The sequence below is a fragment of the Homo sapiens genome, chromosome X (assembly GCF_000001405.40).
Source record: "Homo sapiens chromosome X, GRCh38.p14 Primary Assembly".
Lineage (NCBI taxonomy): Eukaryota > Metazoa > Chordata > Mammalia > Primates > Hominidae > Homo > Homo sapiens.
In genome coordinates, this window is record NC_000023.11 from 47,293,732 (window position 1) to 47,435,849 (window position 142,118).

Below are 142,118 nucleotides of genomic sequence, written 5' to 3' on the forward strand. Positions count from 1 at the left end.
GGCTTGGACTGCTTCTGTGTCTCTTTGTTGTGCTTATCTGGGAGGGAGAGTTTTGTGTCTGTTCACATACATCTTCCTGCAGCTGCAGGCATACCCCCCCTCCCGAGTCTGCCTTTAGCTTCCCTATCTTAGTGCACCTGAAGGGAAAGGAATGTGCTTATTAAGGCCCACTGTTTTACTGGGGCCCCATTGTATGGGGGTGAAGTTTGACAGTTACCCAAGAGACTTTCTCCCTGCCTTCCTCTGTGCCTGAGCTGTCTTATCTGTGTTTTACTGTCTATTCTTTTCTGGCTGCTTGTAGTTAGAAGAGAAGTGATTTCCTTGAAATGCATGAAGCTGGAAAGGCAGCTGGAATTTAAAGTGGCAGTGTTTGTCTGAGATGATGGTGCTCCTGCTCTATCAGCCTCGACCCCCTGGGCTTAAGCAGTCTTCCCACCTTAGCCTCCCAAATAGCTGAGACTACAGGCATGCCCAGCTAGTTTTGTTATTATTAATATTATTATTAACTTTTATTTTATGCTCAGGGGTACAAGTGCAGGTTTCTTATATAGGTAAACTCATGTCATGGGGGTTTGGTGTACAGATTAGTTCATCACCCAGAGGCCTAGTACTTAATAGTTACTTTTTCTGATCTTCGCTCTCCTCCCACCCTCCACCCTTAAGTAGGCCTCAGTGTCTATTGCTCCCTTCTTTGTGTACATGAGTTCTCATCATTTAGCTCCCACTTATAAGTGAGAACATGTAGTATTAGGTTTGCTGTTCCTATTTATTACTATTATTTTTTTAAGAGATGGCTTCTCCCTATGTTGTCCAGGCTGGTCTTGAACTCCTGGGCTCAAGTGATCCTCCTGCCTTGGCCTCCCAAAGTGCTGTGATTGCAGGCATGAGCCACCATACCTGGCCAGAATCATTTATTAAAACAGGAATAAATGAATTGTGTGTCCGTTATGGGAAACAAACTCTTTGAGCAGAATTAAATAGCTGCAGGCCGGGCGCAGTGGCTCACGCCTATAATCCCAGCACTTTGGGAGGCCAAGGTGGGCAGATCACTTGAGGTCAGGAGTTCAAGACCAGCCCAGCCAACATGGAGAAACCCTGTCTCCACTAAAAACACAAAAATTAGCTGGGTGTGGTGGCGCATGCCTGTAATCCTAGCTACTCAGGAGGCTGAGGCAGGAGAATTGCTTGAGCCCAGGAGGCAGAGGTTACAGTGAGGCAAGATTGCACCACTGCACTCCAGCCTGGGCAACAGAGTGAGACTCCATCTCAAATAGAAATAAAAATAAAAATTAAAAATTAAAAAGTAAACAGCTGCAAAGCAGGCTGGAGTGCTTCTGAAGAGGACAATGAGGCTATCACTATGACCTTAATATTTGCATCCTCCTGACCCCCAAAAATTCATCTGTTGAAATCCTAATCACAAGGTAATGGAATTAGGAAGTGTGGCCTTTTAGAAGGTGATTGAGTGATTAGGGACTAGTGCCCTTATGAAACAGGCCCAAGGAAGCTTGTTGGCCCCTTCCATCATATGTGGACACAGTGAGAAGGTGCCATCTGTGAACAAGAAAGCAGGTCCTCACCAGACACTGAATCTGCTGATGCCTTGGTCTTGGACTTCCCAGCCTCCAGAACCATGAGAAATGCATTTCTGTTGTTTACAAGCCACCTACTTTGTGGCAGTTGGTTACAGTAGCCCAAACAGACTTAGACAGCCCTTAGAGTCAGCAGGGCCCCACTGCTATGGCCTCCTCAGAGTGCACTGGATTTTGCTAATAGGTTTGTAGCCACCTCCACAGCAGCATTTTTTTTGATTTGAAGTCTAGGACAAGGTTACCAAAGCATTCTGAGATGACAGGTCAGGCCAGGAGAGAACTGTAAGCAAGAGCCCAAGAGAGACAAAAATGGTTCCAGCTCTACACCTCTCCTAGGCCACTCGCAAAATCCAGAACCCAGTTTCCATGAGGTGGGCATGGAAGAGACAAAGGTAGAGTGGAAAGAATTCCTTGTGTGGTTTGGGTCTCTTACGGCCAGTCTGGGCCTCTTCCTCTTCCCTTTGACTGCATAATTAAACATTTTATCCAAATGGGAAATGCTTTTTGGACAATTGCCACATTTAGAGACTATATTGCCTGTTTTAGATATATACTTTACTAGGAGCTAAACCTTGGTGATCCAGTTATCTTTTTTTTTTTTTTTTTTGAGACAGGGTCTTGCTCTGTTGCTTAGGCTGGAGTGCAGTGGCACAATCATGGCTCACTGCAGCCTTGACCTCCAGGATTCAAGTGATCCTGCCTCCTCAGCCTCCTGAGTAGCTGGGACCACAGGTATGTGCCACCACGTCCAGCTAATTAATTTTTCTTTTCTTTTCTTTCTTTCTTTTTTTTTTTTTTAGATGGAGTATTGCTGTGTTGCCCAGGCTGGAGTGCAGTGGCACAATCTCGGCTCACTGCAAGCTCTGCCTCCTGGGTTCATGCCATTCTCCTGCCTCAGCCTCCCGAGTAGCTGGGACTACAGGTGCCCACCACCACGCCTGGTTAATTTTTTGTATTTTTAGTAGAGACGGGGTTTCACCGTGTTAGCCAGGATGGTCTCCATCTCCTGACCTCGTGATCTGCCCACCTCAGCCTCCCAAAGTGCTGGGATTACAGGCGTGAGCCACCGCGCCTGGCCTTTTTTTTTTTTTTTTTTTTTGTACAGATTAGGTCTCCCTATGTTGCCCAGGGTGGTCTCAAACTCCTGAGCTCAAGTGATCCTCCTGCCTCAGTCTCCCAAAGTGCTGGGATTACAAGTGGGAGCCACCACTCACTGCCTTTTTAACTGTTAATTTAGAAATAATGATACATTCTGTTGAAGTTGGAAAAAAAAAGTACAGAGGTTCTGTGAATAATTTATGCAATTTTTGATAACTATAGTATAATATCAAAAGGAGGAAATTGATACTGGTACAATCCACCAATTTAACTCAAATTTCTTCAGTTTTATAAGCACTCATTTGTGTGTGTGTGTGTGTGTGTGTACTGCTATGCAATTGCACCACATACATACACACACACAAATCATTCGTTACACAAATCACATGCGTAGATTCATATAACGACCACTACCATCAAGATTCAGAATCATTCCCTCAGCACAAAGAGCTGCTGCTAGCCTTTCATAGGCCCTTCTCCCCATCCCTGTCTCCTTGACAACCACTAATCTTTTCTCCATTTCTGTAATTGTGTTATTTCAAGAATGGTACATAAATGGAATCACACAGTATAAAACCTTTGAGATTGGCTTTTTTTCCACTCAGCATAATTCCTTTGAGATCCAACTAAGCTGTTGCATTTATCATACGGAGGTACCACTGTTTATTTAACCATTCACTCACTGAACAACATCTGGGCTAATTCCAGTTTTTGGCTGTTATGGATAAAGCTGCTAAAGCCATTCATTGTACAGGTTTCTGTGTGAATGTAAATGTTCATTTTTCTGGGCTAGATGCCCAGGAATGTAATATCGGGTCATATGGTAGTTTCATGTTTAGTTTTATAAGAAACTGTCAAAATATTTTCTGCCAGTCTGTAGCTTGTCTTTTCATTCTCTTCAAAGAGTCTCTCTGAGGGCAAAAATTTTTGGTTTTGATGAAGCTCAATTAATCACATTTTCATTTTATAGATTATGATTTTGCGTTATGTATGACACTTCGTCAGGCCTGAGGTCATGAGGATTTTTTAGGCTGGGGGTGGTGACTCACACCTGAAATCTCAACACTTTGGGGGGTCCGAGGCGAAAGGATGACTTGAGCTCAGGAGTTTGAGACCAGCCTGGGCAACATAGTAAGACCCTGTCTCTATAAAAAGTACCAAAAAAATGAGCTGCGCATGGTGATGCATGTACACCTGTAGTCCCAGCTACTGGGGAGACTGGGGTGGGAGGATCGCCTGAGCCAGGGAGGTTGAGGTTGCAGTGAGCCAAGATTGTGCCACTGCACTCCAGCCTGGGTGACAGAGCAAGGTCCTGTTTCAAAAATAAATAAAAAAAATAAAATAATAAAAAATAATAGTGTACTCTACAGCAAAGGTTTCTGATCAGCTTGTGACAGACTATTAGTGTTGTCACTTTCCTATGTTACTCTTATCTCTAAAGCAAAACCTATTCTTAAACTAAGAATGCTTTTTCTTCTTAAAGTACTAGGACATTTCCATAAGTTCTGGGTCTTTATTCAGTTAGTTAACATTATTACCTTGTTCCCTCAACCATGAACATCTTGTGACCAAGAGTGCCCAACCCTCGGGGAATGTAACCCAGCAGGTTTGGCTTTTTCTGGCCTTTATTTTTTTTGCGACAGAGTCTCGCTTCGTCATCCAGGCTGGAGTGCAGTGGTGCAATCACAGCTCACTTACAGCCTTGATCTTCTCCTGGGCTCAAGCAATCCTCCTACATCAGCCTCCTGACTAGTTGGGACTATAGGTGCACACCATCACGTCTGACTAATTTTTGTATTTTTGGTAGAGAGAGGGTTTCACCATGTTGCCCAGGCTGATCTTGAATTCCTGGCCTCAAGCCATCTCCCACCTTGACCTCCCAAAGTGCTGGGATTACAGGCATGAGCCACTGCACTCCACTCCTTTTTACCGTGTTGTCTTCCAATCCATGAACATGATATGTCTCTCTATTTATTTGGATCTCCTCTGATTTCTTTCATTTATATTTTGTAATTTTTTTTTTTTTTTGAGAAGGAGTTTCACTCTGTCACCCAGGCTGGAGTGCAATGGCGCAATCTCTGCTCACTGCAACCTCTGCCTCCCAGGTTCAAACGATTCTCCTGCCTCAGCCTCCCGAGTAGCTGGGATTACAGGCGTGCGCCACCATGCCTGGCTAATTTTTGTATTTTTTAGTAGAGACGGGGTTTCACCATGTTGGCCAGGCTGGTCTTGAACTCCTGACCTCAGGTGATCTGCCTGCCTCGGCCTCCCAAAGTGCTGGGATTACAGGCGTGAGCCACCATGCCCAGCCTATATTTTGTAATTTTAAAAATACTAACCCTTTACATGTTTTGTTAGCTGTATACCTAAGTATTTTATCTTCTCTAGAGCAATTATGTATGGTATTGTGTTTCAAATTTTGGTGATAATATATAGAAATGCTAATCATTTTTTTTATTCCAATAAAACTTTATTTACAAAAGCAGCAGTCCACCAAGGTCAGGAGTTCGAGATCAGCCTGGCCAACATGGTGAAACCTGTCTCGACTGAAAATACAAAAAATTAGCTGGGCATGGTGGCGGATGCCTGTAATCCCAGCTATTCGGGAGGCTGAGGCAGGAGAATCACTTGAACCCAGGAGGCAGAGTTGCAGTGAGCCGAGATCGCGCCATTGCACTCCAGCCTGTTCCACAAGAGTGAAACTCCGTCTCAAAACAAAAACAAAAACAAAAACAAAAACAGTGGTCCATATTTGGTCACAGGTCATTGATTGCTGGGCCCTACTCTAAGAGAACATAAAAATAACTTGGCCGGGCACGGTGGCTCATGCTTGTAATCCCAGCACATTGGGAGGCTGAGGCAGGCGGGTCACCTGAGGTCAGGAGTTCAAGACCAGCCCAGCCAACATGGCGAAACCCTATCTCTACGAAAAATACAAAACTTAGCTGGGTGTGGTGGTGGGTGCCTGTAATTCCAGCTACTCAGGAGGCTGAGGCAGGAAAATCGCTTGAACCTGGGAGGCAGAGGTTGCAGTGAGCTGAGATCACGCCATTGCACTTCAGCCTGTGCAACAAGAGCAAAACTCCATCTCAAATAAGTAAGTAAATAGATAAATAAATAAATAAAACTTAAAGCAGATATACTCAGGGTTTCTTCTCACAGGCAGAGTTCCATTATTTCTAAATAAGCAAAAAATGACAATTATCTTTTCCATTTAAAAAATTTTCTTTTCTTTCTTTTTTTTTTTTTTTTTTTGAGACAGAATTTTGCTCTGTTGCCCAGGCTAGAGGGCAGTGGTGCGATTTCAGCTCACTGCAACCTCTGCCTCCCGGGTTCAAGCATACTCCTGCCTCAGCCTCCCGAGTAGCTGAAATTACAAGTGCATGCCACCACACCTGGCTAATTTTTTGGATTTTTAGTAGAGACAGGGTTTCATCATGTTAGCCAGGCTGGTCTTGAACTCCTGACCTCAAGCGATCCACCTGCCTCGGCTTCCCAAAGTGCTGGGATGACAGGCATAAGCCACCACACCTGGCCCATTTTTAGAAATTTCTAACGTATGACTGTCAGAAATATCATGATTAGTCCAGGTGTGATGTCTCAAACCTGCAATCCCAGCACTTTGGGAGGCCGAGGTGGGAGGATCACTTGAGGTCAAGAGTTCAAGACCAGCCTGGCCAAGAGTTTGAAACCAGACTTGGCAACATAGTGAGACCCTGTCTCTACAAAAATAAAAAATGAAAGAAAAAATAGCCAGTCATCATGGCACACACCTGTAGTACCAGCTACTTGGGAGGCTGAGCGGGGAGGATTGCTTGAGCCCAGGAGTTCAAGGCTGCAGTGAGCTGCGACCTACTGTACTCCAACCTGGGTGACAGAATCAGACTGTCTCTAAAAAAAAAAAAAAAAAAGCTGTGGGCCGGGCGCGGCGGCTCACGCCTGTAATCCCAGCACTGTGGGAGGCTGAGGCGGGTGGATCATGAGGTCAAGAAATCAAGACCATCTTGGCCAACATGGTGAAACCCCGTCTCTACTAAAAAATACAAAAATTAGCTGGGCGTGGTGGCATGCACCTGTAGTCCCAGCTACTTGGGAGGCTAAGGCAGGAGAATCCCTTGAACCTGGGAGGCAGAGGTTGCAGTGAGCCGAGATTGTGCCACTGCACTCCAGCCTGGTGACAGAGCAAGACTCCGTCTACAAAATAAAAAATAAAAAAGCTGGGCACAGTGGCTCATGCCTGTAATCCCTGGACTTTGGGAGGCTGAGGCAGGTAGATCACCTGCAGTCAGGAGTTCAAGACCAGCCTGGCCAACATGATGAAACCCTGTCTCTACTAAAAATACAAAAAAAATTAGCCAGGTGTGGTAGCAGGTGCCTGTAATTCCAGCTACTCAGGAGGTTGAGGCAGGAGAATCACTTGAACCCGGGAGCCGAGATCTCGCCACTGCACTCCAGCCTGGGTGACAAGAGGGGAACTCCTTCGAAGAAGAAGAAGGAGAAGAAGAAGAAGAAGAAGAAGAAGAAGAAAGAGGAGAAGGAGAGGAGGAGGAGGAGGAGGAGGAGGAAAAAGGGGAAGGGGAAGAAGAAGAAACAATATGGTTAATTTTAGGCCAGAGTCACATAGCTAGCACATATCTCCATGACTAAACCATATCAATTCTAAATCCCTTTTATATATCTCCTCATCAAATGAAAATAATCTCTTTGATGCTTTTTCCCCTGGATAAAACCTTTAGATGGAAGATCACACATGGCCAGAAATTCAAGTGTGGGGGCCATAGGCTGCTGGCTCTCTAAAGGTTCGCTGAAAATCACTGACACGAGGTGAATGGATTAACAGGAGAAAAGGCATCCAGATGTATTTAACATGTGTACACAGGAGCCTCCTTAAATATCACTTCGAGATTACAGACATAATGGGGTTTTAGATTCTGGTCACCCAGATTATGGGAGGGGGAGAAGAGGCTTGGCTGGCAAAGGTGGCCTTGTTATGCAGACGAAGCCTCCTCCCTCAGAGAGAATTGATGGTGAAGGTGTTTTTTTTTTTGTTTGTTTGTTTGTTTGTTTTTTCTTTTTGAAACAGTCTGTTGCCCAGGCTGGAGTGCAGTGGTGCGATCTTGGCTCATTGCAACCTCCGCCTCCCGGGTTCAAGCAATTCTCCTGCCTCAGCCTCCCAAGTAGCTGAGATTACAGGTACTTGCCACCATGCCAGGCTAATTTTTGTATCTTTAGTAGAGACATGGTTTCGCCACGTTGGCCAGGCTGGTCTCGAACTCCTGACCTCAGGTGATCTGGCCTTCTTGGTCTTCCAAAGTGCTGGGATTACAGGCGTGAGCCACCGCATTCAGCCTGATGGTGAAGATTTTTAAAGGTGCCAGATTCTCAATCTCTCCTGGATCCAGGGAAAGGCAGAGAAAGGGAGGGGGCATGGATACATTCATGAAGATTCTCTACAGATGCACATTTTCCCCACTTCAGACAGCTCTGCAAGGCTGCTGCTGTCAGGATGGCCAAGCGGCAGCCATTTCAAAATATGTCAAAGAAATGTATTCTGGGGTAAAATATTTTCATTTCTTTCATAAGCAACCTGTTGGCCTTTGTTATATACACAGCAAGTTTGTTGTCAAGCCCTTTTGTATCTTCATATGTTGTGTATCAAATCTTTTTTTTTTTTTTTTTGAGACAGTTTCACTCTGGTGTCCAGGCTGGAGTGCAGTGGTGTGATCTCGGCTCACTGTAACCTCTGCCTCCTAGGTTCAAGTGATTCTCCTACCTCAGCCTCCCGAGTAGCTGGGATTACAGGCATGTGCCACCACGCCCAGCTAATTTTGTATTTTTAATAGAAACGGGGTTTCACCATGCTGGCTAGGCTGGTCTCTAAGTCCTGACCTCAGGTGATCCGCCCACCTCAGCCTCCCAAAGTGCTGGGATTACAAGCCTGAGCCACCGCGCCCAGCCCATATGTATCAATTCTGACATTTACCTTTCTTCCCCTTGTGAAAGGAAACTAAAAACGCAGGACCCCAATTCACTCTGCCAAAAGGAAAAAATTAAGCTGAAAGCTGAGTCATGCAACTAGCTGTCTTTCCTTTTGTTCCTAAGCCAATAGCTACAGATAAAAGGTTAAATATCTGTAGGGGTAGCTACTCTGTGCTCCCTTATCTTATGTAAAGTGATTTACTGAGTGCAAGATGAATACATAATTGACTCTTCCTCTACCTGCTCCTTTCCTCTTGCAACATGTGGATGACCCATACCCTCCTCCCTCTTTCCCCTCCGCCCCCTTTTCCACTTTAAATATCGAAGCCTTCAAAATCATCTTTGGAGAAAGGCACAGATGTGTCTCGTGGGCATTGTCCTTAACCTTGGCAAGTAAACTTTTTTTTTTTTTTCTTTTTGAGACGGACTCTTGCTCCGTCGCCCAGGCCAGAGTGCAGTGGCACGATCTCGGGTCACTGCAACCTCCCCCTCCCAGGTTCAAGCGATTCTCATGCCAGCAGATGGCTAGGGAGTAAGACTCGAGAAATGACATGGTGCTGAGCCCTGTGGGTTTTCTTACGTATCCAAGACCAGGTGCTGGAGAAACCAGCAACCCAGAACACCAAGCGGTGCAGACAAAAAAGACCCAGGAAAGCCTGGCAGGCACGGTGGTGCGCACTTGTAGTCCCAGCTATCCAGGAGGCTGAGGCGTGAGGTTCGATTGAGCCTAGGAGTTCAAATCCTACATGGGCAACATAGTGAGACCCCCATCTCTAAACAAACAAAGACCCAGAGACCCAGGGAAACCTCTTTCCCTTAGCCAAAGGACCAGGTAAGGAAGGGGAAGCCTCGTAAGAGAGTGTAAACCAAAAAGTATCTCAGACAGGTCTCAATCAATTTCGAAGCTTACTTTGCCAAGGTTGGAAAAAAAAATCATGTACATTTAAAGTAACTAGTAATTTGTGTTTTTAATTTTTTTATTGAGACAGAGTCTTGCTCTGTTGTCCAGGCTGGAGTGCAGTGGAGCAACCTCAGCTCACTGCAACCTCTGCCTCCTGGGTTCAAGTGATTCTCCTGCCTCAGCCTCCCGAGTAGCTGGGACTACAGGCATGCTCACCAAACTCGGCTAATTTTTGTATTTTTAGTAGAGACAGGGTCTCCCCACGTTGGCCAGGCTGGTCTGGAACTCCTGACCTCAGATGATCCACCCTCCTCAGCCTCCCACAGTGCTGGGATTACAGGCGTGAGCCACTGCGCCTGGCCAAAAGTATCCCAGAGAGGTCTCAATCAATTTTGAAGTTTACTTTGCCAAGGTTGGCCAGGCATGATGGTTCATGCCTGTAATCTCAGCACTTTGGGAGGCCGAGGCGGGCAGATCACCTAAGGTCAGGAGCTCAAGACCAGCCTGGCCAACATGGTGAAACCCCCTCTCTACTAAAAATACAAAATTAGCCAGGTGAGGTGGTGCACACATGTAATCCCAGCGACTGAAGGCTGAGGCGGAGGTTGCAGTGAGCCGACATTGCGCCACTGCACTGCAGCCTGGGTGACAGAACGAGATTGCATCTCAAAACAACAAACAAACAAAAAAAGTGCATGTTAAGTAATTAGTAATATGTTTAGGCTTGTATCTGCCATTTAATTTTATTTTTATTGTAAATTGGCAAATTATAATTGTATGTGTCTATGGGGTTCAAAGTGATGTTAGGATATATGTATACAATGTGGAATGATTAAATCAATCTAATTAATATATTCATCACTTCAAATACTTGTCATTTTTTGTGATGAGAAATTTGAAATTTACTGTTAGCAATTTTAAAATATATAATATGCTATCATTAATTATAGTAATCATACTATGCAAAAGCTGTCAAAAAACTTTATCCTGTCTAACTGAAACTTTGTATCCTTTGACCGACATCTCCCTATTCCCCTCACCCTCAGCCACTGGTAACTACGATTCTATTCTCTGCTTCTATGAATTTGATTGTTTTAGATTTCATACATAAATGAGAACATGTGGTATTTGTCTTTCTGTGTCTGGCTTATTTTACTTAGCATAATGTCCTGCAGGTTCATCCATGTTAGTGCAAATGACAGAATTTCCTTCCTTTTAAAGGCTGAATAGTGTTCCATTGTGTGTATTTACCACATTTTCTTTATCCATTCATGTGTTGATGACACAGGTTGATTCCTTATCTTGGCTATTATGAATAATGATATCATGAACATAAGAGTGCAGATATCATTTTAACGTATTGATTTCAAATCCTTTGGATGTATACCCAGAAGTGGGATTTTTAATTTTTAAGGAACCTCCATACAATTTTCCGTAACGGTTGTACAAGTTTACATTCTTCACAACAGTGTGTAAGGGTTCCCTGTTCTCCACATTCTCACCAACATTTGTTATCTTTCATCTTTTTTAAAATTGTATTTTATGGTCTGGGTGCGGTGGCTCACACCTGTAATCCCAGCACTTTGGGAGGCTGAGGTGGGGGGATCACGAGGTCAGGAGTTTGAGACCAGCATGACCAACATGGTGAAACCCTGTCTCTACTAAAAATACAAAAATTAGCCAGGCGTGGTGGTGCGCGCCTGTAATCCAGCTACTCGGGAGGCTGAGGCAGGAGAATTGCTTGAACCCAGGAGGCAGAGGTTGTGGTGAGCTGAGATCCCACCACTGCACTCCAGCTGGGGCAACAGAGCAAGACTCTGTCTCAAAAAAAAAAAAAAAAGAAAAAAAAAGAAGTTGTAGGGGTCTCACTGTGTTGCCCAGGCTGGCCTAGAACTCTTGGGCTCAAGCAATCCTCCCATCTCAGCTTCCCTAGTAGCTGATACTAAAGGCATCCACTGTTGTGCCCAACTTCGTCTTTTGGATAATAGCCATTCTGGCAGGTGTGAGGAGATATCTCATTGTGGTTTAAATTTGTATATTTTATTATTTTTTTCTGTTTGTTCCCTCTGATTCTCATTTCTTTGTTTCTCTCCCTTTGCCTTCCTTGGGGTGGGTACATGACCATTGTTTTTAGAATTCCATTTTGACTTATTTATATAATTTTTGGGCATATCACTGCTATGATTTGAATGTTTGTGTCCCTTCCAAAAATTCATGTCTAAACTTGATCCCCAATGCAGCAGTGTTGGGAGGTGGGGTCTTTTGGGATGTGTTTAGGTCAAGAGGACTCTGCCCTTATGAACAGATTAATACTGTTAGAAAAGGGCTTCATGGAGGGAATACCTCCCTTTTTGCCCTTTCCCCTTTTTTTGCCATGTGAGGACACAGTGTTCCCCCACTCCAGAGGATGCAGCATTCAAGGCACAATCTTAGAAGCAGAGAGCAGCCCTTCCCAGATGCCAAACCTGCTAGTGACTGGATCTTGGACTTCTCAGCCTCCAGAACTGTGAGAAATAAAGTTTTGTGTTTTATAAATTATCCAATCTCAGGTATTCTGTTACAGCAGCACAGAATGTACTACGACAATCACTTTGTATGGTCTTCTTAGTGATTGCTCTAGGTATTACAACTTGCACGTGTAACTTATCACAGTCCACCGATGTCAGTGTTTTACCACTGTAATTGACGTGGAGGAATTTACTTCCCTTTAGATCCCTTTACCTATCCTATTTTCAAAATGTAATTGTCCTAAGTGTTCTCTCTATATACATTGAAAACCGTATCAAATGTTGTTACAATGTTTTGCTTCAACCATCAAATATGGTTTTAAAACCTCATGAGAGAAAAAAAAGCTCATGAGGAGAGTATTTACTCCTGTTTTAACCCATTCTGTTGTTCTCTTTTCCTTTCTGAAGTTCCAAGCCTTCATCTGTTATTTCACTTCTGTTTGAAGAACTTCCTGTCACCTTTCTTTAATAGCAGATGTCCTAGAAACAAATTTGCTATGGACTGAATTTTGTCTCCCCCAAAATTCATGTGTTGAAGACTTCACCCCCTATGTGACAGTATTTGGATGTGGGACTTTGGGGAAGTAATTGGGTTTAGATGAGGTCATCACGGGCCCTTGTAATGGGATGAGTACCCTTATAAGAGACACCAGAAAGCTTGTTTCCCCTACCCTTCTCTCTCCTCCCACCATGGAAGGACACAGCCAGGAGGCAGCCCTCTGCAAGCTGCTAAGAGAGCCCTTTCTGGGAACCAGATCAGCCAGCATCTTGACTGAGGGCTTCCCAGCCTCCCGAACTGTGAGAAATGAATTCATGTTGTTCAAGCCACCCAGTCTATGGTATTTCGTCATGGTAGCCTGAACTGATTAACACAGGCTTGTTTTAGTTTTCCTTCGCCTGAGAATGTCTTTATTTCCCTCTCATTCCTGAAAGAGACTTTCCCCAATGTAGGACTCTCAGTTGACAGTTCTTTCAGTACTTGAAGAATATCATGCCACTTCCTTTCAGTTTCCCTAGTTTCAGATGAGAACGCCACTGTCATTCTAATCAGTGTCCCCTATGCCTCATGTGTCATTTCTCTCTAGCTGCTTTCAAGGGTTTTCCTTTGTTTTTAGCGTTTAGAGGTTAAATGATGACATATGGGCGTGGGTTTTGTTTGGTTTACCCTACTGGGGTTTGCTCAGCTTCTTCAATCCGTAGGTTTATGTCTTTTGCCCAATTTGGGAAGCTTGGGCCGGGTGCAGTGGCTCATGCCTGTAACCCCAGCCCTTTGGGAGGCCGAGGTGAGTGGATCACCTGAGGTCAAGAGTTTGAGACCAGCCTGGTCAACATGGTGAAACCACGTCTCTACTGAAAAAAAAAAAAAAATTAGCTGGGCGTGGTGGCACACGCCTGTAGTCCCAGCTACTCAGGAGGCTGAGGCAGGAGAATTGTTTGAGCCCACGAGGCAGAGGTTGCAGTGAGCTGAGATAGCACCACTGCACTCTAACCTGGGCAACAAAGGGAGACTCTGTCTCGAGAAAAAAAAATTAAAAAAATATATATATATATATGAAACTTTCAGCCATTATTTCTTCCAATATTTTTTCATCACTACTCTGTTTCTTGTCTACTTGTAGAAGTCCAGTCTAGTGATATAAATCTTAGATCTTTGTTATTGCTCTGTAGGTCTCTGAGACTGTCCATCTTTTTTTAGTGTATTTTGCCCCTGTTGATGAGATTGGACAATTTCTACTGTTCTGTCTGCCAAGTCACTTCTCTGTCACGTTCATCCTGCCATTGAACCCTTTGCATTAGTTTTAACTTTTTTTTTTTTTTGCCCAGGCTGGAGTGCGATGGCGCGATCTCGGCTTACCACAACCTCTGCCTCCCAGGTTCAAGTGATTCTCCTGCCTCAGCCTCCTGGGTAGCTGGGATTGCAGGCATGCGCCACCATGCCTGGCTAATTTTGTATTTTTCGTAGAGACAGGGTTTCTTCATTTTGGTCAGGCTGGTCTCGAACTCCCGACCTCAGGTGATCCACCCACCTCGCCCTCCCAAAATGTTGGGATTACAGGCGTGAACCACAGCGCCTACTTTTTTTTTTTTTTTTTTTTTAAGAATCTCCCTCTGTCGCCCAGGCTGGAGTGCAATGGCGCGATCTTGGCTCACTGCAACCCCTGCCTCCTGGGTTTGAGCAATTCTTCTGACTCAGCCTCCTGAGTAGCTGGGATTACAGATGTGTGCAACCACACCCGGCTAATTTTTGTATTTTTAGTAGAGAAGGGGTTTCACCACCTTGGTCAGGCTGGTCTCGAACTCCTGACCATGTGATCTGCCCGCCTAGGCCTCCCAAAGTGCTGGGATTACAAGCGTGAGCCACCGCACCTGATCAGTTTTAACTTTCATTTATAATTTTTATTTCTATCATTTCTATTTGGTTCTTTTTCTATATCATCTATATGGTGAGATTTTCCTTCTTGTTTTTTTTTTCATTTATTTATTTATTTATTTTTTAACAGGGTCTCACTCTATTGACCAGGCTGGAGTGCAGTGGTGCAGTCACAGCTCACTGCAGCTTCAACCTACTGGGCTCAATTGATTCTCCTAGCTTAGCCTCTCAAGTAGCTGGGACCACAGGTGCACACCATCATACCTGGCTACTTTTTGTATTTTTTGTAGAGGTGGGGCTTCACCATGTTGCCCAGGCTGGTCTCAAATTCCTGGGCTCAAATGATTCAACTGCCTTGGCCTCTCAAAGTGCTGGGATTACAGGCGTGAGCCACCACGCCTGGCACAAGGATTTCTATTTCTTCTTTTGTTTCCAGTTTATTTGTAATTCCTTATTGAATCATTTTTATGATGACTACTCTAAAATCCTTGTCAGATAATTCCAGCATCTGATTCATCTTGTTATTGGCTTCTGTTTCTCTGTTTTGTTTTTTGGCTTTTTTTTTGAGACTGAGTCTTGCTCTATCACCCAAGCTAGAGTACAGTGGCATGATCTTGGCTCACTGCAACCTCTGCCTCCCAGGTTCAAGCGATTCTCCTGTCTTAGCCTCCTGAGTAGTTGAGATTACAGGTGCCTGCCACCACACCCGGCTCATTTTTGTATTTTTAGTAGAGACGGGGGTTTCACCATGTTGGTCAGGCTGGTCTCGGACTCCTGACCTCAAGTGATCCACCCGCCTCGGTCTCCCAAAGTGCTGGGATTACAGGTGTGAGCCACTGCACCTGGCCTGTTTGTTTGTTTGTTTTGTTTTTGTTTTTGTTTTTTTGAGACAGAGTCTTACTCTGTTGCCTAGGCTGGAGTGCAGTGGCACAATCATGGCTCACTGCAGCCTCAACTTAACCTGGGCTCAGGTGATCCTCCCAGCTCAGCCTCCTGAGTAGATGGGACTACAGGCATGTGCCACCACGCCTGGCTAATTTTTCTGTTTGTTTATTTTTTTTTTTTTGTAGAGATGAGGTTTCACCATGTTGTCCAGGCTGGTCTTGAACTTCGGGGCTCAAGTGATCCGCCTGCCTTGGCCTCCCAAAATGCTGGGATTATAGCTGTGAGCCACCCTGCCCAGCCACTATTGGCTTCTATTGATGGTCTCCTTTCATTTACATTGTGATTTCTCTGGGTTTTGTTATGACATCTGATTTTTTATTGTATCCTGGACATTTCGTCTATATGCTAGGACATTCAGGGTCCTATTTAAATCTCTATTTTAGTAGGCAGTCATTCTGTTTAGGTTTAGCATTCAGGTTCCAATGACAATTAAAAAAAATTCGTAGAGACAAGATCTTGCTCTGTTGCCCAGGCTGGAGTGCAGTGGTATGATCATAGCTTGTTGCAGCCTTGACTTCCTGTGTTCAAGGGACCCTCCTTCTTCAGCCTCTTGAGTAGCTGGGACTATAGGCACGTGCCACCATGCCTGGTTAATATTTTAATTTTTAGTAGAGACGAGGTCTTGCTATGCTGCCTGAGCTGGTCTGAAACTCCTGGGCTCAAGTGATCCTCCCACCTCACTCTCCCAAAGTGCTGGGATTACAGGTGTGAGCCACCACACCCAGCCTCCGATGACAATTTTGTTTACAGAGACCTTACAGTGTCCTTCTGGTCTGTTTCATTTGCCTGGTTCCATTAGGGCGTTATCTCAGTCTTTATTGGTGCCAGGGGCAGATGTTGCTTCCCTGGTTCCATCTGGTGCTGCTGGGTAGGGGATGGAAGATGTGGAGTTGGGAGGTGGGAGGACTTTTTTCAGCTTCGGGTGTTGGTAGGCCTTCTGCTCCATTTGCCTTGGTGCTGGACTTAGGAGTAGAAGGTCTTCTCCCCTTCCCCTGGGTCTGCATGATGCAAAGTTTTTTGTTTTCGTTTTTGTTTTTGTTTTGAGACGGGTTCTCACTCTGTTACCCAAGCTGAGTGGAGTGGCACAATCACAGCTCACTGCAGCCTCAACCTCCTGGGGTCAAGCAATCCTCCTGCCTCAGCCTCCGAGTAGCTGGGACTACAGGCACGCACTACTATGCCTGGCTAAATTTTTATTTTTTGTAGAGATGGGGTCTCACAATTTTGCCCAGGCTGCAAAGTTTTAAACAGAGTTTTTTTGTGTGTGTGTGGTTGCACTGCTGCAAATGGCTCAGGGCACCTCATCAGACTTTCACTTAGTTGATCTGTCTGTGAATCAGATCCTGTTAGCCTCAGGAATCTCCATGTATCAAGGCAAGTGCCATATGCAAAATCCCAGGGGGCAGCATGGCATAGTGGCAACTTCTTTTTGCCATAGCTTCCAGTCTGCATAATTGTCAGTCCCTGGCATTCAAAAGGCCCATTAGGCCTGATCGGCCCAAGTGTGATGGCACTCTGTATAGCCCGTTGGATTTTTTTATTCAGAGCACTGCCATCTCTATTAGGTTTTTGTTTAATACAGTGATCTTCTCCACACCCCTCCTCCATCTTGTGTTATTTTACTGATACCTCATGGCTGGGTGGAGGAAGCCAGGTGGACTCCTGCTTGTGTTCTATCCCACAGCTGCTGTTTTAATTGTAGCATTCCTCCATTGAGAACATCTCATATAATCAGGAGAAGGCAGGGCATAGTGGCTCATGCCTGTAATGCCAACACTTTGGGAAGCTGGGGTGGGAGAATTGCTTGAATCCAAGAGTTTGACACCAGCCTGGGCAACATAGTGAGACTATGTTTGTACAGCAAATACAAAAATTAACTGGGCATGATGGTGCACACCTGTAGTCCCAGCTACTCAGGAGGCTGGGCAGGAGGATCGCTTGAGCCTGGGAAGTCGAGGCTGCAGTGAGCCATGATTGTGCACTGCACTCTCCTGGGCAACAGAGTGAGACCCTGTCTCAAAAAAAAACAAGAAAACCAGGAGCAGTATTACACATCTATTATTACAGTACTTTTATTATTTATTTATTTTTTTTGGAGACTGAGTCTTCCTCTATTGCCCAGGCTAGAATGCAGTGGAGCAATCTTGGCTCATGGCTACCTCCGCCTCCCGGGTTCAAGTGATTCTCCTGCCTCAGCCTCCCAAGTAGCTGGGATTACAGGTGTGCACCACCATGCCTGGCTAAATTTTTTTGTATTTTTAGTAGAGACGGGGTTTCACCATGTTGGCCAGGCTGGTCTTGAACTCCTGACCTCAGGTGATCTGCCTGCCTCAGCCTCCCAAAGTGCTGGGATTACAGGCTTGAGCCACTACGCCCAGACTATTACGGTACTTTTAGCAGCATCAGTTCAAACCACTTGAGTGTGTGTCCATCAAGTAAAACATAACACAGTTTGAACAAGTATCCTTCACAGTGGCGAATCCGTGTGGGTCTGCGGCAACCTCAATCCTTGCCTCATAAGAAGAAAGAATTCAACTGAGGGGCATAAAGCAGAAGGAGAGACTGAGGCAAGTTTTAGAGCAGGAGCAAAAGTTTATTAAAAAGCTCTAGAGCAGGAACAAAAGGAAGTAAAGTGCACTTGGAAGAGGGCAAAGTGGGTGACTAAAGAGTCAAGTGCATGGTTTGACCTTTGACTTGGGGTTTTATACTTCAGCATGCTTCCAGGGTCTTGCGTCCCTTCTCCCATGATTCTTCCCTTGGGGTGGGCTGTCCCCATGCACAGTGGCCTGCCAGCACCTAGAAGGGGCCACATGCACACTGTGTTTACTGGAGTTGTACGCAAGCTCACTTGAGGCATTCTTCCCTTACCAGCCGAAAGGTCAGATACCAGTTAAACTCCGCCTCTTAGTGCGCATGATTGAGCCCATTCGCCCAACTCCTGGAATCTTATCAGAAAGCTGCTGTTCACCAGCTTCAGGTGTTTTCTATTTATTGGGAGACCACCTTTCCCTGGTGCCAACCTCAACCAATTACCATTTTAGAAAAACAGTTTAACAACCGCCTGACTGTCACCTGATGGTCGCCTGACATTCCTGGGGGTGGGGGTGGGGGCGCTCCTGCCCTGCTCGTGTCTGCCTGACTACCTACTGTAACAGTATCAACCATGGTGAGGCACCCCTGAGAACCTGAGAGGGTGTCACAGGTTCGATGTGGTCAATCTATTAGGAGCAGGTGGGGGCCAATGCCTAGTGTAATGGGGACTCTGTAACCAAAAGACTAATGGACTAATGGTCTGGCATCCGAATCAGAAATGTAGAGTTCTCTACTTTGTAACAAACAGCATCTTTTCCCCATTTTGGCTTCCAGAGAGCTGAGTATTTTGAATCCACCCCTGCAGATTCGCTATAAGAAACTTTACTTGGCAAGCAGGACTCTGGATTTTGTTGGGGTTGACCAGCTACCCCTGCTGGTGGAGGCGCGACAACACCTTGGTTCGGGCTGTGAGACTAAGGCTTTTTTTTTTTTTTGAGATGGAGTCTCACTCTGTCACCAAGGTTGGAGTGCAGTGGCGTGATCTCAGCTCACTGCACCCTCCACCTCTCGGGTTCGAGTGATTCTCCTGTCTCAGCCTCCCGAGTAGCTGTGATTACAGGCACCCATCATCATGCCTGGCTAATTTTTTGGTACATTTAGTAGAAACGGGGTTTCGTCATGTTGACCAGGTTGTTCTTGAACTCCTGACCTCAAGTGATCCACCCGCCTCATCCTCCCAAAGTGCTAGGATTACAGGTGTGAGCCGCTACACCCAGCCGAGACTAATGCTTTTGAATTGCCACCCAACGGAACATCAGCTATGTAGTGAAAGCTCCAGACATCAGAGGGTAGAGGCACTTGCACTGAGAACTCACCCACTGGTGACAAATGGTAGTAGAGTTTTCCCTATGAGTGCTTTTTACATGTAGCAGTGCCCTAAAAAGAGAAAGAAAGCATGTGTGATCAGACCTGGGCGGTGGGGGGGGGGGGCAGGGTTGGGGGGTGTCTCCCCATTGCCCTTAACTTGGCTTGCAGAGCTCCTCTGTCTTCTCTCCAAAAAGACATTGTGACCTTACTTGGCTTCACGTTGGATGCCAATTTGTCAAGCGGCCAAGCAGTTGTTAAGCAGCAGCACAGTAAAGTTGGCTTGTCACATTTCTTTAGATTCAGCTGGTAAGGAGACAACAAACTCATTTTTATTTTTATTTATTTTTTTTCAGACACAGTCTCACTCTGTCACCCAGGCATGAGTTCAGTAGCACAATCACGGCTCACTGCAGCCTCGACCTCCCAGGCTCAAGTGACCCTCCCACCTCAGCCTCCCGAGTAGCTGGGACTACAGGTATGTGCCACCACGCCTGACAATTCTATTTTTATTTTTTGTAGAGATGGGGTCTTGCTATGCTTCTTCAGCTGGTCTTGAATTTCTGGACTTAAACATTCCTCCTGCCTCAGCCTCCCAAAGTGTTAAGGATTACAAGTGTGAGCCACCTTGCCCAGCCGCATAAGGATTTATTATGTTCACACAGTAAAAGCAAGGTCATTGTGTCATCCCAGAGGATGACACTCAACTAGATGACACAAAACATGCATGGTGGCTCACTTTGTTGTGGATGACCCTCCTCTAAACTACAGCCAAGCCGTCTTAAAAATTACAATGAAGTCAGCTGGGTGCGGTGGCTCACGCCTGTAATCCCAGCACTTTGGGGGGCTGAGGTGGGTGGATTACTTGAGGCCAGGAGTTCAAGACCAGCCTGGCCAACATGGTGAAACCCCGTCTCTACTAAAAATGCAAAAAATTAGCCGGGTGTGGTGGCTCATGCCTGTAGTCCCAGCTGCTTGGGAGGCTGAGACACTAGAATTGCTTGAACCCGGGAGGCAGAGGTTGCAGTGAACTGAGATTGTGCCGCTGCACTCCAGCCTGGGTGACAGAGCAAGACTCTGTTTCAAAAAAAAAAAAAATGGAATTGAGAATTACAGTGAAATCTTCCACTGTACCCTAAGGGGCAGGCCTGCTGAGGCAGAAAGTCCCCTGTGTCATCAGAACCAGAGAGACAGGCTGGGTGCAGTGGCTCACACCTGTAATCCCAACACTTTGGGAGGCTGAGGCAGGTAGATCGCTTGAGCCCAGGAGTTTTTTTTTTTTTTTTTCTGAGACGGAATCTTTCTCTGTCACCCAGGCTGGAGTGCAGTGGTGTGATCTTGGCTCACTGCAACCTCCACCTCCCAGTTTCAAGCAGTCCTCCTGCCTCAACCCCCCGAGTAGCTGGGATTACAGGCACCCACCACCACACCTGGCTAATTTTTGTGTTTTTAGTAGAGACAAGGTTTCACCATGTTGGCCAGGCTGGTCTCAAACTTCTGACCTCTGGTGATCCACCCACCTCGGCCTCCCAAAGTGCTGGGATTACAGGCGTGAGCCACTGCACCCAGCTGAGCCCAGGAATTTGAGATCGGTTTGGGTAACATGGTGAAACCCTGTGTCTACAAAAAAATACAAAAATTAACTAGGCGTAGTGGCATGCACCGATAGTCCCAGCTACTCAGGAGGCCAAGGTGGGAGGATTGCTTTAGCCCAGGAAGTCAAGGCTGCAGTGAGCCGTGATCATGCACTCCAGCCTAGGTGACAGAACAAGACCCTGTCTCAAAAAAAAGAACCAGGGAGGCAGATGAGAAACAGCTTTGTGATAGCTCTTCACAGGACTGCTGTGTTCCAGGCGAAGATGCCAGGGCATGCCACCAGGATTCAGGTGACTGCTCCCAAGCTTTGACTCTGTAGCCTATGCGGAGAAATGCCAGGCTGCCAGGGCACCTGGCTAGAGCCCTCCACATACAATTTATACAATGAGACAGGCCTTATAGCTTAGAATCTTATCAGTATTTATTTATTTATTTATTTACTTATTTATTTATTTTGAGACAGAGTCTCGCCCTGTTGCCCAGGCTGGAGTGCAGTGGCACGATCTCAACTCACTGCAGCCTCCACCTCCCGGGTTCAAACGATTCTTCTGCCTCAGCCTCCCGAGTAGCTGGGATTACAGACGCGCACCACCATGCCCAGCTAAATTTTGTATTTTTAGTAGAGACAGGCTTTCGCCATATTGGTCAGGCTGGTTTTGAACTCCTGACCTCAGGTGATCCTCCCGCCTCGGCCTCCCAAAGTGCTGGGATTATAGGCGTGAGCCACTGCACCCGACCATAGTGACTTTTTGCAAACCCTCAAGGGCTGTAAACAAAACAACTTTCCATTGCCAGAGAATTATATTTAAATCAACGTTACTATCCAAATGTCTAAATGTCTTTTAACACATGGTTACTTGTTTATTTCTTCTCTAATCTTCTATGCAGGATAAATTCAGATTCTTGTCCTCAGGAGTCTGGATTAAAAATATACTTTGTATTGCTGGCAATATTGTCATAAAACTAAATTTTCTTATACGGATACATTAAAAAGCACAGGGAGTGCTGGGCTTGGTGGCTCATGCCTGTAATCCCAGCAATTTGGGAGGCCAAGGCGGGCAGATCTCTTGAGGCCAGGAGTTCGAGACCAGCCTGGCCAACATGGTGAAACCTCGTCTCTACTAAAAATACAAAAAAAATTAATGGGGAGTGGTGGCATGGACCTGTAATCCCAGATACTCAGGAGGTTGAGGCGGGAGAATCGCTTGAACCTGGGAGGCAGAGGTTGCAGTGATCTCAGCTCACGCCACTGCACTGTACTCTAGCCTGGGAGACCCCGTTTCAAAAAAAAAAAAAAAAAAGAACAGACAAAATGAATCTACGGTGCAACAAGTGAGGGTAGGAGCAAATGCTTGGGAAGGACACAAAGGGAGGTTCCGGGGGTGCTGGTGATGTTCTGTTCCTTGACCTAAGCATTGTCACTGTGGGGAATGTGTATTCACTTTGGAATAATTCGGTCAGTTGGACCCATGGGTTGTGTATATATTTTTTTCCTGGCAGGTGAGTGGTTACACACTCCACTCCTTAGTGGATTTTGGCTTCCATGGCTACTGTCCTGCTGCTTTGTACATTTTTCTGATAAAAGCTTCAGTGAAAGGTTTTACAAATCAACAGAAAGAATAAACGATGAAGAGGAAAATGGCCTGGGAAAAAATGATTTCATACAGATAAGCTTCCCAGACGCTCTTGTTTCCTGACTCCCGTCCAAGCGCGGTGGCCAGCCATCTAGGCAGCCTTCCTTAGGCTTTCTCTCGGCTTCTGCCTTTGTCTGCAGCCCTCCTTTCTTTTCACTCCAGGGGCTGTTTATTGATCTCCTTGCTGCCATGCCTTCTGTTCCCATGGTAACGCAGGGGCTGCCCCATGCTGTTATGCACTTTTCTCTCCTAGGCTCAAAACAAGCATTGCAGAAACGGTTCTTTGGAACGTGAGTCCCCCTAGATACTCTATGGAAAGAGAAACCGGTTCATGGTCAAAACAGTTTTCAGGGGGCAGATATGGTGGCTCATGCCTGTAATCCCAACACTTTGGGAAGTCGAGGTGGGAGGATCGCTTGAGGCTAGCAGTTCAAGACCAGCCTGCGCAACAAAGTGAGACACCCCGCCCCCACTACACACACAATCTCTAAAAATAAGTAATGAATGCCCTTACTCTTGGAATTTCCCAGTAGATATTAGCATCTTAAAGGCTCTGCACCTGTTTAACCAAAATTTTCCCTAACTTTTTTGACCCTGGAGAGCCCTCCCACCGCTTTCCCTTTAACATTTGCTGGTGCCCTGGGGGACTATCTTTTGTGGCAACCATTTTGGGAAATGCTGCCCTTAGCCCTTTTATATAACTATTTGATGGACAGCTCTATCTGGATGTCACAAAGATACATCAAACTCATCTTGTTCAAAACAGATTTGATACTGTCCCTGTAATCTTCAGTTCCTACATCTTATCAGTCCTCCAACCCTAGGATTTACTTTCTTCAAATGTCTCTCAACCCCCTGACACATCTCATGCTTACTGCTTTTTTTTTTTTTTCAATGGGGTCTCCCCCTATTGCCCAGACTGGAGTGCAATGGCACCATCTTGGCTTACCACAACCTCCACCTCCCGGGTTCAAGCAACTCTCTTGCCTCAGCTTCCCAAGTAGCTGGGATTACAGGCGCCTGCCACCACGCCCAGCTAATTTTTGTATTTTTAGTAGAGATGGGATTTCACCATGCTGGCCAGGCTGGTCTCGAACCCCCAACCTCAGGTGATCTGCTGCCTTGGCCTCCCAAAGTGCTGGGATTACAGGCATGAGCCACCGTGCCCAGCTGCTCACTGCTTTTTAAAAAAATTAATTTATTGATTTTTATTTTTGTAGAGACAGGGGTCTCACTATGTTGCCTAGGCTGGTCTTGAACTCCTGGCTTCAAGCAATCCTCCTGCTTCAGCCCCCCAAAGTGCTGGGATTACAACCGGGCACTACCATGCCCAGCTAATTTTTGTATTTTTAGTAGAGACAGCATTTCACCACGTTGCCCAGGCTGGTCTTGAACTCCTGGGCTCAAGTTATCCACCCCCCACTCAGCCTGCCAGAGTGCTGGGATTACAGGTGTGAGCCACCACGCCCAACCTATACTCCAATTTAACAAGCTCTGACTTTGCAAAAGAACACCAAGATCTTGGTTCCAGTTGTCAAGAAAAGGTTTCCCTGGGGTCAGGGTGTATGGGCCAGGAGGTGCGCATGCAGCGGGCCTCATAGTACAGGGAACCTGGCTAAGAGTGTTCCCTATTTTTACTTCAGGCCTTGATTACATTTTGCACCTGGACTTCTGCAGTAGTATCCTAAATATCTATCTGATCCCCACTTCTCTCCCCCTTCTTAAATGTACACTTCACACTGCAACGCGACTGCTGGAAATACACCGTGATTATGTTATTCCCACTAGTTAAAACTTCCCATTGGGCCAGGCACCATGGCTCACACCTGTAATCCCAACACAGGGAGGCTGAGACGGGCGGCTCACTTGTGCTTAGGAGTTGGACACCAGCCTAGCCAACATGGCAAAACCCCATCTCTACAAAAAACACAAAAATTAGCCAGGTGTGGTGGTGCGTGCCTGTAATCCCAGCTACTCAGGAGGCTGAGGGAGGAGAATCACTTGAACCCAGGAGGAGGAGGGGGATATAGTAAGCCGAGATTGTGCCACTGCATTCCAGCCTGGGCGACACAGCAAGACTCTGTCTCAAAAAAAAAAAAAAAAAAAAAGAAGAAGAAAGAAAGAAAAGAAAAGAAACAAGGTCGGATGTCGGATGTGGTGGCTCACGCCTGTAATCCCAGCACTTTGGGAGGCCGACGTGGGTGGATCACGAAATCAGGAGTTTGAGACCAGCCTGGCCAACATGTTGAAACCCTGTCTCTACTAAAAATAAAAAAAATTAGCCGGGTGTGGTGGCAGGCGCCTGTAATCCCAACTACTCCGGAGGCTGAGGCAGGAGAATTGCTTGAACCTGGGAGGCAGAGGTTGTAGTGAGCCAAGATCATGCCACTGCACTCCAGCCTGGGCAACAGAGCGAGACTCTGTCTCAAAATAATAATAATAATAATAATAATTTTAAAAAGAAAAGAAAAGAAACAAACCTCCCATTGGCTTCAATGAAAAGCTTGAATTCCATCAGCTCTGAAGCCTCTCATGCCCACCTTCTCTTCCCCTGCCCTGTGTACAGATCACAGAAGGTAGCAAATCTAATCCCACCCTCCACTCACTCTGCCTAGAATTTCTTTATCATCTTTATAGATTAGTAGAGTCAGACCTGGGTTCAAATCCCTGCTTTACATCTTGCTAGCTATGTGACCTCATGCAGAGTATTTCAGCACTACAGGCCTAATTTTCCTCAACTGTAAATTGGGAATCATCATGGACCCAGTGCTTAGCAAAAACAAGCAAACAGGCCAGGTGCGGTGGCTCACGCCTGTAATCCCAGCACTTTGGGAGGCCGAGGTGGGTGGATCACATTAGGTCAGGAGTTTGAGACCAGCTTGGCCAACATGGTGAAACCCTGTCTCTACTAAAAATACAAAATTTAGCTGGGCATGGTGGTGCGCATCTGTAATCCCAGCTACTCGGGAGACTGAGGCAGGAGAATCGCTTGAACCCGGGCGGTGGAGGTTGCAGTGAGCTGAGATCATGCCATTGGACTCCAGCCTGGGCGACAAGAGCAAGACTCCGTCTTAAAAAAATAAAGAAATAGGCCGGGTGCAGTGGCTCACGCCTGTAATCCCAGTACTTTGGGAGGCCAAGGCGGGCGGATCACGAGGTCAGGAGATCGAGACCATCCTGGCCAATACGGTGAAACCCCGTCTCTACTAAAAATACAAAAAATTAGCTGGGCGTGGTGGCAGGTGCCTGTAGTCCCAGCTACTCAGGAGGCTGAGGCAGGAGAATGGCATGAATCCGGGAGGCAGAGCTTGCAGTGAGCTGAGATCACGCCACTGCACTCCAGCCTGGGCGATGGAGCAAGACTCAAAAAATAAAATAAAATAAAATAAAAATAAAATAAAGAAATAAATACAAATAAAGCTGTGGCTGGGCACAGTGACTGATGCCTATAATTCTAGCACTTTAGGAGGCTGAGGCAAGAGGATTGCTTGAGCCAGGACTTCAAGACCAGCCTGGGCAACATAGCAAGACCCTGTCTCTCTAAAAAATACAAAAATTAGCTGGGTGTGGTGGTGTGTGCCTATAGTCCCAGCTATTCGGGAGGCTGAGGTGGGAGGATCACCTGAGCCTGGGGAGTTGGAGGCTGCAGTAAGCTGTGATTGCACCACTGCACTCCAGCCTGGGCCATAGAATGAGACCCTGTTTCCAAAAAAAAAAAAAACAAATAATTTTAAGACTCAACGTTTTGTATACAGTCCTTATTCTAACTCTGAATCTAATATTTAACCAAAAGTTACACATCTCAAGCCAGGTTCACCCAGAACACTGCTAGAGAGGATCGACCACCTTAACCCCACCCAGCTTCAAGCTTTACAAGGAGACCCAAGCTGCACACGGGCCTCTGCTTACGATGCTGAAGAGAAGGTATGTTGTGAGCCTGCATGCCCCTTCACCCTGAGATCTGATTCCCTGTCATCTCCGACATCCTGTCTTTCTGCTCTCTTTCTGGTCGCCCCCCTCCAACTTCCCTCAAGCCCCATGCCCCTATTACACCCAGTAACTTCTCACTTCAAGCCTTTGTGTTTGCTCTTTCCCAGGTGCCTCGGTGGCTTGCTGCTCCCTCCTGTCTTTGCTCCAATAGCACCTCTGCATGGAGGCCTGCCTTGACCTTCTTGCCCCAAGTCAGAAAGCCATCATCCAGAATTTGAAAATGATAGCTTTTCATTGGTATATCTATACCGATGGATCTATTGATTGACTTATTGATAGATATAGTGCCCTCCTTAACTTGCTTTTGGCCTGACCTGTCTGGAGTGCAGTGGCATGATTTCAGCTCACTGCAGCCTCCACCTTTTGGGCTCAAGCGATCCTCCCACTTCAGCCTCCTGAGTAGGTGGGATTACAGGCATGCACCACCACGCCCAGCTAATTTGTGTATTTTTAGAAGAGACGGGGTTTTGCCATGTTGCCCAGGCTGGTCTCGAACTCCTGAACTCAAGTAATCCGCCCGCCTCAGCCTCCCAAAGTGCTGGGATTACAGGCATGAGCCACGGCACCCGGCCTCAAGGGGATTCTTAATGTAATTGTTCACTTTACATTATATAAAAATGTAAAATGATTACTTTTTATATAATTATATATGTATATCTCTAAATTTATACTTTCTTGGTTTCCCTGTTGATATAAAAGCTCTTTTCTTTATTTTATTTATTTATTTATTTGAGACGGAGTTTCGCTCTTGTTGCCCAGGCTGGAGTGCAATGGCGCAATCTCAGCTCACTGCAACCTCCGCCTCCCTGGTTCAAGCGATTCTCCTGCCTTAGCCTCCCGAGTAGCTGGGATTACAGGCATGCGCCACCACACCCGGCTAATTTTGTGTTTTTTGTAGAGATGGGATTTCTCCATGTTGGTCAGGCTCGTCTCGAACTCCCCACCTCAGGTGACCCACCCGCCTCGGACTCCCAAAGTGCTGGGATTACAGGCGTGAGCCACTGCGCCCAGCCTTCTTCTCTTTAAAAGTATGGTCTGCCATTGAGATTTTATTAAGTTAACCATGTTCTTAAACTTGGCACAATTCCCATAGGCTCCATCTAGAAAGCTGACAATCTCCTTCGGGCAAGCTCACTGGGGATTTGCGGTTGTAGACCAGGGGAGTAGGGGGCGATTTCAACGAACATAGCCCTCCCGACAGCGGTGCTACTCGTCCTTCAGCATCCTTTGCCTTAACCTCAAACAAAATGGCGGCGCCCACACTGTAGCCTTCCTCGGGCGCCGCCATGTTGGATGACGTTTAGCCTCTCCCTCCCCCGAGAGTCAGCTCCTTGTTAGCCACGCCCACCCCTGGGCTTGCGTGATTCCCCCTCCCCCGGATGCACTAGGCCTGAATCCCATTCTCCTCACCACACCTGGCCAGGCCTGGGTACGATCCAGTCTCCAGCACATATGTACTCTGCTGAGCATTCTGTCTCTGATCGTGACCTCCAGGCCTCAGCGTGACCTGCCAAATGTTCCCATGGGAGATCTGAGGCCTGCATTGCTAGTGCCCCCACTGTAACTAAGGGGCTGGCTTGTTGCTAGGAGTTTCCTTGTAGCTAAATTCCAGTTTAGGAACTTAAGCTGTTTGATTGCAGGACAAGACCCTAAATCCCAGGCCTAAGCGTAGTGTTAATGTCAGTCCCTAGACTGATCACCAAGCCCAAGCTTGCGCCCCTCAACCGATTAGACGCCCACCCACCAAGGGGAATGCCTCATTTGAGTCCACTCTCAGCACTCCCATCGTCACCCCACCCCCGCCAGCATGGCACTCTTGACCCTGTCTGAGCCTCCGTGTGGCCACCTGGTCCCATTTAGAGGTGGAGAGCAGGTGGTGAGACGCACAAGAGTTTATTCTGAGCTCCTTGCGTTGGCCCCTCGCACACCGCTCAGTAGCTTTGTCTCGAGGCTTCCTCTGTCCTCGCGTAGTGAGCCGCGAGCAGTGGTCGGCTTCTGCAGTCGGCTTGGGCGGATCATGCAAACTGAGAGGAGAGACATGGTACCTGCTGGGAGAGCAGCTGGGGGCCGCTGAGGAGAAAGGGAAAACAATACAAGGGACAATGAGGGTCAGGACACAAACATCCCTACACACTCTCCTCAGGCTGTCCCCTTCACCTTAGGACACTGTCCTTCCCTCCTCCTCCCTCCCACACTGCCTCCCAGGCATCCCTCCCTGCTCCTGGGGACAAGCAGGTCCCTGACATCATTAACCCTTCAGGCCCACGCACAAGTGCCAACCTGTTCTGGCTGCGGTTCACAGGCCGGCCGGGAAACAGTAGCTGTAGCTCTTATACAGGAACACACACCTCTCATGCCCATCCAGGAAAGAATGGGTAAGCCTCTGCCTGAATGGCCAACATTCACCACCACCACCCAGGACCTTCAGAGACATCTTGAGGCAGGAACTGGCGTCTTGGGAGGTGATGATCATGATCGTACAGTCCCTGAGACCTGCCCACTGATATTTGTCATCCATGAGACTGTTAATGCCCACTGGGGGCACGGTGGGGGAGGACTTGGAGGTTGTCATCAGCAGCAAGAAGTTACCTCTAGGGTATTGACTCATTCGAAACGTGGTGGCTCATGCCTGTAATCCCAGCACTTTGGGAAGCTGAGGCAGGGGGATCAGTTGAGGCCAGGAGTTCAAGACCAGCCTGGGCAACATGGTGGAATCCCTTTTCTACAAAAAGTACAAAAACTAGCCGGGTGTGGTGGTGGGCACCTGTAGTCCCAGCTACTCAGGAGGCTGAGGCGGGAGAATCGCTTGAACCCGGGAGGCAGGAGAGGCGGAGGTTGCAGTGAGCCGAGATCACCCCACTGCTCTCCAGCCTGGGCAACAGAGTGAGACCTCAGGTGATCCACCCGCCTCAGCCTCCCAAAGTGTTGGGATTACAGGCGTGAGCCACCACACCTGGCCAGCTCACATTTATTTCAGTATTTGATATGAGAAGTGTTTGGGGGTCTTTATTTAGAAGTTTGGTGATATTTTGGTGATCAGAAATATGCCATAGGAGCTTAACCCTTGTTATGTCAATTAGCCTATGGAAAGATTGGTTTTTGTTATATGTTGTTTCTCTGAAATTCAAAGTTTCCAAGAACCTATGGAGAATGTTAAGTGAGGACTTCCTGTATACCAGATGAGTTGAAGAAAAGAAAATTTCAAGATGTGAGTGAGAAAGCAACTAGGGTTTTACAATGAGATCTCATCTTTGTCCAAAAAAAAAAAAAAAAAAAAAAAAAAAAAAAAAGCCGGGCGCGGTGGCTCACGCTTGTAATCCCAGCACTTTGGGAGGCTGAGGCAGGCAGATCACCTGAGGTTGGGAGTTCGAGACCCAGCCTGACCAACATGGAGAAACCCTGTCTCTACTAAAAATACAAAATTAGCCAGGCATGGTGGCACATGCCTGTAATCCCAGCTACTCAGGAGGCTGAGGCAGGAGAATCACTTGAACCCGGGAGGTGGAGGTTGCGGTGAGCTGAGATCGCGCCATTGCACTCCAGTCTGGGCAACAAGAAGGAAACTCCATCTCAAAATAAATAAATAAATAAATACAACCCAACCGGGGGATGGGAGAGGGAGAGCATTAGGAGATATACCTAATGTAAATGACAAGTTAATGGGTGCAGCACACCAACATGGCACATGTATACATATGTAACAAACCTGCACATTGTGTACATGTACCCTAGAAGTTAAAGTACATTAAAAATATATATATATATATATATATATATATATATATATAAAATACAACCCAACCAAAAACAGTTCACATATGTGTTGGTTGTGTGCCCTTGAGAAATTTCCTTAGCTTCTCTGTTTGTCAACACCATGGAGATAATAACAGTATGGGGTTTTTGTAAAATATAGTGTGTATGTAAAGTCCTGGTCCTTGCTTTGTAGTAAATGTTCAATACATGTCAGCAACTTATCAGAAAAAGGCATGGAAGGACATTGCCAATCGAGAAAAATGATAAGACAAGTCTCAATCATTTTAGGTTTATTTGCCAAAGCTAAGGAAGTGCGCCCATGACACAGCCTCAGGAAGTCCTAATGACATGTGCCCAAGGTGATTGGGACACAGCTTGGTTTTATACATTTTAGGGAGACATGAGACATCAGTCAATATATGTAAGAAGTACACTAGTTTCATGCAGAAAGACAGGGACAACTCTTGAAGCTGGGAGGGGGCTTCCAGGTCACAGGCAGGTGAGAGAGAAATGGTTGCATTCTTTTGGTTTCTGATAAGCCTTTCCAAAGGAGGCAATCAGAATATGCATTAATTTCAGTGAGCAGAGGGATGACTTCGAATAGAATGAGACAGATTTGCCCTGAGCAGTTACCAGCTTGAAGGGGCTGAAGATATTTTCCTTTCACAACATAAACCAGGATGCAGAAGCTGGTTACCAGGTGGAAGGAGGAAAGAAAACAAAATAACATTAAAATAGATAGCTGTGAAAAATCATTATAATAGCATAAATATTATGATCCACTTTGGTAGAATTACGTGTGTGTGTGTAGTGCTAACTGTACAGTGGTAGGATTTCAAGTCATTAATAATTTTTTCTTTTTTTCTTTTTCTTTTTCTTTCTTTTTTTTTTTTTTTTTTTAATATGGAGTCTTGCTCTGTCACCCAGGCTGGAATGCAGTGGCATAATCTCAGCTCACTGCATGCAACCTCTGCCTCCCAGGTTCAAGTGATTCTCCTGCCTTAGCCTCCCAAGTAGCTGGGATTATGGGTGCATGCCACCACACCCGGCTAATTTTGTGTTTTTAGTAGAGATGGAGATTCGCCATGTTGGTCAGGCTGGTCTCGAACTCCTGACCTCCAGTGATCCACCTGACTCAGCCTCCCAAAGTGCTGGGATTACAGGCGTGAACCATTGCACTTGGCCTTTTTATTTTTATTTTTCTTTCTTTCTTGTTTTTTTTTTTTTTTGAGATAGAGTCTCGCTCTGTCACCCAGGCTGGAGTGCAATAGTGCGATTTCGGCTCACTGTAACCTCTGCCTCCCAGGTTCAAGTGATTCTCCTGCCTTAGCCTCCCAAGTAGCCGGGATTACAGGCGTCCGCCGCCATGCCCAGCTAATTTTTTGTATTTTTAATAGGGATGGCGTTATGCCATGATGGCCAGGCTGGTCTCAGAGTCCTGACCTCAGGTGATCTGCCTGCCTTGGCCTTCCAAAGTGCTGGAATCACAAGCGTGAGACACCGCGTCCAGCCCCAAACCATTTGAAAGTTAGCTGCACACAGTAATACCTTTCAATTCTAAATAATTCTAAATAATTCCCTAATATTCTAAATACTTCCCTAATATTGCTTAATATCCAGTCCATATTTAATTTTCCCCAGTTGTCCTATACATCTTTTTTTTTTTTTTTTTTTTTTTTTTGAGACGAAGTCTCACTTTGTTGCCCAAGCTGGAGTGCAGTGGCGAGATCTCGGCTGACTGCAACCTTCACCTCTCGGGTTCAAGCGGTTCTCCTGCCTCAGCCTCCCGAGTAGCTGGGACTACAGACATGTGCCACCATGCCTGGCAAATTTTTGTATGTTTAGTAGAGACAGGGTTTCACTATGTTGACCAGGCTGGTCTTGAACTCCTGACCTTGTGATCCGCCCCCCTCGGTCTCCCAAAGTGCTGGGATTACAGGCATGAGCCACTGCGCCCGGCTCCCATACATCTTTTATAACTTTTTTAAAACACAAGACTAAGTCCAGGCTCATTTATTCCATACGGTTGCACCTCTTTAGTCTGTTAAACTAAAACAGTGTGTTCATTTTATTTTTATTAATTAATTATTTGTTTTTTCAGACGGAGCCTCCCTTTTGTCATCCAGGTTGGAGTGCAGTGGCACGATATGGCTCAATGCAACCTCTGCCTCCTGGGCTCAAGCGATTCTCTTGCCTCAGCCTCCCAAACAGCTGGGACTATAGGCACCCACCACCATGCCCGGCTAATTTTTGTATTTTTAGTAGAGAGAGGGTTTCGCCATGTTGGCCAGGTTGGTCTCGAACTCCTGACCTCAGGAGATCCACCTGCCTTGGCCTCCCAAAGTGCTGGGATTATAGGCAGTGTGTTCATTTTAAATATGCCGACCCCCAGCACTTAAAGACGCCTGTAATCCCAGCATTTTAGGAGGCTAAGGCAGGAGAATCACTTGAGTTCAGGAGTTTGAGATCAGCCTGGACAGCATAGTGAGACCCCCTTCAATCTCTACAAAAATAAAAATAAAAATATTAGGCAGGCATGGTGGCAGTGTTTTGTTTTGTTTTGTTTTGTTTTGTTTTTGAGACAAGGTTTCACTCTGTCACCCAGGCTTGAGTGCAGCAATGCAATCTCAGCTCTCTGTAGCCTTGGCCTCCCAGACTCAGATGATCCTCCCATCTCAGCCTCCTGGCAGATCACTTGAGACTGGGAGTTCAAGACCAGCCTGGGCAACATAGCAACACCACCTCTTGATTATAACATTATTACTTTTTGAAAAATGCCACCAGTTCATGTATTTAGACAACTTTATCACTATTGCTCAGGGGAAAAGCCTGTCTTGGTCTAGGAGAATTCCACAGAACATACTTTTATTTGGTAAAGTGGGAAATTCTAGGATCTGGTAGTGCATTAATCTAGTTACCAAAATGATACCACTCATACCACGCTTGGATTAGTAACTTTTCAAATAATTTGGAAACAAACAAAAAAACCGTTTAACATTAAAATTGAAAATAATTCCAACTTTGTTTCACTTGAAGAAGGCGGGTCCCAATCCTGTTGTGTTGCCAGTGTCCACGTTCCAGCTTTTTGCTAATCAACAAAGCCATCCTTTCTGTCTCACAAACTGTTCCCTGGACGTTTCACAATCTTTGTTGCACGCATTAGGGCTTTGTGGGTGATGATAAAAAGGGGATGTTTTGTTTCGTTTTATCATTAGGACCTTTAAAAGAGTAGCAAGTTATTCTGCTGGACTTCCCAAAATGTAGCTGGGAAGAACAATATAGCCGATCAAAAGCTGAAAATTACTTTCAAGGACTCAGGAAGGGAACGTGTGGTACGTGCTGCATGGTATCTGTTAAAATAGCCACTGTGCTGAAATCCCTTTGTGGGGAAAGGTAGAGATTTTTACAAATTCAAGACAAAATGTTACTTCTCTGGGTATGACCACAGTAACAAGGACACAGAAAAATAGGTCAGAACCAGAGGAAAGATGGGGTTATCTGTCCTGAGAATCAAAGCCTCCTATGGATCCTCACTCTGAGAGTGCCTGGGAATAAGAAGCTGAGTTTCATTGACAGCAGCAGGAAGTGCAGAGTGAGAAAAGCAGGAAGAAAGTTCTAGTAGCCACAGAAGTTAGTTGCTTTGACCACGGGCATGATACCAGAATTTCAGAAGTGACAGAAAAAGCAGGCAGACAGATGGCAGAGATGTTTGCTGGAACCCTCAAGCCCTAAGGAAGAGTCTTGATTATGTTATCATCACTTCTGAACACTTTAGTGACCATAGCTTTCAGTCTGTGAGGAAAAGCCCTGCTGGCCTTTGAGACTGGTGTGAGGGACTGTCCTGCTCTGGGAAATGTGGGAGGGCTAAATCGGAAAAGCCCAGGCAGGGTTTCTCTGGGCCACATTGGAAGAAGAATTGTTTTGGGCCACACGTAAAATGCACTAATACTAATGATAGCTGATGAGCTAAAAAACAAAACAAAAAAAACAAAAAAAAACCACAAAACATCTCATAATGTTTTATTTTAAGAAAGTGTTGGGCCACATTCAAAGCCGTTCTGGGTCACATACGACCTGCAGGCTGAGGGTTGCACAAGCTTGGCCTAGGGTTTCTTGGTGAGATGAAAGCTGTGATGGGGCTATTGAAGCCTAAAGCATCATTTTTCACTGTTGTTTTGGAGGGTAACCAATTAGCATTTTCTGCGTGGTTGTTTGGGCATCACAAGAAAAGGGCTTCTGAGAAAGCCCCGGCTCCTGGGACAACAGCACAGGTCACACCTTCAACCTCCAGCCCCTGCAATGCGCAAGGAGAGAACAATCATGCTTCCTGTGGCCATATTGGCACGATTGTTCCAACACCTTTATCACGGGCCATGGGTCACGGAGGGTCTCGGGCCCTGTCTGGCTCCTTCTTAGAATGCACATTTTCACAGCTCATGGGGCAGGTGCTGGTGAAACTGGCCCCTTCCCCAGGGAGCACTGATGCATTTCTAATACCAGGATGAAAACCAGTGCCAGGCCATGGAGACAAGCGATTTCTCAAATGCTGATGTCTTGCAGATGTAGTGGCCTGAATCTAGTTTTTTTTTTTTTTGAGACTGAGTTTCGCTCTGGAGTGCAGTGGCTGGAGTGCAGTGGCTCGATCTTGGCTCACTGCAACCTCTGCCTCCCAGGTTCAAGCAATTCTCTTGCCTCAGCCACCCGAGTAGCTGGAACTACAGGCATGTGCCACTACACCCAGCTAATTTTTGTATTTTTAGTAGAGACGGGGTTTCACCATGTTGGTTAGTCAGGAGGGTCTCAATCTCTTGACCTCCTGATCCGCCCGCCTCAGCCTCCCAAAGTGCTGGGATTACAGGCTGAGGCACTGCGCCGGCCTTTTTTTTTTTTTTTTTTAAGAGACATGGTCTGGCTATGTTGCCCAGGCTGGGGCACAGTGGTGTGACCTTGGCTCACTGCAGCCTTGACCTCCTGGGCTCAGGCAATAATTCTCCCACCTCAGCCTCCAGAGTAGCTGGGACTACAGGCACATGTCACCATGGCTGGCTAATTTTTTAATTTTTTGTAGAGACAGGGTCTCACTATGTTACCCAGGCTGGTCTTGAACTCCCCGCCTCAAGGGATTCTCCCATCTAGGCCTCCCAAATCATTAGGATTACAGTTGTAAGCCACAACACCCAGTCATGGTCTGAATCTGTAACTCACTATCCCAGTTATGACCCCAGGAAGCCTCAGATTTGCCATGTTAGAGTCTGTGTGGCCATCTGGTTTCGTGGGGCTGATGAAGATGTTTCTTAGCAGTTCTTAAATTCCCATGATGAGACATTAGCAATTGAGGCCCTTAAAGAGTTGTCTCCAACAAGCATAAGACAACCCAGTGTCTCACCAAAAAATTTCCCCCAGACTTACTTAAATACAGAAGGTGGCAGGGTACAGTGGCTCATGCCTGTAATCCTAGCACTTTGGGAGGTCAAGGTGTAAGGATCCCCTGTTCAAGACGAGCCTGGGCAACATAGCAAGACCCCATCTCTACAAAAAATTAAATAATAATAATAATAATAATAATAATAATAATAATAATAATGGTAATTAGCCTGGGCTGCAGTGAGCCATGAAGTGTGGAGACTTACTTGAGGCTGGGGTGTTGAGGCTGCAATGGGCCATGATCATGCCACTGCATCCAGGCTGGGTGACAGAGGGACACCCTGTCTCAAAATAATAATAATAATAATCTGTACATTGTGCCACTGCACTTACTCCTGCCTGGGTACACTCCAGCCTGAGTGACAGAGCAAGACTGTCTCACAGAAAAACAAAAGAAAAAATGCACAAAATATGTACAGATTTTTAACAAAATGTGTACAGTTTTTTTTTTTTTTTTTGAGACAGGGTATCACTCTGTCACCCAGGCTGCTGAATGGCAAAATCATGGCTCATTGCAGCCTTGACTTCCCAGCCTTAAGTAATTCTCCCTACCTCAGCCTCCCAAGTATCTGAAACTACAGGAGTGGATCATCGCTAATTTTTGTTTTGTTTTGTTTTTAGTAGAAACTGGGTTTTGCCATGATGCCCAGGTTGTTCTCGAACTCCTGGGCTCAAGTGATCCGTCCATCCTTGGCCTCTCAAAATGCTGGGATTACAGGTGTGGCTAACTTTTTTTTTTTTTACTTTTTGGTAGAGATGGGGTCTTGCTATGTTGCCCAGGATGGTCTTGAACTCAATCGATGCTCCCACCTTGGCCTCCCAAAGTGCTGAGATTACTGGCATGAGCCACTGTGCCCAGCCCATGTATAGAATTTTTAAAAAATGTATTATTTATTATTATTTTTTGTTTGTACAGAATTTTTATGATAATAATTGCAAAATGCCAATGCAAAAAATCAAAGGACAAAATCAATGTAGAGATATACCATGTCCAGGAGTTAGTAAAGTCAATACAATAAAGATGTCAGTCCTCCTAAGAGGATCTATAGGCTTAATGCAATTCCTACCAAAATCTCAGCAAGGTTTTTTTTGTAGGCACAAGCAAGCTTACTGTAGAATTAATATGGAAAGCAAAAGAACTAGAATGGCTAACACAATTTGGAAAAGAAGAATAAAATGAGTGGGCTCACTCCACTTGATGTTAGGGCTTACTGTATAGCTATAGTAATTTGGGTGGTGTGGTATTCGTGAAGGAATAAACATCTAGATCAGTGGAATGGAATAGAGAGCTCAGAAAATAGATACACACACAAATTTTATTTTATTTATTTTTTTGTGTGTGTGTGATGGAGTCTTACTCTGTCTCCCAGGCTGGAGTGCAGTGGTACAATCTCGGCTCACTGCAACTGCCTCCTCTTGGGTTCAAGCAATCCTCCCACCTGAGTCTCCCAAGTAGCTGAGATTACACAAGCGTGTGCCACCACACCCAGCTAATTTTTGTACTTTTAGTAGAGATGGGGTTTCACCATGTTGGCCAGGCTGGTCTCGAACTCCTGACCTCAGTGATCCGCTGGCCTCAGCCTCCCAAAATGCTGGGATTACAGACATGAGCCACCACACCCAGCCTAGCCACCAGATTTTTGACCAAAGGTGTAAAAGCAATTCAATGGAGGAAATACAGTCTTTTCAACAAACGGAGCTGGAGCTATTGGACATCCACGGGCAAAGAAAAAAAAAAAAACCTTGGGCACACTTTATAGAAAAACTACCTCAAAGTGAATCAGAGTTAAATGCAAAATGTCAACCTGCAAACTTTTAGAAAAAAAAATGTAGCAGAAAATCTTTGGGGTCACAAGCTAGGCAGACTTCTTAGACTTGACACCAAAAGCATGATCCATAAAAAAATTGGATTAACTGGACATCATCAAAATTTGAAACTTTTGGCCAGGTGTGGTGTGGCTCATGTCTGTAATTGTAGCACACTGGGAGGCCCAGGAAGAACTGCTTGAGACCAGGAGTTTGAGAGCAGCCTGAGCAACATAGTGAGACCCCGTTTCTACAAAACAAAGAAACAAACAAAAACTAAAAAACTTTTGCTCTGCTGAGGACCCCATTAAGAGGATGAAAAACATCTGCAAACTACATACCCTATGAATGACTAGGATTTTGAATATATAAATAACTTTCAAAATTCAATAGTAAACAAAAAATCCAATGAAAAAATCTCTACAAGAGATGAACAGACAATTCCCAAAAGGATATACAGATGAAAAATATTCACATGAAAATATATTTTAAGGGCTGTGTGTGCTGGCTCACCCTTATAATCCCAGCACTTTGGGAGGCCAAGGTGGGAGTATCACTTGATCCTAGGAGTTCGAGGCCAGTGTAGGCAATATGGCGAGATGCTGTCTCTATTAAAAAAAAAAAAAGAAAGAAAATTAGCCAGACATGGTGTTGTGCGCCTGTGGTCCCAGCTACTCTGGAGGCTGAGGTGGGAGGATCACAAAAAATACAACCCTGTACATGAATGTTCATAGCAGCTTTATTTGTAATAGCCACAAAGTGAAACAGCCCAAATGCCTTTTCAACAATAGGGATGAATGTTTATCTCTGTGATATGTCCATACTATGGAACAGTGCTCAGCAATACAAAGGAGCAAACCCTTGATACATGCAACGATTTGGATGGATTTCCACGAGATTATGCTGAGTGAAAAAGCCAATCTGAAAAAATTGCATATTGTATGATTTCTTTTATACAATAACCCTGAAATAAGAAAATAGAGATTAGGTGCTGCGAGGGATTAGGGTGGTGGAGAAGGTAGGTGTCTGTTCCATTTATAAAGGGGTAGCACAAGAGAGCTTTGTGGGGATGGAAGCCTTCTCTGTCTTGAATGTGGTAGTGGTTACATGTGAAATAACTGAATGGAATTAAACTCACACACATAAGTGCACACAAAACTGGTGAAATCTGAATACGCTCTGGATTGCAGCAATGTTAATATCCTGGTTTTGACATGGTACTATAGTTATGCCGGATGTTACCATTTGGGGAATTGAGTGAAGAGTGCATGGGTCCTCCCTAGATAATTTTTGTTACCACTGCATGTGAATTTATCATAATAATAATAACATTATTATTATTATTATTATTATTATTTTGAAACAAGGTCTCGCTCTGTCGCCCAGGCAGGAGTACAGTGGCATGATCTGGGCTCACTGCAACCTCCCCTTCCTGGGTTCAAGTGATTCGTGTGCCTCAGCCTCCCAAGTAGCTGGGATTACAGGGGTGTACCACCACAACCGACTAAGTTTTGTATTTTTAGTAGAGACAGGGTTTCCCCATGTTGCCCAGGCTGGTCTCAAACCCCTGACCTCAGGGGATCCACCCACCTCAGCCTTTCAAAGTGCTGGGATTACAGGCGTGAGCCACCAGGCCTGGCCTTCACTTTTTTTTTTTTCCAAGACAGGTTCTCCGTCGGTTGCCCAGGCTGGAGTGCAGTTGCACAATCACAGCTCACTGCAGCCTTGACCTCTTGGGTTCAAGCGGTCCTCCCACCTCAGCCTCCTGAGTAGCGGGGACTGCAGGCTCACACCAACAGGCTCAGCTAGTTTTTATATATTTTGTAGAGCCAGGGACTCCCTATGTTGCCCAAGCTGGTCTGGAACTCCTGGGCTCAAGCAATCTGTCCACCTCAGCCACCTAAAGTGCTAGAATGACAGGCATGAGCCACTGTGCCCGACTAGAAAGGATATTATTGAGACAAGTGGTAAAACTTGAATGGAGTTTGAGGATTAGATGGTAGCAACATATTACATCATTTCCTGATTTTGATGGCTGTATTTTGGTTATATAAGAGCACGTTCTCATTTGTAGGAAATACACATTAAAGCATTCAGGGCTGATGAGGCATCAGGTTAGCAACTTAATTTTTTTTTTTTTTTTTTTGAGATGGAGTCTTGCACCGTTGCCTGGGCTGGAGGGCAATGACACGATCTTGGCTCACTGCAACCTCTGCCTCCCGGGTTCAAGTGATTTTCCTGCCTCAGCCTACCGAGTAGCTGGGATTACAGGCGCCCGCCACCACGCCCAGCTAATTTTTTGTTATTTTTAGTAGAGATGGGGTTTCACTATATTGGCCAGGCTGGTCTTGAACTCCTGACCTCGTGATCCACCCCCCCACCACCCTTGGCCTCCCAAAGTGCTGGCATTACAGGCGTGAGCCACCATGCATGGCCTTTAATTTTTTTTTTTTTCTAACCCAAGTATGTGACCAAGCACTTTAATTTTAAGTAGTTCAAAAAGAAAAGTTATGTGTACTATACCTGTGACTTTTCTGTAAGCTTGGGATTTTTTCAAAGCAATATATTGTTTAAAACATCAACCAAGGTTATCTGCACAATTTTTTTTTTTTTTTTTGAGACAGAGTTTCATTCTTGTTGCCCAGGCTGGAGTGCAATGGCACGATCTCGGCTCATTGCAACCTCTGCTTCCTGGGTTCAAGCAATTTTCCTGCCTCAGCCTCCCGAGTAGCTGGGATTACAGGCGCGTACCACCACACCGGACTAATTTTTGTATTTTTAGTAGAGATGGGGTTTTGCCGTGTTGGCCAGGCTGATCTTGAACTCCTGACCTCAGGTGATCCACCTACCTTGGCCTCCCAAAGTGCTGGGATTACAGGAATGAGCCACTGCGCCAGGCCTGTTTTTTTGTTTTTGCTTTTTGTTTTGCTTTGTTTTTGAGACAGGATCTCGCTCTGTTGCCCAGGCTGGAGTGCAGTAGCGCTATCTCAGCTCACTGCAGCTTCTGCCTCCTGGGTTCAAGCGATTCTCGTGTCTCAGCCTCCCCAGCAGCTGGTACTACAGGCGTGTGCCACCTCGCCTGCCTAAGTTTTGTATTTTTGGTAGAGACTGGGTTTCACCATGTTGCCTAGGCTGGTCTCGAACTCTTGACCTTAAGTGATCCTCCCACCTTGGTCTCTCAAAGTGCTGGGATTACAAGCATGAGCCACCACACCTGGCACTTTTTATTTTTTTAAACTAAAAAAGAAAGGCTAGGCTTGATGGCTCAAGCCTGTAATCCCAGTACTTTGAGAGGCTGAGGTGGGAGGATTGCTTGAGGCCAACAGTTTGAGACCAGCTATGCCACTTCATACGCTTGCTATATTGATAGCAAGACCCTGTCTCTACAAAAACTTTAAAAATTAGCTGGGCGTGGTGGTGCATGCCTGTAGTCCTAGCTACTGAGGAGGGTGAGGTGGGAGGAAGGCCTGAGACTGGGAGGTAGAGGCTGCAGTGAGCTATAATCCAGCCACTGCACTTCAGCCTAGGCAACTGAGTGAGACTCTGTCTGTAATTTAAAAACAAAAACAAACAAAAACTACCTAGTGGAATCTGTAAGATACAGCTAAATTGAAACAAGAAAAATCATTGCCTCAAAAACTTACCTTAACAAGAAAAAAGTGATGATGAATGAATTGACTATCCAATTCAAGAAGGAAGAGGGGACGGGGCGCGATGGCTCACGCCTGTAATCCCAGCACTTTGGCAGGCCGAGGCGGGCAGATCACCTGAGGTCAGGAGTTCAAGACGAGCCTGGCCAACTTGGTGAAACCCCGTCTCTACTAAAAATACAAAAGTTAGCCGGGCGTGGTGGTGCATGCCTGTAATCCCAGCTACTCGGGAAGCTGAGGCAGGGGAATCACTTCAAACCCAGGAAGTGGAGTTTGTAGTGAGCCGAGATCGAGCCACTGCACTCCAGCCTAGGCGACAAAGTGAGACTCCTTGTCGAAAAAAAAAAAAAGAAGCAGAAGGAATAAATAGATAAAAGAAGAGATTAAATTATAAAATTGAAAAAGCAATAGCCCAAATATATAATTTCAAATAATTTTCCTTTGGACAATAAATATGGATAAGTCATTAGTGAATTAATTTGAACAAATACAGATAGTAAGGAGTACAAGAGAAGGGCCAGATGCAGTGGCTCATGCCTGTACCTTGGGAGGCCAAGGCGGGCGGATCACCTGAGGTCGGGAGAAAAAAAAAGGTGTTAATACAGTAGGAATAGTAGTTGAATTGTACTTATTATTATTATTATTGCTTTTTGTTTGTTTGTTTTTGAGACAGAGTCTCCCACTGTCACCCGGGCTGGAATGCAATGGTGCAATCTCGGTTCACTGCAACCTCCGCCTCCTGGGTTCAAGCAATTCTCCTGCCTCAGCCTCCCGAGTAGTTGGGATTACAGGTGCACACCACCACACCCAGCTAATTTTTTGTATTTTTAGTAGAGGCAGGGTTTCACTATGTTGGCCAGACTGGTCTCGAACTATTGACTTGGTGATCCGCCCCCCTCAGCCTCCCAAAGTGCTGGGATTACAGGCGTGAGCCACCGCTCCCGGCCAAATTTTATTTTTTAATGTTTGTTTGAGACAGGGTCTAGCTCTGTCTCCAGGCTGGAGAGCAGTGGTGCAATGATGGTTCACTGTGGCCTCAACATCCTGGGTTCAAGCGATCCTCCCACCTCAGCCTGGTGAGCAGCTGGGACTACAGGTGCTTGACACCAAGCCCAGCTAATTTTAAAAATTTTTTCGAAGAGGCTGGGTGCAGTGGCTCATGCCTGTAATCTCAGCACTTTGAGAGGCCAAGGTGGGTGGATCACTTGAGGCCAGGAGTTCAAGACCAGCCCTGCCAACATGGCAAAACCTGTCTCTACTAAAAGTACAAAAAATGAAAAAAAAAATTAGCTGGCCATGGTGGTGTGCCTGTGGTTCCAGCTACATGGGAGGCTGAAACATGGAATCGCTTGAACCCAGGAGGGGGAGGTTGCAGTGAGCTGAGATTGTGCCACTGCACTCCAGCCTGGGCGACAAAGTGAGACTACGTCTAAAAAAAAAAAAAAAAAAAAAGGCCAGGCGCTGTGGCTCACTCCTGTAATCCCTGTACTTTGGGAGGCCGAGGAGGGTGGATCACCTGAGATCAGGAGTTCGAGACCAACCTGGCCAACATGATGAAACTCCATCTCTACTAAAAATACAAAAAATTAGCTGAGTGTGTGTGGTGGCAGGTGCCTGTAATCCCAGCTACTCAGGAGGCTGAGGCAGGAGAATTGCTTGAACCCGGGAGGCAGAGGTTGCAGTGAGCCGAGATCGTGCCACTGCACTTCAGCCTGGGCAACAAGAGTAATACTTCGTCTCAAAAAAAATAAAAATTAAAAAATTTTAAAAATGGTTCTCCTGAGGCAGGAGAATTGCTTGAACCCGGGAGGCAGAAGTTGCAGTGAGCTGAGATTACATCACTGCATTGCAGCCTGGGCGACAGAGCGAGACCCTGTCTCACCTAAATAAATAAAGGAAAAGAAAAGAAAGCCATATCTCAACATATCATTTGTAATATAACGCAGGAAAATAATTCAGGAAATAAGCTTTTCAAAACACGGAACTGACACACCCACTCACTCACCCCAGTCGCCCATCATTCCTCACCCCGCAGACTCTCTATTAGTGACCCCATAGATAGACACAACTTGGCTTTCCCCTGCCCCTATACCTGAGCGAAGTCGTCATTCCTGACACAAGCCAGTGTCTAGGTGATTCGCTGTCCAAAGACCCCTTCTGCCTTACATCTGGCCCCGTCTCTCACTCCTGGCTTATATAATTGCTGCCTTTCGCATCCTCCTTAGCAGCTGTGAAGTCTCAGTTTGTCCACAGCCAATATGGCCTTGGTGGCCTTGAGGGTCTTGCTCCTTCGGGTGCTTGGGGGCTGTCCGTCTGTCCGCAGTGACGCCTCCCAAGGCGCAGCTTCTCCAGCAAGTGGGGCTCAGGTGTGGGGGCAGTGCAGGTGGCAGCCAGGGGTGGGGTGAGGTGGGGTTGGGCGTGGAGTTGGGCATGGAGTTGGGTAGACAGAGGTTGGAGTGTTGGAACTGTGTCTCACAATGTGACGTCTGGAGAACTCAAAGACATAAAACTCTAAAAACACATAAAGTCAATTATAGAGATATAAAAAGTCTATACACATACGTGATATATGTTGGATTTTAAGATCATTTTCATAAAAATTATTGAAACTTGTAACAGTTACAAGCCAGTTCGTTATACTTTTTATTACCTTTGGTTCATGTGCTTTAAGTTTCCATAATAAGAACTTTTTAAAAGGCTGAAGTGCAATGGTGTGATCTCAGCTTACTGCAACCTCTGCCTCCTGGGTTCAAGCAATTCTCCTGCCTCAGCCTCCCAAGTAGCTGGGATTACAGGCATGCACCACCATGCCTGGCTAATTTTATTTTATTTTATTTTTTTAGACAGAGTCTCACTCTGTCACCCGGGCTGGAGTGCAGTGGCGCGATCTCGGCTCACTGCAACCTCTGCCTCCCGGGTTCAAGCGATTCTCCTGCTTCAGCCTCCCAGGTAGCTGGGATTACAGGCGCCTGCCACCGCGTCTGGCTAATTTTTTGTATTTTTAGTAGAGACGGGGTTTCACCATGTTGGCCAGGCTGGTCTCAAATTCCTGACCTCGTGATTCGCCTGTCTCGACCTCCCAAAGTGCTGGGATTACAGGCTTGAACCACTGCGCCCAGCCCTATTTTTGTATTTTTAGTAGAGACGGAGTTTCACCATGTTGGTCAGGCTGGTCTCGAACTCCTGGCCCTCAGGTGATCCACCTGCCTCAGCCTCCCAAAGTGCTGAGATTACAGGTGTGAGCCACTGCGCCTGGCCCTTCTTATTTACTTTTGAGATAGGGTCCCATTGTGTCACCCAGGCTGGAGTGTAGTGGCGCAATTTCCGCTCATTACAGCGTTCACCTCCCCAGCTCAAGCAATCCTCCCACCTCAGCCTCCTGAGTACCAGCTCAACTAGTTTTTGTATTTTTTGTAGAGACAGGGTTCTCCCTATATTGTCCAGGCTGGTCTGGAACTCCTGGGCTCAAGCAACCTGCCCACCTCAGCCTCCCAAAGTGGTGGGATTACAAGTATGAACCACTGCCTGGTTACATGTAGTATTGACCTTATATCCTTCTGCATCTGTGATTGCATTTCCTTATATATATGTATGTGTAGTGTGTGTGTGTGTGTGTATGTGGTGTGTGTGTGTATCCTACTCATGTATTGCTGTATAACAGATTACCCCTCACCATGTTGGCAGAGGGTGTGCTTCTGTTGTACCAAATGGAAACCACCTGAGATGGCACCCATCACCTAGAAGCCACCCACCGACAAAGCCACGCTAACACTGAGGTACCAGAAATAAGGAAAGTCCTTATGACTCTGAGAGACCTGAAGGGGGTTTGTGGGGTGAGTGGTGGGGTCTGTTTGGTAAGTAATGATATAGTCTATGAATACAATGATGGGGAAGTCTGTGGCCTGAGTGCTGGGGGTTCTGGCATCCTGTAGGCTGAGTGATGGACTCTGTGGGGTTAGGTATGCAGCGTTGGGGCAGTGAGTGACAGGAGTGGCTCCATCATGGCTTACTGCATCCTTGACCTCCTGGGCTCAAGCAATCCTCCCACCTCAGCCTCCTGAGTAGCTGGGACCACAGGCACGTGCCACGATGCCTGGCTAATTTTTTAGTTTTTTTGTAGAGGCGGGGTTTCACGTGCTGCCCAGGCTGGTCTTGAACTCCTGGGCTCAAGTGATCTGCCTGCTTCAACCTCCCAAAGTGCTGGGATTACAGGCATGACCCACCTCGCCTGGCCAATTTTCATTTCTCTAGGATAAATGCCCAAGAATGCAACTGCTACATTGTATGTTTAATTTTATAAGAAACTTACCAAACCATTTTCCAGGGCGGTTGTACCTTTCTGCATTAGCACTAGCAATCTAAGAATGATCAAGTTTCTCCATATCCTAGACACCATTTGGTGTCACTATATTTTATTTCAGGTGCTCCAGTATATGTATACTGATATCTCATTGTAGTCAAAATTTGTATTTCACTAATGGCCAGTGATGTTGAACATCTTTTCATGTACTTATTTGCCACCTGTATACCCTCTTTAGTGAAATATCTCTTCATGTCTTTTGGCCATTTTCCAATTGGATTATTTGTTTTTATCCGACTGAGTTTTGAGAGTTCCTTAAATATTCTGGAAAGTGGTCCTTTGTGAGATATATAGTTTGCCAATACAGTTTGTTCAGGTAAATGATAGGCATTTTAAAATTTGTATGTCTATATCTGTGATTAGATCTATGCAATATATCTCACAAAGTATATATCTCAAAACACGTTTATGAGCCTAATGGGTTTTATAGCATTATTTCCTTATTATCTTTGTAATGGCTTTGTAAGATGTATAGTTTGCCAATATTTTCTCCCGGTCTGTAACTTGTCTTTTCACCTTCCATCTTCACATGAGATTTTATAGAATAAAAGTTTTACATTTTTGATGAGGGACAGTTGATCAAGTTTTCCTTTAATAGATCATGCTTTTGGTGTCAAGTTTAAGAACTCTGGGCCGGGCGCAGTGGCTCATGCCTGTAATCCCAGCACTTTGGGAAGCTGAGGCGGGTGGATCATGAGGTCAAGAGATCAAGACCATCCTGGCCAACATGGTGAAACACCGTCTCTAATAAAAATAGAAAAAATTAGCTGGGCGTGGTGGCGCGTGTCTGTAGTCCCAGCTACTCGGGAGGCTGAGGCAGGAGAATGGCTTGAACCCAGGAGGCGGTGGTTGCAGCGAGCCGAGATCGTGCCACTGCACTCCAGCCTGGCGACAGAGCAAGACTCCGTCTCAAAAAAAAAAAAAAAAAGAACTCTGCCCATCTCCGCTGGGTGCGGTGGCTCATGCCTGTAATCCCAGCACTTTGGGAGGCCGAGGCGGGCAGATCACTTGAGATCAGGAGTTCGAGACCAGCTGGGCCAACATGGTGAAACCTCGTCTCTATTAAAAATACAAAAATTAGCTGGGCGGGGTGTTGTACGCCTGTAGTCCCAGCTACTCGGGAGGCTGAGGCAGGAGAATCGCTTGAACCTGGGAGGCGGAGGTTGCAGTGAGCCAAGATTGCACCACTGCACTCCAGCCTGGGTGACAATAGCAAAACTCCATCTCAAAACAAAAACCAAGAACTCTGCCCATCTCAAAATTCCAAAAAATTTTTTCCTATGCCTTTTTCCTACAAGTTTTATAGTTTTACATTTTGCACTAACTTTCGTGTAAGATGTGACTGAGTTTGAGGCTCAGTTTTTCCCTATGGATCTCCACTTGCTCCAGCACCAGTTGTTGAAAAGTCTATCCTTCTCCATTATATTGCTTTTGTAACCATACTTGTGTGGGGCTTCTTCTGGGTTTTCTATTCTGTTTCATTGATTTATGTGCCAATTCCTCCACCAATACCGCACTGTCATGATTAATGTGGCTATATCGTAAGCTTTAATACTGAATAGAATGATTCCTTCTACTTTGTTCTTCTATCTCAAAATTGCCTTAGCTATTCTAGTTCCTTTGTCATTCCGTATTAATTTGAAACAATTATTGTCTATGTCTGTGAAAAATCTTTGTTGGGATTTTGATAGGAATTGCATTAAACTTAGGTACCAATTTTGGGGAAAATGGGCATTTTTTTTTGAGATGGGGTCTCACTCTGTCACCTGGGTTGGAGTGTAGTGGGGCAATCTCGATTCACTGCCTCCACCTCCCAGGCTCAAGTAATCATCCCACCTCAGCCTCTGAGTAGCTGGGACTACAGGCATGTGCCACCATGCCTAGCTAATTTTTTTTTTTTTGGTAGAGATGGGGTTTTGCCATGTTTTCCAGGCTGGTCTTGAACTCCTGAGCTCAGGAGTTCCAGCCACCTTGGCCTCCCAAAGTGCTGGGATTACAGGCGTGAGCCACCATGCCCAGCCTGAAAATGGGCATATTTACTGTGTTGAGCTTTCCAATCCATGAACACAGCATGCCTCTCCATTTATTTAGTCTTTTTTTATTTTATCAGGATTTCGTAATTTCATCATATAGATCCTGTGTAAGTTTTGTTAGGTGTACACCCACATATTTCCTTTTCTTAGGACTAATTGTAAGTTGTATTGTATTTTAAATGTCAGTTTCTATATGTTTATTGTTAGTATACAGTGTGATTGTTTTGCTTGTTGATCTTTTTTTTTTTAGAGATGGGGTCTCCCTCTGTTACCCAGGCTGGAGTACAGTGACACAGTCATAGCTTACTGCAACTTTGAACTCCTGGGCTCAAGGGACCCTCCCACGTAGCTGGGACGACAGATGCATGCCACCATCCTTGGCCAACTCTGTTTCAGTAAAGATGGGGTCTTGCTATGTTGCCCAGGCTGGTCTCAAACTCCTGGCCTCAAGCAAGCCTCCTGCCTTAGCCTCTGGAATAGCCAGGATTACAGGTGCAAGCCACCACACCCAGCTCTTTCTTGTTTTTGCTTGTTGATCTTGTATTCAGCAATCTCACTGAGCTCCCTGATGAATTCTAGTCGGCTTTTTTTTTTTCTGTAGATTTCTTGGGATATTTTACATAGATAATCATATCATTTACAAATAGGGACAGTTTTATTTTTCCCTTTACAATTGGTATGCTTGTATTACCTTCCTTGTGTTATGGTGACTAGAACTTTTAGTACTATGTTGAATAAGAATGGTGAGAGAAGGCCGGGTGTGATGGCTCATGCCTGTAATCCCAGCACTTTGGGAGGCCAAGGAGGAGGATCACTTGAGTCCAGGAGTTGGAGACCAGCCTGGGCAATATGGTGAAACCCTGTCCCTACAAAAAACACAAAAATCAGCTGGGCATGGTGGCACACACCTGTGGCCCCAGCTACTTGGGAAGGCTGAGGTGGGAGGATCGCTTGAGCTTGAGAGGTCAAGACTGCAGTGAACTATAATCTCGCCACTGCATTCCAGCCTAGGTGACAGAGTGAGACCCTGTCAAAAAATAATAATAATAATAAATAATAATAAAAATAAAAAATAAAAAAAAGAAGAAAAGAAAAAGAATGGTGAGAGAAGACATTTTTGCTCCCTATCTTAGGGGGAATAATTCAGTCTTTCACCAATAATGTGATGTTAGCTGTAGGTTTTTTGTAGATGCTCTTTATCAAGTTGAGGGCATTCTCCTCTATTTCTAACTTGCTGAGACTTTTTTTTTTTTTTTTTTTTGAGATGGAGTCTCGCTCTGTCACCCAGACTGGAGTGCAGTGGCTCAATCTCAGCTCACTGCAACCTCCGCCTCCTGGGTTTGAGCAATTCTCCTGTCTCAGCCTCCTGAGTAGCTGGGACTACAGGTGCCCACCACCACACCTGGCTAATTTTTGTATTTTTAGTAGAGACGGGGTTTCACCACATTGGTCAGGCTGGTCTCGAACTCCTGACCTCAGGTGATCCACCCACTTTGGCCTTACAAAGTGCTGGGATTACAGGCATGAGCCACTGCGCCCAGCTGCTGAGACTATTTTTTAAAAAACAAGAATTTGTGTTGGATTTTTTCAGATGTCTTCTCTACATCTACTAATGTGATTGTATAATTTTTCTTCTTAGGTTGTTAATATGGTGGATGATATTGATTGATTGTCAATATTGAACCAATATGCAATATTAAACCAATATTGCATATCTTGAATTAATCTCACTTGGTCATGGTTTATAGCTCTTTTAATACATTGTTGTATTTGGTTTGCTAATATTTTGTTGAGGATTTTTGTGTCTGGGTTCATAAAGGATATTGGTTTGCAGATTTCTTTCTTTCTTTCTTTCTTTCTTTCTTTCTTTCTTTCTTTCTTTCTTTCTTTCTTTCTTTCTCTCTCTCTCTCTCTCTTTCTTTTTTTCTTTTTTTAGATGAAGTCTCGCTCTATCACCCGGGCTGGAGTGCAGTGGCGCGATCTCGGCTCACTGCAATGTCCACCTCCCGGGTTTGAAGTGATTCTCCTGCCTCAGCCTCCCGAGTAGCTGGGATTACAGGTGTGCACCACCACGCCCAACTAATTTTTGTATTTTTAGTAGAGACGGGGTTTCACCATATTGGTCAGGCTGGTCTCGAACTCCCGACCTCAGGTGATCTGCCCACCTCAGCCTCCCAAACTACCGGGATTACAGGTGTGAGTCACCGCTCCCGGCCAGATTTATTGTTTAATGTTGGCATTGGCTGAGTGCAGTGGCTCATGCCTGTAATCCCAGCACTTTGGGAGGCTGAGGCAGGTGGATCACAAGGTCAGGAGCTTGAGACCAGCCTGACCAACATGGTGAAACCCCGTCTCTGCTAAAAATACAAAAATTAGCCGGGTGTGGTGGCAGGTACCTGTAGTCCCAGTTACTCGGAAGGCTGAGGCAGGAGAATTGCTTGAACTGGGGAGGCGGAGGTTGCAATGAGCCAAGATCTTGCCATTGCACTCCAGCCTGGGCGACAGAGCGCAACTCCATCTCAAAAAAAAAAAAAAAGTTGGCATTGCCTGTTTTTGTCTCGGGGTAATTCTAATGTCATAAAAGGAGTTGAGAAATGTTCTCTTCTGTTTTCTATAAGTGATTACGTAAAAGTGCTGTTAATTCTTCTTTAAATGTTTGGTAGAAATCTCCAGTGAAACCATCTAGATTTGGAGATTTCATTTCTTTGAGCTTTTAAATTATAAATTCATTTAAATTTATTTAATGGTCATTCAGATTATTTACTTCATCTTAGTTAAGTTTTGGTAGTTTGGGATATCTGAGGAATTGGTCCATTTTGTCTAAGTTATCAAGTTTATGAGCAGAACGTGTTTTGTAGTATTATTCTCTTATTATCTTTGTAATGTCTTCAGAATCAGCAATGATAAGCCCTATTTTATTTCTGATATTTGTGATTTGTGTCTTTTAATATTTGTCAGTCTTCCTAGAGGATTATAAATTTTATTGAACTTTTTTTTTTTTTGAGACAGAGTCTTACTCAGTCGCCCAGGCTGGAGTGCAGTGGCGCAATCTCGGCTCACTGCAACCTCCGCCTCCCAGGTTCAAATGATTCTTCTGCCTCAGCCTTCCAAGTAGCTGAGATTACAGGTGCCCGCCACCATGCCCAGCTAATTTTTGTATTTTTAGTAGAGACGGGGTTTCACCATGTTGGTCAGGCTGGTCTTGAACTCCTGACCTCAGGTGATCTGCTCATGTTGGCCTCCCAAAGTGCTGGGATTACAGGCATGAGCGAACTTTTTGAATTACCAGTTTATTTATGCTTTTTTTTTTTTTATTTGAGTCAGGGTCTCACTTTGTCGCCCAGGCTGGAGTGCAGTGGCGAAATCTGGCTTGCTGCAGCCTCGACCTCCCAGACTCAAGTGATCCTCCCACCTCAGCCTCCTGAGTAGCTGGGACTACAGGTGTGCACCACCACACCCAGCTAATTTTTTAATTTTTCTGTAGAGACAGGGTCTTACTATGTTGACCAGGATGGTCAAACTCCTGACCTCAAGGGATCCTCCCACCTTGGCCTCCAAAAGTGCTGGGATTACAGGCATGAGCTCAACCTGATTGTGTTTTGAACATCTTCTATAACCTTGCTGATTTATGTCTAGTAGTTATATAAGATGGGGAGCAGTGGGTATTGATGTTTCCAACTATAATTGTGGATATAAGAATTTCTCCTTTTAGCTCTATCATTTTTTGCTTAATGTATTTTGAGGCTCTGTTGTTTAGTGCATAAATAATTAGGATATTTATGATTTGCTGGTGGATTGATTGGTACTTCTATCATTATGCAATATTTCTCTTTTTCTCTAGTAATTTTCTTTTCTCTGAAGTCTACCTTATCAGGTTTTAATAAAGCCACTTCATTATTTTTCATTAATATTTGCATGGTATAGCTTTTTTTTTTTTTTTTTTCTTTTTTGAGGCAAGGTCTTGCTCTGTTGCCCAGGCTGGAGTGCCGTGATGTGATTATGGCTCACTGCTGCTTCGACCTCCTGGGCTCAAATGATCCTCCCACCTCAGCCACCTGAGTAGCTGGGACCACAGGTATGCACCACCACACCCGGCTAATTTTTTGATTTTTTTGTAGAGATGAGGTCTGGCTATGTTATCTGGGCTGGTCTTGAACTCCTGGACACAAGCAATCCTCTTGCCTCAGCCTCCCAAAGTGCTGAGATTACAGGTATGAGCCACCCAGCCCGGCTAAATGTCTGTCTTTGAATTGGCATGTTTAGACCATTTACATTTGAGGCAGTTATTGCTATGTCAACACTTGTGTTTTTCATTTTATTATTTGTTTTCTGTTTGTTTTCTTTGGTTCTTGGTCCTTTGTTTTTCTTGTCTTACTGTGGGTTACTTGAATACTTTTTAGAATTCTATTTTGATTTATTTAATGTTTTCGAGTGTATCTTCTTCCTTGCATAGTTTTCATAGTGATTGTTCTGGGTATTAAAATACGCATGTGTCTCTTAGTCTCTTGTCACAGTCTACTGTGTTTTTTTTTTTTTTTTAGAAGGAGTTTTGCTCTTGTTCCCCAGGCTGGAGTGCAATGGAGCGATCTCGGCTCATGCAACCTCCGCCTCCCCGGGTTTAAGTGATTCTCCTGCCTCAGCCTCCTTAGTAGCTGGGATTACAGGCGCCCGCCACCACGCCCAGCTAATTTTTTGTATTTTTAGTAGAGACAGGGTTTCATTATGTTGGCCAGGCTGGTCTCGAACTCCTGACCTCAGGCAATCCACCCGTCTCAGCCTCCCAAAATGCAAGGTTTACAGGCGTGAGCCACCACTCCCAGCTCAGTCTACTGTGTCAATAACGGTGTCTTTTTTTTTTTTTTTAAATAGTGGTAATCTTCCTGCTATTAACCGTGTCTTTTACTTTCTGTTTTCTGATCCTTTACCATCTGGAGCTTTGCTGACTATGGAGGAGCTGTCCCTTCCAGGCTTCACCAATTCCTAGAGATAGTAGGCAACTTGTCCCTGGGTGTACCTTTCAAATGCAAACCAGCCAATCCAGAGTCTGTAACCCCAACCATCTCTTCTATGGGGCTGTCACATTCTTGGCCACTATCCCTCTGTCCTAACCATGCCAGGGGCAGGCAACTAGAAACTGTCTCTATGCCCCATATGCTGAAATTATTCAAACAAGCTAATCCTAAACCTTCTTACCCTGCATTGCCAGAGACAGAGAGATGGAGATGCATGTTATGGTGTCTTTTTTTTTTTGAAACAGAGTCTTGCACTGTCGCCCCAGCTGGAGTGCAGTGGTGCGATCTCAGCTCGCTGCAACCTCCACCTCCCGGGTTCAAGCAATTCTCCTGCCTCAGCCTCCTGAGTAGCTAGGATTACAGGCATGTGACACTACGTCTGGCTGATTTTTTGTATTTTTAGTAGAGATGAGGTTTCACCATGTTTGCCAGGTTATTCTTGAACTCCTGACCTTGCGATCCACCCGCCTCGGCCTCCCAAAGTGCTGGGATTACAGGCGTGAGCCACCATGCCTGGCCTTTTTTCTTTCTTTTTTTTTTTTTTTTTGAGGCAGGGTCTCACTCTATTGCCCCGGCTGGAGTGCAGTGACATGATCTCAGCTTACTACAACTTGTGCCTCCCAGGTTCAAGCAGTTCTCCCGCCTCAGCCTCTCTAGTAGGGATTACAAGTGTGTGCCACCACGCCCAGCTAATTTTTTGTACTTTTTAGTAGAGACAGGGTTTCACCATGTTGGCCAGGCTGGTCTTGAACTTCTGACCTCAAGTGATCCACCTGCCTTGGCCTCCCAAAGTGCTGGGATCACAGGCATGAGCCGCCGTGCCTGGCCTGGTGTCTCTCTCTCTTTTTTTTTTTTTGTGGAGATGGAGTTTCGTTCTTGTGCCCAGACTGGAGTGCAATGGCGTGATCTTGGCTCACTGCCACCTCTGCCTCTGGGGTTCAAGCGATTATCCTGCCTCAGACTCCTGAGTATCTGGGATTACAGGCGCCTGCCACCATGCCCAGCTAATTTTTTGTATTTTTAGTAGAGACGGGGTTTCACCGTGTTAGCCAGGATTCCTTCCCTCCCTTCCCTCCCTTCCCTCCCTTCCTTCCTTCCCTCCCCACTCTTCCTTCTTTTTTCTTTCCTTCTTTCTCTTTTTCCCTTCCTTTCTTTCTTTCTTTCTCTCTTTCTTTCTTTCCTTCCTTCCTTTCCTTCCTTCCTTCTCTCTCTCTCTTTCTTTTTTCCCTCCCTCCCTCCCTTCTTTCCTTCCTTCCTTCCTTCCTTCCTTCCTTCCTTCCTTCCTTCCTTCTTTCTTCTTTCCTTCTTTCTAAGGGTCTGGCTCTGTCTCCCAGGCTGGAGTGCAGTGGCGCAATTCCCGCTCACTGCATCCTCCACCTACTGGGCTCAAGTGATCCTCCCACCTCAGCTTCCTGAGTAGCTGAGACTATAGGTGCATGCCACCATGCCTGGCTAATTTTTGTATTTTTTTTTTTTTTTGGTAGATGTGGGGGTTTCACCATGTTGCTCAGGCTGGTCTTGAACTCCTGGGCTCAAGCAATTTGCCCACCTTGGCATCCCAAAGTGCTGTGATTACAGGTGTGAGCCACCGTGACCAGCCAAACTATCTTTTCAATGGCAGTTATCTACTGACCTGTTGGCCTTATGGCATCTGAATAAGAAACACCTATTGTCTTCCTTTGTTTAGGCTGCTCTCTCAAAATATCATAGACTGGGTAATTTGTAAACAACAGAAATGTACTGCTTACAATTCTGGAGGCTGGGAAATCCAAGATCAAGGAGGCGGCAGATTCAGTGTCTAATGAGGACTCATTCCTCATGGATGGTGCCTTCTATGTCTTCTCGCATGGCAGAAGGGGACAACAAGCTCCTTCAGGCCTCTTTCATAAGGTCACATCACTAAATCCTACTTATGAGTGCAGAGCCTTTATAATCTATTCACCTCCTACAGGCCCAACTCTTAATACTATTGCTCTGGAGATTAAGATTTACTGTATGAGTTTTGTATGAATTCAGAATATATATATATATATATTTGTTTGTTTCTTCCTTTTTTGTTTTTTGAGACAGAATCTCACTCTGTCTCCCAGGCTGGAGTGCAGTGGTGCAATCTCGGCTCACTGCTACCTCCGCCTCCTGGGTTCAAGCAATTCTCCTGCCTCAGCCTCCCAAGTAGCTGGGATTACAGGCATGCACCACCACGCCCAGCTAATTTTTGTATTTTTAGTAGAGATGGGGTTTCATCATGTTGGTCAAGGTGGTCTTGAACTCCTGAGCTCAAGTGTTCCACCCACCTCAGCCTCCCAAAGTGCTGGGATTACAGGCGTGAGCCACCACACCTGGCCTCATATTTTAAACCTATAGGTACTAATAATTTCTCACTTTCTGTGAAATGTGGAAACCTCACTTTCATTTAGGTTCTTTACCTAACCCACTTTTAAATATCATTGCTTTAGTATCAAATGGTATTATAATTTTTGTTTCAATCATCAAATATGGTATATAAAACTCATGAGGCAAAGGAGAGTCTATTTTATGCACTCGTATTTCTGCTCTTTTCATTGAGCGTTTTTCCTTCCTGATGCTCCAAGAATTTTTCTTCTTTTCCTTTGTTTGTTTGTTTCTTTTTCTTTTTCTTTTTCTTTTTTTTGAGACAGGGTCTCACTCTGTTGTCCAGGCTAGAGTGCAGTGGTGCCATTATAATTCTCTGTAACCTTGAACTCCTGGGCCCAGGTGGTCCTCCTGCCTCAGCCTCTGGAGTTACTGAGACTACAGGAGTGCACCACCATGCCTAGCTAATTTTGAATTTTTTTGTAGAGATGGGGGTCTTGCTATGTTGCTCAAGCTAGTCTCAAACTCCTATCCTCAAGCAATCCTTCAGCCTCAGCCTCCCAAAGTGCTGGGATTACAGGTGTGAGCCACTGCACCTAGCTGAATCTTTCTTTTCTCATTTTCTTTTTCTTTTCTTTTCTTTTTTTTTTTTTTGAAGAACTTCCTTAGTCAGTTGTTAAGGGTAGGCCTGCTAGCAACAGATTATTAAGTTTTCCTGTCTATGTCTTTATTTCCCTTTTTACCTGACAGTTTCACCAGATATAGAATTTGTAGTTGACAGCTCTTTTCTTTCCAGCACTTTGAAAAATGTTATGCTACTTCCTCCTGACCTCCAGATGAGAAATCTCCTGTCTTTTTTTTTCCTTTTTTTTCCTGCTCAGGAAAGGAAGAATGCTGACATTTAAATTGATGTTCTGCTATGAGTAATGCTTGTTTCTCTCTGGCTGCTTTCATGTTATTTTCATTTTCTTTAGCTTTCAAAAGTTTTTTTTTTGTTTGTTTGTTTTTGTTTTTTGAGATGGCGTTTCGTTCTCATTGCCTAGGCTGGAGTGCAGTGGCATCATCTTGGCTCACCGCAACCTCTGCCTCCCAGGTTCAAGCGATTCTCCTGCCTCAGCCTCCCGAGTAGCTGGGATTACAGGCATGCACCACCACACCTGGATAATTTTGCATTTTTTGTATAGACAGGGTTTCACCACATTGGTCAGGCTGGTCTTGAACTCCCGACCTCAGGTGATCCGCCCACCTCAGCCTCCCAAAGTGCTGGGATTACAGGCATGAGCCACCACGCCCGGCAAAAGTTTTATTATAATATATCTAGACATGGACTTCTTTGAGTTTATCCTCTTTGAGATTCCCTCTGCTTCTTGGATTTGTAGGTTTGTGTCCTTTGCCAAATTTGGGACATTTCATTCATTATTTCTTCAAATTCTCTTTTGGCCTCATTGCCTTTCTTTTGTTGTGGGACTTCCATGGTATGAATACTGGGTGATATGGTTTGGCTCTGTGTCCTCATCCAATTTTCATGTAGAATTGTAATCCTCACATTTCAGAGGAAGGACCTAGTGGGAGGTGATTGGATCATGTGGGCAGATTTTCCCCATGCTGTTCTCTTGATAACGAGTGAGTTCTCACAAGATCTGATGGTTAAAAAGTGTAGCACTTCCCCTCTTTGCGTGCTCTCTCTCTCTCCTGCCACCATGTAAGACGTGCCTTGCTTCTCCTTCCCCTTCCACCATGATTGAATTGTAAGTTTCCTGAGGCTTCCCCAGTCATTTGGAACTGTGAGTCAATTACACCTCTTTTCTTTATAAATTACCTAGTCTCAGGTTGTTCTTTACAGCAGTGTGAAAATGAACAAATAAGGCTGGGCGTGGTGACTCATGCCTTTAATCCCAGCACTTTGGGAGGCCAAGGCGGGTGGATCACCTGAGGTCAGGAGTTTGACACCAGCCTGACCAACATGGAGAAACCATGTCTCTACTAAAAATACAAAATTAAAAATACAAAAAAATTAGCCGGGCATGGTGGTGGGTGCCTGTAGTCCCAGCTACTCAGGAGGCTGAGGCAGGAGAATGGCATGAACCTGGGAGGCAGAGCTTGCAGTGAGCCAAGATCACGCCACTGCACTCCAGCCTGGGTGAAAGAGCAAGAGTCAAAAAATAAATAAATAAATAAAAATATAAAAAAATAAATAAAAAATAAAAATACAAAATTAGCCAGGCATCATGGCGCATGCCTGTAATCCCAGCTACTTGGGAGGCTGAGGCAGGGGAATCACTTGAACCTGGGAGGCAGAGGTTGCAGTGAGCCGAGATCACGCCATTGCACTCCAGTCTAGGCAACAAGAACGAAACACCGTCTCAAAAAAAAAAAAAGAAAAGAAAGAAAAGAAAAAGAAAACGAACGAATGCACTGGGTCTTTTGTTGTTGTCTCATAGGTTTTCGAAGCTCTGTTCAATATTTTCTGTCAGTTTTCACTCCTTTATTCATATTGGGTGAATTTTACTGATCTGTCTTCAAAAGTTAACTGATTCTATCTTCTGTCTTCTCCATTCTACTATTGAGCCCATCCAGTGAGATTTTTTTTTTTTTTGAGACGGATTTTCATTCTTGTTGCCCAAGCTGGAGTGTAATGGTGCAGTCTTGGCTCACTGCAACCTCTGCCTCCCAGGTTCAAGTGATTCTCCTGCCTCAGCCTCCCAAGTAGCTGGAATTACAGGCATGTTCCGCCACACCTGGCTAGTTTTTGTATTTCTAGTAGAGACAGGGTTTCACCATGTTGGCCAGGCTGGTCTCGAACTCCTGACCTCAAGTAATCTGCCCAGTTCGGCCTGCCAAAGTGCTGGGATTACAGGTGTGAGCCACCACACCAGGCCCCAGTGAGATTTAAAAAAATTTTTTTTTAATTTTGTTGTTGTTAATAGAAATGGGGTCTCACCATTTTCCTCAGGCTAGTCTCTAACACCTGGGCTCCCCACCTTGGCCTCCCAATGCTGGGATTACAGGTGTGAGCTACTGCCCCCGGCCGTGGTTTTTATTTCTGTTATTGCACTTTTCAGTTCTATATTTCCATTTTTTTGTATTAATAATTTCTATTTATTTGCTGGGATTTTTCTGTTTCCTTATTTGTTCCAAGAGAATTTGTAGAATTTGTAGTTGATTGCTGAAACTTTTTATGATGGCTGCTTTAAAACCCTTGTCAGATAATTCCATCATCTGAGTCATCTTTAAACAAAAAATTTTTTTTTTTAATTTGCATGTCATCCTTGCACAGGGGCCATGCTAATCTTCTCTGTATCATTCCAGTTTTAGCGTATGTGCTGCCAAAGTGAGCACATCTGAGTCATCTTGATGTTGGCGTGAGTTGGTTATCTTTTCGTATTCAAGTTGTGATTTTCTTGGTTCTTAGTATAATGTGTAATTTTCTATTGTATTCTGGCGATTTGTTTTTAATTAAAATTTTAAAATGGCCAAAAATTGTGTGTGTATATATATATATATATATATATCTATAGTACAACATAATGTTTTGAAATATATATACACTGTGGAATGGCTAAATTGAGCTAATTAACATGCATTACCTCACATATTTATCATGTTTTTGTGAGAATACTTGAAATCTATTCCCTTAGTAATTTATTTTATTTAATTAATTAATTTATTTATTTTGAGACAGGGTCTCACTTTGTTGCACAAGCTGGTGTGCAGTGGTGCAATCTGGGTTCATCTCAGCCTTGACCTCCCGGGCTCAGGTGATCCTCCCACTTCATCCTCCTGAGTAGCTGGGACTACAGGCACCTGCCACCATGCCCGGCTAATTTTTGTATTTTTTGTGGAGACAGGGTTTCTCCATGTTGTCCAGGCTGGTCTTGAAGTCTTGGGCTCAAGTGGTCCTCCCGCCTCGGCCTCCCAAAGTGCTAGGATTACAGGCGTGAGCCACCACACCCGACCAGCAATTTTCAAGAATACAACACCACCAGGCACACGGTGGCTCATGGCTGTAATCCCAGCACATTGGGAGGCCAAAGCAGAAAGATCACTTGAGCCCAGGAGCTTGAGACCAGGCTGGGCAACATAGCAAGAACTCATCTCTACAAATAAAAAATTAGCTGGGCGTGGTGGTGCACACTTGTGTTCCCAGCTACTCAGGAAGCTGAGGCAGGAGGATCACTTGAGCCCAGGAGACCGAGGCTGTAGTGAGCCGTGATTACGCCACTACACTCCAAAGACACAGGGAGACCCTGTATCTATTTAAAAAAAAAAAAAAGAGTACAGTACATTACTCTTAACTATAGTCACTGTGTTGTACAATAGATCTCACTTATTCCTAACTGAAATATTGTATCCTTCACCAACATCTCTCCAACCCCCTTCACCCCCAGCCCCTAGTAACCACCATTCTACTCTCTGCTTCTATGAGTTCAACTTTTTTAGATTCCACACATAAGTGAGACCATGTGATATTTGTCTTTCTGTGCCTGGCTTATTTCCTTATCATACTGTCCTCCAGGTTCATTATATAATTTCCTTTGGTTATGTATCTAGTAGGGAGATTGCTGGATCATATGGTAATTCTATTTAAATTTTTTTTGTGTGTGTGAGATAGGATATTGCCCTCTCCCCCAGGCGGGAGTGCAGTGGCACAATCAATCGCAGCTCACTATAGCCTCCACCTCTTGGGGTCAAGTGATCCTCTTGCCTCAGCCTCCCAAGTAACTGGGATTACAGGCGTGTGCCACCACACCCAGCTAATATTTGTATTTTTTGTAGAGACAGGGTCTTGCTATGTTGCCCAGGCTGGTCTCTACCTCCTGGGCTCAAGTGATACTCCCTCCTTGGCCTCCCAAAGTCCTGGGATTACAGGTGTCAGCTACTGTGCCTGGCCTATTTTTAATTTTTTGAGGTGCATCCTGGTCTATTATGTTAGGAGACTCGGAGTCCTATTTAAGTCTTATTTTAGCAGGCAGTCACTCTATTTAGGTTTATCATGTAGGTTTTGGCCTAGTTTTTCTGCTGTGTTTCTAATGGCGGTTTAGTCTTCAGAGCCTTTGTGGTGTTATTTTTGTCTGTTTGGTCTATCTGGTACCTCTGAGGCTCCCACTTGTCTCTGCTGGTGCTGCCTGACGAAGCAGGGGAAATTTCTACAGGCCAGGTCTCCACGTCTTTCTTTCTTTCTTTCTTTCTTTCAGGCCAGATCTCCACGTCTTTCTCTTTCTTTTCTTTCTTTCTTTCTTTCTTTCTTTCAGGCCAGATCTCCACGTCTTTCTCTTTCTTTTCTTTCTTTCTTTCCTTCTTTTTTCTTTCTTTCTTTCTTTCTTTCTTTCTTTCTTTCTTTCTTTCTTTCCTTCAGGCCAGATCTCCACGTCTTTCTCTTTCTTTTCTTTCTTTCTTTCTTTCTTTCTTTCTTTCTTTCTTTCTTTCTTTCTTTCTTTTCTTTTCTTTCTTTCTCAGAGTCTCACTCTGTCACCTGGGATGAAGGAGAGTGGCGTGATAATGGCTCACTGCAGGCTCGACCTCCTGGGCTCAAGTGATCCTCCTGCCTCAGCCTCTCGAGTAGCTGGGATCACAGGCATGTGATGTCACGCCTGGCTAATTTTTAATTTTTGGTAGAGGCAAGGTCTCCTCATGTTGCCCAGGCTGGTCTCGAACTCCTGGGCTCAAGCAATAGTCCCGCCTCAGCCTCCCAAAGTGGTAGGATTACAGGAGGGAGCCACTGCGCCCGGCCTCCGGGTGTTTCTTGATGATGGGGCGATGTGATGAGGTCCCCCTACCCGTGCCTTCTGGCTGCCCAGGTGTCTCTGCAGGGAAGCAGAATCCCAGGCCTGCAAAGCCAGTGGGGCTTCTTGGGCCAGGATGCTTGTTGTAGTTGGGTCCCCTTGCTGGTGATGCCTGTTTGCCCCGGTGCCTCTGAGCAGGAGAGGGATTTTCTGAGTCTGGTCACCTGCTGTGGTTATATCATTTCTGCCAGTTTCACCTACTAGTCCCAGGCTTCCTGTTGGGAGAAGGGAGTCTCTGGTCTTCAAGGCACCTAAGTTAAGGGATTGTCCAGGCCTGGCCTCTTGCTATGGCTGTGTCTTTTTGATGCAGTACAGGTTGTCTCTATCCGCCTGGGCAGGGTGGGGTCGGGGGGAGGTCCCTTGTTGGGGAGGCTTATCCCTGGCCCTGTGGAGAAGGACAGCACTTTTCATGACCACTTATTGTTAGTGGGTTCCCGATCCACCCCCTCACTGTTGGTGTTGGGTTTACCTCACGTTATCAGAGGGACTTCCCTTTCATCCAGGGGAGGAACTAGCCTATCGGGGCTGCCTTCCATGGCTTGGATCAGGGTCACGAAATGCTGGGCTTGAGTTGCCTTCTTCTGGTGGGTGGGGGGACATAAGATGCCCTGTAGTAGTGCTGTTTCTCCAGTCTTGGAATCCTAAATGAGTTCACTTTCTTTTTCTTTTTTTTTTGAGATGGAGTTTCACTCTTGTTGCCCAGGCTGGAGTGCAATGGCACGACCTTGGCTTACCGCAACCTCCACCTCCCAGGTTCAAGCGATTCTCCTGCCTCAGCCTCCCGAGTAGCTGGGATTACAGGCATGCGCCACTATTTCTGGCTAATTTTGTATTTTTAGTAGAGATGGGGTTTCTCCATGTTGGTCAGGCTGATCTCAAATTCCCGACCTTAGGTGATCCGCCTGCCTCAGCCTCCCAAAGTGCTGGGGTTACAGGGGTGAGCCACTGCACCTGGCCAAGGAGTTCAGTTTCTTCTTGCCGCCATGCATAGTTTCCCTTTGGTTGTCTCTTGTACTATTTCCAGGGTTGATAGTTGTGCTCAGCAGGAAGGAGCAGGGAGAAATAGGTCTATGTTATCTTGTCCAGACTGGAAATCTCTATTTTTTAACCACCAATGCCTCTCAGGTCTGACCTTAAACCCTCTGTTAATTATTCCATCAACAATGCCTATTCTTTTTTTTTTTTTTTTTTTTTAAGACTGAGTCTCACTCTGTTGCCCAGGCTGGAGTGCACTGGCACGATCTCGGCTCACTGCAAGCTCCGCCTTCTGGATTCACGCCATTCTCCTGCCTCAGCCTCCCCAGTAGCTAGGACTACAGAGGCTCACCACCACGCCCGGCTAGTTTTATTTTATTTTATTTTATTTTTGTATTTTTAGTAGAGAAGGGGTTTCACTGTGTTAGCCAGGATGGTCTTGATCTCCTGACCTTGTGATCTGCCCGCCTTGGCCTCCCAAAGTGCTGGGATTACAGGCATGAGCCACCGCACCTGGCCTTTTTTTTTTTTTTAAGATGGAGTTTTGCTCTTGTCCCCCAGGCTGGAGTGCAGTGGTATGATCTCAGCTCACTGTAACCTCTGCCTCTCAGGTTCAAGCCATTCTCCTGCCTCAGCCTCCTGAGTAGCTGAGATTACAGGCATGCGTTACCATGCCGAGCTAATTTTTGTATTTTTAGTAGAGATGCAGTTTTACCATGTTGCCCAGGCTGATCTCAAACTCCTGACCTCAAGTGATCCACCTGCCTCAGCCTCCCCAAGTGCTAGGATTACAGGCTTGAGCCACCACACCCGGCCTCTCTTTTTTTTTTTTGGAGTCGGAGTCTCGCTCTGTCGCCCAGGCTGGAGTGCAGTGGCATGATCTCAGCTCCCTGCAAGCTCCGCCTCCCGGGTTCACGCCATTCTCCTGCCTCAGCCTCCCGAGTAGCTGGGACTACAGGCGCCCGCCACCACGCCCGGCTAATTTTTTTTTGTATTTTTAGTAGAGACGGGGTTTCACCATGTTAGCCACGATGGTCTCCATCTCCTGACCTAATGATCCGCCCGCCTCGGCATCCCAAAGTGCTGGGATTACAGGCGTGAGCCACCGCTCCCTGCCTTTTTTTTTTTTTTTTTTTTTTTTAGAGACAAGGTCTTGCTATGTTGGCCAGGGTAATCTCAAACTCCTGGCCTCAAGCAATCCTCCTGCCTTGGCCTCTGAAAGTGCTGGGATTACGGGTGTGAGCCACCATACCCAGCCCACAATGCTACTGTTGTCTGTCCTTGAATATGGGCTTCTGTCAGCAATTCACCCATCTTTCATACATCTTTAACTCTGGCCTCTATTAACTCTTATCATTCATGGTCCTCTGGTCTACAATACAAAATCATGTCTCTCTCAGCTTGATGTGATTTAGGAAAAACCAAAAGTACTTTTCCTACTCCTTTTTTTTCTTTTTTTTTTTTGTAACAGGTTCTCTCTGTCACCCAGGCTGGAGTGCAGTGGTGCCATCATGGCTCATTGCAGCCTCAACATCCCAGCTGCCAGCTCAAGTGATCCTCCTACCTCAGCTTCCTGAGTAGCTGGGACTACAGGCGCTCAGCTAATTTTTTTTTTTTTTGACGGAGTCTCGCTCTGTCCCAGGCTGGAGTGCAGTGGCGCAATCTCGGCTCACTGCAACCTCCAACTCCCTGGTTCAAGGGATTCTCTTGCCTCAGCCTCCTGGTAGCTGGGATTACAGGCACATGCCACCACGCCCAGCTAATTTTTTTTTTTGAGACAGTATTTCGCTTTTTCGCCCAGGCTGCAGTGAAATGGCATGATCTCGGCTCACTGCAACCTCCGCCCCCCAAGTTCAAGCGATTCTCCTGCCTCAGCCTCCCGAGTAGCTGGGATTACAGGCACGTGCCACCGCGCCTGGCTAATTTTTGTATTTTTAGTAGAGACGGTGTTTCACCATATTGGCCAGGCTGGTCCTGAACTCTTGACCTCAGGTGATCCACCTGCCCCGGCCTCCCAAAGTGCTAGGATTACAGGCGTGAGCCACCACGCCCAGCCGCTAATTTTTTTTTTAAGAAACGGTACATTAGGGCCGGGCACGGTGGCTCACGCCTGTAATCCCAGCACTTTGGGAGGCCGAGGCGGGCGGATCACGAGTTCAGGAGATCGAGACCATCCTGGCTAACACGGTGAAACCCTGTCTCTACTAAAAATACAAAAAAAATTAGCCGGGCGTGGTGGCGGGCACCTGTAGTCCCACCTGCTGGGGAGGCTGAGGCAGGAGAATGGCGTGAACCTGGGAGGCAGAGTTTGCAGTGAGCCGAGATTGCGCCACTGCACTCCAGCCTGGGTGACAGAGCAAGACTCTGTCTCAAAAAAAAAAAAAAAAAAAAAAAAAGAAATGGTACATTAGGCTGTTCTTGCACAGCTCTAAAGAAATACCTGGGGCCATGTGCAGTGGCTCATGCCTGTAATCCCAGCACTTTGGGAGGCCGAGGCGGGCAGATCACGAGGTCAATAGATGGAGACCATCCTGATCAACATGGTGAAACCCCGTCTCTACTAAAAATACAAAAATTAGCCAGGCATGGTGGAGCGCACCTGTAGTCCCAGCTACTCGGGAGGCTGAGGCAGGAGAATCACTTGAACCTGGGAGGCAGAGGTTGCAGTGAGCTGAGATTGCACCACTGCACCCCAGCCTGGCGACAGGGCGAGATTCCATCTCAAAAAAAAAAAAAAAAAAAAAAAAAAGCTGGGCTCGGTGGCTCACGCTGTAATCCCAGCACTTTGGGAGGCCGAGGCGGGCGGATCACGAGGTCAGGAGATCGAGGCCATCCTGGCTAACACAGTGAAACCCCATCTCTACTAAAAAAAATACAAAGAAATTAGCCGGGCGTGGTGGCGGGCGCCTGTACTCCCAGCTACTCGGGAGGCTGAGGCAGGAGAATGATGTGAACCAGGGAGGCGGAGCTTGCAGTGAGCCGAGATCTTGCCACTGCACTCCAGCCTGGGCAACAGAGCAAGAGACTCCATCTAAAAATAAAAAATAACAGTAAAAATAAAGAAATACCTGAGACTGGGCAAAGAAAAGAGGTTTAATTGGCTCATGGTTCCACAGGCTATACAGGAAGCATGGTGCTGGCATCTGCCCAGCTTCTGAGGAGGGCTCAGGAAAATTACGATCATGACAGAAGGTGAAGAGGAAGCAGGCACGACTTAAATGGCTGCAACAGGAAGAGAGAGGGGGAGGTGCTACATACTTTTAAATAACCAGATCTTTTGATAACTCACTCACTCACTATCGAGAGAACAGCACCAAGAGGATGATGTTAAACCGCTCATGAAGGAACACCCCTATGATCCAATCAACTCCCACCAGGCTCCACCTCCTACTTTGGGGATTACAATTCAACATGAGATTTGGGAGAGGACACAGATCCAAACCATATCAGATGGGGGTCTCACTACGTTGCCCAGGCTGGTCTCAAACTCCTGGCCTCAAGTGATCCTCCTGTTTCAGCTTCCAAAAGTGCTGGGATTACAGGAGTCAGCCACTGTGACTGGTCTCCTTTTCCTACACTCCACTCTCACTCAGCACTTCTGATACCAGATGTGTGGAGGTTCCCCAGTGCCCCCTGCCCCCCAGCAAATTTCTGGCACATTCTCCAGCAAACACCAGTTCAGTGTCCTCTAATTCAATTCCATTCCAACATTACCTACCTGGAAGTCAGATCCCCTAGAGTTATAGTAGGCAGCTAGTTAGGCATGAGCAGGGCAGGAGAAGGCTTTCCTCCCACACCTAGGACCAGCAATGTCAGGTGACCATCAGGTGATGGTCTCAGTATCATGGGCTCAGTATCACAAAACCTCCCCCAACTTCAGATGCCAATGGCAAGCACAGGTTGTGACCTATGCTTCTTCTTCTTCTTTTTTTTTTTTTGATGGAGTCTCTCTCTGTTTCCCAGACTGGAGTGCAGTGGTGCTATCTCGGCTCACTGCAGCCTCCACCTCCCAGGTTCAAGCGATCCTCCTGCCTCAGCCTCCTGAGTAGCTGGAACTACAGGCACGAGCCACCTCACCTGGATAATTTTTGTATTTTTAGTAGAGATGGAGTTTCACTCTGTTGGCCTGGCTGGTCTTGACTCCTGACCTTAAGTAATCCATCTACCTCAGCCTCCCAAAGTGCTGGGATTATAGGTGTGAGCCACCATGCCCGGCCCCAGGCTAGTCTTGAATTCCTGGGCTCAAGCAATCCTCCCACCTCGACCTCACAAAGTGTTTGGATTACAGGCATGAGCCACCGCTGATGCTTTTGGTTTTTTATGGAGGCTTCATTACCTAGACATGATCGGTTAAACCATTGGCCATTGGTGATCAAGTCAATCTTCAGCCACTCTCCCCTCCCAGGAGGTTGGGGGTGGGGCTCAAAGTCCCAACTCCCTATTTAGTTGCTCAGCCCCCAACCTGAAGCTATCTAGAGGCCCCCAGCCACCAGTCATCTCATTAACAAGCAAAAGACACTCTTATCATTCTGGATATTCCAAGGGTTTTTGGAGCCATTTGTCCGGAAACTGGGACAAAACCAAATATATATGCCACAATATCACTCAGCTCCATCACCATCAATGGCATGTTATTGAGGCTGGGTGCGGTGCCTCACCCCTGTAATCCTGGCACTTTGGGAGGCCAATATGGGAGGATCACTTGAGCCCAGGAGTTTGAGACAAGCCTGGGCAACGTGGCAAAACTCTGTCTCTACAAAAATTAGCTGGGGTGTGGTGACTTGCACCTGTAGTAGCAGCTACTCAGGAGGCTGAGATGGGAGGATCACCTGAGCCTGGGAGGTCAAGGCTGCAGTGAGCTGTGGTCATGCCACTGCACTCCAGCCTGGGTGACAGAATGAAACCCTGTCTCAAAAAAAAGTCATGTTGTCTAGAATTGTGCCATCAGATAAGGCCGAAATAGCCACATGGTTATTGAGCACTTGAGGCTAATGAGGCCAGGTACAGTGGTCATGCCTGTAATCTCAGCATTTTGGGAGGCTGAAGCAGAAGGATTGTTTGAACCCAGGAGATCGAGGCTGCAGTGAGCTATGATTGTACCACTGCCCTCCAGCCTGGGCGACAGAGCAACACCTTGTTTCCAACAAAAAACAAAACAAAACAAAACAAAACAAAAAACTATGAGGCTAATCAGATTGAGGAACTGAATTTCTAAATTTATTCATTTTAGTTAATTTAACATTTAAATTAGATACTCACACACCCACTATGTACCCACAAAAGTAAAAAATAAAAAAAATTAACACACACACAATAAAATAGATAATTAAATTATTGGAAAACTTTTAAAGTATATTTGGAATGACTTGTGAATTTGTTGTTGTTTGTTTATTTATTTCTAGAGACAGGATCTTTCTTTGTTGCCCAGGCTGGAGTATGGTGGCACAATCATAGCTCACTGCAGCCTGGAACCTCTGGCCATAAGCCATCTCCCCTCCTCAGCCTCCTGAGTAGCTGGAACCACAGGGGAGCACCACGATGACTAGCTAATTTTGTTTAGTTTTTGTAGAGACAGGGTCTCACTGTGTTGCCCAGGCTAGTCTGGAACTGCTGGCCTTAAGCAATCCTCCCTCCTTGGCCTCCCAAAGTACTGGGATTACAGGCATAAGCTACTGTGCCTGGCCACTTGTGAATATTTTTGTTTTTGTTTTTTGAGAGAGTTTCGCTCTTGTTGCCAGGCCAGAGTACAATGGCATGATCTTGGCTCACCGCAACCTCCACCTCCCGGATTTAAGCGATTGTCCTGCCTTAACCTCCCAGGCACATGCCACCACACCCGGCTAATTTTTTGTATTTTTAGTAGACACGGGGTTTCTCCATGTTGGCCAGGCTGGTCTCAAACTCTTGACCTCAGGTGATCCACCCACCTCGGCCTTCCAAAGTGCTGGGATTCCAGGCGTGTGCCACCACGCCAGGAATGTTAACCTATGTTTTCAACTAAATTTTGTGAAATCTAAGTACAAATCAAGTATTTCTGATGAAAATTTAGCTTTCAAAATTGAGATGTGCTGTCAGTGTAAAATACACATCTGATTTCACAGTGTTATTACCACAAAAAGAATGCCAAATATCTAGGTAATTTTAAAAATTTATTACCTGTTGAAATAAGAATGTTTGGTTAATGTAGTTCAAACAAAGTATGTTATTAAAGTTAATTTAACTTATTTCTTTTCCTTTTTGTGTCATCTGTCTGCAACCTCTCATGTTACATCTCCTCCCTGTCTTCCACTTGGGTTGGAAATTGAGGCTCCTGTTCTGTGTCAAAGTGATTTAGTCTCTCAGGCATTAAGATGCTTCATTCTTAATGATGTAATTTGAACCGCAAAATTATTTCGCCTAGTGACAAGGATGTTCGCATTTCATTGGCCATGGAGACTAAAGCTTGCCTCCCACACAGAGCCATTGGCTAGCTGCACCATCTCTCCAAAGCAACCTCGGGCTGTGCCCCCACCCACTTCAAATACCTCCAGCTGTGCTATTTACCTGCACCCTCCCCGTCAGGCTATGTCCGTCCTGCCCCTTCCTTGCACTGGACAATGGGGACTTCTGCTGATTTACAGATCAGGCAGCCTCATATTGACCTGGGAGACCAGAGCCTGTTTCTTATATTCAGCCATTAGCTAACTGCGCCTTCTGTCCACAGCTTCTCAAGCTAGGCTTTGGCTGCCTCGCTTCACATGGCAACGGGGTTAGTTACTACCTAGTAACAGTTTACCATGACTGCCATAGGCTGAAGAGACTAAAGCCCATCTTCTCGTGCATTCATTGGCTAACTATTTATAGCAACTCAGGTCCCTTTCACCCTGCACATAGCAACAGGGGCTTCTCCCTAGAACAGGCTGCTACTTCATCCCATTGGCCACCAGGAACCAGATCCCACCTCCCCGATGCAGCCACTGGTCAGCTGCACCATCTGTCTACAACTCCCCAGATTTGGTCTAGACAAGAAATCTCAAACTGCTGGTTTCTATGAACTCTGCTGCCACCACTGCTCATCTGGCTGGACCTCGAACTTGGTCATTTGTTATCTAATCCACCGTCAATAACTCCCTTGTCAAAATCTAAAATCTGGGCCCCTGTTAACATTTTCACCACTTCTGGACCAACTTTAAACCCCATCTTTTTTTTTTTTGGTGAGACAGTCTCGCTCTATCGCCCAGGCTGGTGTGCAGTGGCGCGATCTCGGCTCACTGCAACCTCTGCCTCCCGGGTTCAAGCGATTCTCCTGTCTCAGCTTCCCGAGTAGCTGAGATTACAGGCGTGAGCCACCACACCCAGCTAATTTTTGTTTTTTTGGTAGAGACAAGGTTTCACCATGTTGGCCAGGCTGCCCGCTTCGGCCTCCCAAAGTGCTGGGATTACAGGCGTGAGCCACCACGCCCGGCTTCCCAGCAGTATTTAGTCTGACCTCAATCTAGTGCTCTGATAACTCTTCCACCATCACTGCCTTTCTGCAGCTTAGCATTCAGCCTTTAACTATTCCCCCAGCAATACCCCGCTGACCTGAAGCCTGAATCAGGCCTATTCATTTTTCCACCGTCAATACATACTAGGACTGATCTCAAACTTCACCTCTGTGAACTCTTCCAACATTAATGACCTTGATAAAGACTACCAAGGTCACATCCATAGTCGCAAAAGAGATGGGTTTATTAACCTGCTGCGGCAAGGAAGACCACGCCCCACAGGAACTGTGGGGATGTCTCACCTAAGGTAACTTAACTTGTTCCAGTTTGCCCAGGACTTTCCTGCTTTTAGTACTGAATGCCCTTGTCCCAGTAAACCCTATTCCTGGGCAAACAGAGTTGGTTGATCACCTTAGTGTCAATGAACAAAGGAAGAAATGGGATTAGTATAGGATATAGGAGTGGAGTTTAGGTAAAGTTTAAATGAAGCAGTGTTTTGACAAGCCCAAAGCAAAGGAGGTTGGTATGGAAAAGGATTAACATTAGGTTCAGACTGTGAAGCAGACCTAGGGTCCTTTTTCTTTAGAAACACAAAAGAAGCTGGGCGCAGTGGCTCACGCCTGTAATCTCAGCACTTTGGGAGGCTGAGGCAGTTGGATCACCTGAGGTTAGCAGTTGGAGACCAGCCTGGCCAACTTGATGAAACCCTGTCTCTACTAAAAATACAAAAATTAGCTGAGTGTGGTGGCACATGCCTGTAATCCCAGCTACTCGGGAGGCTGAGGCAGGAGAATCGCATGAACCCGGGAGGCGGAGGTCACAGTGAGTGGAGATCACACACTGCACTCCAGCCTGGGCAACAGAGCGAGACTCTGTCTCAAAAAAACCCACAAAAGATAGGCTGCGTGCAGTGGCTCAGGCCTGTAATCCTAGCACTTGAGGTGGGTGAATCCCTTGAGCCCAAGAGTTTAAGACCAGCCTGGGCAACACAGTAATATCTTGTCTTTACAAAAAATGAACAAAGGTAGCCGGGCGTTGTGGCGTGTGCCTGTAGTCTGTCAGCTACTTGGGAGGCTAAGGTGGGAGGATCACTTGAGCCTAGGAGGTTGAGGCTGCAGTGAGCTGTGATCATGCCACTGCACTTCAGCCTGGGTGACAGAGTGAGACCCTATCTCAGAAAAAAAAGAAAAGAAAAAAAAACACTAAACATAGATGTGAAGTTTTGGCTTCAGATACCCATTATCTGAAGCTCTGCACCTGGGTCAGAAATCAAGGCTGTTTCTCTGTGTCAAAGTAACTTAGATCCTCCAGGGAAGAGTAGGAGGTTTTATTCTTATTGATATTATTTCAAACAGGAAATTTTCCGATAGTCTATGATTTTAGATAACAAGGTTTCTCTGCAGGGCTAGGACTAGGGTAAGGTGAGGGAGGCATTCGCCTTAAGTGTAAAATGTAAGGGGGTACCAAAAAAACTCAGTAATCAAGATCAATACCATTTGACTGATTGAGACAGTGTTTCGCTCTGTCCCTTAGGCTGCAGTGCAGTGGTGCGATCATGGCTCACTGCAGTCTGGACCTCCCAGGCTCAAGAGATCCTCCCACCTCCTCACCTCCTGAGTAGCTGGGACTACAGGTGCGCGTCACCATGCGCAACTAATTTTGTTTATTTTTTGCAGAGACAAGGTATGTTGCCCAGGCTGGTCTCAAGTGATCTGCCCACCTCGGCCTTCCCCCAAATTCTGGGATTACAGGCGTGGACTATCGCGCCCAGCCAAGATCAATAACATTTTTTGTTTGTTTGAGATGGAGTCTCGCTCTTTCACCCAGGCTGGAGTGCAGTGATGTGATCTCGGCTAACTGCAACCTCCACCTCCCGGGTTCAAGCTATTCTCCTGTCTCAGACTCCTGAGTCACTGGGACTACAGGCACGCACCACTATGCCCGACTAATTTTTGTATTTTACTAATACAAGAGATGGAGTTTCACCATGTTAGCCAGGTTGGTCTCGAACTCCTGACCTCAGGTGATCCACCCACTTTGGCCTCCCAAAGTATTGGGATTACAGGTGTGAGCCATGGCGCCAGGCCTCCTCCCCTCCCCTCCCCTCTCCTCTCCTTTCCTTTCTTTTTTAGACAGGGTATCACTCTGTTGACCAGGATGGAGTGCTGTGGTGCGATCTCTGCTCACTTGCAACCACTGCCTCCTGGGTTCAAGCCATCTTCCCACCTCAGCATCCTGAGTAGCTGAGACTACAGATGCACACCACCACACCCGTTAAGTTTTGTATTTTTGGTAGAGAAGGGTTTTGCCATTTTGCTGAGGCTGGTCCTGAACTCCTGACCTCAAGCGATCCTCCTGCACCCTCTTCCCAAAGTGTTGGGATTACAGGCATGAGCTGCCGCGCCTGGCCGCGCCTGGCTGTTTTCTAAGCATTTTTCTTTTTTTAAAATAAATTGAAATGTGGTCTCACTCTGTCACCCAGGCTGGAGTGCAGTGGTGCAATCATAACTCACTGCAGCCTCTAACTCCTGGGCTGATGCGATCCTCCCACCTCAGCCTCTTGAGTAGCTAGGACTACAGGCGTGTGCCACCACACCTGGCTAATTTTTGTATTTTTAGTAGAGACGAGTTTCATCATGTTGCCCAGGCTAGTCTCGAACTCTGGATCTCAAGTGATCCGCCCACCTCAGCCTCCCAAAGTGCTGGGATTAGAGGTATGAACCACCGCGCCAGGCCTCTAAGCATTTTTCTATTGATAATTTGCTAAAAAAACATTAGTTGCCCATGGCCGGGCACGGTGGCTCACGCCTATAACCCCAGCACTTTGGGAGGCTGAGGCAGGCGGATCACCTGAGGTCGGGAGTTCAAGACCAGCCTGACCAACATGGAGAAATCCCGTCTCTACTAAAAATACAAAATTAGCCGGGCGTGGCGGAGCATGCCTATAATCCCAGCTACTCGGGAGGCTGAGGCAGGAGAATCGCTTGAACCCGGGAGGCGGAGGTTGTGGAGAGCCGAGATCGTGCCATTGCACTCCAGCCTGGGCAACAAGAGTGAAACTCAAAAAAGAAAAGAAAAACAAACAAACAAACCATTGGTTGTCCATATCAAAGGCTATTATTCCTAACTACTATCATTGTAGTGGGGCAAGGAGGGTAACGGAGATGGGGGGAATTCAAGTCTTCTCCATGGTAACTGCAGCACATCGAGAGATTGTACACCCTGACTCCTTTCCCCTCTTCTCCAGTGGTATCGCCCACGACGGGCACCTGTGTTAACCTGATTACTCCTCCTCTTCCCAGTGGTATCGCCAAGGGGGGGATTGTACCACCCTGACTTCTTCCCCCTCTTGCCCAGTGGTGTCTCCCTTGAGCATCAGAACACGCCCCCCTCCTCCCTGGGTAGGAGGCGCACCTCTGCTTCTTTAAACTTTGCCCAAACTTATAGAACCGAGTTCCAAAGACCAGCTTCTCCCAGAATCTTGCCCTTAGAGGGATTCTACCCGTGAACGCCCTCTCGCCCCCGCCTTCTGTGGAACAGCCCACTGTACGGAATGGGTGCTAAGATGGCGGCTCCCAAGAGACACGACATAGCGCAGCCATATTCCTCGCCTGACAACGCCACTCATGGACCAAGTCTCCGCCGATCCGTAACAGCGCTGTGTTCAGTGAGTAGACTACAATCTCTCAGTCCTAATGATCGTGTGCAAAATCAACAGCCCTAGAAGGTGCAGTGTCAGGGGTGAGGACAGGAAACGGAAATCCCCCTCAGAGGCCGTTTAAGTCTTCTTGGCGCGCGATGCTAAATGCAGTGCACGAGGTTTTATGGCGTGATAGTCGCTCAGGTGATTTTGAGGTTTTGTTGGCTTCGGGGGATGATGCATTGGCAGTTGTGGTGTCAATTGGTGGGGAAATAAAGAACCTAATGAATGGGAATCTATGAGTGTCAGGGATGAGGGCCTCTGGAGTAGTCAGGTTTTAGATTCCCTGCTGTGTCTTGATGTCCAGCCTTAATAGTGTGCGCTTTAGGTTTTTCCTTTATCAGTATTCCCAGAGGTTTGCTAATTTTATTAGCCTTTCCAAAAAAACAACTTTTGACCTTGTTGCTCCTCTGATCACAGATCTCTTCTGATGTACCTTCGTTTCCTATTTCTTTAATTTCTGCTCTTATCTGTACCGTTTTCTCTAACTTCTTAAATTGGATGTTAATTCATTAATGCTCAGCCTTTCTTTGTTAAAAAAATTTTTAAGAGCATGCGTTTTTCCTTAAGAATCTCTTTAGCTGCAATCAAGAATATTTTGTATACACCATCTTTTCTTTCTTTCTTTCTTTCTTTTTTGACGGAGTCTCGCTCTGTCGCCCAGACTGGAGGGCAGTGGCGCGATCTCCACTCACTACAACCTCCGCCTCCGTTTCCAGCGATTCTCGTGCCTCGGCCTCCCGAGTCGCTGGGATTACTGGCGCACGCTACCACGCCCAGCTAATTTTTATATTTTTAGTGGAGATGGTGGTCTTGCCATGTTGCCCAGGCTGGTCTCCAACTCCTGGATTCAAACGATCCACTCGCCTCAGCCTCCCAAAGTGCTGGGATTACAGGCGTGAACCACTGCCCCAGGCCGACTATTTTATATTAGTCAAAATTTTTTTCTTTTTGTAATCGTATAGGCCCACCTCCTTAAAATGTTTATTCTGGCTGGGCGCGGTGGCTTACTCCTGTAATCCCAGCACTTTGGAAGGCCGAGGATGGCGATCGGTTGAGTCCAGGAGTCGAGACCAGCCTGGGCAACGCAGGGAGAACCCCGTCTGTACAAAAAAAAAAAAAAAGAAAGAAAGAAAGAAAGTAAGAAAAATTAGCTGGGCGTGGTGGAGCGTTCCTGTAGTCCCAGCTACTCCAGAAGCTGATGTGGGAGGATTGCCTGATTCCGAAAGCCGTGATTGCACCACTGCACTCCAGCCTGGGTGACAGAGGGAGACCTTGTCTCAAAAAAAAAAAAAAGTTATACTTACACTTACGTATTTTATATAGTTTTTGCTATCATTATTTATGCAATTTTGTTTCCATTGCCTCATTGTTATTATAGAGAGAAACTATCTGCTTTTGGCCAGGTGCGGCGGCTCATGCCTGTAATCCCTGCGCTTTGGGAGGCCGAGGTCGGAGGATCACGGGGTCTGGAGTCTGAGATCAGCCTGACCAACATGGTGAAACCCCATCTCTACTAAAAATACAAATATTAGCTGGGTGTGGTGGTGCATACCTGTAATTCCAGCTACTCAGGAGGCTGAGGCAGCAGAATCGCAGAAGCGCTTGAGCCCAGGCAGAGGTTGCAGTGAGCCGAGATCGTGCCACTGCACTCCAGCCTGGGCGGCAGAGTGAGACTCCGTCTCAAAAAAAAAAAAAAAAAAAAAGAAAAGAAACTATCTGCTTTTGTAATTTTACCTTGTATCCAGCCCCTTACATTATATTATACCCTATTAATTTTAGTAGTCTTTTAGCAGTCTGGTAGGTTTTCCATGTATAAAATCATCTTATTGGATAGAAAGCTACATTTTCGTTTTCATTTCTTCCCAATGTTCATGTTCACCCTAATTATTATTTTCTTTTTTCTTTCTGCCTTTTTTTCTTTTTCTTTTTCTTTTTTTTTTTTTTTGTTTTGTTTTGTTTTGTTTTTGGGGTGGAGTCTTGCTCTGTCACCCAGGCTGAAGTGCAGTGGCGTGATCTCGGCTCACTGCAGTCTCTGCCTCCCGAGTTCAAGCAATTTTCCTGCCTCAGCCTCCTGAGTAGCTGGGATTACAGGTGTGTGCCACCATGTCCAGCTAATTTTTGTGTTTTTAGTAGACACGGGGTTTCACCATCGTCTTGAACTCCTGACCTGCTGACCTCAGGTGATCAGCCTGCCTTGGCCTACCAAAGTGCTGGGATTACAGGCGTGAGCCGCCTCCTCTGGCCTCTTTTTTTTTTCTTTAATAGAAACAAAGTGTCACTCTGTCATCCAGGCTGGAGTGTAGTGGAGTGATCTCAATGCACTGCAACTCTGTGTGTGTGTTTTTGTTTGTTTGTTTGTTTTTTAAGGATACTGGGTTTTGCCATGTTGTCCAGGTTAGTTTTGAACACCTGGGCTCAAGGGATCCTCTTGCTTTGGCCTCCCAAAGTGTTGGGATTAAAGCCGTGAGCCACTGCACCTGGCCTGATTATTTATTTCTTTTCTCTTCTTTTCTCCTTTCTTCCCTCCTTCCTTCCTTCCTTCCTTCCATCCTTCCTTCCTCTCTTTCTTTCTTTCTTTCTTTCTTTCTTTCTTTCTTTCTTTCTTTCTTTCTTTCTTTCTTTCTCTCTTTCTCTCTTTCTTTTTCTTTCTCTTTTAGAGACAAAGTCTTGCTCTGTCACCCAGGCTGGAGTGCAGTGGCGCCATCAGAGGTCACTGCAGCCTCAACCTCTCAGGCTTCTTAAGCTATCCTTCTGCTTCAGCTTCCTTAGTAGCTGGCACTACAGGTGTGGACCACCACACTCGGATTATTTTATTTCTTGTAAAGACAGCGTCTCACTTTGTTGCCAAGGCTGGTTTCGAACTCCTGGACTCAAGCAACCCTCCTGTCTTGGCCTCCCAAAGTTCTGAGATTACAGGCATGAGCCACTGTGCCCAGCCCACTCTATTTCATCTTCTCTTGTGTGAGCTAGAGCCCACAAAACAATTTTGGGTTATAGCAGACAGTACTAATTTTGTGGCAATAGCTTCATCATTTTACTTTTTAGCATGGTGTTTCAGAGTTATGTTTCATAATTGATTTTTGTGGCACTTAAGTTATTTACTTTTTCCATGATTTTAGTTTGAGCTTATATTAGTAATGGCTGCTGAATTGCGTTGGATGCTTTTTTGGTGTAAGTTAACAGCAGAGTGTTTCCCTCTGTAATTTGTTGATGTAATACATAACATTAGGCCTGGTGCAGTGGCTCACACCTGTAATCCCAGCACTTTGGGAGGCCAAGGCGGGAGGATCACTTGAGGTCAGGAGTTCGAGACCAGCCTGACCAACATAGTGAAAACCCGTCTCTACTAAAAATACAAACATTAGCTGGGCGTGGTGGCGGGCGCCTGTAATCCCAGCCACTAGGGAGGCTGAGGCAGGAGAATCCCTTGAACCTGGGAGGCGGAGGTTGCTGTGAGCTGAGATCGCACCATTCCACTGCAGCCTGGGTGACAAGAGTGAAACTCCATCTCAAAAAAAAAAAAAAAAAAAAGAAAAAATACATAACATTATTAAGATTGAACCATTTTTTTCTGGAAAGAAGAGGCTAAAAGCTTCCCAGTAAAAGAATTTAAGAGGGATATTTCATCTAAGAGTGGAAAAAAACAAAAGACGGCAGAAGAAAGGACCAGCCGATTTCCTTTCATTTAGATTATCAGCTTTCCAGGTTTCCTGCCCTCACAGTCACCCACCAGGTCCCCTTGAACCTGCCCACCCCATGGGCCTTAAGCACCCTTAAGCACTGCCCCAGTTCTACTTCTCCTAAACCCAGATCTGCCTTGAACTTGAACTGAGGTGTAGGCTGGCTGAGTAGCGAGTGAAGCACCTGGTAGAGCCACTCAAGAAGGGACCCCAAGCTCATTAATTTGGCCCCAAATTTGATCATTTTGTAATCCACCTTGACTCATGCTCTGGGGATGCTGAACATTGTGGCGTGAATGTGGGATGACACTGATGATATGGATACTGTCCTTTTAGGATTTCTTGGTGTCTCTGTGGAGCCATTGAGCCTTACCCCTTACTGGAGGCTGCAGGACCCTCTACACACAGACAGCTGTCCAGCACGGAAGGTGGGCTGAGGCCCAGGGTGAACATGCCAGCTAATGGGACATCACCCCAGAGATTCCCTGCCCTGATTCCAGGAGAACCTGGCAGATCTTTTGAGGTAAGGAGGAGGATCCTATTTTTTTCTATATGTTCTTTATTTTTTTATTTATTTTTAGTTAAATTTATATTTTGAGATAATTGTAGATTCAAATGCAATGTACCATTTACCTAGTTTTTGTCCCCAGTAGTAACATCTCGTAATACCCAGGATATTGACATGCAGAGCATTTCCATCCCCACAAGGATCCCCCATGTTGTCATTAAATAGACACAACCACTTCACTTCCTCCATCACTCCCCTCTTAACCCTGGGGCACCACCAATCTGTTCTCCAATACTATAATTTTTTCATTTCAAGAATGTTGTGGCTGGACGTGGTGGCTCACGCCTGTCACCTGTAATCCCAGCACTTTGGGAGGCCGAGGCGGGTGGATCACTTGCGGCCAGGAGTTTGAGACCAGCCTGGCCAACATAGTGAAACCCTGTTTGTACTAAAAATACAAAAATTAACCAGGTGTTGTGGCACGCACCTGTACTCCCAGCTACTCGGGAGGTTGAGACCGGAAAATCGCTTGAACCTGGAGGCGGAGGTTGCAGTAAGCCAAGATCGTGCCACTGCACTCTGCCTGGGTGACAGAGTGAGACCCTGTCTCAAAAAAAAAAAAAAGTTTTATTTGCCGGGCATGGCAGCTCATGCCTGTAATCCCAGCTCTTAGGGAGGCAGAAGCAGGAGGATAGTTTGAGCCTAGGAGTTTGAGACCTGCCTGGGCAATATAGTGAGACCCTGTTCTCCACAAAAAGGAAAAAAAGGACAAAAAAGAGAGACTGTTATATTAATCAGATTGTACAGTATGTACCTTTTGGGACTGGCTTTCGTCATTCAGCAAAATTCTGTGGAGATATCAATAGCTAACAGTATATCAATAGTTCATTCATTTTTTTTGAGACAGAGTCTTGCCCTGTCACCCAGGCTGGACTGCAATGGCGTGATCTTGGCTCACTGCAACCTCTGCTTCCCGGGTTCAAGCTATTCTCCTGCCTCAGCCTCCCGAGTAGCTGGTATTACAAGTGCGTGCCACCACACCTGGCTAATTTTTTGTATCTTTAGTAGAGACGGGGTTTCACCATGTTGGCCAGGCTGGTCTTGAACTCCTGACCTCGTGATCCACCTGCCTCAGCCTCCCAAAGTGCTGGGATTACAGGCGTAAGCCACCGTGCCCTGCCCATTCCTTTTATTGCTGATACTTTTCCATCGCATGGATGTACCAAACAGTATAACCATTCACTGGTTGAAAGACATCTTGGTTGTTTCTAGTTGTTGGATATTATGAATAAAGATCCTATAATAGTTTGTGTAAGGTTTTTGTAGGGGTGTGATACTGTGAAATATATAATTGGTCTTTCCTGGCAAACAACTCCTAATATCCTCGGAATCTCTAAAGTACTAAAGTGTCTTTTTGTATGCTAATGAGTTGACTGATGCCTGGCAGTCCCTAGGCAGCTTCCGAATGGGGCTGGTCACCAGAAAGACTAAGGTAGGTTTAGAGGGTTGGGACCCTCCAACCACCTGGGAGGGGAGAGGGTGCTGAGAGTCAAGTCGATCCACAAGGGCAAATGATTTAATCAATCATGCCTACATAATGAAGCCCCCCTAAAGCCCCAAAAGGATAAAGTCTGGAGAGCTTCTGGGTAGCCGAACACATGGGGGTTCCTGGAGGGTGGTGCACCCAGAGAGCGCATGAAGACTCCAGGCCCCTTCCCACATGCCTTGCCCTATGTATCTCTTTATTTGGCTGTGATTTATTTGTATTCTTTTTTTTTTTTTTTTTGAGATGGAGTTTCGCTCTTGTTGCACAGGCTGGAGTGCAATGGCGTGATCTTGGCTCACTGCAAACTCCACCTCCTGGATTCAAGTGATTCTCCTGCCTCAGCCTCCCAAGTAGCTGGGATCACAGGCATATGCCACCACGCCCAGCTAATTTTGTATTTTTAGTAGAGATGAGGTTTCTCCATGTTGGTCAGGCTGGTCTCAAACTCCCGACCTCAGGTGATCCACCTGCCTTGGCCTCCAAAAGTGCTGGGATTACTGGTGTGAGCCACCATGCCCGGCCTGAATTTGTATTCTTTAAAATATCCTTTATTGGTGGGAGAGGCCGGAGAATTGCTTGAGTTCAGGAATTCAAGACCAGCCTGGGCAACAAAGTGAGACCTCATTACTACAAAAAATAAAGCTCAGGTGGGGCACGGTGGCTCATGCCTGTAATTCCAGCACTTTGGGAGGCCGAGGTGGGAGGATCGCTTGAGGTCAGGAGTTCAAGACTAGCCTGACCAACATGATAAAACCTCATCTCTACTAAAAATACAAAATTTAGCTGGGTGTGGTGGCGGGCACCTGTAATCCAGCTACTCGGGAGGCTGAGGTAGGAGAATCACTTGAACCTGTGAGGCGGAGGTTGCAGTGAGCCGAGGTCGCACCACTGCACTCTAGCCTGGGCAAAAGAGCGAGACTCTGTCTTAAAAAAAAATCCTTTATAATAAATCAGTAAACATAGTCAGTTTTGTGTTTCCTGTTGAGGGTGAGCGGCCACTGTCTGGGCCGGTGGCTCACAGGTAAAAGAATTTACCACGACAGTTGTAGGTAAAGAAAGGCAGATTTATTAGAGAAAGGAGGAAAATACATTGCAAGAGAGCAACAGGTAGAATCAGCAAAAGAGGAACTGACTTCGAGGAAATGAAGGCTTGCTGGAGATTTTATAGGATGGTTCTTGGGCTGTTTGATAACGCCAAGGTAGCAGGGAGCTAACTTGCATTCTTCTGTCAGCCAAGGTGTTTGATGATGAATTGGAGTGTTTGATGATAAGCAGGAAGTTTGTGAGTTATGTACATTATTTGCTCAAGAAGACTATATGTCCTGGGCCATAAAGAAAGACAGACCTATAACTTAAACTTATCTGCATCTTCTTTTTGTTTATATGTCCTGGAGCAACTCCTTTTCCCTAATTAGGACTCCACATTTCCCTGAGTTTTTTTTTTTTTTTTTTAAATGCAGGGTCTCTCTGTCGCCCAGGCTGGAGTGCAGTGACAGCTTGCTTACTGCAGCCTCAGCCTCCCGGGTTCAAGTGATCCTTCCAAGTAGCTAGGACCACAGGTGTGTGCCACCACGCCCGGCTAATTAAAAAAAATTTTTTTTTTTTTAACAGATGAGGTGTCACTTTGTTTCCCAGGCTGGTCTTGAACTCCTGGCCTCAATCAATTCTCTCTCCTTAGCCTCCCAAAGTGCTGGCATTACAGGCATGAGCCACTACTCCCAGCCTTTCCTTGAGTTCTATGAGCCACTCTAGCAAATTAATTGAACCCTAGGAGGGGATTGTGGGAAGCTTGACTTGTAGCTGGTCAGTACGAAGCTCTGGAGTCTGAAGTGGGGGTAGTCTTCAGAACTGAGCCCTCAACCTGTGGGACCTGATGCTATATCCTGGCAGATAGTGTCAGAATGGAATTGAATTGGAGGACACCCAGCTGTTGTCTACTGCAGAATTGACCTCTTGCTTGATGTGTGAGGAAAATCCCTCACTCATCTGTTGTCACAGCATGTTATGAGAGTCTAGTAGGAGAAACTGTGTTTGTATTTCTACTCCTACACAGTGGGGTAAATGCATGTGAGAACAATTGTGGGATTGTATGCCAAGTGCATATAGAACAGAATTAATAGACAATCTTTTTTTTTTTTTTTTTTTGAGACAGAGTCTCACTCTATCACCCAGGCTGGAGTGCAGTGATGTGATCTTGGCTCACTGCAACCTCTGCCTCCCCGGCCCAAGCGATTCTCATGCCTTAGCCTCCTGAGTAGCTGGGATTACAGGCACCCAACACCATACCCTGCTAATTTTTTGTATTTTTAGTACAGACAGCGTTTCACCATGTTGGCCAGACTGGTCTCCAACTCCTGACCTCAGGTGATCCACCCGCCTTGGCCTCCCAAAATGCTGGGATTACAGGTGTGAGCCACCACGCCCAGCAATCTTTTTTTTTTTTTTTTTTTTTTGTGAGATGGAGTCTCGATCTGTCACCCAGGCTGGAGTGCAGTGATGCAATCTCGGCTCACTGCCACCTCTGCCTCCCAGCTTCAAGCTATTCTCCTGCCTCAGCCTCCCAAGTAGCTGGGATTACAGGCACCCGCCACCATGCCTGGCTAATTTTTTTGTATTTTTAGTAGACATGGGGTTTCACCATGTTGGCCAGGTTGGTCTCAAGCTCCTGACCTCAGCCTCCCAAAGTTCTGGGATTACAGGCGTGAGCCCTGAGCCCGGCTGACAATCTTTTTTTTTTTTTTTTTTTTTTTTTTTTTTTTTTTTCAGACAGAGTCTTGCTCTGTCACCCAGGCTGGAGTGCAGTGGCACGATCTTGGCTCACTGCAACCTCTGCCTCCCGGGTTCAAGTAATTCTCCTGCCTCAGCCTCCCGAGTAGCTGGGATTACAGGTGTGCACCACCATGCCTGGCTAATTTTTGTATTTTTAGTAGAGACAGGGTTTCACCATGTTGGCCAGGCTGGCCTTGAACTCCTGACCTTGTGATCCACCCACCTCGGCCTCCCAAAGTGCTGGGATTATAGGCATGAGCCATGGTGCCTGGCTGATAATCATTTTTAATACAGTTTTAGAGGTACAGAAAAGTTAAGATAGTACCTATAATTCCATATGCTGTCACCTCCTCAACCCCCCCCACAACTGGTGCAGTTTTCCCTATTATTCACATCTTGCATTAGTGTGGTACATTTGTAAAAATTAATGAACTGATAGTGATATATTACTATTAATTTTAGCCTACAGTTTATAGTAAGGCTCACTGCTTTGTGTTGTACATAGGGGTTTTGGCAAATAGATCATGACATATATCCACCAGTGCAGCTTCATACAGTTTCATTCCGTTTCACCTGTGCTTCAGCGATTCATCCTGCCTTTCCCTCTGCCCGAACCTCTATCAACCACTCATTTTTTACTGTCTTTGTAGTTTTGCCTTTTTTTTTTTTTTGACACTGTGCCTCACTCTGTTGCCCAGGCAGGAGTGCCATGGTGTGATCACTGCTCACTGCAGCCTCTACCTCCCAGGCTCAGGTGATCCTCCCATCTCAGCCTCCTGGGTAGTTAGGACCACAGGCACATGCCACCATGTCTGGCTAATTTTCAGTATTTTTTATAGAGACACGGTTTTACCATGTTGCCCAGTGTGGTCTTGAACTCTTGGGCTCAAGCAATTTGCCCACCTCAGCCTCCCAAAGTGCTGGGATTTACAGATGTGAGCTATTATGCCAGGTCTAGTTTTGCCTTTTCTAAAATGTCATGTAGTTGGAATCATGCAGTATGTAGTCTTTTCAAACTGGCTTCTTTCACTTAGCAATTTGTATTTAAGGTTCCTCCATGTTTTTTTGTGGTTTGATAGTTCCATGAATTGGAAGTACCACAGTTTGCTTATTCCTTCACCTACCGAAGGGCACTTTCATTGTTTGTAGGTTTTAGCAATGATGAAAAAAGCTACTATGAACATTCATGTGCGGATTTTTGTGTGAACATGTTTTGAACTCAATTGGCTAAATAACTAGGAGCATAATTGCTATGTCATATAAGCTTTATAAACTTTATAAGAAACTGCCCAGGCAGGGCGTAATGGCTCACACCTATAATCCCAGCACTTTGGGAGGCTGAGGCAGGTGGATCACCTGAAGTCAGGAGTTCGAGACCAGCCTGGCCAACATGGTGAAATCCCGTCTCTACTATAAATACAAAAAATTAGCTGGGTGTGGTGGCAGGTATCTGTAATCCCAGCTACTTGAGAGGCTGAGGCAGGAGAATGGCTTGAACCTGAGAGGCAGAGGTTGAAGTGAGCCACGATCGCGTCATTGTACTCCAGCTTGGGCAACAAGAGTGAAACTCCGTCTCAAAAAAAAACAGAGAAACTTCCCAACTGTCTTCCCAAGTTTTTCACCATTTTGCATTCCCACCAGCAATGAATGAGTATTACTGTTACTCCTCATCTTCACCAATGAAACCACCATTGCAAAATTGTAACTGAGACAGTGAAAGAGATCTAATCTGATCAACCCCATCTTTCTTCAAACCTCCGAGCTGTCCTTGTTCATTCCCGAGCATAGGCTGAACTAACTTAGGGAGGAACTTAGTTTGTAGTTTAAAACAAAGATGTTAACAGGCTTTTCCCAAGGCAAATCCCCTGCTTGCCTGGGGACTAGATTGCCTTTGTAGGAATAACAAGTTAGCCACCAGATAGAAATTATGGTTTAGGAGTCATGCAGCCGGAGACTACAAGATTCTGACCCTCTCTAAACTGCTCCTAAGATCAGTGCTTGAGATATTTTGCAGACCCTGGACCTAATGGATCAGCTGGCAACACCCAGATCGATAAATTGGCTCATCTGATCTTGTGGCCCCCACCCAGGAACTGACTCAGCACAGGAAGACAGCTTCCATTCCCTACGGATTCATCTTTGACCTGACCAATCAGCACTCCCGGCTTACACTGGCTCTCCCCTACCCCTGCCCCCCACCCCACCAAATTATCCTTTAAAAACTCTGATCCCCAAATGCTCGGGGAGACTGATTTGAGTATTAATACAACTCTGGGTCTTTGTGAATTACTCTGTGTGAATTACTCTTTCTCTATTGCAGTTTCTCTGTCTTAATAAATCTGCTCTGTCTGGGTAACAGGCAAGGTGAAGCCATTGGGCAGTTACACCAGCATTTGGTATTGTCAGCTTTTTAATTAATTAATTAATTATTTTGAGACAGTGCAGTGGTATGATCACAGCTCGCTGGAGCCTCAACCTCCCCAGGTTCAGGTGATTCTCCCACCTCAACCTCCCAAGAGTAGCTGGGACTACAAGCATGTGCCACCATGCCTGGCTAATTTTTGTATTTTTAGTAGAAATGGGGTTTCACCATGTTGCCCAGGCTGGTCTTGAACTCCTGGCCTCAAATGATCCTCCCGCCTCAGCCTCCCAAAGTGCTGGGATTACAGGTGTGAGCCACCATGCCCAGCCTTTTTTTTTTTTTTTTTAAAAAAAACCACATTCTAATAGGTGTGTGATCCTATCTCCTTGTTTTAATTTGCAATTCTCTAGTGACATGATGTTGAGGACCTTTTTATATGCTTATTTACCATCTGAATGTCTTTGATGAGGTCATCTTTTCAGATCTTTTGCCCACTTTTTAATTGAGTAGTTTGTTTTCTTATTGTTGAGTTTAATAGTTCTTTGTACGTTTTGGATACTGTAACCTCCCAATGGGTTCCCCTTGCCCGCTGCCTAGACAGAGCTGATATTAAGACAGGGGAACTGCACTAGAGAAAGAATAATTCACGCAGAGCCAGCTGTACGGGAGACTGGAATTTTTATTATTACTCAAATCAGTCTCCCTGAAAAGTTGGGGATCGGAGTTTTTAACGATAATTTGGTGGGTAGGGGCCAGTGAGTTAGAAGTGCTGATTGGTCAGGTCATGGATCAAATCATAGGAGTTGAAGCTGTCCTCTTGTGCTGAGTCAGTGCCTGGGTGGGGGCCACAAGACCAGATCGAGCCAGTTTACGGATCTGGGTGGTCCCAACTGATCAATTAAGTGCAGAGTCTGCAAAATATCTCAAGCACTAATCTTAGGTTTTACAATTGTGATGTTATTCCCAGGAACAATTTGGCTAGAGTCAGAATTTTGTAGTCTCTAGTTGCATGACTCCTAAATCATTACTTCTAATCTTGTGGCTAATTTCTTAGTCCTACAAAGGCAGTCTAATCCCCAGGCAGGAAGGGGGTTTGTTTTGGGAAAGGGCTGTTATCCTCTTTGTTTCAACGTTAAACTATAAGCCAAGTTCCTCTCACGCTGGGCGCGGTGGCTCATGCCTGTAATCCCAGCACTTAGGCCGACGCAGGCAGATCACCTGAGGTCAGAAGTTTGAGACCAGCCTGGCCAACATGGTGAAACCTCGTCTCTACAAAATTATAAAAATTAGCTGGGCGTGGTGGCCTGCACCTGTAATCTCAGCTACTCGGGAGGCTGAGGCAGGAGAATCGCTTGAACCCAGGAAGCGGAGGTAGCAGTGAGCCGAGATCGTGCCACTGCACTCCAGCCTGGGCGACGGTGCCAGACTGTCTCAAAAAAAAAACTAAGTTCCTCTCAAAGTTAGTTTGGTCTGTGCCCAGGAATGAACAAGGGTAGTTTGGAGGTTAGAAGCAAGACGGAGTTGGTTTAGGTTGGATCTCTTTCACTGTAATAATTTTCTCATTATAATTTTACAACGGTAGTTTCAATACAAGTCCTTTATGAGATAAGTGTTTTGCAAATATTTTCTCCCAGTCTGTGGCTTGTCTATTCTGTCATCAGCGTCTTTCACAGAAGAGAAGTTTCTAATTTTAATAATGCACAACGTACTGTTTTTTTTTTCTTTCACAGGTCATACTTTTGGTGTTGTATTCATATACATATATATTTTTATAGAGATGGGGTCTCACTAGGTTGCCCAGGCTGGTCTTGAACGCCTGGGCTCAAGCGATCCACCCACCTCAGCCTCCTAAAGTGCTGTGATTACAGGCATGAGCCACTGCACTTGGCTGGTGTTGTATTTAAAAACTCATCACCAAACCCAAGGTTACTTGGATTTTCTTCTTTGTTATCTTATAGAAATTTTATAGTTTTTCATTTTACATAGAGATCTATAATCCATTTTGAGTTAATTTTTTTTTTTTTTTTTGAGACAGGGTCTGCACTCCAGCCTTTGTCACCCAGGCTGGAGTGCGGTGGTGCGATCTCGGCTCACTGCAACCTCTGCCTCCTGGGTTCAAGCAATTCTGCCTCAGCCCCTGGAGCAGATGGGACTACAGGTGCACACCACCACAACCGACTAATTTTTGTATTTTTAGTAGAGATGGGGTTTCACCATGTTGGCCAGGCTGGTATCGAACTCTTGACCTCAAGTGATGCACTGCCTTGGCCTCCCAGTTTTGAGTTAATTTTTGTGAAACATATAAGGACTGTGTCTAGATGCTTTTTTTTTTTTTTTTTTTGCATATGGATGTCCAGTTGTTCCAGCACCATTTGTTGAAAAGACTTATTTCTTCACCGAATTTCTTTTGCTCCTTTGTCAATGATCAGTTGGCTGTTTTTGTGTGTATATATATTTCTAGGTTCTCTATTCTATTCCATTGATCTATTTGCCTATTCTTTCACCAATACCTCTGTCTTGATTAGTCTAGTTTTATAGTAAGTCATGAAGTTGGGTGGTCTCAGTCCTCTGACTTTGTTCTTGTTTAGTACTATGTTGACTACTTTGGATTTTTGCCTTTCCATATAAACTTTAGAATCAGTTTGTTGATAGCCACAAAATAATTTGGTGGGAATTTGATTGGGATTATGTTGAATCTCCTGATCAAGGTGGGGACAATTGACATGTTAACAGTATTGAGTCTTCCCTTTAGCAGCAGAGAATCCATACGGGTCTGCAGCAACCTCAATTCTTGCCTCCTCAGAAAAAAGAATTTGAGGGGCATAAGACAGAGTGAGAGACCAGGGCAAGTTTTAGAGCAGTAGTGAAAGTTTATTAAAAAGCTTTAGAGCAAGGATGAAAGGAAGCAAACTACACTTGGAAGAGGGCCAAGCAGGCGACTTCAGAGATCAAATGTGCGGTTTGACTTTGACTTGGGGTTTTATGCTTCCTGGGTCTATATTACCCCTCCTTTGATTCTTACCTTGGGGTGGGCTGTCCGCATGTGCTGTGGCTTGTCAGCGCTTGAGAAGGGGCCGCATGCGCATTGTGGTTACTGAAGTTCTACGCATGCTCACTTGAGGAGTTTTTCCCTTACCAGCGGAGTGTTCCTAAAGGAAGGTTATATACCAGTTAAACTCGGCCATTTTGCATCGTAGTGCACATGTCTTGAGCCCACTGGCCCAACTCCTGAGATCTTATTGGGAAGCTGCTGATCACCAGTTTCAGGTTTTTTGGTATCTGTTGAGAGACTGCCTTTCCCTGGCGCCAGCTGCAACCAATTATTATTTTTATTTATTATTATTATTTTTCTTTTTTATTATTATTTTTCTTTTTTTTTTAGGAGGAACAGGAGAAGCAGGAGGAGGAGGATGAGCAGGAGAGAAAGGAGGAGGAGAAAGAGGAGGAAGAGGAGCAGGAGGAGGAGAAAGAGAAGGAGGAGCAGGAGGAGGAGAAAGAGAAGGAGGAGCAGGAGGAGGAGAAAGAGAAGGAGGAGGAACAGGAGGAGCAGGAGAAAGAAAAGGAGGAGCAGGAGGAGGAGGAGAAAGAGAAGGAGGAGGAGGAGGAAGAGGAGCAGGAGGAGGAGGAGCAGGAGGAGGAGAAAGAGAAGGAGGAAGAGCAGGAGGAGGAGGAGCAGGAGGAGGAGGAGAAAGAGAAGGAGGAAGAGCAGAAGGAGAAAGAGCAGGAGGAGGAGGAGCAGGAGGAGGAGGAGAAAGAGAAGGAGGAAGAGCAGAAGGAGAAAGAGCAGGAGGAGGAGAAGCAGCAGGAGGAGGAGCAGCAGGAGGAAGAGGAGCAGGAGGAGGAGCAGGGAGCAATTATTATTTTAGAGAGACAGTTTTAACAACTGCCTGACCATCACCTCCTGGTGGGGTTTGAGGGGGGGTGCTCTCCTGCTCTGCTCATGTCTAACTACCTAACTACCTAATTACTCTAACATTTCTGTCAATAAACATGCAATATCTCTCTGTTTACTTATATATTCTGATATATTTCATGTCAAATTTTGTTTGATTTTCCTCATGTATGTCTTCTACATATTTTGTTAGGTTTATGTATATTTTATCTTTTTGGTGCTAACGTAAATGGTATTATGTTTTTAATTTTAAATATCAATTGTTCATTTCGGGTATATAGGAAAACAATTGACTTTTATTAAGCCTGTATCCTGTGACTTTACTATAATCACTTAATAGTGCCAGAAAATCCTTTACTGAAATGGATTGTGAGAGTAGCTAAATGATAGGGGTAGTATGTTTGATTTTGAATGCTGTAGAGTGGAAGAGCATGTCTGGGTTGATGCAGGACCCACAGCTCATAGTGACCAATCACAGATGGCTGTACTTGAGCCAGACACACAAAAACACAAGAAGTTATTCATGAGGGAAGACCTAGCATGCCAGACTTGCTCAAAGCCACTGTAAAGTGTGTTTACCCTGTCAGCGGAAAGAGTCAAATTCTGTAAAATATTTGAAGAGACTTATTCCAAACCAGCACTCAGGAGATACTGAGAACAGGTGCCCAAGGTATGTGTTAGATGTCCACTGATTCGGTTCGGAAAGGCGGGACAACTTGAAGTGGGGGCTTCCAGGTAACAGGTAGATAAGAGACAAAAGGTTGCATTCTCTTGGGTCTTTGATCAGCTTTTCACTGAATACATAATTTACATGTGAGAGGGGATAGAATAGTCTGCCTAATGAAACAACAGGGCAGAGGAAGCAATCAGATACCCATTTGTCTCAGGTGAGCAGAGGGAGGACATTGAGTTCTGTCTGTCCTTTGTCATCCTGCACCTGTGAAGATAAGCTATCAATTTACGTTGCCAGGGTGAAATTCAACAGAACTTTTTTTTTTTTTTTTTTTTTTTTTGAGACGCAGTCTCGCTCTGTTGCCCAGGCTGGAGTGCAGTGGCGTGATCTCAGCTCACTGCAACCTCTGCCTCCCGGGTTCAAGCGATTCTCCTGCCTCAGCCTGCGAGTAGCTGGGATTACAGGCTTGTCTCGGACTCCTGACCTCGTGATCCGCCCACCTCGGCCTCCCAAAGTGCTGGGATTACAGGCATGAGCCACCGCACCCAGCCCAGAACATCTTAAGGTAAAGGTCTTGAGGCCCACAAGGTCTTTTCTTGTGGGCAAATTGCGAGGGAGGCATGTAGCCTTTTTTTTTTTTTTAATCTTTGTAGCTATCTTATTTGGGAATAAAATGTGAAGCAGGTTTGCCTAACACCCTTTGGCTTAATGATTTTGGAGTCCTGAGATTTATTTTCCTTCACAACCCTAAGTATAGGACTGTGTAACATATGCCAAGAGGAGCACCCCTGATGAAGCAGCTGATAGGCTTCATATGCAGGCCATGTGGGACTGGCTTTATGGTGCCTATGATATTCACCCACTGAATATGCCCATTACCCAGGCCATATTCAGCTATGGTTAAGGGGTCTTTTTGCATAGGCACCCCATGTAAACTTACAGCTGCAAAATACAGCAATAGACCCAAAAGCCTCATTGAATTTGCTGCCTCAGCTTCCCTTCAGGGATCCCACAGCTGCTAATGAAAACATTAAGTTAACGTGAAAATGGGGAGAAGCCTAGGGAAGGGTCAAGTCTACCAGCAAAGTGGAAATCTCTCAGTGGCTATTAAGAAATGGGATGGCCGGGCGCAGTGGCTTATGCCTGTAATCCCAGCACTTTGGGAGGCCGAGGTGGGCGGATCACAAGGTCAGGAGTTTGAGACCAGCCTGGCCAATATGGTGAAACCCCATCTCTACTAAAAAATACAAAAAAATTAGCCAGGCGTGGTGGCGGGCACCTGTAGTCCCAGCTGCTTGGGAGGCTGAGGCAGGAGAATTGCTTGAACCCGGGAGTCACAGGTTGCAGTGAGCTGAGATCGCACCACTGCACTCCAGCCTGGGTGACAGAGAGGGACTCAGTCTCAAAAAAAAAAAAAAAAAAAAAAAAAAAGAAATGGGATGGCTGGGCTTTGTTTGGTGGCTCACACCTGTAATTCCAGCACTTTGGGAGGCTGAGACAGGTGGATCGTTTGAGCCCAGGAATTCAAAACCAGCCTGGGCAACATAGCGAAATCCCATCTCTACAAAAAAAAAATAATAAATAAAAAAAATTAGCTGAGCATGGTGGTGCACGCCTGTAATTCCAGCTGCTTGTGAAGCTGAGGTGGGAGGATCACTTGAGCTGGGGAGGTCAAGCCTGCAGTAAGCCATGATCGCACCACTGCACTCTGTCTCAGAAAAAAAAAAAAAAAAAAAAAAAGACCAAGGGCAAAGGTTCTTTGGCTCCACCCCGGGATGGGGACCCAAAGCTTTGTGCACATGAAATGGGTGGTGAAGAGAAGTTTCTGGGTAAAATGGGAGGAAAAGAGAACTTTCTGGGACCCCTTTATATGGAAGCCTCATACACGGAGGTACCAAAATCCATTAGTGAAGCTGTAACATGGGCTACAACTAGACTGGGAGAATATAGAAATGTAACAGTTGATAGGATTAAGGTGTACATTTGGGTGAAAATTGGAATGTGTTTAAACAGGCTTTGTGGCTGGGTGCGGTTGCTCACCCCTGTAATCCCACCACTTTGGGAGGCCGAGGCGGGTGGATCACTTGAGGTCAGGAGTTTGAGACCAGCCTGGCTAACATGGTGAAACCCTGTCTCTACTGAAAATTAAAAAAAAAAAAAATTAGCTGGGTGTGGTGACATGTGCCTGTACTCCCAGCTTCTCAGGAGGCTGCAGTGAGCCGAGATCGCGCCACTGCACTCCAGTCTAGGTGACAGAGCGAGACAAAGTCTCAAATAAATAAATAAGTTTTTTTTAAAAAATAAAAATAAACAGGTTTTAGCTGAATGTTTTATGGGAATGGATATTATGACTGACAGGGAACACTTCCCTTAACTAGTATTGTGACACTCAAACCTGTTGATGAAATCCCAATGGAGGAATGTAAGGGTTGATGGGATTAAGGTGGAAGTTTGGAAAATTTGTAGATTTGAACAGGCTTTATTTGAAATGGTTGCATCTCTTTTACCTCAATGTATTATGGAGATTGAAATTGTATCTGACTGTGGAATGTTTCCCCTCTCTAGTATTGTAAATTCACCCTTCAACCAGTATTACTTGAACATGCTAAACGGGAACCAGTAAGATTGCCGAAGCCCACGAAGTATACAATAGAACCTGGGGTGCCGCACAGACAGATTACCTGTACAATAGCCCTTTGTGGAGCAGAGACCGGCGCTTATGGCAAAAGCCTAAGAGCGCCTCCTAGTGGTAACCTGGGACTTTGGACTAGAGAATTTCCAGTTGAGCTTGGATTAGACATTAATTGAAAGTGCCCTTATGATTGAAGGACATAAAATAATTTTGAAACCTAAAATATCCATGATGTCTTGGGTGATGGTGTAACGCTCCAATAGGGAGTGCAGTGCCCAGAGTAGTTCCATAATTACATGGAAATGGTTCGTACAAGAATATGCTGCCAGGGGAGTGCGGAATTAGCGGTTTTCACAACCAGGTAGACTCCTTTCCGCCGGGACTGATGGAGGAGGAGCTGGTCGGTTCTGTCATCGACTGGACAATGCTCCAGCTCTCAACTGACCAACAAAAAGATGCTTGGTTTGTGGATGGCAGTTCCAAGGCGAATGGACTGCATCGTGTTTGGATGTCCCAATGGCGTCCATTATAGCAAAAGGATCCAATTTAGGATTATGTTTAGCATTTACGTGTCATCACTTTAGTGTTATTCAGTTGAGAAGGTTCCTTCTTTGCCTCTCATAACTCTTTGAAGATTTAATTAAATAATAGTATTTAAGTATTTACAAATTTATATTCTTCTCATCATATAAATTGGAATAATGATTACTGAAGCAGATCTGAATAGTCATACAAGTAAGTATATAGAATATATATTAGTTACCCCAGAGCATGAAGAGAGAAATTCCCATGAGCTAAATATTCACATGATGGATTTTACGGTGTTACTCTAAGTCCAGTCCACCTAGCATTTCCAGTTGAGCACACCCTTCCTAGGTGAAATGATAGAAAGAATAACAAACTCTTGAGTGCTAGCTCTGTATCAGTGCTGCCCTAAGCGATTCCGTGTGTGTGTGTGTGTGTGTGTGTGTGTGTGTGTGTGTTTGAGACAGAGTCTTGCTCATGTTGCCTAGGCTGGACTGCAGTGGCACGATCTTGGCTCACTGCAACCTCTGCCTCCCGGGTTCAAGCCGTTCTCCTGCTTCAGCCTCCTGAGTAGCTGGGATTACAGGTGCGTGCCACTACGCCCAGCTAATTTTTGTATTTTTGGTAGAGACAGGATTTCACCATGTTGGCCAGGCTGGTCTCAAACTCCTGACCTCAGGTGATCCACCTGCCTCGGCCTCCCAAAGTGCTGGGATTACAGGTGTGAGCCACTGCACCCGGCCATGATTCCACGTATGAATTCACCCAAATTTCACAGATGACAAGACTGAGGCTCAGAGGAAGGTAGTAACTTAGCCAGAGTAATAGCACGAGTGTGAGTCAGAGCCAAGATTTGAACCCAGGCAGCGTGGCTCCCACCACCATGTTCTTGCTTGTTCTCTTCTGTGTCCAGGAGATTCCTTCCTACCTGACCTTGTTCTCGACGCTCTCTGGTTACTTCTGCATAGCCACAGTCTAAAGCAGTTATACAACCATCCTAGGTGAGCTATGCATTTTTAAAAATTAAACTTTGATTTTGAGATCAGTATCGATTCCCATGCAATTATAGGAATAATACAGAGAGATCGTATGTGCGCTTTATCCAGTTTCTTCCAATGGTAACACCTTCCAGAACAATAGCACAATATCACAACCAGGATGTGGCCATTGACACAACCCCAGGATGTCTCCTGCTGCCCTTTCACAACCACACCTGCTACCCTTGTTCCTGCCATCTATCCCCTCGAGGTTCCTAACCCCGACACTAATCTGTTCTCTATCTCTAGAATGTTGTCATTTCACGAGTGTTATATAAATGAAAGTATACAGTATGTGACTTTTTTTGTTTTTTTTTGAGATGGAGTCTTGCTCTGTCGTCAGGTTGGAGTGCAGTGGTGCGATCTCGGCTTGCTGCAACCTTTGCCTCCCAGGTTCAAGCAATTCTCCTGCCTCAGCCTCCCAAGTAGCTGGGACCAGAGGCGTGCACCATCACACCCGGCTAATTTTTGTATTTTTAGTAGAGATGGAGTTTCACCATGTTGGCCGGGCTGGTCTTGAACTCTGGACCTCAAGTGATCTGCCCATTTCAGCCTCCCAAAGTGCTGGGATTATAGGCATGAGCCACGCCACCCGGCTCCCAATTTGCCCTTTATTTATTTGTTATTTATTTGCTTGTTGCCTTTGTTTCCTGTGTATTTTAGGATGCTTCTAAGTATAAATAAATACGTATTAGAATAAAAGGAAGAAAAAAAAGAAGAAAATATCAATACAAGTTTTAGAAAGTAGGCATGCCTGTCAGCAATCCTACTGAGCCTACTGAACAAGAAAACTTTGCAGTCTTTTTTTTGTTTTTGTTTTTTTTGAGATGGAGTCTCACTCTGTTGCCCAGGCTGGAGTGCAGTGGTGTGATCTTGGCTCACTGAAACCTCTCTTCAAGCGATTTCGTCCATCAGCGTCCCAAGTAGCTGGGACTACAGGCGTGCACCACCATGCCCTGCTAATTTTTTTTTTTTTTTGAGTCAGAGTTTCGCTCTTGTTGCCCAGGCTGGAGTGCAGTGGCACGATCTCAGCTCACTGCAACCTCCGCCTCCCGGATTCAAGTGATTCTCCTGCCTCAGCCTCCCGAGTAGCCTGGGATTACAGGCATGCACCACCATGCCCGGCTAGTTTTGTATTTTTAGTAGAGACGGGGTTTCTCCATGTTGGTCAGGCTAGTCTCGAACTCCCGACCTCAGGTGATCCACCTGCCTCAGCCTCCCAAAGTGTTGGGATTACAGGCATGAGCCACCATGCCCAGCCTGATTTTTGTAGTTTTAGTAGATGGGGTTTCACCATGTTGGTCAGGGTGGTCTTGAACTCCTGAGCTCAAGTGATCCGCCCATCCCAGCCTCCCAAAGTGCTGGGATTACAGGCATAAGCCACCATGCCTGGTCCTGAAGTCTTGCTTAATCTGTATATTCTAGGAAGACACAGCAGAGCAGGAGCTGCAATCAAGAATTACAATGCCTCAGTCGGGCGCGGTGGCTCACACTTGTAATCCCAGCACTTTGGGAGGCTGAGGTGTTCTCAGGAGTTCGAGACCAGCCTGGCCAATGTAGTGAAACCCCCATCTCTACTAAAAATACAAAAACTAGCCAGGCATGGTGGCACATACCTGTAATCCCAGCTACTTGGAAGGCTGAGGCAGGAGAATCACCTGAACACAGGAGGCTGAGATTGTGCCACTGCACTCCAGCCTGGGTGACAGAGCAAGACTCTGTCTCAAAAAAAAAAAAAAAAAAAAAAAGAATTACAATGCTTCTACGGAGAAATCAATAATTCATTTATAGTGGAGAGTTCCTGATATTTAAATTTTTTTATTACTTTATTATTATTTTCTTAGAGAATTACAATGCTTCTACAGAGAAATCAGTAATTCCTTTATAGTGGAGAGTTCCTGATACTTAAATTTTTTTATTACTTTATTATTATTATTTTCTTAGAGACAGGGTCTTGCTTCATCTCCCAGGCTGGAGTGCAGTGGCACAATCATAGCTCATTGCAGCCTCGAACTACTGCACTCAAGTGATCCTCCCACCTAAGCCTCCTGAGTAGCAGTGACTACAGGTGCTTGTCATCACGCCCAGCTAATTTTTTTGATTTTTAGTAGAGATGAGGTCTATGTTGCCCTGGCTGGTCCTGAACTCCTGAGCTCAAGTCATCCTCCCGCCTCAGCCTCCCAAAGTGCTGGGATTCCAGGCCTGAGCCACTGTGCCTGGCTATGTGTTTTTTTGTTTTTTTTTTTTGAGTCAGAGTCTTCCACCTGAGTCTCCCGAATAGCTGGGACCACAGGCGCACACCAACATGCCTGGCTAATTTTTTAATTTTTATTTTTGTAGAGACAGAGTCTCATTATGTTGTCCAGGCTAGTCTCGAACTCCTGGCCTCAAGCACTCCTCCTGCCTCAGCCTCCTGAGTTGGTGGGATTACAGGTGTGAGCCACTGCATGCAGCAGTTCCTAATACTTGAGTGTCAAGAAATCCTCTGGGGTGTGCTCAGAGCAGGGGGCCTGAAGAATGCTTCTTCTGTTTACAACACACCCAATAGGAATCTGGGGTCATTGTGACGGGGGGCACAAAACTTGTGACCTCTCTATGAACAAATGCCCCACATGTGAAAAAAAGAAATCTTTTGTTAAATCTTCATACGGATGATGGAAACAATATTTTCTTTTCTTTTTTTTGAGATGGAGTCTCCCTCTTTTGTCCAGCCTGGAGTGCAGTGGTGCGATCTCAGCTCACTGAAACCTCTACCTCCCAGGTTCAAGCAATTCTCTTGCCTCAGCCTCTCGAGTAGCACCACCACGCCTGGCTAATTTTTGTATTTTTAGTAGAGACAGGGTTTTACCATGTTGGCTGGGCTGGTCTCGAACTCCTGACCTCAAGTGATCCATCCGCCCTTGGCCTCCCAAAGTGCTGGGAGTACAGGTGTGAACCACCACACCCGGCCGGAAACAATATTTTCAATTACAACCTTGTCATAAGTGATATTACAGGTCTTCTGTGGCTATTTGTCATTTGAAAAGATTTTTTCATTAATTTTTTTTCTTTTTTCTTTTTTTTGAGACAGAGTCTTGCTCTGTCGCCCAGGCTGGAGTGCAATGGCAGATCTCAGTTCACTGTGACCTCTGACTCCTGGGTTCTAGCGATTCTCCTGCCTCAGCCTTCCAAGTAGCTGGGAGCCATTAATTTTTTTTTTTTTTTCCAAGACAGAGTCTTGCTCTGCTGGTCAGGCTCAAGTGCAGTGGCCTGATCACAGCTCACTGCAGCCTCAATCTCCCAAGCTCAAGCAGATCTTCCCACCTCAGCCTCTCGACTAGCTGAGACTACAGGCGCACGTCGCCATGCCTGGCTAATTTTTTAATTTCTTGTAGATAGGAGGTCTCCCTATGTTCCCCAGTCTCTCTCCTTGGTCTCATTCAGTTTTTAAGTAAGATTTTAAAAACTACAGGATGAAGGGCGGGCACAGTGGCTCATGCCTGTAATCCCAGCACTTTGGGAGGCCGAGGTGGGTGGATCACTTGAGGTCAGGAGTTTGAGACCAGCCTGGCCAACTTGGCAAAACCCCGTCTCTACTAAAAATACAAAAATTATCTGGGTGTAGTGGCACATGCCTGTAGTACCAGCTACTTGGGAGGTTGAGGTGAGAGTATTGCTTGAGTCCAGAAGGTTGGGGCTGCAGTGACCCAAGATCATGCCACTGCATTCCAGCCTGGGCAACAGAGCGAGACCCTGTCTCAAAGAAAAATAAAAGGAAGCAGTGGTTATTGCATATTGTACTGTACTTGTCTCGCTACCACTGAGTAGAATTTGCATTCCACGTATTTTCATCTTTACCATCCTCTTGAATCTTCAGTCTATCTTCCCTTCCTGTTTGATGTCTTCATGCTTTTCCAGCACTCTTTTTCTGGCTGGTTCTATTTTTTTCTGAGTTGGTAGATGGTGCACAATTTGAGTTTTCTGATGATTTTATTCTCAAAGAAGCCTGTGTGGGAGGAGCATTACTAAATAAGGAAGTGCTAGTCAATATCCAGATGACTAGAAATGGATAAAGTATTGTTCCCAACAGGGATCCAGTGTCCCCACGGGATGAGCATACCTTGGATATAGTCAGTCTTCCTATCTGTGCCTCAAACTGCTGTGCTGCTTCTTAAGGAGCTTCCAAAGGGAAGCTGATTTGTGAAGGGAGAACCATCAAAAAGACAGAATTGAATGACTGCAGTAGTGCTTCTTTGTCTTGTATAAGATTTCCTCTTGGGCTGGGCACAGTGGCTCATGCCTGCACAAAATGCCCAGCACTTTGGGAGGCCGAGGCGGGCGGATCACCTGAGGTCGGGAGTTCGAGACCAGCCTCACCAACATGGAGAAACCCCGTCTCTACTAAAAATACAAAATTAGCTGGGTGTGGTGGTGCATGCCTGTAATCCCAGCTACTCGGGAGGCTGAGGCAGGAGAATCACTTGAATCTGGGAGGTGGAGGTTGCAGTGAGCCCAGATTGCGCCATTGCACGCCAGCCTGGGCAACAAGAGCAAAACTCCGTCTCAAAAGAAAAAACGTTTTCCTCTTGAATTCCATTTCTGCCTGTTTTTAGCAGAGCAGCAGCTTTGGCAGCTTCTCTCTCTGTCTCTCTGTCTCTGTCTCTCTCTCTCTCTCATCTGGTCTTTGTGAAATGAGCAGCACTCTGCGTGATTCCATGCAGTTGTCTGTTTCATATGTCTTTCAGCTGCCCTATATTCTGCCTTTCCTGTTTCTTTGTTCTTACATTCTTTTTGTCAATTGTTCTTGTTTCTTTTGATATACAGCATTTCTCTTTCAGTTTTCCTTCTCAATTTCCCTCTTGATCTCTTTGTTCTTCCACTTACCTTTTCAAGTATTTTGGTTAGTCTTAGTCTGTTCACTCTGACAGTGAGGTTCTTGGTAGGTTTTTGATTTGACCTTCCTCTAAGCTCCCTTTGAGGCAATGACATGCCCTGATCTGTTTCCTCTTGTTTAATATATATGACTTTGTGTCAGGAGAGGTAGGTGGTGTATCACAAAACTCAACATTTCTGCACTGAAAGTTTTCCAAAGTGTTACAAGTGTTACTGGGTTCAAATGAGGGATGAAACAGTGACTAAACTTTCTGACTGGCTCCCATTTGCAACTCATGTTTCAGTTTTTAGTTACTGCATCTTTTGGTTTACTCTCTTATCTGAAATACTTGGCACCAGAAGTGTTTTGGATTTTTTTTCTTATTTTGGAACGTTTGAGTTATATTCACTGATTCGGGATCCCTAATCTGAAAATCTGAATCCAAAATGCTTTAATGAGCATTTCCTTTGAGCATGATGTTGGTGCTTGAAAGGTTTTGTATTTTGGAGCATTTCAGATTTTGGATTTTTTTTCCCCTCTCCTCTTCTGGAAAAAGACAGAGTCTTGTTCTGTCTTGCCCAGGCTGGAGTGCAGTGGCACGATCTCGGCTCACTGCAACCTCCGCCTCCTGGGTTCAAGCAATTCTCCTGTCTCAGTCTCCTGAGTAGCTGGCACTACAGGCATGTGCCACCACACCCGGCTAATTTTGTATTTTTAGTAGAGACTGGGTTTCACCGTGTTGGCCAGGCTGGTCTTGAACTCCTGACCTCAGGTGATCCACTCGCCTTGGCCTCCCAAAGTGCTGGGATTACAGGCATGAGCCACTGCGCCTGGCCAAGATTTTGGATTTTTGGACTGTGGATACTGAACCTGTATTGATTTTTTTTTTTTTTTGAGAGGGAGTCTCGCTCTGTCGCCCAGGCTGGAATGCAGTGGTGCAATCTCAGCTCACCGCAAGCTCCACTTCCCAGGTTCACGCCATTCTCCTGCCTCAGCCTCCTAAGTAGCTGGGACTACAGGCACCCGCCACCATGCCCGGCTAATTTTTTGTATTTTTAGTAGAGACAGGGTTTCACCGTGTTAGCCAGGATGGTCTCGATCTCCTGAGTTCGTGATCCACCTGCCTGGGCCTCCCAAAGTGCTGGGATTACAGGCGTGAGCCACCGTGCCCGGCCCTGAACCTGCATTGCTGTTAATAGCAACAGAACTGTTTGAGGATGCTTCTGTCACTTTGTCATCTTCCTAACCTGCAGCCATCTGTGTAGGCTGTTTATCATCAGCTGCCATGACACTATGACAACTGTGATGTTACTCTTGGCCACTGTGATGGCAACCTGAATGGTTTCCTGGAAGTATAGCATCATTCCCCTCTCCTCTTCTGGAAAAAGACACTTGTCATTGAATTTAGGGGCTACCCAGTTAATCCAGAATGATCTCAACTCAGATCCTTAACTACATCTGCAGAGATCCTTTTTCCAAATAACACCCAGGTAACATTCACCGTGCCTGGGTGTTAGGATGTGGATACATCTTTTGGGGGAGTGCACCATTCAACCCACTATAGTTTGTTCTCTAGCCTCCAAATTTATGTCCATCCCACATGCAAAATACATTCATCCCATTCCAACATACCCAAAAGTCTTAATGCATTACGGCATCAGTTTCTGCCTGTGGATCTGTGAAACTGGAAAACAAGTTATCTGTTTCCAAAACTACAATGGTGGGACAGGCATAGGACAGATATTCCCATTCCAAAAGGCAGAAATTGGAAGTCATAAAGGGTTCACTGGTCCCAATCAAGTTTGAAACCCAGTAGGGAAAATATCGTTAGATTAAGGCCTGAAAAATATCCCCTGTTGAGGCCGGGCATGGTGGCTCATGCCTGTAATTCTGGCACTTTGGGAGGCCGAGGCAGGTGGATCTCTGAGGTCAGGAGTTCGAGACCAGCCTGGCCAACATGGTGAAACCCCGTCTCTATTAAAAATACAAAAATTAGCCAGGCATGGTGGCGCACGCCTGTAATCCCAGCTTCTCAGGAGGCTGAGGCAGGAGAATCTCTTGAACCTGGGAGGCGGAAGTTGCAGTGAGCCGAGATCCTGCCACTGCACTGCAGCCTGGGGGATAGAGTGAGACTGTCTCAAAAAAAAAAAAAAATCTCCTGTTGCTCTGCTCTCTTGGCCTCTGCCTCGCCCATGCCTCTGCACCTGCGGTTCTGCCCTTGGAGTCATTCTTCCTTTGTGTTGCAGGTAGCACATGCTTATAACCAGATAGTTCGATCAGCCCATTTCCTGCCTATAAAGTTTTGGAAGTCTGACAGCCTTCTGTCATTTTGTCTTTTCTCTGTTTCTTTCTGTTTAAGCTGGCAGTGTTTGTACTGGTATAACATTCCCAAAAGCCTTGTCACTCTCCTGTATGTGTTCGTATTAGAGAAGAAGGCCGTCCACAGAGCTTTCTTGGATAATCCCATCTCTATTCCTGATTCTGCTGAAATGGGTCATCGGATCCTTGAGTATCACAAAGAGCATGCTTTCCCAACAGTGAATTTTCTTTCTTTTTTTTCTTTTTGAGACAAGGTCTCACTCTGTCATCCAGGCTGCTGTGCAGTGGCATGATCACCGTTCACTGCAGCCTTAACCTCCTGGGCTCCAACCCAGCTGTCCTCCTGTCTCAGCCTCCCAAATAGCTGGGACTACCGGATTGAGCTACCATCCCCGCCACCCTCCCCCGCCCTTTTTTTTTTTTTTAGACAAAGTCTTGCTCTGTCGCCCAGGCTGGAGTGATTAAACCATTAAACCACTGACCACTGGTGATCAAGTCAACCTTCAGCCACTCTCCCCTCCCAGGAGGTTGAGTATGGGGCTCAAAGTTCCAACCCCAATCAGGCACTTAACTAATTCTGTTTATTTTTTGTAGAGACGGGGTCTCACTTTGTTGCCCAGGCTGGTCTCGAACTCTTTTTTTTTTTTTGAGATGGGGTCTTGCACTGTTGCCCAGGCTGAAGGGCAGTGGCACGATCTCAGCTCACTGCAAGCTCTGCCTCCCAGGTTCACACCATTCTCCGCCTCAGCCTCCCGAGTAGCTGGGACTACAGGCACCCGCCACCACGCCCGGCTAATTTTTTTGTATTTTTAGTAGAGACAGGGTTTCACTGTGTTAGCCAGGATGGTCTCGATCTCATGACCTCGTGATCTGCCCACCTCGGCCTCCCAAAGTGCTGGGATTACAGGCGTGAGCCACCGCGCCTGGCCCCTCGAACTCTTGAGCTCAAGTGATCCTCCCACCTTGGCCTCCTACAGTGCTGGGATTATAGGCATGAGCCACTGCACCTGGCCAACAGTGAATTTTCTAATTTTAGCATCTTTTACAATCTGGATAGGCTGAGAATCTCCCAAATCATCAAGTACTGGTTCCTTTTGGCTTAACAGTTTCTTACTCAATGTATCTCTTATGTCTCACATTTTCCTGAAAGCTGTAAGAAAAAACCAGGCCGCCCCTTCAAATACGTTGCTCGAAAATCTCTCAGCTAAATAAATACCGAAGTATTTGTGTGGAAAGTACCTCTGGGTATTTCCAGAATAAAATTCTGTTAAGTTTTCTGCCATTATATAACAAGGATGGTTTTTCATCTAGTTTCCAATATCATGTTCCTCATTTCCTTCTGAGTCAAAACTAGAAGCACCTTTAACATTCATATTTCCAACATTTTGTGCGGGATGATGTTTGTATTCTGTAAGATGATAGAAGCTTTCTTAGTTGTGTTACTTCCTCCTTCTGAGCCCTCCTCAGCAGTGTTTTTTTTGTTTTGTTTTGTTCTTTTTTTTGGCAAGATCTCATTCTATTGCTCAGGCTGGATGGAGTACAGTGGTGTGATCTCAGCTCACTGCAGCCTTGACTTCCCAGGCTCAAGTGATCCTCCCACCTCAGCCTCCCACGTAGCTGGGTCTACAGGAGCACACCACCATGTCCAGCTAATTTTTTGTATTTTTGTTGGTAGAGATGGGGTCTCACCATGTTGCCCAGGCTGGTCTTGAACTCCTGGGCTCAACCTATCCGTCCACCTTGGCCTCCCAAAGTGCTGGGGTTACAGGTGTGGAGGCATCACCATGTTGCCCAGGCATTGCTCACACTCCTTGGCTCAGGAGATCCTCCTGCCTCAGCCTCTCAAAGTGTTGGGAATATAGGCACGAGCCACTGCTCCTGGCTAGATTTTTTTATTCAAGAAATGGGCGTCTTGCTATGTTGCCCAGGCTGGTTTTGAACTCCTGAGCTCAAGCTATCCTTCTGCCTTGGCGTCTTGAATAGCTGGGGCTACAGGTGTATGTCACCATGCCTGGCTTAATTGTAGATGTTAATCACATCTACAAAATACCTTCACAGCAACACCTAGATTAGTGTTTGATTGAATAACTGGGGCATATATCCAGTCCAACTGACACATCAAATTGATTATTGCAATCCACCCCTCATTATCTTGGCACCTTTACATATCTCTTTAAATCATACTTAATCTCTAAATAAAGATAACAAGCTCATACTTCTGCGTAACATGATGCAATTCTCAAGTATACAACTAAAAACACCTTCTTTTCCTCAGAAGAGGAGACAAAGTCAGTGGGTGATGCTCACACTTTCCCCTGATGTCCTGTAACTTAAATAAATAAATATTGTGGTCCAGGAGTGGTGGCTCACGCCTGTAATCCCAGCACTTTGGGAGGCCGAGGTGGGAGGGTCACTTGAGGTCAGGAGTTTGAGACTAGCCTGGGCAACATGGTGAAAACCCATCTCTACAAAAAATGCAAAAATTAGCCAGGTGTGGTGGCGTGTGCCTGTGGTCCCAGCTACTCAGGAGGCTGAGGTGGGAGGACTGCCTGAGCCTTTGGAGGTCGAGGCTGCAGTGAGCTGTGATTGAGCCACTGCACTCCAGCCTGGGTGAGAGAGCGAGACCTTGTCTCAAAAAATGAATATTGTACTATAATGTTAAGTATTAATAGTTTTCATGTTAGATGATAAGAGGATAAGAGAGGGAACAAAACAAATACTTGTGATGTATATGCATATATATTTATATATCCACACACGTATGCCTAATAAAATAAGGAAGAAATACTCATAAAAATTACAGTCCTGTAGCCAGGGGCAGTGGTGCACGCCTGTAGTCCCAGCTACTTGGGCGACTGAGGGAAGAGGATCCAGTCCAGCCTGGGTAACGAAGCAAGACCTTACCTCTAAAAAAAATGATATATTGGCCGGGTGCAGTAGCTCATGCCTGTAATCCCAGCATTTTGGGAGGCCAAGGTGGGCAGATCATCTGAGGTCAGGAGTTCCAGAGCAATCTGACCAACATGGTGAAACCTTGTCTCTACTGAAAAGAAAAAATTAGCTGCACGTGGTGGTGCATCCCTGTAATCCCAGCTACTCAGGAGGCTGAGACAGGAGAACCGCTTGAACCCAGGAGGCGGAGGTTGCAGTGAGCCGAGATCGCGCCATTGCACTCCAACCTGGGCAACAAGAGCGAAACTCCGTCTCAAAAAAAAAAAGTTATATATTTATATATAGTCGTAATTTATGCAGCTGGTCACATGGTCATAGCTGGTATTTATAACTGCCTTCTTCTACCCATTCCAGATCCCTTTGCCCTCAGCAGACACCTGAGCTGCTTCTTTACCCGATGGGGTGACCCAAACCTTTATTATTGCAGAGTCTGGGTGTATTAGTCTGTTCTCATGCTGCTAATAAAGACATACCCAAGACTTGGTAATTTGTAAAGGAAAGAGGTTTAGTTGGCTCATGGTTCCACATGGCTGAGGAGGCCTCACAATCATGGCGGAAGGCAAAAGAGGAGCAAAGTCACATCTTACATGGTGGCAGGCAAGAGAGCATGTGCAGGGGAACTCCCCTTTATAAAATCATCCATTCTTGTGAGACTTATTCACTATCATGAGAACAGCACAGGAAAGACCTGCCTCCATGATTCAATTACCTCCCACTGGGTCCCTCCCACAACACATGGGAATTGTGGGAGCAACAATTCAAGATGAGATTTGGGTGGGGACACAGCCAAACCCTATCAGCAAGCTACTGTTAGTCCTGCCTGAATTGGGTTGTTGTAGTTTTCAATTGACTTTAATCACAGGGCATTGTAGTGTGCTTTAAGGGGTCTTCTGTGTTCCAGGCCTACTCTTCTTTATCTTCATTGTTTAATAGCAACCCAGTTTCTTTTTTTCTTTCTTTTTTTTTTTTTTTTTTTGAGATGGAGTCTCACTCTGTTGCCCAGGCTGGAGTGCAGTGATGTGATCTTAGCTAACCACAACCTCCGCCTCCCAGGTTCAAGTGATTCTCCTGCCTCAGCCTCCCAAGTAGCTGGGATTACAGGCATGCAACACCATGCCTGCCTAATTTTTTTATTTTTTTATTTTTTTTGAGATGGAGTCTTGTTGTCACCCAGGCTGGGAGTGCAGTAGCACAATCTCGGCTCACTGCAACCTCCGCCTCCTGGGTTCAAGCGATTCTCCTGCCTCAGCCTTCCAAGTAGCTGGGACTACAGGTGCCTGCCACCATGCCCAGCTAATTTTTGTATTTTTAGTAGAGACAGAGTTTCACCATGTTGGCCAGGGTAGCCTAGAACTCCTGACCTCAAATGATCTGCCCGCCTTGGCCTCCCAAATTGCTGGGATTACAGGCGTGAGCCACCGTGCCCTGCTGCAAGCCAATTTCATCTTGGTAGTTAGGATCAGATGCTCCAGCCAATACAGCAACTCCCTTCTTTTCCTGTTGCTTCAGAGGCATGAGAAGCCTTAAGTGGCCGTGTGGCAGTCTTAGCTTCCAGTTCAATGAAATCACTGTTGTATCTCTTGGTGGAAGCTTTCCTCCTTTTGGAACAGAGACCCCTACACCAGTGGAGCATAATATCATGAAGGTAGGAAATAAAAATTTTGCTAGTAGGTTACTAGGGGTAATAGTGAGTAGTGCCATTTGCATTTCTGTTTGTTTTTGTGTTTTTTTTTGAGACGGAGTCTTGCTCTGTTGCCCAGGCTGGAGTGCACTGGCATGATCTCAGCTCACTGCAACCTCCTCCACCTGGGTTCAAGTGACTCTCCTGCCTCAGCCTCCTGAGTAGCTGGGAGCCATTTGCATTTTTACCTCCTTGATTCCTGGACCTGTGAATCCTGGCTATGGGAGAAATCACACCATATATTAAATGCGGATTCAGAGAATATTCAGACTCCTGCAGGACATTGCCCCAGCCCAGCAAGGTATTGCCACCTAGCTGGCACTGTAACTGAGTCTTCAAAAAGCATGGTGAGGAACATGGTGAGACTTGTGAATTCCATGAGCATGGTCCCATTGCCCCACTCCTTTTGCTGTGAAATAAGTTCCTTGGTCAGAAGCAATGCTTTGTGGAATACCATGATGGTGGATTTCCTTTGTTGCATAACCCATGTATTCATTCCTTTACTTTCAGCTATTATTTCTTTTTTTATTTCTTTTTCTTTTTCTTTTTTTTTGAGAGAGAGTCTTGCTTTGTCTCTCAGGCTGGAGGCTGGAGTATAGTGGCACAATCTCGTCTCAATACAACCTCCACCTCCTGGGTTCAAGCGATTCTCCTGCCTTTGCCTCCCGAGTAGCTGGGATTACAGGCTCATGCCACCACACCCAGCTAATTTGTGTGTGTGTGTGTGTTTTTTTAGATGAAGTCTCACTCTTGTCACTCAGGCTGGAATGCAATGGTGCGATCTTGGTTCACTGCAACCCCTGCCTCCCAGGCCCAAGCGATTCTTCTGCCTCAGCCTCCCGAGTAGCTGGGATTACAGGCGCCTGCCACCATGCCCAGTATTTTTAGTAGAGACAGGGTTTCACCATGTTGGCCAGGCTGGTCTCGAACTCCTGACCTCAGGCAATCTGCCCGCCTCAGCCTCTCAAAGTGCTGGGATTACAGGAGTGAGCCACTGCACCTGGCCTGTATTTTTTAGTAGAGACGGGGTTTCGCCATGTTGGCCAGGCTGGTCTCGAACTCATGAGCTCAGGTAATCCGCCCGCCTTGGCCTCCCAAAGTGCTGGGATTACAGGTGTGAGCCACCGTGTCCAGCCTATTCTTTCTATTTCTCTCTATTTGTCACTGATTTCTACCCACACACTGTTCTGGTCCAGGTTGCTGGCAACAATATTGGTCTAGCAAATGCCTCCCCATTGGTCTTTTCCCATTCATATAGCATATGGTTATATTGGTACCAAACTCATGGGGTATCTCAACCACTAGACAGTGCATCTGGATTCACTGTCAACCGCAATTTTGTCAGATGGGGTGAAGGCACAATCTATCTCATTAGGCCCATAGGAATTTTGGCATATATATATTTTTAAAGTATAGTTACAGATTCTTGCTAAGGATCATCTCTGCTTCCAGCACCCACAGTTGTAGCCCTGGTCCTGGAACCATTGCAACAAGGAGTAAGAAAGAAAGTTTAGGTAATATAGGGGAGAATTGTATAGTCATATTAGCATCCTCCCCCATCACCTTTACACCTCATCTCTCAGAAAAGTGGAGGAATCTCGGAATCTATCTAGCAAGAATGTTCCATTGATTCTGCTCATGTTGACTGTGAGCACAAACTTGGGAAGGTGTGTAAGCCAGCTCTTTAAGCCCATGTCTCCTCTCTCTTTCTCTCTCTCTCTGTCTCTTTTTTGAGACAGGGTTTGGGTCTGTTGCCCAGGCTGCAGTGCAGTGGTGTAACCTTGGCTCACTGCAACCTCAGCCTCCAGGGCTGAAGCAATCCTCCCACTTCAGCCTCCTGAGCAGCTAGGTTTACAGGCATACACCATCATGCCTAGTTAATTTTTGGAATTTTTGGTAGAGATGTGGTCTCCCTATGTTGCCCAGGCTGGCCTCAGATTCTTGAGCTCAAGTGATCCTCCTGCCTCAGCCTCCCAAAGTGTTGGTATTACAGGCATGAGCCACATTGCCCAGTTTCTGTTCTCTCTCTCTTTTTTTTTTTTTTTTTTTGAGACAGAGTCTTGCTCTGTCACCCAGGCTGGAGTGCAGTGGCGCAATTTCGGCTCACCACAACCTCTGCCTCCCGGATTTCAGTGATTCTCGTGCCTCAGCCTCCCAAGTAGCTGGGACTACAGGCACGCACCACCACACCCAGCTAATTTTTATATTTTTAGTAGAGACGGTGTTTCATCATGTTGGTCAGGCTGGTCTTGAACTCCTGACCTCAGGTGATCTGCCTGCCTGCCTTGGCCTCCCAAAGTGCTGGGATTACAGGCGTGAGCCACTGTGCCCAGCCTTTCCTGTCTCTCTCTATCTCTCTTATTATTATTATTATTTTAGAGACAGGGTCTAGCTATGTTGCCAAGGCTCGTCTCAAACTCTTGGGCTCAAGGGATCCTCCCAAGTCGGCTTCCCAAAGTGCTGGGATTATAGGCATGAGCTACTGGACCCAGCGTTTGACAGATGTTTTAATTGTCCATTCCAATTCTGTGCAAAACTACAACTCTGAGGATGATATGCAACATAATATGTCCATTTGGTGTTTTATCTTTTTGCCCATTGTTGGATACTATGCTGTAAGGTGTGTTCCTTGATCTGAAGAGATGTAACATGGCAGTCTAAATTGGTGTAGTATCTTCTGTTTCTTTTCTTTTCTCTTCTTTCTTTTTCAAGACAGAGCCTTGCTCTGTAACCAAGGTGGAGAGCAGTGGTGCTATCAGGGCTCACTGCAGCCTCGACCTCCTAGGCTCAGGCGATCCTCCCGCCTCAGCCACCTGAGTAGCTGGAACTACAGGCATGTGCCACCGTGCCTGGCTAATTTTTTATATTTTTTGTAGAGATGGGTTCTCCCTGTGTTCTCCAGGCTGGTCTTGAACTCCTGGCCTAAAGCAGTCCTCCCATCTCGGCCTCCCAAAGTACTGGGACTATAGGCATGAGACCCTGTGCTCAGTCATGAGAGCTGTTCATAGGGTGCCATCCATGTGGCAGTAGGAGCTGTCAGTTCCTCTGGTGGTTTCAAAGTTGGTCTTAGAGGAAATGCTGAATACGATGAGTACTGCCTTGCAATCCTCCAGTAGCATGTCCTCGTATAAACTGTTTGCATTATATTATGGAACTCTTCTGGGCATTGCCTTCCTTATTAGAATGTTTCTCTGACATCACCTAGGACATTATGGGTATTTCAGGTTTCAAGATTATTTTATCTTTCATTCACAAAAAAATCACCATACCACCACATCTGGAAATTCTCTGATCCAAAACCTCAGCCATTGCTGTTGGGTAGCACTCACAGGCTTTTGCCACAATCTCCAGTCTCTATAAATACAAGTTGCAGACATTTTCAAAATCATGTCTGCCTGTGGATCTTATATAAGGGCTCAAAAGCATCAAGAGAGTGTCTGCTCTTTGCAATTCAGACATAGCCTGCGTAAATATGGCCTTCTTTTGTGCTGTTTAATGGAGGGAAGCTAGCAATATTCTCAGATGTGGAACATGCATCCTGCAAATGACAAGTAACCTGATTAGGTACTGTGTTTCTCACGTAGTACCAGGGGTAGTAGGCAGTGACAGCAGTTCATTTTTTTCTTGCTTGGGGAATGTTAGGGGTGGATCCTGCCCAGGTTATTCCTAAGAATTTCACCATTTGAGTGGGCCTTTGGATTTTTGTCGCATTTATCAACCACCTCTGTTGGTCATGTATGTCACTATTCTATTTAAGTCAGTCCTAGCTTGCTCTTCAGTTTTTTGTTTTTTGAGACAAGGTCTCACTATGTTGCCCAGGCCAGAGTGCAGTGGCACAATCACAGTTCACTGCGGCCTCCACCTCTCTGCCCCAAGCAAACCTCCCACCTCAGCCTCCCAGGTAGCTAGGACCACAGGTGTGTGCCATCACACCCACTAATTTTTTATATTTGGAGAGACAGGGTCTCACTATGTTGCCCAGGCTGGTCTTGAACTCCTGGGCTCAAGCAGTCCTCCCGCTTCGGCCTCTCAAAGTGCTGGGATTACAGGCAAGAGCCACCATGCCTGACCGAGAACGGTAGCTTTATAGTAAGTGTTGAAATTAGGTATATAAATCCTCTAGCTTTTTTCTTCCTTTTCAAAATTGCTTTGGCTGTTCGAGGCCCTTTTAATTTCCATATGAATTTTAGAAGCAGCTTGTCAATTTCTAATTATTAATTTTGTTTTATTGATTGTGATCAATGTTGTTTGTAACATATGTATCTTAAGGAACCTACCGAAGTTGTTTTCTTTGTGCCCTAGTATTTGACCAAATTTTGTGAATATTTTATGTGCACGTGAGAAAAAGTATATTCTGTATGATCAGGGATCCAAAAGATCAACCTTACTGATTATGTGGTTTAGGTCTTTTATATTATTACTTATATTTTGTCTATTTAATCTGTCTCATTCTGTGAATGGTATGTTAAAAGTCTCCCATTAGAGAATATTTCTATTTCTTCTTTCATTCTTGTAGTTTTCGGCTTATATAGGCTGTTGATGTTACTTTATTGTTTGCATTTGATAAATTTTTTAATTTTTTTTTTTTTTTGGAGTCAGAGTCTTGCTCTGTCGCCCAGGCCGGAGTGCAGTGGTATGATCTCAGCTCACTGCAAGCTCCGCCTCCCGGGTTCACGCCATTCTCTTGCCTCAGCCTCCCGAGTAGCTGGGTCTACAGGCGCCCGCCACCACGCCCGGCTAATTTTTGTTTGTAGTTTTAGTAGACATGGGGTTTCACCGTGTTACCCAGGATGGTCTCCATCTCCTGACCTTGTGATCCGCCTGTCTCGGCCTCCCAAAGTGCTGGGATTACAGGCGTGAGCCACCGTGCCCGGCCTAAAGATTTTGTATGGATTTAGAGGATACAAGTACAGCTTTGTTACATGCGTATATTGCAGAGTGGTGAAGTCTGGGCTTTTAGTGTCACCATCACCTGAATAGGGTACATTAAATCAGATGATTAAATAAGCTCCAGACTGGGCACAGTGGCTCATGCCTGTAATCCTAGCACTTTGGGAGGCCGAGGCAGGTGGATCACCTGAAATCAGGAGTTCGAGACCAGCCTGGCCAACATGGTGAAACCCTGTCTCTACTGAAAATACACACACACACACACACACAAATTAGCTGGGTGTGGTGGCAGACACCTGTAATCCCAGCTACTAGAGAGGCTGAGGCAGGAGAATCACTTGAACCCAGGAAACAGAGATTGCAGTGAGCCGAGATCACGCTACTGCACTCCAGCCTGGGCAACAAGAGTGAAACTCTGTCTCGAAAAACAAACAAAAAAATAAGCTCCAGAGTCTTGTACTATAATACCCCAGTATCTAGTTATTATTATTTTTTGAGATGGGGTCTCACTCTTGTCACCCAGGTTAGAGTGCAGTGGCAGGATCTCGGCTCACTGGAACCTCGACTGCCTGGGCTCAGGTGATTCTCCCACGTCAGCCTCATAAGTAGCTGAGACTACAAGTGTGCACCACCACACCTGGCTAATTTATTGTATTTTTAGTAGAGACTGGGTTTTGCTCTGTTGCTTAGGCTTGTCTCGAACTCCTGGGCTCAATTGATCTGCCTGCCTCAGCCTCCCAAAGTGCTGGGATACAGGCATGAGCTACCTCACCTGACCAAGATATTGTTTACTCATTATACAAAAATCCAAAAGTTATATCAAGAACCAGGAACATTTCAATTTGAATGAGAAAAAAATCAATGGGTGCCAGCACTGAGATGATACAGAGTTTAGAATTACTTGACAAGGATTTTAAAGCAGCCATCATAAAAATACTTCAACAATTATGAACACACTCAAAACAAACTTTTTAAGAAAGTTTTCATAAAAAAATAGAAATCCCCAGCAAAGAAATAAAAGACATAAAAAGTTGCCGGGCACAGAGGCTCACGCCTGTAATCCCAGCAGTTTGGGAGGCCGAGGCGGGCAGATCACTTGAGGTCAGGAGTTGGAGACCAGCATGGCCAACATGGTGAAACCCTGTCTCTACTAAAAATACAAAAATTAGCTGGGTGTGGTGGTAAGCGCCTGTAATCCCAGCTACTTGGGAGTCTGAGGCATGAGAATTGCTTGAACCTGGGAGGTGGAGGTTGCAGTGAGCTGAGATGGAGCCACTGCACTGCAGCCTGTGCGGCAGAGCCAGACTGTTTGTTTGTTTGTTTGTTTTGAGATAGAGTCTCACTCTGTTGCCCAGGCTGGAGTGCAGTGGCTTGATATCGGCTCACTGCAACCTCCATCTCTCAGGTTCAATCGATTCTGCCCCCTCGGCCTCCCTGTAGCTGGGATTACAGGCGCGCACCACCATGCCCTGCTAATTTTTGTATTTTTAGTAAAGATGGGATTTCACCATGTTGGCCAGGCTGGTCTCAGACCCCTGACCTCAGGTGATCTGCTTGCCTCGGCCTCCCAAAATGCTGGGATTACAGGCTTGAGCCACCGCACCTGGCAGACAGAGGGAGAATCTGTCTGAAACAAACAAACAGCCATAAAAAGTAACCAAATGGAAATTTTAGAAATTAAAAATACAATAATCAAAATGGAAACTCAGAAATGGACTCGACAGCAGAATGCAGATGAAAAAGGAATCAATGAACTTAAGCATAGAAAAAAGCCTGCATTATCTATATATAAATGAGTGACTGAATATGATGTTGTGAACCATAATGCCAGTCTAGATATCTAGACTTGGGTTTCAGGTATGGCTTTCTCTAATTCCTAACCAAGTGCCCTGGATATTATTCTTATTCTCTATTGTCTTGACTTTGTTTATTTATTATTTATTTTTTTAAATTTTTTTTTGACTTTTATTTTAGGTTTCGGGTACTGTATTAGTCTGTTCTCACACTCCTATAAAGAACGACCTGGGTAGTTTATAAAGAATAGAGGTTTAATTGACTTATGGTTCCACAGGCTGGACAGGCTTCTGCTTTTGGGGAGGACTCAGGAAACTTACAATTATGGTGGAAAGTGAAGGGGAAGCAAGGCATGTCTCACATGGCAGCAGGAGAGAGAGAGCAAAGGGGGAAGTGCCACACACTAAACAACCAGATCTTGTGAGAACTCAATCACTATCACAAGAAGAAGGGGGAGGCCGGACGTGGTGGCTCACATCTGTAATCCCAGCACTTTGGGAAGCTGAGGCGGGTAGATCACCTGAGGTCAGGAGTTCAAGACCAGCCTGGCCAACATGGTGAAACCCCATTTCTACTAAAAATACAAAAAATTAGCTGGGCATGATGGCATGCGCCTGTAATCCCAGCTACTCAGGAGGCTGAGGCAGGAGAATCGCTTGAACCTCAGAGGTGGAGGTTGCAGTGAGCCAAGATTGCACCATTGCACTCCAGCCTCAGCAACAAGAGCAAAACTCTGTCTTGAAAAAAAAAAAATGAACAAGGGGGAAATCCACCCCCATGTTCCAATCACTTCCCAGCAGGCCCCTCCTCCAACGCTGAAGATCATAATTCAACATGAGATTTGCATGGGGTCACAGAGCCAAACCACATCAGGAACATGTGCAAGTTTATTAGGCATTTGGTAAATTTTTGTCCAACCCTTTAATTTTAGCCTTTTGCATGACTGTGTTTTAATCATGTCTCTTGTATGCAGCATAGTGCTGGGCTTTGCTTTATGAGGCAATATTAAACCCTTTTTATTTTATTTATTTTTTTGATTGTATAGGTTTTTATTTTATTACTCACCTAAACATTGCTGACCCATCAATAGAACAGCCCAGCCAGACATACGTAATAGTAATCAAATACATTTGTCTTTTGTACTTTGCTTTTACATGGAAAACATAGCTTTTACATATTTTTAGGTTTTTTTCATTTTTATTTTTCAGTTTCTTTTTTATTTCAATAGGTTTTGGGGAATGGTTGGTGTTTGGTTACATGAAGAAGTTCTGTAGTGGTGACTTCAAAGATTTTGGTGCACCCATCACACAAGCAGTATACCCAATGTGTAGTCTTTTATCCCTACCCCCCTACCCTTTCTTCTCAGTCCCCAAAGTCCATTGTATCATTCTTATGCCTTTGTGTCCTCATAGCTTTGCTTTAATGTTTTATTAAAAATATTATTATTATTATTTTAAATAGATAGAGTTGGTATCTTCCTATGTTGGCCAGGATGGTCTTGAACTCCTGGCCTCAAGCAATCCTCCCACATCAGCCTCCCAAAGTGCTAGGATTATAGGTGTGAGCCACCACATTTGGCTCCCTTTTTCCTTTAATAAGCGAATTAAGCCCATTCGTATTTATTCGCGTTACTGTTAAGCTTGGTCTCAATTCTCTCATTTTATTTTATGTTATAATCACTGTGGTATATATTTTATTTACTGTATTTCTTTCTCTCTCTCTCTCTCTCTTTTTCTTTTTTTGAGACAGAGTCTCACTCTGTCACCCAGACTGGAGTGCAGTGGCGAGATCTTGGCTCAATGCAACTTTGGCCTCCCCGGTTGAAGCGATTCTCCTGCCTCAGCCTCCTGAGTAGCTGGGATTACAGGCACGCACCACTACACCTGGCTAATTTTAAAAATTTTTAGTAGAGACAGGGTTTCGCCATGTTGGCTAGGCTGGTCTTGAACTCCTGACCTCAGCTGATATGCCTGCCTGGGCCTCCCAAAGTGCTGGGATTACAGGCGTGAGCCACTATGCCCGGCCGAAACATGATTGACTTCGATGAGTTGACTTTGTGTCCTGCAGTCTTGCTAAGAGCTTCTTTGTAGATTCCTTAGGATTTTCTACATAGACAATCATATTGTGTGAGAACAGAGACAGTTTTATTTATTCTTTCCAACCAGTTATATGCCTTTTATTTCCTTTTTCTTGCCTGATTTCACTAAAGTAGGACTTTGAATAGGATTTTGATTTCGAATAGGATTCGTAAAAGTGGACGTCTCTTGCCTTTTTCCTGATCTTCTAGGGAAAGCATTCAGTCTTTTTCATTACATATGATGTTAGCTGTAGGTTTTTGGTAGATGATCTTTATCAGGTTAAAGAAGTTTCCTTCTATTCCTACTTTGATGAGAGGTTTTGTCAGGAATGAATGTTGAATTTTGTCAAATGACTTTTCTATATCAATTGATGATTGTGTGGTTTTTCTGTTTTAGTTTCTTAATATGGTGGATTATATTGATTGATTTAAAAATGTTCAGCCAGCCTCACGTTCTCTGGATAAACACCAACTGATCATGCTATGTGTTTACATATGTTGCTTGATTTGATTTGCTAATATTTGTTGAGGCTTTTTACTTCTATGTTTATAAGGGATATTGGACTGCAATTTTCTTTTCTTGTCATGTCTTTGTCTGATTTTGTAATCAGGATAATGATGGCCTCATAAAATGAGAAGTGTCCTTGTCTAGAAAATGGAAGAGGAAAGACTGTATAGAATTGATGTATTCCTTAAATATTTGGTAGAATTTACTAGTGAAACTATCAAGGCCTGGGAATTTCTTTTTTGGAAGGTTTTAAACCACAAGTTCAGTTTATTTAATTGATATTCCATTCAGTTGTCTGTTTCTCTTTGGGTAAGTTTTGGTGTTTTGTATATTTCATGGAATTGGTCCATTTCATCTAAGTTGGTGAATTTATGTGAATAAAAATGTTCGTGGCATTCTCTTACTCTCATTTTAATGTCGTTAGAGGTATATAGTAATATCTCTTTGTTTTCTTTTCTTTTTTTCTTTTTTTTTGAGATGGAGCTTGGCTCACTGCAACCTCCACCTCCCGGGTTCAAGCAATTCTCCTGCCTCAGCCTCCCAAGTGGCTGGGATTACAGGCCTGCACCACCATACCCAGCTCATTTCTTACCTATCACTTTAAACTGGAAATGGCACTGTTACTTGAAAGTGTCTCCCCTCCTACCTTCCAACACCCCACACTTTCCTGGTTCTATTTCTACCATCTAATAATTGTATTAGTCTGTTCTTGCATTGCTATAAAGAAATACCTGAGACTGGGTAACTTATAAAGAAAAGAGATTTAATTGGCTCATGGTTCTGCAGGCTGTACAAAAAGCATAACGGCTTCTGGGGAGGCCTCAGGAAACTTCCAATCCATGGCAGAAGGCAAAGAGGAAGAAGGAAGAAATTTTTTTTTTTTTTTAGACGGAGTTTCACTCTTGTCACCCAGGCTAGAGTGCAAGGGCACGATCTCGGCTCATTGCAACCTCCGCCTCCTGGGTTCAAGTGATTCCTGATTCTCCTGCCTCAGCCTCCTGAGTAGCTGGGATTACAGGTGTGCACCACCATGCCCCGCTAATTTTTGTATTTTAGTAGAAATGGGGTTTCACCATGTTGGCCAGGCTGGTCTCAAACTCCTGACCTCAGGTGATCCACCTACCTCAGTCTCCCAAAGTGCTGGGATTACAGGCGTGAGCCACCGTGCCCGGAGGCATATCTTTGTGTGTGTGTGTGTAAGATAGGATCTCGCTCTGTCACACAGGCTGGAGTGCAGTGGTGTGATCTTGGCTCACTGCAGTCTCAACCTCCTGGGCTCAAGTGATCCTCCTGCCTCAGCCCCTCAAGTAGCTGGGATTATAGACATGCACCACCATGCCCAGCTAATTTTTGTTTGTTTGTTTGTAGAGACAGGATTTCACCATGTTGCCCAGTCTGCTCAAATTCCTGGGCTCAAGCTGTCCACCTGCTTCAGCTTCCCAAAGTGCTGGGATTACAGGCATGAGCCACTGCGCCCGGACAGCAGGCACATCTTACATGGCCAGAGCAGGAGGAATTGGGGCACAGGTGCCACACACTCTTAAACAACCAGATCTCATGAGAACTCACTATGGCGATGACAGCACCAAGGGAGGATGGTGTTAAATCATGAGAAACCACCCCCATGATCCAATCCCCTCCCACCAGGCCCCACCTCCAACACTGGGGATTACAATTCAACATGAGATTTGGGTGGAGACACAGATCCAAACCATATCAGGAATTTACTCTGCAACCTTCATAGCATATTGGTGTTCCCTCAAACTCTGTACTTGGTGCTTCTCTCAAACTGTGCTCCTTCTTAGCTATCCAATTTATTCTGGTGGTTTCAGCTAGTACTGGAATGATCTTACCCCCCAAACCTTGGCCTCTGCTAGCCTTCTCTCTTGAGCTCCAGCTGGACATCTCTGTCAGTATGTTCCATAAACACTCCAAAGTCTATCTCAGTTTTTCTTCCATGAACTCATTGTCTCTCCTGTTTTGCTAATGTCTATACATGGCTCCAGCCTCATCCCAGCTGTTCATGCAGTTATCCTGGGAGCAATACTGTCTCCCTTTCTCCCACAGAACAGCACTTCTGTATCATTTATAAGTATAAATATATTTTGTTTCTTTGTTTTGAGACAGGGTCTCTCTGTCGCCCAGGCTGGAGTGCAGTGACGCAATCTCAGCTCACTGCAACCTCCACCTCCCGGGTTCAAGTGATTCTCCTGCCTCAGGCTCCCAAGTAGCTGGGATGGCAGGCACCTGCCACCATGCCCGGCTAATTTTTTTTTTTTTGTATTTTTAGTAGAGATAGGGTTTCACCATGTTGGCCAGGCTGGTCTCGAACTCCTGACCTCAAGTGATCCGCCTGCCTCGGCCTCCCAAAGTGCTACGATCATAGGCATGAGCCACCATGCCCAGCCAGCTTCTTTTTTTTTTTTTGAGACGGAGTCTTGCTCTGTTGCCCGAGCTGGAGTGCAGTGGTGTGATCTTGGCTCACTGCAACCTCCGCCTCCTGGGTTCAAGTGATTCTCCTGCCTCCGCCTCCTGAGTAGCTGGGACTACAGATGTGCACCACCACACCCAGCTAATTTTTGTATTTTTAGTAGAGATGGGGTTCACCCCATCTCTGTTGGCCAGTCTGGTCTTGAACTCCTGATCTCAGGCAATCCACCCAGCTTGGCCTCCCAAAGTGCTGGGATTACAGGCGTGAGCCACCGCGCCCAGCCTCCTTCTTCATTTTTTAACCCAGCAACTTGCACACGTCCAGGCACATAGTGTTTGTTTTTTCATTGGTTTTCCAGAAATATGCTTACTGAGGCACATAGTGTTAACTCAGGAGTGCAGTGATCTTTTTTTCATGCATTAATAAATTAACACAGTAACAGAGCTGTTCCAGGTACCCCCCACCCCAAAAGTATATCAAGCGAGACACAAAATCAGGTATCCAGTGTAGCTCTATTTAGTCAACTTTCAACAGGGCTCCATTGAGAAGATTAGTTCCTGCACATCTTTTTCATGCATCCCATTCTGATCATTGGAGATTGTTATTACAGGGGTCCGTGTCATTCGAGGATGTGGCTGTGGATTTCACCCGACAGGAGTGGCACAGACTGGACCCTGCTCAGAGGACCATGCACAAGGATGTGATGCTGGAGACCTACAGCAACCTGGCATCTGTGGGTGAGGATGATTGTCCGTGTAACTCCTGAGAGCGTGTGTTTCCTTTCTTGGTTGCTGTAACATGTGCAGCCTTGCGAGGGTTTAATGATATTAAGAGTCACAGATGAGTAATCAGTTTAGGGCACCAGAAAAAATGTGTGCGTTCTTACTTCCCCAATGAAAGGTTTAAATGGGCCCCCTTCCTTGTGCAGCTCATGAAGATGCACCTTCCTCCTCCATCAGAGGCCCTAGAGCTCAGACAACTTGGCCCACGTCCTGTGCCATTTCCCATTAACAGGCCTCTGCGTGGCCAAACCAGAGATGATCTTCAAGTTGGAGCGAGGAGAAGAGCTGTGGATATTAGAGGAGGAATCCTCAGGCCATGGTTACTCAGGTAAGTACTGGGCAAGAACTGGACATATGGAAAATAGGGGAAATAAGAGCCCAGGAATTCAGGTCAAAGGGTATGCTTGTGCAACACTTTCTAGGAATCTCTTTTTAGAGTTCCTAGCTCTTTGAAAATAAGGACGGAAGGTCTACATGCTTCAGATACCAAAGTCACACATCTTAATATCACACTCAAACTTCAGTGCTTTCTCCGGTTTTATCTTGATTTTTTTTTTTTTTGATGGAGTCTCACTCTGTCATCCAGGCTGGAGTGCAGTGGTGCGATCTCAGCTCACCACAACCTCCACCTCCCGGGCTCAAGCGATTCTCCTGCCTCAGCATCCTGAGCAGCTGGGATTACAGGTGCGTGCCACCACGCCTGGCTAATTTTTGTACTTTTAGTAGAGACAGGGTTTCACCATGTTGGCCAGGTTGGTCACGAACTCCTGACCTCAAGTGATCTGCCTGCCTTGGCCTCTCAAAGTGCTGGGATTACAGGTGTGAGCCACCGCACCTAGCCTTTATCTTGATTTTTAAGTTATTTACCACTCTTATTTATCTCTGCCTCATCTTAAACATTTATTCTTTTATTTTTTTGAGACAGAGTGTCTCTCTGTTGCTCAGGCTCGAGTGCAGTGGTGCAATCATGGCTCAACCTCAACTTAAAACCTCACCTGCCCGGTTTAAACGACCTTTCCAGGGCAACCTCCCTAGTAGCTGGGACTACAGGCACGCACCACCATACCTGGCTGATTTTTGTATTATTATTATTTTTTTTTTGTAGAGACAGAATCTCACTATGTTGCCCAGGCTGGTCTTGAACTCCTGGGCTCAAGTGATCCACCTGCCATGGCCTCCCGAAGTGCTAGGGTCAGAGGTATGAGCCACCACACCTGGCAACATTTATTCTTTCTTCCCTCCATTGCCTTGGATGCTTTCTGTTATCAGGCATTCATTCATATATTCATTTAGTCATCCATGAAACTTTAAATGAGTATCAGTTATATGCTGTGTATGTTCTAGGTGTGGGAAACTGGTAGTGAATAAAATAATATCTCTGTTCTCTTGGAGCTTACAATATAGTGGGGGAAAGTGACCAGAAACAAACAAATACATCATATGTTTGATGGTGAAAAGAAAATCAGTGCAAGGTAAGAAGGATAGATACTGATTTTTAGGAAATAGAGGGTTTTTTGTTTGTTTGTTTTTTGATGGAGTCTCACTCTGTCGCCCAGACTGGAGTACAGTGGTGCGATCTCAGCTCACTGTAACCTCCACCTCCTGGGTTCAAGTGATTCTCTTGCCTCAGCCTCCCGAGTAGCTGGGATTACAGGCGGGCACCATTATGGCCAGCTAATTTTTGTATTTTTAGTAGAGATGGAGTTTTGCCATGTTGGGCAGGCTGATCTCAAACTCCTGACCTCAAGTGATCCGCCTGCCTTGGCCTCCCAAAGTGCTGGGATTACAAGCGTGAGCCACTGTGCCTGGCTGGAATAGAGTTTTAAAGGTTGTGTTAAGGAGTTTAATTTTATACTGTGACAAGAGAAGCCAGTTTGGGATTTTACATAAAAGAGTGACATGCTGTGATTTATTTTTAAAGGATCTCTCTCACTGCTGTGTGGCAATGGTTCTGTTGGGGATAATGCCCTCAGGCATGATAATGACCTTCTTCACCATCAGAAGATTCAAACATTGGATCAAAATGTTGAATATAATGGATGCAGGAAAGCCTTCCATGAGAAAACAGGCTTTGTTAGACGTAAAAGAACACCCAGAGGAGATAAAAACTTTGAATGTCATGAATGTGGGAAAGCTTACTGTAGGAAGTCAAACCTTGTTGAACATCTGAGAATACACACAGGAGAGAGACCCTATGAATGCGGTGAATGTGCAAAAACCTTCAGTGCAAGATCATACCTCATTGCTCATCAGAAAACTCACACAGGGGAGAGGCCCTTTGAATGTAATGAATGTGGGAAATCTTTTGGCAGGAAGTCACAACTCATCCTACATACAAGAACACACACTGGAGAGAGACCCTATGAATGTACTGAATGTGGGAAAACCTTTTCTGAGAAGGCAACCCTCACGATTCATCAGAGAACTCACACAGGGGAGAAACCCTATGAATGTAGTGAATGTGGGAAAACATTTCGTGTAAAGATATCCCTTACCCAACACCACAGAACTCATACAGGGGAGAAACCTTATGAATGTGGGGAGTGTGGGAAAAACTTCCGTGCAAAGAAATCCCTAAATCAGCATCAAAGAATTCACACAGGTGAGAAACCCTATGAGTGTGGTGAATGTGGGAAATTCTTCCGAATGAAGATGACTCTCAATAATCATCAAAGAACTCACACAGGTGAAAAGCCCTATCAGTGTAATGAATGTGGGAAATCTTTCAGGGTGCACTCATCTCTTGGGATCCATCAGAGAATTCACACAGGAGAGAAACCTTACGAATGTAATGAGTGTGGTAATGCTTTCTATGTGAAAGCACGCCTAATTGAACATCAGAGGATGCATTCAGGAGAGAAACCCTACGAATGTAGTGAATGTGGGAAAATCTTCAGTATGAAGAAATCCCTTTGTCAACACCGGAGAACTCACACAGGAGAGAAACCTTATGAATGTAGTGAATGTGGAAATGCCTTCTATGTGAAAGTACGCCTCATTGAACATCAGCGAATTCACACAGGAGAGAGACCCTTTGAGTGTCAAGAATGTGGGAAAGCTTTCTGCCGGAAAGCACACCTCACAGAACATCAGAGAACTCACATAGGCTGGTCCTGGCGTTGTACAATGAAGAAAGCCTCTCACTGAAGACTTCCCTCACCATTGGATCAAGCTCCTTGGGGGCATATGATCACCAGGGCACACAGTGTGCCTGTGAAAATTTGGCACCTACATTTGTATCAAAGTATGTCCTGATCCCCTTAGGGGATAGCTCATTGTTTTTATTCAGATTTCCCTAATTAGTGGTGTGTGAACATCTTATCTGTTGATTGGCTATTTGGGTTTTTTCTTCTGTGCATTGACTGTTCATGTCCTCTGCTCATTGTTTTCAAATGGGCTGTTCATCTCTTGCTTTTTGGTTTAAATGTTGTTTTTTAACATATGAGAATATAAAAATCCTTTTTTTTTCAGTCATATGTGTTGCAAATATCTTCTCCCAGACTGTCGTTGGTTTTTTAAATTTTGCCATCTGTTTTCTTCTGCTGAAGTTTTATATTTTATTTATTTATTTTTTATTTTTTTGAGATGGAGTCTCACTCTGTCACCCAGGCTGGAGTGCAATGGCATGACCTCAGCTCATTTCAACCTTCGCCTCCCGGGTTCAAGCGATTCTCCTGCCTCAGTCTCCCAAGTAGCTGGGATTACAGGTGTGCACCACCATGCCTGGCTAATTTTTGTATTTTTAGTAAAGACGGGGTTTCACCATGTTGGCCAGGCTGGTCTCTAACTCCTGACCTCAGGTGATCCACCTGCCTCGGCCTCCAAAAGTGTTGGGATTACAGGTGTGAGCCACCGTGCCCGGCTAAAGTTTTATATTTTAATATTATCAGTTTCAAGGTGATAATATTCACCTATACTTTCCTCTAAAGGTTTTCCTTTCAACATTTAGAATTTTAATCTCCTGTGAGATTTTTTTGTTATAGCATGAAGTGTGCAATACATACTACTATATTGTCTTTATATAATTTTACATAAATGGGCTCACACTGTATTTAAAGTTCTGCAGCTTGCTTTTTTCATGTAATGTTACCTTTCCAAGATCTGTCCTTGTTGATAAGTATAGGTCTGGCTAGTCATTTATCTCTCCATTCCCCTAGTAAAAGACATTTGTATCTTTTTCGAGTTTAGTGTCTAAATCTAGAAGTGGAACTGATGGGTCATAGGATTTAGGCAATGTGCTGGTTATTAAGCTATTGTGTCCGAGCTCCAAACCCACCCTTCTTGACTGTGCTTTGTGACTTTACAAACCACATTTTGGCTTTGTCAACTGCTCCCTGTTGGGCCTTGCCAATAAGAGATACTAGATATAAACTTTGGGGCTGGAGAGGGAAGAAGGGACTTGCTCCTTTTTTTTCTATTCCTATTAGCTTCCTGGTCATTGGAGTGTCCGCTCAGCATTGCTTCTTCACTCAGACACCAGCAGTTCCTTGTCACAGCAGCAGTTTAATCTAGTTTGCAGCTTTCCAGCACTCACAGATGGTAGCCCATCCCCTCTGAGACACAAGCATCAGCTGGCTGGTGTCACCTCCTTAGAGATGTGAATTCTAGTCACATGGGACCCCTCCTCCCCCTTCTAAGTTTTAGTAATTTCAATTTATGGTTGGGTGCAGTGGATCATGCCTGTAATCCCAACACTTTGGGAGGCCAAGGTGGGTGGATTGCTGGAGCCCAGGAGTCAAGACCAGCCTGGGAAATATGGTGAAACTCTACCTCTACAAAAAAAATTCAAAAATCAGCTAGGCATGGGACCACACCTGTGGTCCCAGGTACTTGGGAGTCTGAGACTGGAGGTTGAAGCTGCAGTAAGCCATGATTGTGCCACTGCACTCCAGCCTGGGCAACAGAGCAAGACCCTGTCTCCCAAAAAATTGTCAACTTCTTCCCTTTGTTATTCCAGCCCAGCTGTTTTCTGCAGTTGCTACCTCCCTGATAACTTGAATGTTCTCTGTCTCTTCAGTTATTTGGTTTACAACCTCATAACTAGTTAAAATTATTTATAAGTTCTCTCTGTTAAAATAACTAGTGTGGTTTTTGTCTCCTAGTTGGGCTCTGATTGATACAGAAGGTTTTTTAACTTTATTAAGTATTGACATTTCCCTTCCAAATTGTATTAATTTATACTCCCATGAGCAGTTTGAGAAAGTTTTCATTTTGCCATTCAGCAGCACTTATTATCAGTCCTTTAAATTATTGCCAATCTGTAAGGTCTGAAATGGCTTTGAGCCTTGGCTTCCATGAATGTGGTTTGTCTTTCTTTCTTTTGTTCTTTTCTTTTCTTTCTCTCTCTCTCTCTTTTCTTTTCTTTTTTATTTTTATTTTTTGAGATGGAGTTTCACTCTTGTTGCCCAGGCTGGAGTGCAATGGCGTGATCTCGGCTCACTGCAACCTCCGCCTCCCGGGATGGAGCAATTCTCATGCCTCAGCCTCCCGAGTAGCTGGGATTACAGACACGCATGACCACACCCAGCTAATTTTTGTACTTTTAGTAGAGACGGGGTTTCACCATGTTGGCCAGGCTGGTCTCAAACTCCTGACCTCAGGTGATCTGCCCACCTCAGCCTCCCAAAGTGCTGGGATTACAGGCGTGAGCTACTGCGCCTGGCCTATTTATTTATTTGAGACAGAGTCTCACTCCATCACCCATGCTGGAGTGCAGTTGTGCAATCTTGGCTCACTGCAACCTCTCCTTCCTGGTTCAAGTGATTCTCGTACCTCAGCCTTCCGAGTAGCTGGGACTATAGGTGCACACAACCACGACCACCTAATTTTTGTATTTTTAATAGAGATAGGGTTTTGCTATGTTGGCCAGGCTGGTCTCGAACTCCTGACCTCAAGTGATCTGCCTGCCTCGGCTTCCCAAAGTGTTGGGATTGCAGGAGTGAGCCACTGCACCTGGCCTGTCTTTATTTTTTAACTCATCTTTCCTATCCTTCAATAGTATTTTGTGGTTTTCTCCAAGAAATTGTCTATGAAAGTTAATTTTTTAATAGCAGTTTTGCATTTATACAGGTATACATATATATATTTCAAAATATAATGATGTTGTGGGGTTTATATATATACTTACATATAATATTTGTGTCTCTCTCTCATACACAGACACATCTCCCCACACAACATTTTTGTTTGATGTGGGCAGTTTTAATTTCATTTTACCCAAATATTTACCACCTTGGTTGCACTTCATTACTTTCTGCGTTTCATCCAGGATCATTTTCTTCTTTGCCTGAAAAATACTCCATAGAGTATCCTTTAGTAAGAGTCTGTTGCTGGTGAGCCTCTCAGTTTTGTCTAAAAATGTTTTTCATTGTACCTTTTGTCACTGGCTGGGGCCGGCATCACGGGTGGTAAAAGAATTTACCAAGACAGTCATGAATTAAAGAAACCAAGTCTATTAGAGGGAAAGTAGGTTGCAAGGAGGCAATGGGCAGCACAGCAGAGAAAGGGGCTGTCTGCAAAGAGGCAAGAGCTGGAGGGAAGTTGTATAGGGTTGTGCTGGAGGGACTATGTGAGGAATGAGTTTGTGCTGCTGGGGCTTTGCACAGAACAAGGTATTTGGGAACAGGTTGTTGTGCCAGCAGGTTGTTTGTGATTAGTCGTCTCTCAGAACAATGGTTCTTCCCCACCTTCTTGCTTATTTATCTCATCGGGACTCCACACTTTTTTACAAGTAAAAGTGAATCCTTTACCTTAAATATTTGGTAGCACTATGTCACAGTAAACTGATAAAAAATTAAGTACTTGACTGGGCACAGTGGCTCACACCTGTAATCCCAGCACTTTGGGAGGCCAAGGCGGGTGGATCACTTGAGATCAGGAGTTTGAGACCAGCCTGGCCACCATGGTAAAACCCCGTCTCTAGTAAAAATTAGCTGGGTTTGGTGGTGCATGCCTGTAATGCCAGCTACTCGGGAGGCTGAGGCAGGAGGATCACTTGAACCCGGGAGGTGGAGGTTGCAGTGAGCTGGGATGGTGCCACTGCACTCCAACCTGGGCGACACAGCAAGACTCCATCTCAAAAAAAAATTAAAAAATTAAGTACTTTTTTACTTTTTTCCTGAGTGTCCTTTAATGATTATCGTCATCCAAGGTATTTGAATTACTCATCAGATACCCCACAATACAGCATATATTTGAATATATATAAAATACACTTTGTGTTTTCTGTGCAGTATGCCCTCACTCTATTAAGTATTAATTAAGTATATCAAGATGCCATTTCATCAATACTTCCGATCTGTAGCTCACCACCCCCCCGCCTTTTTTTTCTTTTTGAGATGGAGTTTTGCTCTTGTTGCCCTGGTTGGAGTGCAATGGCATGATCTCTGCTCACTGCAACCTCTGCCTCTCAGGTTCAGGTGATTCTCCTGTCTCAGCCTCCTGAGTAGCTGGGATTACAGGCATGTGCCGCCACACCCAGCTAAATGTTTTGTCTTTTAAGTAGAGACAGAGTTTCACCATGTTGGTCAGGCTGGTCTCGAACTCCTGACCTCAGATGATCCACCCGCGTCGGCCTCCCAAAGTGCCAGGATCACAGGCGTGAGCCACCGCACCCAGCTGATGTTTTTAAATTTTTATTATGGAATATGCCAACCATAAATAAGATAATTTATAGTGACACAAAACAGAATAGTTGTTGCCTCTGGGGTGAAAATTGACTTGAAAGGGGTAGGAGGGAACTTACTGGGGCGATGGAAATACTCCATATCTTCACTGGAGTGTGAATGCAATAGTCATCAAGTGGGTAAACTTAAGGTTTATTTGTTTTATTGTATATAAATTATATCTCAATTGAAATGTGAAAACAAAGCAATAAAACATCCCCTGTTCCCATTTCAGGAGTCATGTCTGGGCTGCCTGGGAGGACAACAGGAATACTGATCGCTAGAGCAAATAAAAGACTCTTGGCAGTGGGCAACTTGGTCCTCCTAAGGCTTTAGAAATTGTCTTGCTCCATGAAAATGACATGTTCTGAGGCCCCAGTCTGGGGTATACTGACTTTCATTAGCTAACGTCACCATCCGTGGTGCTCCCTCACTTGCCAACACTGCACTGTAGATTTGACTCCCAAGAGCCTAAGGATAGTCTCTGCCAATCCTCCAGTAGCCACCATCATAGTAGTTTTTACCCCCATCAGTCAGCAGTCCAGTGTCTACTAACCCCTCCATTAATTCACAGCAGTTCTTACCACCCCTTTAAGCCAGAGCACGATGTGTGATCACCCATTAGCTCACATCATATCTTATCACCTACCTTCAACCCCAGCTTAGTGTCTGATGGTCTTCCATTAAGTCAGTATCATGTCTTACTTCCCTCCTTTAGACTTAGCATGGTGACAGCTGACTCCCATTAGCTCACAGCCCTGTGTTTTGTCTTCCTGTTGACCTAATGTAGTGTCTGTTGACTCCATGTTAGCTTCACCATTTTGTTTGCTAATTCCCCATTGGCTACAGCCTCCCAAGTAGCTGGGACTACAGGCATGTGCCACCAGGCCTGGCTAATTTTTAAATTTCTTTGTAGAGACAGGATCTTGCTATGTTGCCCAGGCTGGTCTCAAATTCCTGGACTCGAGATCCTCCTGCCTCAGCCACTCAAAGTGTTGGGATTACAAGTGTGAACCACCATGCTAGGCCTGTCTGCTGATTTTTTTTATTAGCTGTGGGTACAGTGTCTTTGCCACATGAGCACACAGCACAGTGGGCTCAGCACAGCACAATGGCACCCAATGGCTGTTCCCCAATTAGCTACCAATATGATGACTTTGGTCCTCTTGGGCCTCAGCACAGTGTCTCCAGAACTCGCATGACCATGTCACTGTCTTTTGATCCCCCATTACCAGGTTGCAAGATTTTTAAGCTTGAGGACCCAGTGGTGTCTGCTTCCCCAAAAATAGCCCCTAATGGTGTATCAACTGCCCATGTATTACAGCCCATGAGTATATCTGCTGACCATACATGAATGTCTTCTGATTTACTTTCCACCAGCACAGAGAATGTCTTCTGATTTACTTGCCACCAGCACAGATGCCCTGCTTTTGGACCCATCACCATATTTTTGTCCTTACCATAGTTCAATCATTGTGTCTGCTGAATCCCCCCATTAGCCACTAGTATTGTGTCATTGGCCCACTGAGGCCTTGGTGGAGTCTGCTGACCCCAGATTAGCCCTTATCACTGTTTGTTGCTCCTCCATTAGCCAACAGTACAGTTTCCTCAGCACCCATGAGGCCCCAACAATGTCTTTGCTGACCCAACTTTAGCAACTCTCACTCTACTGATCCCCACTTAGTCATAAGAACAGAGACTTTAACCTCCATGAACTCCCAGTACAGTGTCTGCCGATTCCACATTAGCTTTGGCTTTCTGGTCACCCATTGGCCATGAATACAGTGGCTTTGGCTCTCATAAGACCCAATCACAGTGTTTGCTGACCCTGTATTGACTGCCTTCACTGCCTGGTGATCCTCCATCAACCATGCATAGAATGTCTTTGAATGCAATGATGCCCCATCACAGCACACGCTGTCCTGCATTGCAGCCCATCACTGTCTGCTAATCTGATTATATGAGCCTCAACACTGTGTCTGCCGACTACTAGACACCACTATGGAGTCTGCCTCATGTTTCTCAATCACAGTATCTGCCAACCCTATATTAGTGTCACCACTGTGTCTGCTAATCTTTTTTTTTTTAGATGGAATTTCACTCTTGTTGCCCAGGCTAGAGGGCAATGGTGCAATCTCGGCTCACTCCAATCTCCACCTCCCGGATTCAAGCAGTTTTCCTGCCTCAGCCTCCCCAGTAGCTGGGATTACAGGCACCCGCCATCATGCCCAGCTATGTGTCTGCTAATCTTGGTCACAAGTACAGTGTCTTCAATCTTCATAAAAAATCAGCCTGTCTGCTCTCCCCACATTAGCCCTTAGTCACTCTGCTGATTAGCCACCACTAAAGTGGTTTTGTCTCCATCGTGGTATTAGCCCCATCCCTGCCACACTGATGTGTCATTGTCCCTTAGTACAGTGTGCTGACCTCATGAGCCCTGGCATAATGCCTGGGGTTCATTAGAGCCTACCCTTCATTTTCATGAAGGGTACAACATGGTTTCAGATGATCCTGTATTAGCTACCGGTACAGTGTCTTTAACCTTCATGAGTTCCCACAGCCATGTCTGCTGATGCTATCATAGCTCCCAACACTGTGTCTGTTGAATCCTCATTGGTCATCAACATAGTGGCTTTGATCTCTGTGATGACACCATACAGTTTCTGATTACCCTCTATGAGGTGCAGTTATTGTTCCCTGATCTCCGTACACTGGTTTGTTGACTGTTCTTTCAATCTCAGCAATGTTTCCTTCAATCTCAGCAATGTTTCCTTCAACTCTGGCAGTTCCCCAGGCCTTCAGGCTGTTTTCTTATTTTTCTGACTGTTTATTTAGCATCAGGGATTGTCCCTTGGTCTTTTTGGCTGTGGAGTCTTATCCCCTTTTCCTCTGTCTTCCAAATGCGAGGACTGTTTGTGGTCTCCAGATGTTCAACAATCCTGCTGTTCCTCAAGGCCAGACACTTTTCCTTTAAGCCTCCGGCTGTTTGTTTATTTCTCTGGCTGTTTCCAAGGTAGTTCTCACTGTTGCATGACATGTGGTGACAATTTCCTCTTCTGTTTGACTATTGTAGAGTCTTTGCCTGTCCCAACTACAAGGACTGTACTCGGGCTGTTCATGTCACTGCAAGACTCTTTCTCAGTCCCCGTGGCTGTTTTCTAGTGTCCTGGCATGTTCACTCAGCCCTTGGCTATTGTCTGGAACCAGACTGTTCGAGCTGCTTCTAGTGACTCCCCAGTGCCTAGAATAGGCTACCTTACCCTCCCTCTTGCTACCTCAATCCTGGGTATGTTCATACTTCCTCTTGCCTCTTTTCTGGTCTCCTACTGTTTCTCCATCCCAAGGACTGTTGCATACCCTGGATGCAGCTGGGGGGCATTAAACAGCAAGTGGGAATGGCAGGCTGCAGGGGGAGCACCTTCCTTCCAGGTAGACCTCTTTAGCTGTGGATGCCCTGGGGAAACAGTCCCTGCAGAGACGCTGCCTGCTTCAGAGCCCTGGTGTGGCCTCCTGGCAGGATATCTATAGCCCAAGAGTCACTAGATTTGCTTCCATCACCCTGCTAGAAAATTCATTAAAGTGAACACCTCCCAGCATTAGGGGTGTCTGTGTGTGAATCTCTGTTTGGGAGAGACTGTGACGGCCGAGAGGAAGCACATGGAGATCACAGTGGTGTGTGGTGTGCAGCATGGGGACCAGTCCTGCTCTTGCCCGAGCCTCATTCCTTCTCCCTAATACATGGCATCACAGTTCCAGCCCAGAATCCTTCAGAAGTCCATGCTGATGTTGGAGGATGAATATAGGGTGTCTGCCCCATGGGTGTTTTTTAGTTCACAACATGAAACCCTTATAATAACTTAATGTGCAATATTACTAACAGCCTTTAGTTTCTAGACAGGCAGTGTAGTGTAATGGCTAAGAACATGAATGCTGGAGCCAGATATTCATTCAAATCCTGTGCCTTAATGGTTTCTTAGGTATGGGACAAAAAGCACACATAAAGAACACTTAAACTTTGCTTAAAAAAAAAAAAACCATAAATAACCCAACTAAAAAATGGGCAAAGGCTGGGTGGAGTGGCTCATGCCTGTAATCCCAGCACTCTGGGAGGCCAAGGTGGGTGGAACTTGAGGTCAGGAGTTCGAGACCAGACTGGCCAACATGGTGAAACCCCGTCTCTATTAAAAATACAAAAATTAGACAGGCGTGGTGGCATGGACCTGTAATCCCAGCTACTCAGGAAACTGAGGCAGGAGAATCAATTGGACCCAGGAGACAGAGATTGCAGTGAGCTATTGTGCCACTGCACTCCAGCCTGGCTGACAGAGTGAGACTCCATCTCAAATAAATAAATAACTATAAATAAAAATGGACAAAGGACTCAAATAGACATTTCTCCATGGATGATATACAAATGCCCAATAAGCCCACAAAAAACTGCTCAACGTAATTAGCCATCAGGTAAATGGAAATCAAAACCACAATAACACTACACACCCATAGGGTGGCTAGAATCCAAAAGACAGATAACAACAAGTGTTGGAGAGGATGTGGACAAATTGGAACCTTCTACATTGCTGGTAGGATGTAAAATAGTGCGGCTGTTTTGTAAAACAGCTTGACAATTTCTGAAAATGTTAAAAATAAATGTACCATGTGATCCAGCAATTCCATCCTTAGGTATCTATGTGGGAGAAATGCCAACATATGTCCACACAAAAACCTGAATACAGATGTTCACAGCAGTGCTATTCCTACTTGCCAAAAAGTGGAAACAACCCAAATGTCCATCAACTGATGAAATGATACACAAAATGTGGTATGTTCATAAAATGAAATATTAATCAGTAATAAAAAGAAATGAGGTGCTGATACATTCTGCCAATGTGGATGAATTTTGAAAACATGTTAAATGAAGAAGCCTGTTGGGAAAGACCACATATTGTATAATTCCATTTATATGAAATGTCCAGAGTAGGCAAAACTGGGGAAACAAAAAGTAGATTAGTGGTTGTCTAGGACTCGGGTGGGGGTAGGTGGTAGAAATGGAGTGACTGCTCACAGGTACTGGGTTTCTCTTGGGGGTGATGAAAATATTCTAAAATTCTATTGTGATGGTTGCACAACTCTGAATGTACTAAAGCTAATTTAATTGTGATGTTAAATGGATGAATTGTACTGTACGTGTGTGAATTACATCTCAATAAAGTTTAAAAAATAGGAAATTATAAAAATAAAGATTTGAACTAGGTCAGTATTTTTTAAAGTTGAGTCTTTGTAATATTATCTTTAAGAAAAAAATTTATTTATTTATTTGTTTACTTTTATTTTTAATTTTTGGGATGAAGTCTTGCTCTGTCGCTCAGGCTGGAGTGCAGAGGCGCGATCTCGGCCCACTGCAACCTCCGCCTCCTGGGTTCAAGTGATTCTGTCTCAGCCTCCCTAGTAGCTGGGATTACAGGCACACGCCACCACTCCTTGCTAATTTTTGTATTTTTTTAGTAGAGACGGGGTTTCGCCATGTTGGCTAGGCTGGTCTCCAACTCCTGACCTCAGTTGATCCATCTGCCTCGGCCTCCCAAAGTGCTGGGATTACAGGTGTGAGCCACCACACCCCACCTCATTAAGAAAAAAATTTAGGGCGTGGTGGCTCATGCCTGTAATCCCAGCACTTTGGGAGGCCAAGGTGGGCGGATCACGAGGTCAAGAGATCGAGACCATCCTGGCTAACATGGTGCAACCCCGTCTCTACTAAAAGTACATAATTAGCCGGGTGAAACTCCATCTCAAAAAAAAAAATATAATAATTAGCCAGGCATGGTGGCATATGCCTGTAATCCCAGGTACTCAAGAGGCTGAGGCAGGAGAATCGCTTGAACCCGGGAGGCGGAGGTTGCAGTGAGCCGAGATCACGCCACTGTACTCCAGCCTGGCGACAGAGCGAGACTCCGTCTCAAAAAAAAAAAAAAGAAAAGAAAAAATTTAATTAGTGCCTGCATAAAACTTTAGGGAAAAACATTTCTGTTTCTGCCTTGTCTTAGCTATGTGTCCCTGGGGAAATCATATTTACCGCTCTATGCCTCAGTTTCTGCATCTGTAAAATGGGGATAAAAATAATGCCTAAATCTGAGGGACAATGAAGTCATAAATGTACAGTGCTTAGAATAATGCTAGGCACATATCCAGCTCTCTGTATTAGTTATATTAGTAGTAGTAATGGCAAATATAATTTAATTTATGACTTAGTAGTGATACATTTTAGTAATGGCAACTTATGATATTTGTAGCAATAATTTTATTCACACTGACAAGTTTAACTCAATGATTTTGAGAATCTCTCCCAAAGATGTCACAAATATAATATGTTCATTTGTAATGTTTTCTTTCTTTTTTTTTTTTTTTGAGACAGAGTCTGGCTCTGTCGTCCAGGCTGGAGTGCAGTAGCGCGATCTTGGCTCACTGCAACCTTCACCTCCTGAGTAGCTGGGATTACAGGCATACGCCACCATGCCCGGCTAATTATTGTATTTTTTTTTTTAATTTTTTGAGACAGAGTTTCGCTCTTGTTGCCTAGGCTGGAGTGCAATGGCGCAATCTCGGCTCACTGCAACCTCAGCCTCCTGGGTTCAAGTGATTCTCCTGCCTCAGCCTCCCAAGTAGCTGGGATTACAGGCATGCACCACCACGCCTGGCTGATTTTGTATTTTTAGTAGAGACGGGGTTTCTCCATGTTGGTCAGGCTGGTCTCGAACTCCTGACCTCAGGTGATCCGCCCACTTCAGCCTCCCAAAGTGTTGGGATTACAGGTGTGAGCCACCACGCCTGGCCTAATTTTTGTATTTTTAGTAGAGATGGGGTTTTGCCATGTTGTCCACGTTGGTGTTGGACTCCTGGCCTCAAGTGATCTGCCTGCTTTGGCCTCCCAAAATTCTGGGATTACAGGCGTGAGCCACCAGGCCCGGCCTGTAATGTTTTCATTCTTATTATGATGCTTGTACGCTAATTTTTAGTATGAACATCTCCCCACTGACAAGTAGCGACATTTCAAAGACTTCTGAGCACAGTTTCTCCCGATGATAATGTGCCTGTTTTCACATTCTAAAGTGTTGGGGGTTAGGACTTCAATGCATCTTTTGGGGAGACACAATTCAACCCATAACAGTTCCTCAGTATGCAGTCCTCACTTGATAAATCTCCAGGTTTAAAAATCTCTACTGGGCTGGGCACAGTCTAATGCCACCACTTTGGGAGGCCAAGGTGGGAAGATTGCTTGAGGCGAGGAGTTGGAAACCAGCCTGGGCAATAGGGAGATACCCATCTCTACAAAAAGTAGATAAATAAAGATCTGTACTATTGCCAACTATTGCCAAGACGATAACTTGCAAATCCCTAAGCCCTTGGTAAACAATTCTCTTAAAGAGCCCCCTCTCCTCAGTGTGACATATGTCCTCTTTTACAAATACCCAACTGGCAAATACTAACTGTATTAGTTTTCCTTACCTTTTCTTTTTCTTTCTTTTCTTTTCTTCCTTTTTTTCTCTCTTTCTTTCTTTCTTCTTTCTTTCTCTTTCTTTCCTTCCTTCTTTTTTTTTGAGACAGAGTCTCATTCTGTCACCCAGGCTGGAGTGCGGTGGCACAATCTCAGCTCACTGCCACCTCTGCCTCCCAGGTTCAAGCGATTCTCATGTCTCAGCCTCCCCCGTAGCTGGGATTACAGGTGCGCCACCACGCCTGGCTAATTTTTGTATTTTTAGTAGATATGGGGTTTTGCCATGTTGACCAGGCTGGTCTCAAACTCCTGGCCTCAAGTGATCCGCCCTCCTTGGCCTCCCAAAGTGCTAGGATTACAGGCATAAGCCACCTTGCCTGACCAGCTGTATTAGTTTTCTATTGATGTATAACAAATTACCACAAACTTAGCAGCTTAAAACAATACCCATTTATTATCTCACAGTTCTGTAGGTCAGAAGTCCTGGCAGGTTGTATTGGGTTCTCTCCCTAATGGTCTCACAAGGCCAAGGTCAAAGCATTTGCTACGCTGGACTCTTATCTGGAGGTTCTCAGAAAGGACCCACTTTTAACCTTGTTCAGGTTATTGGCAGACTTCAGCTCCTTGCAGTATGTAGGACTGATGTCCCCATTTCCTCGCTGGCTGTCAGCCAGTGGCTGTTTTCTGCTCCTAGAGGGTGACTGAATTTCTCACCGTGTGGGCCTCTTCATCTTCGAAGCCAGCTAGGACGTGTCAAATGCTTCTCATGTTTCCAATCTCTCTGATTTCCTCTTCTGCCACCAGCAGGAGAAAATTCTGCTTTTATGATGGGCTAATGTGCTTAGATTAGGCTCATCTGAATAGTCTCCCTATTTTAAGGTCAACTGATGAGCAACCTTAGTTATATCTGCAAGATCCCTTTTTTATATAATGTAATATAACCACAAGTGAGATCTCATCATATTCACAGATTCTACCTACAATCAAGGAGTTTATACAGGGGTGAGGGATATGGGGGCACATTCTTAGAATTCTGCCTACTGTGGCCGCTTCTGAGCCTTTCCTTTTCATGAATATCCCACCGACATATCCCCATTGATGACCCCCTGACTGGCAAATCTCCCCTTTCAGAGATATCTACCCATTGGCAAATCTTTCATTCATGAACCTGTTGCGGAAAAAAAAAATCACCCCATTCAAAAACATCTATCAAAATGTCCCATTCATGACCCCTCCTAACAAATCTCCCCATTTAGAAATAAACACATTGACATATCGCCCATAGATGACTTCCACTGAAAACTCTTGTTAATAAACGCCCACTGGCATATTTCTTATTTGTAATTTCTTTGTTTCTTTCTTTCTTTCTTTCGTTCTTTCTCCCTTCCCTCTTCCCTCTTCCCCCTTTCCCCTTCCCCCGTCCCCCTTCCCCCTTCCCTTCCTTTGAGATGCAGTCTCAGTCTGTCACCTAGGCTGGAGTGCAGTGGCGTAATCACAGCTCACTGCAGCCTTGACCTCCCGAACTCAAGTGATCCTCCCGCCTCAGCCTCCTAGTAGAAAACAGGACACAATTGAGAATAATCTATCAATCAATAAACTGACCCAGAGCTGACACAAATGTTAAAATTAGCAGACAAGGATATTAAAAGTTATTGTACCTATTGCATATGCTCACAAAGTTAGTAGAGACATGGGAAATGTTTGTAAAAGACCCAAATCAACTTTATAAGACTTCTACTTCTGGGAAAATGAGGTAGATGCGTTTTTCCCCGTTCCTCCCACTAAGTATAACTAAAAATCCTGGATTGATGTTTCTAAAACAAACAGAAGATTCTGGGCTGAGCGCAGTGGCTCACGCCTGTAATCCCTGCACTTTGGGAGGCTGAGGCAGGTGGATCACCTGGGGTCAGGAGTTTGAGACCAGCCTGGCCAACATGGCAAAACCCCATCTCTACTAAATATACAAAAATTAGCCAGGTGTGGTGGCAGGTGCCTGTAATCCCAGATACTTAGGAGGCTGAGACAGGGAGAATCGCTTGAACCCGGGAGGTGGAGGTTGCAGTGAGCCAAGATCATACCACTGCACTCCAGCTTGGGCAATGGAGTGAGACTCCATCTCAAAAAGAATAAAGTAAAATAAAAATAAAAGTGTGGCATTTCCCCCCTACCTGGCTCCTGCTCTGGCTCTGTGTTGCACCTGCTCCCCCTTCACCTTCTGGCATGATTGTAAGTTTCCTGAGGCCTCCCCAGAAGCTGAGCAGATGCCAGCACCATGCTTCCTGTACAGCTTGCAGAACTGTGAGCCAATTAAACTTCTTTCCTTTTTTTTTTTTTTGATGGGGTCTTGCTCTGTCACCAAGGCTGGAGTGCTGTGGTATGGGCACAGCTTACTCCAGCCTCAATCTCTTGGGCTCAAGGAATCCTCCTGCCTCAGCCTGTCAAGTAGCTGGGATTACAGGCATGCACCAGCACGACCTGGCTAATGTTTGTGTTTTTTTGTAGAGACAGGGTTTTGCCATGTTGCCCAGGCTGGTCTTGAACTCCTGAGCTCAAGCAATCTGCCAGCCTTGGCCTTCCAAAGTGCTGGGATTACAGGCATGAGCCACCATGCCCAGCTTAAACTTCTTTTCTTTATAAATTACCCAGTCTCAGGTGTTTCCTTATAGCAATGCAAGAAAGGCCTAACACACAGATTCTTGGGGGTGGTATCTTCCTCCTTTTTTTTTTGAGATGGAGTTTCGCTCTTGTTGCCCAGGCTGGAGTGCAATGGCACAATCTCGGCTCACTGGAACCTCCACCCCCCGGGTTCAAGCGATTCTCCTGCCTCAGTCTCCCAAGTAGCTGAGATTACAGGTATGTGCCACCACATCCAGCTAATTCTGTATTATTATTATTATTATTATTTTTGAGATGGAGTCTTGCTCTGTTGCCCAGGCTGGAGTGCAGTGGCATGACCTCAGCTCACTGCAACCTCTGCCTCCCGGGTTCAAGCAATTCTCTGCCTCAGCCTCCCGAGTAGCTGGGATTACAGGCACCTGCCACCATGCCCAGCTAATTTTTGTTAGACGGGGTTTCACCATCTTGGCCAGGCCGGTCTTGAACTCCTGACCTCGTGATCCACCCGCCTTGGCCTCCCAAAGTGCTGGGATTACAGGCGTGAGCCACCGTGCCTGGCGCTAATTTTGTATTTTTAGTAGACACCGAGTTTCACCATGTTTGTCAGGCTGGTCTCAAACTCCTGACCTCAAGTGATCCACCCACCTTGGTCTCCCAAAGTGGTGGGATTACAGGCATGAGACACTGCACCTGGCCATCCTCTTCTTTCTATCTTTTAAAAAAATAATATATATGTGTGTATATATATGTATATATGTATATGTATATATGTATATATAGTATATATGTGTATACATGTATGTATATATGTATATATGTGTGTATATATGTATATATGTGTGTATATATGTATATATACGTGTGTACATATATGTTTAATTAACTGAATGCTTGCCACAATCTTCGTCTTATAAGGACATCAGTCCTATTGGATTAGGGCTCCACCCTTTTAACCTAATTTAACCCTAATTATCTCCTTCTCTTTCAGTCACATTGAGGGTTAGGGCTTCAACATATGAATTTGGGAGGGCACAATTCAGTCTGTATCAACAACCCTCGGCTGGGTGTGATGGCTCACGCCTGTAATCCCAGCACTTTGGGAGTCCAAGGCAGGTGGATTGCTTGAGGTCAGGAGCTGAAGACCAGCCTGGCCAACAGGGTGAAACCCCGTCTCTACTAAAAATACAAAAATTAGCCGATCGTGGTGGCACATGCCTGTACCCCCAGCTACTTGGGAGGCTGAGAAAGGAGAATCGCTTGAACCCGGGAGGCAGAGTTTGTGGTAAGACAATATCACGCTGTTGCACTCCAGCCTGGGTGACAGAGCCAAACTCCGTCTCAAAAACAAAACAAAACAAAACAACACAACAACAAAAAAAAAACAAAAGAAAAACACAAACAAAAAAACTGGGGGCAATAAAGGCATGAAGGGCTAATGTACACACCTTCACAATTGTGTGCTCACCATCAAAATGAGGAGGGCCAAGGGAGGGTCTCCACCAGATGGATTCATTCACTTTATAGAAGGATCTGGGGAAGAGGAAGTCAGAGTGGATGCTGGTACAATATACAGTTTCCTCCCACAACATCTCATCTTTCTGTTTTTCCCTACCTGATGCAGTAGTCTCAGGACCAGAACTGCAACTGTAGCTTCCAGAAGCAGGGATGAGCCCTAAGCAAGAAACTTTAACTGTACTTTTACATGTTTATGTCAGAATTCCTAAGGGCTTGATATAGTTTGAATATTTGTCCCTGCCCAAATCTGTTTTTTGTTTTGTTTTGTTTTGTTTTTTCAGTAGAGACGCAGTTTCGCTATGTTGGCCAGGCTGGTCTGGAACTCTTGGGCTTAAGTGATCCACCCGCCTCGGCCTCCCAAAGTGCTGGGGTTACAGGCATGAGCCACCACACCAGGCCTCAAATCTCATGTTGAAATGTAATTGCCAGTATTGGAGGTGGGGCCTGGTGGGGGGTGTTTGGACCATGGAGGTGGATTCCTTGTGGGTTGGTGCTGTCTTCACCATAGTGAGTGAGTTCCCCTGAGATCTGGTTGGTAAGTGTGTGGCACCTCCCCCTGCCATGCTGTCTCTTGCTCTCCTGCTCCCACCAGATGAGACGCCTGCTCCCGCTTTGCCTTCTGCCATGATTGGAAGCTTCCTGAAGCCTCCCCAGAAGCTGAGCAGACATCAACACCATGCTTCCTGTAAAGCCTGTAGAACTAGACCGGGCGCCGTGGCTCACATCTGTAATCCCAGTACTTTGGGAAGCCAAGGTTGGGCAGATTCCCTGAACTCAGGAGTTCGCAACCAACCTGGACAACATGGTGAGATCCCATCTGTATTAAAAATACAAAAAAATAGCCAGGTGTGGTGGTGTGCGTCTGGGTCCTAGGTATTTGAGAAGCTGAGGTGGGAGGATCGCTTGAACCCGGGGATTGGAGGTTGCAGTGAGCCGAGATTTCACCACTGCCCTCCAGCCTGGGTGACAGTGAGACCTTGTGTCAAAACAAAACAAAAGCCCACAGAATTGTGAGCCAATTAAACCTCCCTTCTTTATAAATTACGCAGTCTCATGTATTTCTTTATAGCAATGCAAGAACAGCCTAACACAGGGCCTAACATGATAGACTGCGCCTTCACCTCATCTGGCAAATTAGGGTAAACAGTGAATGCATGCAGCTGTGTTACCTAGTGATTGAGGTAGCCCGCTAGTTCCACACCTATGTAACTATACCCTACATGGATGGGGGTAGACCGAGGCAGAAGCATTTGCTAGACTGGTATTGCTGCTGATAATCTAGACTAGCACAGAGGCTGAACCTAATGTCCCTTCCAAAGGTGGAAAAGTTGGGTCAAATTCAGCCATAAATGGAGAGAAAGAGGAATGGTACCTGAGAGTAAAAGAATGAAGAAATGTGTTGTGCAATAAGGAAAAGTCATTACACTGATGCCCTGAAAGAGGCCGAGAACAAGAGGTGACTTTATTTATTGGCTCAATTATACCGGATATCTGAAAGAATTAAGTGGCCAGGCGCGGTGGCTCAAGCCTGTACTCCCAGCACTTTGGGAGGCTGAGGTGGGAGGATTGCTTGAGGTCAGGAGTTCAAGACCAGTCTGGGAAACCTGGCAAAACCCCATTGCTTACAAAAATTACGAAAATTAGCCAAGTATGGTGGTGCATGCCTGTAGTCCAGGTTACTCAGGAGGCTGAGGTGGGAGGATTGCTTGAGCCCAGGAGGTCGAGGCTGCAGTGAGCTGAGATTGAGTCCACTGCACTCCAGCCTGGGCAACAGAGCAAAACTCCATCTCAAAAAAAAAAAAAAAAAGGCCAGGCGCAGTGGCTCTCGCCTGTAATCCCAGCACTTTGGGAGGCGGAGGTGGGTGGATCACGAGGTCAGGAGATCAAGACCATCCTGACTAACACGGTGAAACCCTGTCTCTACTAAAAATACAAAAAATAGCCGGGCGTGGTGGCGGGCACCTGTAGTCCCAGCTACTTGGGAGGCTGAGGCAGGAGAATGGTGGGAACCCGGGAGGCGGAGCTTGCAGTGAGCTGAGATTGTGCCACTGCACTCCAGCCTGGGTGACAGAGCGAGACTCCGTCTCAAAAAAAAAAAAAAAAAAAAAAAAAAAAGAAAAGAAAAGAAAGAAAGAAAAAAGAATGAAACCACAATGAAACCGTATGTTGCGAAAACTAACCTCAACATTTAGAACCTAACAAGGTCGATGCCTGTAAACCTCAGTGGCATTGCTCTGGGAGATGAACTGGACCAATTGTTAAGGGAACTCCAGTAATGTGCCAGTATCTTTTGACTCTTACTCTGCAGGTTACATTTACTACCATAGCATGATATAATGTAACACTGGCATTGTTGCTAAGATTATAATGTCTATATTGATGGTCAAACATATTGGTAAATTGAGTTAAAGCCTTTTCAAGATATAATACTAATAGAAAATGACTGCCTTGTGGAAAAACTGGTTTTGGCTAACCATCAGCTAATTTCTATGCTAAACAGTTTTTGTTTGTTTGTTTGTTTGTTTGTTTTTTAAGACGGAGTCTCGCTCTGTCGCTCAGCCTGGAGTGCAACGGCATGATCTTGGCTCACTGCAACCTCCACCTCCTGGGTTCAAGCGATTCTCAAACCTCAGGCTCCCAAGTAGCTGGGATTACAGGCACATGCCACCATGCCCGGCTAATTTTGTGTTTTAGTAGAATTTCACCATGTTGACCAGACTGGTCTCAAACTCCTGATCTCAGGTAATCTGCCCGCCTCGGCCTCCCAAAGTGCTGAGATTACAGGCGTGAGCCACCACGCCCAGCCTGCTAAATAGTTTTGTACAAGTTTACATAAGATACAAATAGAGGGAGATCAAAGAGGAAGAATAATCAAATTAGTTCAAAAAGCCGGGCTTGGTGGCTCACGCCTGTAATCCCAGCACTTTGGAAGGCTGAGGCGGGCAGATTGCTTGAATCCAAGAATTTGAGGCCAGCCTGGGCAACATGGCACAACCCTGTCTCTACTAAAAATACAAAGAATTAGCTGGGTGTGGTAGCATGCACCTATAGTCCCAGCTACTCTGGAGGCTGAAATGGGAGGATCACTTGAGCCCGGGAGACGGAGGTTGCAGTGAGCCGTGGCTGCACCACTGCACTCCAGCCTGGGTGACAGAGACACTGTCTCAAAAAAAAAAAAAAAAAAAAAAATTAAAAAAAACCCAAAAAGCAAACAAAAAATAAAATTAGTACAAAAATATGAAGATGTATATAATGGTTTGATAGGATGAATTAGTTTTTTACTATTATTATATGTCACATAAATGCTATACCAAAAGTAGATGCCCAGACAAATACGATCATTTTGCTGTGAATGAGTCTTGGCCAAAGGCCAGGGGTCACCTGTGTATTAAGGAATTTAACTTTATCTGAAGAGAGGTCTGGCCTTTGCCATCAGATTCCAGTTGGTAATCTCTAAGCCCTTGGACTGTTGTGTTTGATAGGAGTCTGTCTCTTTGTTTGCTTGGGGGTCTTGGGCCAGTCGGATTGAAGCAATGTGATTTAGGGTAGGGGATTTAGCCCAGCCAGATAATAGCTATGTGATTTAGGGTAGGGGCTTGACCTCCTGAGGGCTGGAAACTGAAATCAACCACGTGGACAGTCAATTTTTCCTACATGATGGAGCCCTGGACACCAAGGCTTGAGTGAGTTTCCCTGATTGGTAACACTCCATGCTATTGTCACACAACAATGCTGAGACAGTATTGCTGTTGTGATTCCACAGAAGAGGACAACCGGAGGCTCTGCATTTATTACCTTCCTGGACTCTGCCCTGTGTATTTCACCCCTTGGCTGATTTTAATCTGTATCTTTTCACTGTAATAAAGTGAAACCATGGGTATAATGGCTTTCAGTGAGTTCTGTGAGTCCTTCTAGTGAATCATTGTTTTTTTTATTTTTTATTTATTTATTTATTTTTTTTAGAGAGAGAGTCTCCCCTCTGTCGCTCAGGCGGGAGTGCAGTGGCACAATCTCAGCTCATCGCACCTCTGCCTCCCGGGCTCAAGCAATTCTCGTGCCCCAACCTCCCGAGTAGCTGGGATTAGAGGCGCCTGCCACCACGCCAGCTAATTTTTGTATTTTTAGTAGACATGGAGTTTCACCATGTTGGCCAGGCTGGTCTCGAACTCCTGACCTCAGGTGATTCACCAGCCTCGGCCTCCCAAAGTGCTGGGATTACAGGCATGAGCCACCAGCCTAGCCTCTAGTGAATTGTTGAATCTGAGGGTCTTGGAGACCTTTGAGTTTGCAATTGGTGTCAGAGGTGGATACAGTCTTGTATGGTGATTATTCCCTCTAACTTTTGCACAAGATAAACTACAAACATCCATTTATTGTCCATAGACTAGCAATTAACAATAAGAAATTGAACTTAAAAATGAATACCACACAATAAAGTGGAAATAGAACAATATCAAGTAAAACAGCATAAAAAATATGAAATATTTAGGGGATAATTTGTCAAAATATGTGAAAGATGTGTACACTGAAAAATACAAAATATTACTGAGAGAAATTAAAGAAATGGAGAGGGGGCTGGGCATAGTGGCTCTCACCTGTAAGCCCAGTGCTTTGGAAGGCTGAGGTGGGAGGATTGCTTGAGGCCAGGATTTTGAGACCAGCCTGGGCAATATAGTGAGATGCCCATCTCCACAAAAAATAATTTTTAAAAAATTAGCCAGGTGTAGTGGCACATGCCTGTAGTCCCAGCTACTCTCAAGGCTGAGGCAGGAGAATTGCTTGAGCCCAGGAGTTGGAGGCTGCAGTGAGCTATGATCATGCCACTGTACTCCAGCCTGAATGACAGAGTGAAACTGTCTCAAAAACAAACAAACAAACAAACAAACAAACAAACAAACACACAAAAAAACCAGAAACAGAAAAGAAAGACATGGAGAGGTATCCTGATTTATGAGTCAGAAAACTCAATATTGGCCAGGTGCAGTGGCTCACGCCTGTAATCCCAGCACTTTGGGAGGCCGAGGCGGGTGGATCACCTGAGGTCAGGAGTTCGAAACCAGCCTGGTCAACATAGTGAAACCCCATCTCTACTAAAAATAAAAAAAAAATTAGCTGGATGTGGTCATGTGTGCCTGTAATCCCAGCTACTCGGGAGGCCGAGGCATGAGAATTGCTCCATCCCGGGAGGCAGAGGTTGCAGTGAGCTGAGATTGCACCATTGCACTCCAGGCTGGGCAACAAGAGTGAAACTCCGTCTCAAAAAAATAAAAAAAGAAAAAAAGAAAAAAGAAAACTCAATATTGTTAAGATTTCAATTCTGGTCAGGTGTGGTGGCCTGTAATCCTAGCATTTTGGAAGGCCGAGGTGGGTGAATCACTTGAACCCAGGAGTTTGAGACCAACCTGGGCGACATGGCGAAACCCCATCTCTACAAAAAATACAAAAGTTAGCTGGGCATGGTGGTTCGCGCCTATAATCCCAGCTACTCAGGAGGCTGTGGTGGGAAGATCCTCTGAGCCCGAGGAGGTTGAGGCTGCAGTGAGCTGAGATCAAGTCACTGCACTCCAGCCTGGGCGACAGAGCGAGACCCTGTCTCAAAAACAAAAAAAGATTTCAAATCTCTCCAATTGATCTATGGATTCAAACCAATCCCAATAAAAATCACAACGGCCTTTTTTTTTTTTTTTTTTGCAGAATTGGATAAACTTATTTTACAATTCATATGGAAATGTAAAGGACCTACAACAGCCAACACAGCTCTGACTTTATTAAATTTACCTACTTGTGCAACCGTCACTACATTCAAGTTCTAAAACATTTATATAGTCCCAGTAAGATCCCTTGTGTGTGTGTGTTTTTTTTTTTTGAGACAGGGTCTCGGTCTCTCACCCAGGCTGGAGTGCAGTGGCACAATCACGATTCACCGCAGCCTCAACCTCCTGGGCTCCAGCAGTCCTCCCACCTCAGCCTCCCGAGTAGCCAGGACAGCAGCCGTGTATGTATCACCATGCCCAGCTAATTAAAAAACATTTTTTTTTATAGAGACAGGGTCTTGCTTTGTTGCCCAGTCTGGTCTTAAAGACCTGGGCTCCAGTAATCCTCCCACCTCAGCCTCCCA

At 45.4% G+C, this 142,118-nt stretch overlaps 1 protein-coding gene, 2 non-coding genes and 1 pseudogene across 3 annotated transcripts, besides 10 other annotated features; 2 read left to right on the plus strand and 2 right to left on the minus strand.

Annotated features, from left to right (window-relative positions):
* Positions 18,305 to 18,805: an enhancer, noted in NCBI's record as "H3K27ac hESC enhancer chrX:47171435-47171935 (GRCh37/hg19 assembly coordinates)". NCBI's record gives its function as "activates a minimal SCP1, AML or CMV promoter by ChIP-STARR-seq in naive H9 embryonic stem cells {active_cell/tissue: H9 hESC(naive)}" and the evidence as "EXISTENCE:reporter gene assay evidence [ECO:0000049][PMID:30033119]".
* Positions 18,359 to 18,653: an enhancer, noted in NCBI's record as "tiled region #8750; HepG2 Activating non-DNase unmatched - State 3:PromF". NCBI's record gives its function as "activates a minimal TATA promoter and a strong SV40 promoter by Sharpr-MPRA in HepG2 cells {active_cell/tissue: HepG2}" and the evidence as "EXISTENCE:reporter gene assay evidence [ECO:0000049][PMID:27701403]".
* Positions 18,871 to 18,930: a silencer, noted in NCBI's record as "silent region_20803". NCBI's record gives its function as "represses an Ori minimal core promoter by ATAC-STARR-seq in GM12878 lymphoblastoid cells {active_cell/tissue: GM12878}" and the evidence as "EXISTENCE:reporter gene assay evidence [ECO:0000049][PMID:35858748]".
* Positions 23,597 to 24,234: an enhancer, noted in NCBI's record as "H3K27ac hESC enhancer chrX:47176727-47177364 (GRCh37/hg19 assembly coordinates)". NCBI's record gives its function as "activates a minimal SCP1, AML or CMV promoter by ChIP-STARR-seq in primed H9 embryonic stem cells {active_cell/tissue: H9 hESC(primed)}" and the evidence as "EXISTENCE:reporter gene assay evidence [ECO:0000049][PMID:30033119]".
* Positions 27,724 to 27,863: an enhancer, noted in NCBI's record as "active region_29589". NCBI's record gives its function as "activates an Ori minimal core promoter by ATAC-STARR-seq in GM12878 lymphoblastoid cells {active_cell/tissue: GM12878}" and the evidence as "EXISTENCE:reporter gene assay evidence [ECO:0000049][PMID:35858748]".
* Positions 28,181 to 28,750: an enhancer, noted in NCBI's record as "NANOG-H3K27ac-H3K4me1 hESC enhancer chrX:47181311-47181880 (GRCh37/hg19 assembly coordinates)". NCBI's record gives its function as "activates a minimal SCP1, AML or CMV promoter by ChIP-STARR-seq in primed H9 embryonic stem cells {active_cell/tissue: H9 hESC(primed)}" and the evidence as "EXISTENCE:reporter gene assay evidence [ECO:0000049][PMID:30033119]".
* On the minus strand, positions 58,112 to 58,218 carry LOC124905264 (U6 spliceosomal RNA). Its single transcript, XR_007068418.1, has one exon. It is a non-coding gene; the product is annotated as a U6 spliceosomal RNA (small nuclear RNA).
* Positions 68,145 to 68,344: an enhancer, noted in NCBI's record as "active region_29590". NCBI's record gives its function as "activates an Ori minimal core promoter by ATAC-STARR-seq in GM12878 lymphoblastoid cells {active_cell/tissue: GM12878}" and the evidence as "EXISTENCE:reporter gene assay evidence [ECO:0000049][PMID:35858748]".
* Positions 72,470 to 72,799: an enhancer, noted in NCBI's record as "active region_29591". NCBI's record gives its function as "activates an Ori minimal core promoter by ATAC-STARR-seq in GM12878 lymphoblastoid cells {active_cell/tissue: GM12878}" and the evidence as "EXISTENCE:reporter gene assay evidence [ECO:0000049][PMID:35858748]".
* Positions 72,920 to 73,019: an enhancer, noted in NCBI's record as "active region_29592". NCBI's record gives its function as "activates an Ori minimal core promoter by ATAC-STARR-seq in GM12878 lymphoblastoid cells {active_cell/tissue: GM12878}" and the evidence as "EXISTENCE:reporter gene assay evidence [ECO:0000049][PMID:35858748]".
* Positions 76,847 to 120,767, plus strand: ZNF157 (zinc finger protein 157). Its single transcript, NM_003446.4, has 4 exons — positions 76,847 to 77,009; positions 116,545 to 116,671; positions 116,949 to 117,044; positions 118,638 to 120,767. Exons 1-4 carry the CDS (start codon positions 76,938 to 76,940, stop codon positions 119,861 to 119,863), a joined length of 1,521 nt encoding a protein of 506 aa, NP_003437.2. The 5' UTR covers positions 76,847 to 76,937; the 3' UTR covers positions 119,864 to 120,767.
* Positions 87,405 to 87,904: an enhancer, noted in NCBI's record as "H3K27ac hESC enhancer chrX:47240535-47241034 (GRCh37/hg19 assembly coordinates)". NCBI's record gives its function as "activates a minimal SCP1, AML or CMV promoter by ChIP-STARR-seq in naive H9 embryonic stem cells {active_cell/tissue: H9 hESC(naive)}" and the evidence as "EXISTENCE:reporter gene assay evidence [ECO:0000049][PMID:30033119]".
* Positions 94,919 to 95,045, plus strand: SNORA11C (small nucleolar RNA, H/ACA box 11C). The gene has a single exon (NR_003710.1). It is a non-coding gene; the product is annotated as a small nucleolar RNA, H/ACA box 11C (small nucleolar RNA).
* On the minus strand, positions 96,230 to 97,605 carry LOC100419232 (UBX domain protein 4 pseudogene; annotated as a pseudogene).
* Positions 120,768 to 142,118: the final 21,351 nt, after the last annotated feature.

What these genes read in the sequence shown, in the direction of transcription:
- ZNF157 (NM_003446.4), top strand. Translation starts at nt 76,938, where the DNA reads ATGCCAGCTAATGGGACATCACCCCAGAGATTCCCTGCCCTGATTCCA. An exon ending in AACCTGGCAGATCTTTTGAG is followed by an intron (nt 77,010 to 116,544) that starts GTAAGGAGGAGG and finishes TTGTTATTACAG; the next exon opens with GGGTCCGTGTCATTCGAGGA. An exon ending in CAGCAACCTGGCATCTGTGG is followed by an intron (nt 116,672 to 116,948) that starts GTGAGGATGATT and finishes TCCCATTAACAG; the next exon opens with GCCTCTGCGTGGCCAAACCA.